The 139,878-nt window shown below is 33.4% G+C and overlaps 2 protein-coding genes across 8 annotated transcripts; both read left to right on the forward strand.

Annotated features, from left to right (window-relative positions):
- Positions 1–34,253: 34,253 nt before the first annotated feature.
- LOC143240375 (WD repeat-containing protein 44) lies at positions 34,254–90,230 on the forward strand. Its single transcript, XM_076482697.1, has 20 exons — positions 34,254–35,255; positions 37,623–37,653; positions 44,943–45,038; positions 51,841–52,302; positions 56,473–56,646; positions 57,445–57,654; positions 59,168–59,304; positions 59,658–59,765; positions 60,488–60,561; positions 73,663–73,820; positions 75,159–75,203; positions 75,895–75,988; positions 78,506–78,585; positions 79,173–79,280; positions 80,060–80,182; positions 82,653–82,844; positions 83,300–83,401; positions 85,656–85,771; positions 87,073–87,200; positions 89,128–90,230. The coding sequence occupies exons 1-20, from the start codon at positions 35,059–35,061 to the stop codon at positions 89,304–89,306; spliced, it is 2,814 nt and encodes a 937-aa protein (XP_076338812.1). The 5' UTR covers positions 34,254–35,058; the 3' UTR covers positions 89,307–90,230.
- A 14,990-nt stretch (positions 90,231–105,220) lies between these two features.
- Bet5 (blocked early in transport 5) lies at positions 105,221–132,428 on the forward strand. Of its 7 annotated transcripts, XM_076474982.1 has the most exons (6): positions 105,518–105,661; positions 110,173–110,271; positions 112,662–112,732; positions 114,771–114,909; positions 124,184–124,323; positions 132,030–132,428. In XM_076474982.1, the coding sequence occupies exons 1-5, from the start codon at positions 105,557–105,559 to the stop codon at positions 124,307–124,309; spliced, it is 540 nt and encodes a 179-aa protein (XP_076331097.1). In that variant the 5' UTR covers positions 105,518–105,556; the 3' UTR covers positions 124,310–124,323; positions 132,030–132,428. The 7 variants fall into 7 exon arrangements, with proteins under 7 accessions (XP_076331100.1, XP_076331102.1, XP_076331097.1 ...); XM_076474985.1 differs by lacking the exons at positions 105,518–105,661; positions 132,030–132,428 and adding an exon at positions 105,221–105,271 and having other exon boundaries at positions 124,184–125,994; XM_076474987.1 differs by lacking the exons at positions 105,518–105,661; positions 132,030–132,428 and adding an exon at positions 105,245–105,271 and having other exon boundaries at positions 110,206–110,271; positions 124,184–125,994.
- Positions 132,429–139,878: the final 7,450 nt, after the last annotated feature.

Here is a 139,878-nt window from a genome sequence, read left to right on the forward strand (position 1 = left end):
AAATACAAGCTTTTCGCTAGAAATGTCAAGCTTTTAAAAGCAAATTATCGGGTAAAAGCTTTGAGCAAATCATAATACAGCAAATTAAAAGCAAAAACACTCATCTGTTTCTCGATGTATTGAAGAGAAAACATGCAGTATTTCAATCACGCATTTCATTAAAATAAGCCTTATATCTGATGTCCGCAATAGATAATTTAGATTGTTCCATAAGTGGATTCAACCTAATTGAGAAAACAAAAAGCCTCAAAGAATGCCTATATCTTTTGCAAAGGGTTCTTGAAATATTAACCCAGCAGGTAAAACGAGTTACGTGATAAAAAGTTCTAAAAATATGGACAAATGACCATAAAATCCATAGGAATGAAGATGTTAAGATACCATACTTCAGTAAGGTGTTGTATGCCTTTTTTCAAGTTGCAATATATATAGAACAGATGTTAATAAGAGCTTCTCCAATAGATGTTTCAAATCTTATGAGGTGGTACATGGCGTTCTTTAACTATAAAAGCGCCTTTAAGCATTTAAAAGAAGGTTAATAATTGATTTAAGGAATCATATTAAGCATTATCCAACCTTCCTAACATCTTAGTAGTCAAGACAATATACTCTTAATCAAAATAACTTGTGTGATTCTTCATGGAATTTGCAAAAGCGAAGACAATACTTCCGGAATAGCCTCTCTTACCAGCAGTGATTTCAAAACACCAAAAGAGTTTGTTTGTTTTTGGAATTTCGCACAAAGCTACTCGAGAGCTATCTGTGCTAGCCGTCCCTAATTTAGCAGTGTAAGACTAGAGGGAAGGCAGCTAGTCATCACCACCCACCGCCAACTCTTGGGCTACTCTTTTACCAACGAATAGTGGGATTGACCGTCACATTATACGCACCCACGGCTGGGAGGGCGAGCATGTTTAGCGCGACGCGGGCGCGAACCCGCGACCCTCGGATTACGAGTCGCACGCCTTACGCGCTTGGCCATGCCAGGCCTCACCAAAAGAGAAAGTGAGGCATGAGAAAGAGATAGCGCAACAATTAATATAATGAACATGATTTGATTCTATGAATACATTACTAAGTTGGTGTGTTGCTGAATCTAATTATAAATCCGTATATGGGTTGTTATATTCCTCCTCGCAAGCGAATCAAAAGCTTATAGGAATACTTTTAGCCAATGAATTAATGGTCAAAATTCAAAAGAGGATTCTGAGGACCCACAATTTCTGGATAGACACTCACCAAGAATGTTAAGAACCCTTAACATATCATTCACTACTTGAGCATCAAAGTATAAGTTCAAAAGAGAATTAGATATAAACCTTACATTCAAATTTTATACTCGTACCGAATAATAGTAGGACTTGAAAGAATAGGTGATAAAAGTGAATTTGCTCCGTTTGTTATTTGGCATTGCTTAATGATTACATCGAACATGAGCTTTGGCATTCCAAAATGCAATGATGTTTTGATGAGTGAACTACCTAGGAAAAATACATTAAGCCGTATTCTGGGGTTCAACAGATGTTTAGCAAGCTATAATCCAAGATTGTCAAAGATAAAATTGGAAATGTATCAAGATTTTGTGATATATTAGTTAAAGCTGCATAGATAATGCAATAATAATTGACCAGGCAAAAACATTAACGGACTGCTGTTCAAAAATGGCAAAAATAAGTCCCAAAAAGTAATTAAGACAGGTCAATCAGCCTTATCCAGCTTCCAGTGTGGCATGTTAATTTAATGGCTTTGGTTCCTGAAACTCATCTTCAAAACAATAGGACAGTGATCACTACTGTGTGAGTTGCAAGCCATCAATCAAGAAGAAGGTGAAAAGGTGTCATTTTAGGCAGAGGTAATTGATATATAGGTAAATCACAATGAAAATTTGAATTAGCATGTTGAAATATTTCATAACACTGCAAATTAAAAAGGGAAGATGAGGAATTGAGAGAAGATATTCCAAGGTTTTACTCCTTTCATTCCTTTCAACATAATACTAAACTTGACTTTATACATTAAAGGTTTCAAAGATGGCAAACAAGACAACACCTAGTCTATTTGACTACCAAAAATGAATTACTAAAAGTGCCCTCTAATAGGTCTAACTTGTTTTATTATTTTCTCCTTCTATTCAACATGTATAGAGCTCACCAACTCCTACATTACATGAAGAAAAAAACCTACAATCCCTGTCCACATGCAAAAACTTAAAAAAATGGTGTCAAGACTGTGGAGTACTCATGTAGATATGGATCAGGTGTCTAATGTTATTGTGTCTTAGTAAATGATCAGGACTCTGAAGCTCATAAAGTCCTTATATGCGGTAACAAAATACGCAGATTACGATATATATACTCAAAACGATGGTGGATTTTGCAACTGAAAAACAAATATGCTTTATAATTGTGACTACTTTCTATACGTAGCATAGAATATGCTATTCAGCATTTCCTCATATTAAATTCTCTTTCATGTGGTTCCTGGCACGACCTCGTGGTTAGGGGACTCGAATCATTATCTGTAGATCACTAATTCGAATCTTATCACCGAATATGCTTGGTCTTACAGTCTTGGGACATTATAATGTAACGCTCCATCCTGTTATTCATTGGTATACGAGTATCCAGCTTAAAAGTCTGTGGTAGCTAATTTGACTAGCTGTCTTCCCTCTAGTCCTTCACTTCAAAACTGGGAACAGATAATGCAGATAGCCCTCGAGAAGTTTTGGTAGAAATTTAAAAAAGCAAAGAAATAAATATTTTAATTTCACTAAAGACGTATTTTGGGAAATTAGATAGAAAGCTTTTACAATTGACTCAAGTCATGGCTCTCTATTATAGTCACTGCTGTTGTGGTCCTTTCCACTGCAATGGGTACAAGTATAGATCCGTGAAAAGAAATTTTGAAACGTATAAATCACTAACAGTTGAAATGTCCAAGAATATTTGGAATGTACAACTACATAACATAATCAAAATATCTTGCTTTGATACTGGCGAAAAAAAGTGATAAATAAAAAGTAAAACTTACGAGTTAGACATTCTTATGGAAATAAGTTGTAATACCTCGATTCATCAGTTTGAACATAATTTCCTTCTCTGGGATACTGAACAGTTTGTACGCAGTAATAACTCCTATGGAGAAGTTTAAGGAGTTCTGAGAGTGATACCATTTGGAATTTCTCCAGAAGAGAAGAGAAACATCTTACCCAGATATTTACCAGACAGTGAGCGAATGGTTAAAAAAAACTACTGCAGGTTATTATTTATAGGAATATTTTGAAGGAGCAGATCTTTGGTTTCGGACAACTTCAAGACTACAGTTGAGAATTGAAAGTTACATTTTTTATGTATGTGAAACAAACTTTATTGCCTCCACCTATAATAAGCTTTTACAGGAGAATACCACAATGACATTATAGTTTTACTGACTCTATACACAAGTGCATAACATCAAACACAGAAGATGTACAATGAAAGTGCTCAGTTGACACGAGCCATTATTGACTAGATGAATGACCCCGGAAGGACCACCCAAGAATCATTCACTGGCGAAATATAAGTCTAAAACAGTGTATTATGATCTAGATTTCCCTAAACTGCCATGATCCATCCTTTCTTCTCATTTATGGTACTCCATGCACAGTACAGGTGTTTGTTTGGATCGCAGAAAAAGAGACTATACAAGCAGAGCCTCGCGTGAAGGCCCCCTCACCACCTCTGTGTCAATAGGAAAATGATACTAATACTAGAGCAAAAGAAGGCTGAGCAGTGCTACCACGGAAGCAGAATGAATTGCTATGATGATGCCACAGGAAGATAACAAGCTCTAATAGAGGCACTATAAAGAAAAACATTTAGTGATAATGGTAGAGGAAAGTGGGGTGAAAACTAAACTTTAAAATGCAATATTTCTAAATAAGATGGATGTCATGAAAAGGAAATAGTTTTGTAATAAATCTTGTTCTATTATAAATTTCATTCCCAATTCAAGCAAAGATTGAAATAAGACCTTTTGTATATATCTAAAATATATATTTCCTTTGGTAGAGGGCGTATTACCTAAAAAATTGGGTAAAACCAACTCCCAAAGATAAGGTAGAATGGCCTACAACTAACTCATAACAACAATAGTTTAGAACAGATACTGCACTTAAATGCTTGCGGCAAGTATCGTGAATGCCGTGCACCATGCGTAAGTTGTATATTATCTTGGACAATGGCAGAAAAGAACATAGATGTTAGTGTGAGACAATGGCATGTAATATACCCAAAGCCAATGGGAGAAATTTACGTTATTTGTGTGATATAAGACTAGCTGATCTTCAAATATCACTTTTTTTCGAGACGGAACCAAAGTTGTTTGGCAACTAACTTATTTAACTTCTATGGACAAAAAACACTTGTAGTATATATACATATATATATATACATTGATATAGAAACATTTAATTCCCTCTATATTTAAAGCTTTTTCTATTCTATTAGGTCCTGTTTTTATAATAGTTTATTAATAATATAAACAGTTCTTCTTGGTAACACCATTTTATCGCTCTCTAATGCATTGCAAAGAAATAAAAATATTTGGTGACAAAACAATAAAATCAGCATATATAGTATTTAATAGCATACGTTTAAGGCGTAGCTAAGATCACCTACTTATGTTTTTCTAAAGAACAATAGCTTTGAAATAAAAAGTGAAATCATAAGGTATTCGAGATTCAAACTGATTATATATACCACTTCAGGTTAAACTTCAAATAATTACGTATACGTGAATTATAATATTATCATGCCTATTTAAACACGATAATTGAAGCAATTGTGATAGTTCTAGTGCAAGAAAACTATTCACACCTTCTGACTTCATTTAATATTTCTGGTATTGTTTTGTCTGAAACAAGATGCATAAATTATAGGTTATTTTTGTTATTGTTCCACGCTCGGTGAACCGTAGCAAAAGTTTCGAGTATGACATCGCTACCTTATTAATACATGAGAAGTAAACACATGATCGCTTGGAAAATAAAGTAAATGATGTCCAAAGACAAGTAGAAAGGTATCCTAGAAAACTTGCCACTAGTATTCGGAATTTTTAATATGAACGACAAGTTATGTGCACGAGTGAAACGGCCAAAATTAGAATCTTCTGTAGTTAATAAACCATTTTCGGGGAGCACATAGACTGTGCTTAGTTTAAGAGTCAAATAACGTTATTGACTTCCAGTATTATAATATTCCCAGAACTGAAAGTGCTGATCGAAAATGCAGTGCAAGTTTTGGAGTTTTCATTATGACTGGAATTTTTGTTTCAAAGTTTTTGCGCAAAGTTACACAAAAGCTATCTCTATTTTTATCTGATAAGCTAGACCATAAAGCTGTCTCCTCATAGCCGTCTTCAATTTAAAATTGATACGCTATACCTTGCCGTAAACAAACTAAATATGTATTAATACACAGTTTTAAAAATCTTTTTAACTTATATTAAACTCCAGTAAACTATCACGAGAATATAGATTATTTATATAAACTTATAAAGTTTACATGTTTCTTTGAGAGGTTAATGTAGTACTTAAAATTGTGTATAAAATCGTACTTTAACAGTCTCAAAATTTTAGTATTAATTCCATTGGAGAATTTTTACATTAATCAAACATGTTATGCTTTCGCTATCAAACGAAATCTGTGTATCATACTTTGGTTAAGTTCACCAGCCAGTTTAAATATGTTTCCCATTGTTCAAAATCTTTAATAAATTATATTGTATGACACTTTTATGACGTTCCTCAGCGCTACGCTCAAGAGTAAAAAAAAAACTTGTATCAAGTAGATCGACAAGCCACTTTAACAGACATACCCTTTCCTGACTGATCTATTGATAGAGTAGATAGTTTGGAATCATCCTGACATGCATCTTTAATCGTATGTTTTGTTTTACAGTAGCCCATTGGCTCATAAATATGGACATAAAATGGTTCATGATTGGAAGAAAAATGTGGTGACAAATGCGAAGTTTAAGTCCTAAAGTTCTTCAGATCTGATAATGTCTCTATTACACTCCTAGAAACATATTTAGATAAGTTGAGTGCTGTAAATTGTTACAATAACATCTTGAAAAAAACCTTATTCATCAGTATTGAAATCCTCATGAGCTGTGAACGATCAGCAACAACGGTCAAGTATACCCCAGATGTTATTCACCCTTTCATGTGAATCAAACAATACCTTAATATCACAAAAATAATGCCTGTCATGGCCAGGTGGTTAAGGCGCTCAACTCGTAATCCGACGGGCGCGGATTCGAATCACCGTCACACCAAACATGCTCGCCCTTTCAGCCGTGAGAGCGTTATAATGGTACGGTCAATCCCACTATTCGTTGGTAAAAGAGTAGCCCAAGAATTGGCAGTGAGTGGGGATGACTAGCTGCCTTCCCTCTAGTCTTACACAGCTATATTAGGAACAGCTAGCGCAGACAGCCTTCGCGCAGCTTTGCGAGAAATTTAAAAAAACAAACAAACACAGAAACAGTCTCCACACCATCCACTCAACGTTTCGCACCATTGAATCATCCACTACATTCTGCAACGGTCACCCGACGTACGACACATCGTCTTTCTGTAAATGTAAGTTTCATTTTCAGCTGTAATTAATAAGTCTGCCAGCGTCTTCATTAACCTTTCGACCTGTTTACGTTCTCACACAAAGGACTTTGGTAACTCTAATAAGTATAAAACGGACACACAAAGAACTTGCGCATTACTTTCACAACCTTAATCTTCATTTAAATTTAGTGTAACATCAGTTTCCTAACTTAAACATTTGTTATTAATATACATTTAAGCTATTAATTTAGAAGAGTTCAAGGAGCTGTAGAAAATTAATTTGAAGTGAAGAAAGATATTGAACACAAAAAAATATACGCATTTAGAAAATATTTAAAGAATCATACATATAAGTGGACGTAAGGAAACAGATAAAATGCCAATGGATTTTAAGTGGTCTGTATTTCCCAAAATGAAAATGTGATACATACAATAAACTGACGAAATCCCAGGGGTTTATGCATTTATATGTAATTTATTGAAAATGTCACAGACATCTTTATGGAGATTAAAATAAATTAGAGACATGAAGTTTATGAGCATTTAAAGTGTTTAACTTTAAGGAATTGTTATACATTTTCAAAAAGACGTTGTTAAACCTATAAATGTGTATGTATATCCAAAAAAATGTTGCTAAACCTAAACATTTGTTAATAATAGAAAAAACAAACTGTTGTACAACCTAAAAATTTATTATTAGAAAAACAAAACCGTTGTCCAACCTATAATTGTGTTTGTAAGCAAAAAAAGACGTTGTTGAACCTATATATATATCCAAGAAATGTTGATAAGCCTAAAAGTGTGTATGTATTAAAAAATGAATGAAAATAATAGATAATTTGTAGAAAGGTATATGTTCATGGATGAATAAAAAGCAAAACTGAAAGATAACAAAACTATAAATATTTATACAGATGAAAATAATACGAGACGCAGAGAAAAAGTAGGTAAAACTTAAAAAAAACTGAAGTCATAGGTATATATTTATTTTAATTGTAAATAGTGACAGATAAAATAAGCTGCGTAGTTCTACATGTGTATGTCACGCCTCACTAAATTCAAATGACATTTTTTTTCTCTTACAGAGTTAAACACCGATTGTATTTTAAATATAATAATGCTATTCGCTATACGTATGCATCGCTGAGATTACTGCATGTGCACCTTCAACCAATTAAAGAAAGCTCCAAATAAAATAAGCACGCAAAGTCGTAACATCTATGTTTATTATTAAACATTAGTGACGACAGAATCTCCTACAGTTCATTAGTCTAAATCAAATCGGTTAACAATTCCAAACTGCACGACTTATAGGGCATTAACCTAATCACATTTTCTTTAATATTTGTTTCTTAGTTTCATCCTGTTATTGCTCCTATAGATTAACCGATTGGATGGATTATATAGATATAAAATCCATACTCCAGTTAATAAAGTTTTGTCTGTTTGTTGTTAAGCACAAAGATGCACAATGGGCTATCTGTAGTGTGCCCACCATAGGTATCGAAACCGTCTTTTAGAGTTGTAAGTCGCCGACTTACCACTAAGACACTTGGAGGAGAGGCACTTAGTAACAGACGACAAAACTGTGTTATACAGAACTCTAAAGTTACAAGACTGTATTATACAGAACTCTAATGTTACAAGACTGTGTTATATAGAACTCTAATGTTAGTTTTACTGATTAATTTTGGTTTTTTAGTTAGTTATTATATACCATTGAAGAACGATGGATAATTTTATTAGATATCTTCTTGATATACATATCTCAACTTTTTAAATAAATTTCAAAATGTAACTGCTAACCATATCTAATCAATAATACAAAATAAACTTAAGAGTACTAAAGTATTCGTTTGAAATATAAAAACCTTTTTATTTCCAAGAAAACGAATGTTTCTTTGTTGTTAAGAGCAGAGCTACATAATGAGTTATCTGTATTCTGCTTACCACGTATCGAAAGCCGGTTTTTAGTATAACAACTGTGTTTGCCTAAGAAAGTGATTCAAAATTTATATTTCAGTATAGCTGTTTCATGCACACACGATCAAAAACATTATTTTATTATTTTTGAAAAGTATTGGCAAAATTATTGTAACTAATTTTAACGCATTTTATTTTAAATATTATATTTAATAAATAATACATCTTTAACAACTCTATTTTAGCCTGATATTGAGGAATTTTCTCTGGAATCTTTACACATGTTTTTAACACCCTCCTTAGATCTCGTCATTTTTTTCCGTGTCACTATAGTGACGTAATTTGCCCTCATGTAGCGTGTGAAGAAAGCATTTCTTCCGGTCTACTGTTTCACATAATTATTAGCCTGCTGAGAATAGGAACTCGGAATGAAAACCAAAGTTTTAATTGGGGTTTATAGGTGTAACGTCTTTGTTAGGAACTGGAACTTTGTATTGTATTTTTCTGTTTATTTTAAATGCGTTTATGGATAAGAAATATAACTTAAAACCAGTATGTCTTTGAAATTAATCTGTGCGAAAAGATCCTGAATATTAATAACCGAGTTATGGTGTTGTATAAAAATTACGATATTTATTCTTCCTATAATGTTTAACTGTCTGAAACGAAACTCGTATCACATTCATATTTATTCTTGGCGTGGCCCAAATGTTAGCATACTCCGACTATGAATTCGAGACTTAGTGCTTCGTAAAAACAAAAATAAACATTCCTTCCAGGTTTTGGAGTTCTAGGTGCGCGATAAGAATGATGGTCTATCAAATCTCATAATTTGGTCAAATAAGAGCATATTAAGAGCTAGCAGCCTCTATTGTCGACTGACTGCCTTCACTGTATTAATTTAAAATTAAAAAGGTTGTGTAGTTTTGAACTAAATTCCTGAAAACAAAGTATTCCCGTCAAAATCAGAAATATTAAATTGGATTTTAAAAATAATTATTTTAATTACCATCAAAAGGTAGTTGTCAGAACAGGATACTTGTATAATAACACTAAACTGTATACATTAAGATATTGAAAACCATCAACAAATTGCTATGCCTCTAGTAATTTCCTAGGTAAATATTTTCATGAAAGACTCTCCTAATATTTTCAGTGACACATAATATTACTTTTTGAAATATTATTACAACAAACTTCTAGCAGTTACTTTGTTATACCCATGAGATATCTCAAACACTTTGTTTTACCCATGAGATATCTCAAACACTTTGTTTTACCCATGAGATATCTCAAACACTTCGTTATACCCATGAGATATCTCAAACACTTTGTTATACCTATGAGATATCTCAAACACTTTGTTATACCCATGAGATATCTCAAATACTTTGTTTTGTAAATCATTAGATTCTGACAAATTACTGAGTGTTTTTTATTTGGCAAAAGTATATAACTAAAGGAACGGCTGGCTGGTTGGTTTTGACAAAAGTGATATAGGACGTTTTCAATTTCAAAAATATTAATTCACATGACGTAAAAAGCATGTTATCAGTAAAAACCTGACTTTTTAAAATATTTTGATTCAACTCCCCTGTAATAAGTTCTTACAAAAAACTAGCTGTAGCTTTGATTATTAGCAATTTAAAATAGTTAGATATCTTATTCATTAAATAGATCGATCTTTAATAGCTCTAACTACACAAATATGTAATTCAAAGAGAATAAACATTTTGTGAAAGATACCGTAAAAATAAATCATACAAAAAACCTTTTTTACGCAATTACCAGTTATTATAAAAACAGCACCCCCCCCCAGTGGTACAGCGGTATGTCTGCGGACTTACAGCGCTAGAAACCGGGTTTTAATACCCGTGGTGGGCAAGAGCACCGATATCCCATTGTGTAGCTTTCATAACAAATAGTATAAAAATACTATATCATTACTTTATTGCTGAATGAAAGTGTTATTTAGTTGTACGACAGAACAATTCTTTTGTTTTCTATTTCGTATTACATTATTCACAATTACATTTTCACCAAATGGTTCAGTTAGTTCGTGCATAAGATATTATAAAACACTGATTTTGTCCGATTATCGGACACTTTGAAAAGACGTAATTGTAAAAATGTTCTGTTTCTTGTATCATGATATGCTTTGTAGCTAATCTTCGCACAACAAAAGTGAGTTTTACCTGCATGAGTGAAGAACGTGCCCTGAATAGCTCCTCCTAGTACACACATTAGACAGAATACAAACAACAGTTAATAGATCCAACAATCGTCTTTAGCTAGATTTCAACTTGTTTTTCAAGGGTATTACACTATAGATATATACACTTCCTGACTGAAATTGGTTGAAACATTGATTATGTTTCCCTCCCACTCGAAGATGTGATTCAGGATGTATTTAATGAATTTCTTCCAACCATAACGTTGCAAACCTGAAGCTCAATTACGCTATAAAGATCCATGTATATATCGGAGTGATGTGCTTATATCTCTAATCTCGGTATAAACACGTCGTTGTTTTACGTCAACCTTGTTTCGATGTGTCGTTAACAGAACGAGTGTTAAAATGGATAATAGTAAAAGTTGCTTTCAAGAACTTACGATAATGAGTTATTTTAAATATGCACATGCATTTAAAAACAAATATTACAATTTTAAATAAATAGTAGCGAAAATTAAAATTAAAATCTCTCTTGGTTAATACAAAATAATCTATTTCTTATTCAACGTAGAAGTTCTAGTGACAGGTGAAAACATAATCAGTACGTATAGTTTCAAATAAAGTTGGTGGTTTTAATAAAGTTTTTTTTAAAAAAAACTTACTTCCAAGTTCATTATGAAAATAGCTTTTTCTGATATAACTCCATAAAAGTGGTTTGGTTTGTTTATTTTGAATTTCGCGCAAAACTACACGAGGGCTATCTGCACTCTGCGCTAGTCGTCCCTAATTTTGCAGTATAAGAGTCGAGGGAAATCAACTAGTCATCACCACCCACCGCCAACTCTTGGGCTACTTTTTTATCAAAGAATAGTGGAATTGACCGTCACATTATCACGCTCTCAGGGCTGAAAGGGCGAGCAAGTTTGGAGTTATGGGAATTCAAACCCGAGACCCTCAGATTACGCGTTGAGTGCCTTAACAACCTGTCCATGTCAGGGTAAAAGTAGTGTGTATATGTGTGTTTTTCTTATAGCAAAGCCACATCGGACTATTTGCTAAGCCCTCCGAGGGGAATCGAGCCCCCTCATTTTAACGTTGTAAATCCGTAGACTTATCGCTGTACAAGCGGAGCTATAGAAGTGAATTTACAAATAAGTATTTTAAAATAGATTGAAAATACGTCTCTTAAATACGGTTTTCCATTGTTCAACATGATTTTGTGTACACGTTAAAGTGTTTTGTTTGTTTTTCTTTTGAAATTATATTACTGATAATATACACTGACTTTTCTTTATCGATGTTTCAAACATAATAAATGGTTTAGCATGCTTAAATTATCAACAATGCAAAATTTTAAATCTACTATTCTTCTATAAATCCATTGAAAAATCACAAGTTGTTACAAAAGTACTACTTACGGAGACTGACTACTTGGGAGGTTTAGAGTTTCGGTCACCATGCTTAGGACTTGTTACGAATATCATGACCTTACATCTCACACTTTCACTGATATTTTCTGAATTTGATATATAATGATTTCACTGATGCTGTCTAGATATTATATATACTGATTTCAGTTTTACTGTCTGGTTTACATGTGTTATGATGTCAACGGTGCTGCCCGGGTTTTATATGTCATTATTTCAGTGATACTGTGAGGATTACAATCACTATATCTGGGTTTTAATTATAATCATTTTAGTTATACTTTCTAGGTTTTATACACTGACTACAGTGACTGTGTGAACTTCGTATATCATGAATTGAGTAATGTGTTCTCCGGGTTGTATATTATTTCACTAATGGGTTCGCGCCCGCGTCGCGCCAAACATGCTCGCCCTCCCAGCCGTGGGGGCGTTATATGTGTGACGGTCAATCCCACTATTCGTTGGTAAAAGAGTAGCCCAAGAGTTGGCGGTGGGTGGTGATGATTAGCTGCCTTCCCTCTAGTCTTACACTGCTAAATTAGGGACGGCTAGCACAGATATCCCTCGAGTAGCTTTGTGCGAAATTCAAAAACAAACAAACAAATTTCACTAATATTCTTAAGGTTTTATATTCCATGATTTAACAACAACTTACAGATCTTTTTTATACGTCTTGATTAGCTATGTAACTCCAACATTAAATTTTCAGACACATTTGTCTTGAAATATTACCCTGATGTCCACTTCACTGTTTAATTGCTTTAAACAATAGTAAGTTTTAGTTAAACTAATAAAAAGAAATATTTTCAGCAGAACTATAAAAGTTTTAATCTATTTTTGTAATGTATATCGATATCTTTTGAGCGTGGAAAATTGACATTTTTAGCGTGCATTTTGACTAAACTAGTTTAAGATTGTCCAAATTTCTTCATAGAAATCTGTATGTTTCTACAGAATAGAAATATCAAACAGTTGTTGAACTGTATAGTAATTATAATTTAAAACTTTCCAAGATTTGTTTAGCAACGAGCAAAACGTGAAGTAATATTATTTCAGAAAACAAATTAAAAGAGAGTGTGATTAGTCTTGAAAGACAGTTTTCGAGCAACTAAATAAAAAGGGAATGTTGTTACCAAAAATGGAGTTGATAATTTACAAAGATGTACCTACATGGAAATCAAACAGACGAGAAGGAAGCACTAAAAGAGAAAAGAAAACTTGAAGAAAAATGAATCAAGTAAATAAGAAGATAACGTTTTTGGTAAGAAAAAAAGACTTCGAGAGACATTCGTGCTGCTACTAGATATCTGGTTGCGTACTAGAGCCTGAAAAACATATGTTCTATGAGTACAATACTCTTATATTCCTCTCTTTATTTCCAAATTCAATTAGTCATTTAATATCAACAATGCACTTTTTATTTGATTGATTGATTGCCTGTTTAGAATTAAGCACAAAGCTACAAAATGCTTTGTGAGTCCGCAGACATACCGCTATGCCACCAATGGGGCTTTTATTTAATATTCCAAATATCTTTCTTTTTCTTGTTTTTATGTCCATTAAACGGTTTAGAGATGAAAAAAAAGGTATTGCAGCACATCATATTCAATATCAAACCAAGTTCAAATCCTAAGCCTTCCCCTCCTCCAGTGGCTTAGCGGTAAGTATGAAGACTTATAATGTTAAAAAAAAATCCAGTTTTTGATACCCTTGGTTGGCACAGCACAGCTAATACATTGTATAGCTTTGTGCTTAACTTTTTTTCTTGAGCATACGTGTTAGTTATGTTGGTTTCGAGATAAAAAAGTAAGGAACAGTTAGGGTTAATTGGATAGGAGTTAAAATTATTTTTAGTTCTTAACATTATCGGCGGCATTTCCAAATGCCAAACCTACATTTCCATAGCTTGTGTTTGAAATTCATAACGTTTGCAATTTAGTGATAAAATATAATAACAACTCAATCGCAGATTTACCTAAACGTTCAATATTTTATATATTTATAGCAAAATCATTTACAAAGTTGATGACAAAAGAAATGCACTGTTCAGCTCATTTAACTTTAAAGCTATCTAGTACAATGTAACCTAAACCTCTTTGGACTTTTATACTCAGTACAATATTTTTAAATTTTTAAAATGTTATCATCTATATTCAGGCAGAATGTTTATGTCAAAATGTTAGTGATGGAATGACGTTTTCTAAGTATATATTTGAGAAATTCATATTTACATAAATTTCACAATCAAATATTCCTGTTTTCAATTTGATAATAATTTGTATGATTAGGTAAATTGTTTAGCTGTGGGCCAAGATTAGCCTCTTTAGTAACCATCATGTTCTTTTACCATCATGAAGCACGAAGTATGTGGATGATATTTTCACTATTCTCAGCAATAGATACACTAACAGCACGTTCAAGTTGAACACTAACGCGTTGTCAATTTCAGTTTATTATGATTTTAATTCATAATATTACCGGTGGTGAGTCTGTGGGTGGAGTGTTCGAATCCTGTCACCGAACGTGTTAACCCTTTCCACCGTGGGGGTTTGTTTGTTTTGAATTTCGCACAAAGCCACACGAGGGCTCTCTGTGCTAGCCGTCCCGAATATAGCAGTGTAAGACTAGAGAGAAGGCAGCTAGTCATCACCGCCCATCGCCAACTCTTGGGCTACTCTTTTACCAACGAATAGTGGGACTGAACGTCACGTTGTAACGCCCCTACGGCTGAAAGGGCGAGCATGTTTGACGCGACGGGGATGCGAACCCGCGACCCTCAGATTACGAGTCGTACGCTTTAACATGCTTGGCCATGCCGGGCCTCCACCGTAGGGGTATTATGATGAGACAGCAATCTCACGTTTTCGTTGGTAATAAGTAGTCCAAGAGTTGGTGATGGGTAGTTTCGACAAGCTGCATTTCCTCTAGTCTACTGCTATTAAAGTAGAGATAGTAGTACAAAGAGTCCTCGAGTAGGTTTGAGCGAAATTTAACAAAGAACAAAAAACATACTTCTTATATATGTTTTAGTTTCTTATGTTAAGAGGTAATATAAAGAAATAAATATTAATTTATCGTTGAGGTTTACTTGGTCACTGTCCTTTTTAATATAAACAGACGAGAAGGAAGCACTTAAAGAGAAATGAAAACTTGAAGAAAAATGAATCTAGTAAATAAGAAGATAACGTTTTTGGTAAGAGAAAAGACTTGAGAGACATACGTGCAAACAAGAAAAAGAGAAAAGAACAAGTTTATGAAAAAAAAGACAAAAAGAGGTACATTCGCAAAACAAAATCAGCATTTTGAAATACAAATGTCTTTAACTAATGTTTCTGGCGAAAACGTACTGAGTTAAAGAGCAAGCCTCCAGTAGTGCTGTTAGAGATCGACTTCTAGCTAAAGATAGAAGAGTAAATAGTATGAGGATATGTAGAGGAAAGATAAACTAAAAGATAGGACGTTCGTACTGACAGTCCAGATAGAACATACATAAAAACGTGCAATTAGGTAAGATACGTAAATATTTCATTCGTTCGCTTGCCAATAAAACGTTTTCTAGGAGTTATTCAAAGACTTCGAAATGGATCTTAGTAAAACAGGGTAACTCGTAAACAATGAGATTGTCTGAAACAGGTGTTGGGAAAACAAGTTTGTCCAGTTACATTGATCATCAGATGCATGTACATTTCGTCGTAGCTTTAAGAGATCTTACCCTTACAGTTTGTTTGTAATAACATAGAGGCTAATTGCGAATCTTAGGGTTATACGTTGATAGCTCACTGGGGAAACCACTACGCGTACAACACATTGAGTTTATGTAATATTGTTAAAATAAAGATAATGTGTAACTACTGCAAAGAAAACCAACTTTATCTATTTAACTTCTTAATTTATCAGATGACGCAGTTTCATATTTGTAAATCTATCACTTTCGTTTTAGTTTTTTAATGTTTACTATTCACTTTCATGTAAACTTTTTAAAAGATACCGTTGACTATATAACCAGATGTAAATTTTCATATGTATATATTGATATGGATTCATTGTGAGACTTAGCTTTCGCTCAAATCTTAGAATAGTTAAACAACTGATCAATAATACCTAAAATAATGGAATAATTAGGCTTAAGAAAGTGTGAAGTCAGAACAGGAGGGTCACTTACTCTGGTGCAATGTTATTTGAGTGAATTCGGAATAGCGGGAGATTAACGAAAGTATAACTAACACTGCTTAAAAGCAAGACCTGGACAAAATCTGCGAATGCGTAATCAGATATAAATAGTTTGAATTTCGCACAAAGCTACTCGAGGGCTATCTGCGCTAGCCGTCCATAATTTTGCAGTGTAAGACTCGAGGGAAATCAACTAGTCATCACCACCCACCGCCAACTCTTGGGCTACTCTTTTACCAACGAATAGTTGGATTGACCGTCACTTATAACACTCTCACCCTGAAAGGGCGAGCATGTTTGTTGTGACGGGGATTTGAACCCGCGACCCTCAGAGTACAAGTCGAGTGCCTTAGTCACCTGGCCATACCAGGCCATAAGATGTGAAAACAAAAAACCAAAACAAAATTTATAAAACAGTTTAAACATTGAAAACAAGTTTTACATTATTCTAGCGCACAAGTGACAGAAAAATTTATAATTAAATGACTTTAATTCGAATCCTTGACTTAACGTGACATTGGTTTACTCCAAATAAATATTGATAAAAGGTATTTTTCTATTAAAAACATCTACAACAAAAAATCAAGTTAAAGCATTACATGTACCCATTCTTTTTTAGTTAATTTTTATCGTTATTTATTCAAGGAGTATTGGGCAATAATGTACACTACATGGGAGTGACACACATACAGTGTAATGATAAAACCCTAACGGGAATTCATTTAATAATCATCGTGTCGCAGAGCAAGTGAGTCACGACAATCCACTATTACGCAACAACAACAACAACTAACAATCTTGTCAAAATGACGGATCTTATTGTGACTCGACCCGGATCCGTGAGCGAAGGTTAGAACCTCAGTTCTCTCTCTCTCGCCCCTCCTTTCTTCTGGTTTTTTTAAAGGTCACGTCACACTCGATGAAAGTCTAATAAACTTATCACAATTCAGTATCATGCTGTATTTCAGTTACCAATTTTAAATTATTTTTGTTTTGTTTACAACTTAGGGAGAAACAGAACGTTTTTCATGTTGTAACAAATTATTTTTAAACTCAACAGCCAATGATTAAAACATCAAATACTGGCATTTATCATCCGAAAAGAACTCAGAACTATAACAACGAATAACAGATATAAAATAAAATAAAATTTAATGAGCGATGATAAACTTAAAAAATTTTCAGTAAAGTTTGGCGTAATATACTACCCTATGCTTCTCCTTAGACCGATTTTGGATCAGAATAAATATGTAAACACTGACAGACGATCGGAACCTAGTGAATAGCTTTAGTGCAATGTGTATATATATTATTGTTATTATTATTACCATCATTTTTAAAAGCCAAAACAACACACATTAATTTTAAAAATTAAACAAAATACGTTGCATTTAAAAAAAAAAAAAGATCCGAGGGTACAAGCTACAATGTGAGATTATAAAATTCATCCTACGTTTTGGAGGAGACTGTGGAAGTTGAACCCACATTGCGGTGGGGATACACCGTCTATCAGTTTTAACCTCCAATTTACTAGTCTCGCATAAGAAATAGACACAATTAGATTAGAAATTAGAAGAGCGAGATGTGAATGCTCAAGCTCACAACGTCCCACATCTACATCACCCTTCACTGCCTGCAAACAGTTATGGGAAAGTGACTGCTCTGCCAAGTTAAAATAAGAATAAGAGAAAGATAAAAGAAAGAAGTAAGGTACTACCATTTGGGAGTAAGTAAGATGAAATTTACCTCTTGATGTTAGCATCAAGACCCTCAGAATACGAAGCGCACGCCTTAACGCGCTAGGCCATGCCAGGCCCTATATAAAATAATAGAGAAATTCATTACATACGTCTGCGAATTTAAACTTTGTAAAAGTTTTTGTATTTGTTTTGTTTTAATAGCGAATTTTCCATAATTCAGTTGTGCAGATTTTGAAAATAGTATTTTTGAGAATTTTTTTAGAAATTGAGAAGAAAAAAATCTCTTACTTAAATCAAATTATTATTTTTTTTACCACAATGAACGTTTTTTATAAATTTTTAAAAAGTACAAACAAACCGAAGAAAATGGAAGAACATAGATGTCAGACGAATATGCATCTTCATTTGTTCTGATGTGTTATTGTAAAACCTATGTTTTTAATCTCAAAGCTACGTCTTGTGGTCTTTCTTCTGCGTACTGCGTGTGGAGCTTCTCGTTTCAATGGCTAGAAACAATCAGCCATCATGTAGATATTCCACTTCCTTGATACATTATTTCCACATCCCTGATGTCTTGATGAAACACTTTCCCTTGTTCTTCGCTGATTTCTGCAAAAGAAATTTAATATTCACCCCAGTAAATGTGCTAAAATATATTTCACCTTAAAATCCATGAATCCGTGCTTGAGCTTTGAAAATACAGTTATGTTTCACTAAGATTAAAATTGTATCTAGTCTCTCTCTTTGCTTCAGACTCAATCAAGGCTAAGAGAAATCTGACTTTTCTCTGTAATATATTTCCTGGTGACCTCCAATTATTTTACGACTCCTATTCAAACAATCACGGGTAAACCACGTTTCCCAGTCAAATGACTAGTCATATAGTTTACCTTATGTCGTAAAGAAACTGTTTCATTTTAATACAAATAAATATATATATATACACTACTGGCCAAAATCTTAAGGCCAATGAACATAAAGAAAAAAATTGCATTTTGCATTGTTAGACTCAACCACTTATTTGAGTAGAGCTTCGAAAGATGAAAATAAGAAAAGGGGAAATAAAAAAAAAAACTATTTTAGCATTTAAAAGGGAAAATGTGAACAATATGAAATTAGCCTAAATACTAGCTGGTCAAAAGTTTACGACCATACCAAAAAGAAGTCCTAAACAGGGTAGGAAATGCCCAACAGGAGGACTCAGTAATGAGTTGCACGGACGTCATTGCGAATAACTGCAAACATTCGCTTTGGCATGGTCGATATAAGCGTTTGCAGAGGGCTGGTTGGAATATTATTCCAAGTGGTGAAGATAGCTTTACGAAGATCATGCACTGTTTGTAATTGACGTCCATTTCTATAGACTTCCCTTGCCATCCACCCTCGAACATTTTCAATGGGATTCAGTTCAGGCGAACACGCTGGATAGTCCAAAATAATCACGTTATTCACCATGAAAAAGTCCTTTGTCCTGCGGGCATTGTGGATTGCAGCGATGTCCCGCTGAAAGATCCAGTCATTTCCACACAAGCGAGGGCCTTCAGTCAATAAGGATGCTCTCTCCAACATGCCAATGTAGCCACCTGCTGTTTGACGCCCCTGTATAACCTGAAGCTCCATTGTTCCATGGAAGGAGAAAGCACCCCAGATCATGATGAAACCTCTTCCACTGTATCGTGGAGAAAATGTTTCCGGTGGGATATCGTTATCGTGCCAGTAACGTTGGAAGCCATCTGGACCATCCAGGTAAATTTTTTTCTCATCAGAGAACAAAACCTTCGTCCACTTTTCTACGTCTAATGTTTGGTGCTTCTCAGCAAAGTTTAATCGAGTTGTCTAGTGGTGTGGAAGTAAATGCCGTCTTATAATTCTTGAGTTGCATTCTGCGTCCGTATAGGCCTTAATCTGGTTCGACGATCGGCTGGTGCCTTGACGGACAACCCGTCGAATCCTTCTGCTCAACGCCGGCGAAATTTTCTTGGGCTGACTTGAAATTATCGTTCCGTATCCCTCAGGGTCTTTTAAGAAATTTGTAACAGCAGTTTTACTACGCCCAATCTCACCAGCGATGGCACGTTGAGAAAAACCTTGCTTTTGCAGCTCGACAGTTCTGCCACGTTTAAGCTCTGTCAGCTTTTTAGCCTTTGCCATGTTTTTACCCAATGTAACACAGGAGATGTCAGTGGGAGATGTTGACAACGCTAGTGCTTGAACACAAATGATTAAATTTCGTTACGTGTTTACCGATTAACGCTTCGTTTGAGTATGGTCTTAAAACTTTTGACCAGCTAGTATTTAGGCTAATTTAATAGTGTTCAAATTTTTCCTATTAAATGCTAAAAAAGCTTTTATTTTTATTTTCCCTTTTCTTATTTTCATCTTTCAAAGTTCTACTCAAATAAGTGGTTGAGTCTATCAACGCAAAATGCATATTTTTTCTTTATGCTCATTGGCCTTAAGATTTTGGCCAGCAGTGTATTAACAAATTTGGTCTTTCATGAACTTGATGTATTTTGTTTATCTTATTGCAGTATACATTTTTCTGGTTAATGGATAATGTAATAAAAAAAATAGAAATTAATTAATTTTAAAACAATGTATTGTACAATTTCAATACTTAACATTTTATTATTTATCTTCTTTCCTAGCCAGTGGTTATCACTGAATTATTATTGCCCTATATTTTATTTCAATAGTTCCTTTAAATTTCTTAGTGTAGCTATGGAGCACCTTTTCTGAGTAGTTTTGGCTCATATATTATTCCTTGTATTATAAAAATTATAATTTTCAACCTGAAAGATACCGTATGTGTACGTGAGCTATACGACTAATTTAAAGCCTCTCGAATGCAATATATAACTGTTTATAATTTTGAACTATTTACCAGAGGGAAGAGACCAATCCGCAACACCCGCTATCAAAAATACTTTGTCCATCACAAATCAAATAGTCCAGGATGGCTCTGAGATAACTCTAAGAGCTTATAACACTAAATTTCGGGTTTCGACACCCACGGCAAGAACAGTACAGATGTGTATGTGTGTTTTTTTTCTTATAGCAAAGCCACATCGGGCTATCTGCTGAGCCCATCGAGGGGAATCTAACGCCTGATTTTAGCGTTGTAAATCCGTAGACTTACCGCTGTACTAGCGAGTGGCTGACAGTTCAGATACCCCATTGTGTAGTTTGTGCAAAATTGCAACCAAACAGATGAACGAATCGAATAATCGTATTGACTGTAGATTGCTCGTAATTTTAAGTGTAGGTAGTGTTCAATGGCATTTCTTCTTAACACTACATGCCAACCACTAGACCACCCCCACAGACCCTTTCCACTAATGTTATCTGTCTGTATTTTGGACAAAACTAATATAGATGAATTTATTTTCAACTACTTAACTGAATGACTTTTCTGGTCTTAAAAATATACCAATGACAAAAATGCATTCAAACAAAATTTCTGATATCTAAAAAAGTTAACACACTACTAAACTAAGTCACTTTCAAACTATTGTAGTGGAACTTGTCGGAGTGATTCAAAGATTTTGATATTTCAATGCGCTTTATAGCAAGTATTTTCTAAAATCTTTTTTTTCCGATTTATGGAATAAAAGTTTATTCCATAAGTCGTAAAAAAAATCGAATCAAGTGTATGTTCAGTGCTCCCTATTTTATGTTAAACACTCGAAAAATGGCACCAGTATATTATATATAAACTATAAAATAAACTCTGGGTATTTTTAAGTGAGGTGTTAACTCAGATATATTCCATCACAATTGTCCCAAATATCGAGGGTTTAGTTTAGTTTGGTTAGAATTTCGTGCAAAGCTACACGAGAGCTATCTGCGATCACAGTCCCTAACTTAACAGTGAAAGACAGAGGGAAGCCAGTCTTCACCACCAACGCTTGGGCTACTCTTTTGCCAACGAATAGTGGGATTGATCGTCACATTATAACGCCAACACGCCTGAAAAGGTATGTGTGGTGGGACAGGGATTCGAACCCTCGATCCTCAGATTGCTATTTCAGCATCCTCAACACCTGACCGTGCCAGAATCATTCCATTTCGTTTAATCCAAATTAAGAGCATTAAAAAAATATAACTAAATGACACAAAAACACGTGATGTCCATGACCTTCGTGATGACGAAAAACCCACTTGAAGTAAAAATGTATTCTCAAGACGGCCAGTATGGTTATTTAAACTTTAATTAAAATGAAGTACAGAACACCTTTAAAGATAACCTAAGAAGGTCGAAACGTTTTTGTATACTTTGTTTTAATTAAAGTTTTAATACCCATACCAGCCGTCTTGAGAATACACATCACTTGTGTAGCTTTGTGTTTAACAACAAATAAAAATTATAATAATACTAATATTTGTTTCTATGTTTGTTTTGTTAATATGCACAAAGCTACAAAAGAGACTATATTCGTTCTGCCATCACGGGTATCAAAACCCGGTTTCTAGCAGTATAAGTCCGCAGACATAGCACTGTATCACTGAGAGGGGTGTAATACTAACTTACTTATTCTCCTGGTGTTAGAGTACCTCTAGAGACCTTTAGTTGAATTCTGAGAAACAATTTTTGAGGACAATTTCTCTCATGTAATTCGAGCATTGAACAGAAATTTGTCAATATCTCCAGAATACGAAACAACCTTTTATCAAACTGTTACAGATACATATTTCCATCATTCTAATGAAAGAAACAACGTAAAATATTTAATAAAAAAATAATAATATTTTAAATTTTAATTACTGTTTCGTTTTGTGACCATTTTCTTGCTGATTCTCTTTCGTACTGTGTGTGTGTATTTCGTATAGCAAAGCCACAAAGAGCTATCTGCTCAGCCCACCGAGGGAATCGAACCCCTGATTTTAGCGTTGTAAATCCGGAGACATACCGCTGTACTGGCGGGGGGCGTACTTCGTATTATACTTTTTGTTCTATCATAGTAGCTTCGAATTAAACTGGAATGGAATTGTAGTTTTGTATAGAAATGTGTCAAAATCCAAAGAACAATGAGTAACGTGTTGAACTAATTAGCACAATTGTCTTCAACCTGTAATTTATACAAAATAAAGATACAATTGACGTCCGTTCAACCAAATTTCGTCGATACAGTCACGCGTTTTTTAGTTTATCCATATCACTTACAACCTGTAAAGTATTTGATAGCGTTGAAGCGGTTAAACATACTCATGCATACGCAGCTCAAAACAATAATTAAATGTCCACTGTTTTTGACCTATAATAATATTAAAACCAAATGCTCATTAAAATTTTAATTTTTGGAGAACCATATACTTCACCTGTGTTTTGGTATTTCCAGAATAGAAGAGTCAGTATATTTTGTAAGTTTTAAACCTTTGTGTGTGTACTATTATTTGTAATAACCTTAAATATAAATTGTATTGTTGTTTCTATATCAAAAAATATTTGTGTTAAGAAAGAAAAATTTGTGTATCAATCTTGTTGGCAAATATCATAAATTTGATTCACACTGAAATCAATTAACTTCAAAGTTAAAATTAAAATTCCCAACTATTTGTAATCGTAGTACATAACGTACGTAACATAATAAATCGGAGATTCGTCCGAGATAAATTATAATACATAACAAAGTGAGCTTCATTTGTAACAACCATCTACTTTCTTCCAACCAGCCATTCTTCTATCCAGTTTTATGTAGCACCTTGTCGAGTGCTTTCTGAAAATCCAGATATACCAAGTCTATACCCTTACCTTCAACTTCATAAGAAGTAACCTTTTCAAAGAATCTCAAGAGATTCATAAGAAGAGATTTTCTCTCAGGTAAAATCATGATGACTCTCCAATTAAATTATAAACTTATTTTTTTTTAAATTACAGCTACCGTTTTATTTCTATTAGACATGTTTATTTATTTATTTGAACTAGGTAAACTTTTAACATTTTTTTCTGTGGATCGGAAAGTGAAACATATTCCAATGAACACCAAATTATTTAACAAAAGGTAAACGTATATCATTGTTATTTAAATTGTCACTTCATATGCAAAAAAGGGCGTAGTTTTTCATTCTGGAAATCTGGTAACTATATTTATGTTGCAAGTTGGCTAAACAAGTAACTAAACTAGTTATCTTTCTTTATCCCAAATACCAGGCTAGACACTCACTTTATTTTGTTACAAGTTTACCATCAAATTAAGCTTAAGCTAAGTGTATAATTAACAACTTATAATAAGTAAGGTTTAAAACTTAATTTATATAGGTTCTGTGAATTTATAGCTGGCTAACAAAACAATTTGCCATAAGTCATCAGTTCGTACAGTTACTGTCTGCTTGACTATCTTCATTTGAAATGATAGTGGAAAAGTGAAACTGTAAACTGAAGATGATCCATAAACTTACATCCTCATATTTTACAATTTTCATCATTAAATTAGTTAAGGAGATAAAATACTTTTGTTATCATTACGTGGAGTGAACTTTGTGTTCTTCTCTTCAGAAAGTAGCTCAAAGGAACTTGGTGGCCAGCAATAGAAACTGTTACACTAGCATACGGTATATTAAGGTTTTCTGTATATATGCTAGAGTTATTAGAGATAAGCTTCCTAAATAACTGGAAATTTGTTCAAAATGTCGATTATAAAGTGTCACTAAAACTTTTAGTTGGTTGAGTCGATATAAAGTAAAATGAAACTTGACAAAACTAGTGAGTAAAATGAATAATTTTTATGAATACAATAAATACATACACAATACGTGTACTTGTAGAGTTGTTAATTTAAATAGTTGTTCTAGGTGGCTTTCCTAGATTAATTTGGTCACCACCATGTTATAGACTACAGTGAGTAGTTGAAGAAGTTTCAGACCCACTAAATGCCAGGCTCATTAATTTTGAGGACATCTCGCACTTACCCAAAGTGACATGTGCTTCGCACGTGATTGGTCACTATTATTACAACACAGGTACAGTTGTAACCTTTAAATGTTACCTAACAACAACTGAAAGATCCTATTGTCGAACTTCCTGTGCAGTGTCGTATAAATTATGCAATGTTCTCCATTGGTAGTAATAAATAATATCTACTTTGAGAATAACAAAGGAACAAAAGTCACTTGAAACAAGATCAAGTTAACGGTTTTCTCGATCGCAACTTAGTTTGAAACCTGTGTATCTTCAAAACAAATAATAAATTCAGAGTAAATATTATATCACAAGTATTGTATTACGTATATCACAAGTATGACCCAAGATTAAACTAACCACGCCTACTAAAAATACTATAGTATTCTTAGTGTAATTGTAAACAACAGATCGGTTAGGGTACCTTTTGTAACCTTAAATACATATTTCTAGGAAGTAATATTTATATACTTAAAAAACAGGTACATGCTATCATCAGTTGGGTTTCATTTAGAGACTTCAATGTTAGTGGTTTCTTATAAACACTCATATCATCTATCTGTTATCTTATTGTTGCTTTTCTTTTCAAATGTGTCTATGGTTTGTTTAATATAAATAATGAAACAGACAAAGGTCTTAGAAAAGCACTTTGTCAAATTCTCACTGACAAATGTAAGTTTGTGGGACTATTTTAAATACTTTGTTTGTTTTTGAATTTCGTACTCGAGGGCGATCTGTGATAGCCGTCCCTAATTTAGCAGTGTAAGACCAGAGAGAAGGCAGCTAGTCATCACCACCCAGCGCCAACTCTTGGGCTACTCTTTTACAAACGAATAATGGGGATTGACTGTAACATTATAACGCCCCCACGGCTAAAAGGGCGAGCATGTTTGATGCGACGGGGATGCGAACCGCGACCCTCAGATTAGCAGTCGCACGCCTTAACACGCTTGGCCACGCCGGGCCTACCTAGAAGTATGAAAATAAACATATTATGGAATTGAAACTGAAAACCTGACTGAGTTGAAGAAAATACTGAACACAATATTAAACCATCTATAATAAGTAAAAGGAGATGAGGTAATAAAACTTCGGCCAGCACTTAAAGTTGACAAAAAATTATATTAAATTTTAATCTACTATGGAGCTTCTGTACATATTCTACACCAAGAGAGTATGAAATTACGTACACAAAATGAATGATATCCTGAGGTAGTGGTAATGAATGCTTCTTTGTTAGAAATTAAGCACAAAGCTACACAATGGGCTCTCTGTGCTCTGCCCATCAGAGGTATCGAAACTCGGTTTCTAGCGTTTTAAGTTCGCAGAGATACAACGCTGCAACTGAGGGGGGCGTAGTGGTAACATATGGATACTAATTTCATGATTAATTATGTAAAACAAATGTAAAGAAGTTCGCCATGTGACCTATACTTTCGTGGTTTGGCATGACAATTTTTAAAAAATCCTTAATACTTAAAGTTACGCTGACACAAGATATGTTAGATTAGAGATGTTGGAAACTCTGATACATCAGATATTTAGTTTTTTGAAGTTGTGACTTGACATCTTATCTGTGATTAATTCTTTGGGCACCGTCTAATATTGTTATTGTGAATAATCTGACAAATTATGTTGTTGTTGTTATTTCTGATTCTTTCTTTGTAATTCATTATTATTGCTATCATTTTGGGATAATGATATTAACACATTAATATTTCATATCTATTGATGTTAATGTTTGCACTTGGAGATTGAAATTTTTTACTTGCAAGGTTCCAGCCATCCACTCTATCCGTGTTTAATAAATCAGTTTTTCTCACTCCAGTAGCAACGTGGATAACTTGATATGTTACGAGCTGTGTGATCGTAACATGATATTAAAACTTCCTTCAGCGAACACCAAAAAATAAAAATATTACAAATGTATACTTAAAACAATAATGTCGTCTCTCAGAGAGCAGACGATAACACATAATTAGTTGTTTAAATTTTATGCATTTCTAAACTTGAACATGGACAAGATCTACCCTCGTCCAACATAACAGTGTGATTTAACCATCATTCTTATTGCGCACCACCAGCTCCAAAAGTGAGAACGTGATATTTTTTTGTGGTAGTAAGACGCAAATTATGGAATTCGAGACACAATTCACCTAACCACTAAGCCAGGGGTGTGCAACATTTTTCGTCGGTGGGCCATATAACCAACTTCATCAATCAAGCGGGGCCACTTAAAAAACAAGCTTATTCGTGTACATGCACAATAAATTAAAAAAAATTCTCAAAATGCAAGCAATAATATTTTATATTTTTGCATGAGTGATCATTTTAGTGCGACACTTGAAATTTAGAGTCCTTGCAGAGCTTGTCAATATCAGCTTTGACAGAAGTGGTTGCCACTCTTAACTGACTGGTCAAATGTTCATCAGTCAGCTGACTTCTACATTTGGTTTTGATGAGCTTCATTTTGGAGAAAAATTGCTCACAGCAGTAGGTGCTACCAAAAGGGAGGCAATTCTTTGTGCATGACGGGACAAATTGGGAAACTTTTCACGTACACAGAGTTTGTAAAGTCTAGCAAACTGTTTTCAGAGAATTTCCTTTTAGTGTCCATGTCAGCCTGCAGTTCAATGAGTTCCATTTGGCAATCATCAGGACTGTCTTCCACTGCCAAATCAAAAGGTTGAGCGAACAATTTCAATCTAATTTCAGTTTGTCTGAAATCTGGAAATCTGTTTGCAAACTCATCACGCAGTTTTTGTACACTGGTTCCATATTTGGTGCAATCCAGATTAGGAAATTCCAGTTTCCTGGTTGCAAGACATGTAAAATGGGTCAATATGGCTCTTCTCAACTGAACCTAGAAAAGTTCCAATTTCTTCTCAAAAGCACAAATATGCTCAAACAACTTATTCACAAGTTGACTTTTCCCTTGTAGTTTTAAGTTTAAATCAGACAGATGCTGTGTAATGTCTGTGAGGAATGCTAAGTCATTCAGCCAGTTCTCATTGCTCAAGAAGTCCACATTCTGACGTTTGCTCTCCATGAAGAACTTAATCTCCTCTCGCAGATTCCAGAATCTCTTCAAAGTAGCAGCTCTACTAAGCCAACGTACAGCAGAGAAGTACAAAACATCTGAATACTCACTGTCCAGCTCATCTAAAAAGTTTTAAATTGTCGATGATTTAATCCTCGTGTTCGAATATAATTTACGCATTGGACGACATTTTTCATGACTTCTGCAAAATCCAGAACTTTGGTGCACAAGCTCTCTTGGTGAATAATGCAATGGCTTACAACTACGTCTTGTGCTCCAATTGCAGTTAGAAATTTCTTGGTGAATCCATTTGTCCTACCTGTCATGGAAGGAGCACCATCTGTTGTAACACCACATAATTTATAAGGATTCAGTTCAAACTTTTCTACAACCTTAAGCACTTGTTCACAAATATCCTGTCCTGTGGTTGTGGAGGAAAGGCTTGCCATCTCTAAAACTCTTCGAAAACATCAAAGCCTGCAGTAACAGCTCTGATGAAAATGACAAGTTGGGATGTGTCATTGATATCAGTGCTTTCATCCAAAGCCAGACTGAAAGCTTCACACGAATTCAATCTCTCTTTCAAAGTTTCTTTGATGTCCTCTGAAAGATCTTTTGTCCTGCGTGAGACAGTAAAGCGGGAAAGGCTAGTTTGCTCCACCAAATATTTTTCTCTGGACATGCATATTCTGTGAATATTGTTAAACAATTTTAATAAATTCTCCATCACTGAAAGGCTTTCCCTTTTCTGCCATACATTCACAAAGCTTAAAACTCAGTTTTGTCACCAGTTCTGAATTTTTCTTGAAAGTGGTAAAAACACCTTGTTGCTTTTCAATGGATGTTTTTAAATGTTCAATTTTGTCCTTTCGTGCCTGACCAACAATTTCATCAAACTGGGAGGAGTGCTTAGTTGCGTAATGTCGCTTAATATTGTACTCTTTCATGACTGCAATTGTAGTTTGACAGACGAGGCAGACAACACCTTGATTATGTGGGACAACAAGATATTTTGTGCACCATTCACTGTTGAATAACCTTCCCTCATCATCAATTTTTCGTTTCTTAACTGCTGACATTTTACTAGCCCTGAAATCAAAACAAAAATTATTCTCACGAAAATAGCAAAGTAGAAAAAAACATAGAATTTATTTACACATGGAACCTCTTATGGACAGAAACACATGTTTCTAAATTGGCATCCCGATCATAGCCTTCCGGTACTTAAATTAATTGAGAATAGCAAAATACAGTGTGACCTCGCCTATTCGCGGTTCGCCATTCGCGGCCCCGCATATTCGCGGGTTATGCGCGAACTGCGTTTTGTAGGTCACAGAGACTGAAAGGGCTTTTCGAGGAGATTTCTGTTGTATTTACTCAATCAAGCCGTTTTATCAATTGTCGTCTTCACCAAACAAGATTGGACTGCTATTGGCTGACTGCCTCAGCTTCCCCAACAACGCAAACGGCAAAGCACAGCCCGGTAACGCACGGTACAATTTAGTGAAATACATAACAGTATGCAATATTGCTACATTATTACTGCATCAATGAGTATAAGTATCATTAGTGTTTGGGAAGCATTTCATATAGTATATAATCGCATACATATACGTTTTAAAACTGCATCCAATATTCGCGGTTTTCGCTATTCGGGTAATGAACGTAACCCCGCGAATAACGAGGTCACACTGTACATAGAATCAGATGCATCTGAAAGCAAAAATTTTAATAAATTCAGTAAAGTCACAACAATATGCCAAATAATAATCAATTTACCTTCAATCTCTTCTAGTAACTGTAAAAGGTAATAAAATTTTCACCAATAATGAATGACGGACAGCAGAGGTTAGGGAAAATTGTCGCCAGCGGGCGAAGGCGAGGTTCAGGACATGACGTTGAGTCGTAGACAATAGTGCTAGTGCACGTCACCTATTCATGCCCTAAGGAGGCCGACCAATCGAATTCGGCCTGCTCCTCTCTAGCAAAGATAATTTTAGAAGTTTGTCGAGTCGAAGCCTGGGAATCCCGTAGGATCGATGCTTTTAAAAATATTCCATTTGCGTTGGATTACAAATCAGGCCACATGGTTAGATTACAACAACTAGGGCCACACTAAATGGCTTGGCGGGCCGGGTTGTGGCCCGCGGGCCGCCTGTTGCACACCCCTGCACTAAGCTATGCTTATCCTATTTCCAAGAGAAATATCTGAAAATATCTACGTCGGGTACTTACTTTGGCTTTGTGTAATTAACATACGAAATCAAATCAGTAGTGCACAAGGCAGATTTTCAATATGTGGAAGTCTTCAAATGCTTTAAAACAGGATATACCCAAAAATTTTCCTAAACTAATATAGTGGAATTATTTTTAAGGAAATTTCTGACATTTCTTTCGGAAAGAATAAAGCTTTGCATTCACACTTAGTTCACGCTAAAGTAAACTCTAAGCTGACACCAGGTGGAAGTCAACCTTTCAATAGCAAGCGATGTCAAACCTGTAAGTTTATGCAGGGAACGGATAAATTTTCCGATAAAGACAACTAAAAGCAGTTTAAAATCACTAATTCCATAAACTGTTTTACGAAAAATGTTGGGCCTGGCATGGCCAAGCGCGTAAGGCGTGCGACTCGTAATCCGAGGGTCGCAGGTTCGCGCCCGCGTCGCGCGAAACATGCTCGCCCTCCCAACCGTGGGGGCGTATAATGTGACGGTCAATCCCACTATTCGTTGGTAAAAGAGTAGCCCAAGAGTTGGCGGTGGGTGGTGATGACTAGCTGCCTTTCCTCTAGTCTTACACTGCTAAATTAGGAACGGCTAGCACAGATAGCCCTCGAGTAGCTTTGTGCGAAATTCCAAAACAAACGAAAAATGTTATTTTTTTAATCTAATGTGAAAAATGCATTTTTAATGTGTAGGTCAAACCAAAACAACTATACGGGAACGTTTTAATAACCATAAATCAATAATAAAAACAAAGAACTTCCGGTCACTAAACATATTAATATGTCTGGAAACTCTCTTGAAGACATTAAACTTATGCGTATAGAAATAAATTTTACATTTAACAGAAACAGGGAAATTATTGGGTAGCACTGTTAAATACTGTAATACCAAATTGTTTCAATATCAGGGTTTTTGACCTTCGCAATTCTCTGAAAAGATTTCCAAAACTAAATTCATGATTAAACTTACTTTACATTATTAGTGCATTCTTCCTCATATATTTATTGGTTTGATTTCCTATATATTGAGCTACATTATTATTTTCTCTATTTCCCACCACCTTTTGTCATTATTTAATTTTAATTTTATTTCTATTGTTTATTTTGATTTTATCATTATATGAATTAGCTAACAATAATTATAACTATTACGAACTATACACAACCGCTTTGACACAAAACTAAACCTGACACAAACAATTCTAAGTTATGACTGGCTAATTCTCAAGGCCAACTCATATTGAGCATTCGGTTTATGTGACATCGACATCCGAGTTTACATATATTTGCTCATACTCATTAAACATAACTCTTTATTCTCTTCAAGAAGAATAGTTAACTGTTTAAAAGCGCTCGAGTTTTGGGTCTCGTTTTGAAAATATTATAACTTTTGTAGGTGATCCTGTGTGCTTACTACTTAACCAGAGTCCTTTGGGACAATTTATTCCCTGTTCTTTCAGTTGTAAAATTAAACAAATGCTTAACCGACTTACAGATAAAAGCTGAAAGGGACCTGCAAAACGAAAGTGAAATTTAATTTTAAAATTACAAGTGAAATTGAAGAGTTCTAGGCAAGCAAAAATGCATAAACCTGTTACTGGCAACTGAAAGTGCAAACTTTAAGAATTCTATGTATAAATAAAAGTCAAAGAAACAATGGGTAAAAAATTAGTGATAGTCTGCTAAATATCAGCTAAAATCGGTGTAAAATTTTATGAAAACTCTGCTCTTCAGCACTTTTAAATATGACAATAAATCCTCGAGCTCTTAACAAAAGAAACCAGTGATTGGTACATGATAGATCAGTTAGCCAACAGGTAGTAAAAATAACGGTCGAGTCCACCAGCAATTGTTGTCTTATTCGTCGACAAGAGTAGCTCGTCAAGCTGAATAAAAGACATTATTATTCTGGTAAAAGAATTAGATAAATGGCACTTAATCTTCGCATGATTCAATTAGTTCTTGGGGAAAGATAAAGTTAGAAACCTTCTCGAGAAATACTAATGTTTTACCTTGGTGAACATAAAAGAAATTTAGTAACTTATCTTTAAGAGTAAAGAGGTGAAAAACACGTGTTACAGTCTGAACTACACCATTAAAATGTCATTTCTTTTAAGAAGGGATATTTAACACCTGTTATACGAACCAGCCTAGTATCTTGATATGGATTTATAAAATGGGCTATTCTAGAGATGTTTGGATTGTTTTCATTAGACAAAAACAAGAAATTTGGCACTACTTTCGACGTCTAAGTCACTGAACAGACCCAAGATCATGGAAGCCAAAAAAAAAACAAGCTTGTAGATTTAAATCGGATGAATAAAGAACTTATTTGAATATATCCCAATCGATTTAACATATCAGCTGAATACTAGCAATAGTGTCATTATTTCGAAAGGGAAGATTGAAATCGTACGTAGAAAGCATTAGTTTCAATATTTTATGAAACTAACGCCCAGAGATACAATATTGAAGTTGAATCAGATGTATGATGTATTACAAAATGAATTCCCTAGCGATTCTCAAATTTAAAATATCATTTATACACTTGAGAGTGAATATAAGAAGGGTGGTAAAATACTCAATATGGTACCACCATGGTATAATCCATTTAGATTTTATTGATTTTTAGTTTGTTTGTTTTTCGTTTTAAAAGTTTTGCTGAGTTTCTTACATCGAGATCTATTGAAATAACCTTAAATTATCGTTGTTTTGGATCTACCCCCTGTTGACAATCCAGATTTAAAACTACAAGATGCTGGGCTAGTTAATATGGGAGTTTTAAAATAAAATAATATATTGGAATTTTAAGCCTAAACAAGGGCTAAACAGCCAAGTCAGAAACCCTATGGATTCAGTACAGTTTTCCACAATTTTGAACTACCGACTAAAGAAAAAGCAACCAGCTAGCAGCAGTCACTGCAAGAAACGTTCTGAGTAAAAAATGCCCATCATCAAAAGTGTGGAGAGTGCTCAGTTAAACTGTATGCAAAGTTAAGACCTTCAGTTTACATCTATGTGCACTTATCATTGGGCCACAACTTATCTCGTCTGTCTATTAACTAAATAGATTGATTACAAATATAATTTATTTTTATTCAGTCTAAGAAATTAATTAAACTATATTTAGTCATTCAAAATATTTGCTTCTGTGTCTGTTATGTGAGGCTAGTTGCGCGAAGATATTAATGCATCGGTTTATTTCATAGAGTAGATTATTTTTGGTTATTTAGTAAAAATAGTTCAGAATCAAGTCCAGATATTTGTGCGGGGTTATCTATATTTTCATACTCAGTATTCAGGTTCTACAGGATACATTGTTTGATAATGATAGGCCTAACTTTACAAATAATGTTTTAACAAAAATTCTGTAACTGATGGTATTTGTAATTCTCAAATACAATTACTAACGAACTTAATAATAATCACTTACTTGCAAAAAACTTGTCGTATGTACAACATAATTTAAAACTGACTGATTGGCATGCTCGTTAATCAATTGATAACATGGTAACAAATTCTCTAACTAATTAATTATCTAACTGGCTGCATTAACTTCCTCTCTTTCGCTTATTCACTTACGTATTGATTAGCTCTTTCTATAGTCTATATCAATGACTAAATCACTCGCTCTATTTTTATACAATATTTTTCTTATAATTCTTGAAGATTCAAGACATCTCTCGTAGTCTAAACTTTTATGAAATGTTTAGTAATAAAAAAAATATAAATTAAAATATTAAAATGATAGCATGTAAGTATTTTATGCTTAATAAATTTGACAAATTTAATTGCTGATGCATTGTTCCTAATCTCAGTTCCATGATCATGATTTTGGGTCCGATTACATTCCTCGTGCGCACAAATAAATATATTTTTTTATTTCATAAATTTGTGATTATATATAAAGAGAATTAAGATAATTCTATTATTTTTACTAGTATTCTTTTCTACAGAAAGATAGAAATTAAAATTAAATTCTTAATAAAAATGAAGTAATTATATACAAACTTCAGACATTATACAGCCAAACTAATTTATTGTATATTTCATAGTTAGTCAAATTGTTATTTTAATATATTGAAGTCGTCAATAGAGGGCCATGTCAACTTGGGTGTAGGCCTACGAATGTAAAGGAGTACGCTTGTACGCAGTATTGAAAGTTGAACTGCGGTTCACTTATTTTCGGTTTCGGTTAAAATGAGATTTCGTCAAGAAAATGGAGAAATAATAATAATACATCTGTTTAAAATGAACATCGTGCTGTTTTTGGATTAAGGTGGTAGAGATTACGTTACTTAGTCGTTAGGAGGGGAGTGTCGCTGTAACACTCATAGTGTCAGTGAAATTGTAAATAAGGTTAACGATTTCATATTATACTTTTAGTTTAGGGTTAAGAAAAAATTAAAATTAGCCCGTGTCGTGAATTGTGACACTTGTATGAAAGTATGACCAAGTGTCGCCCATTATCCAGTTTTGAGGTGTTGATCGTTCAATTTCAATTTGTTCAAAGCGCAAACGAAATAGACATTTAACATTTTAAATTATATAATTTATATGGCTGATGCATATGTTGCTAGTGTAGATGTTATACTACTTCGAAGACGATGTAAATTGTAATGTGCAAGCAAAGTTTTTTGTGTTTTCACTGCAATCATTAACCGTTATTTGATCGATTCAAATCAAATGGTTGATTCTTAGTCTTGTGATAAATCAGTAAATTTACCTGTAAAATGTTTCTTTAATTGAAACTCTGAAATCTAAATACAGGATAGAATTTTAAGTTAATGAAGACTGGAATGCATTGAACCTTGCTCTTAGTTAATACTTTAGGTTTTTATCCATCATAGTTGTAGTATATTTAATTTTTGGTGATATCTGGCATCCTTGGAGTTCCTTATGTCATCAGATAGTGATTCAGAAGAATTTTTTGATGCTGATGATGGCACCCCTTCTCGTAACCATGTTCAAACTAGACCTGTAGAGGGAAAGCTTGTAAATCGTCATTCATTTGAAACTGTGTCAAAGTTGACTGGTAGCAGTGGTATAGAAACAGGAAAACCATCAAAAAATGAGCATGAAGGTGTAGTTCAAAGGTATGTTTATATTCTAGTCTTTTTGCACTTTGCAGAACATAAAATTATCCTTCATTCTGAAAGAATTAGTATATTTATTATTTGCTTCATAAACTGGATTATAATGTATCATTTAACACTAAAAATTATGTAAAGAATGTTAGTAACGATGTATTTGTTTTGTAGTAGTTTTGAGGAATCAGGGAAATTAACTCAGCTGATTGTAATATTTAGTCGCAGGTTGTTTTCAGTGTGTGTGTGTTGGGAGATACTTTTGTAAATTATAAAGTAAATATTAATTTTCAATTGAACATAATTCCCACAACACTGACAGTCTGTTGAGTGTACAGTTGTTACAGTAAGCCATGTTAAGGTAATTTCTTTTAGTATGTCTGTGGATTATCAGCTGGGCCAGCAGAATACTTGATCATCCAATTAAGTTTCCAGCCATTTCCACTTTCTTACCAGTTTCTAGAAACTTGATAATGTTGAACCATATAAATGACTTGCTACCTTTCTCTTTTTTTATATATAGAATTAAAAGTGAACTATTTGCAGAAATAAGAAGCAAATATTTTTACTTACAAATACAGCATAAAAGTGTATGTCATTAACTTTGTATATCAGATAAAGTGCTAATTTCTATTAAGCTTACTTGATAGTTGCAGCACTCATAGCATAATGTTTTGAGACAACATAGGATGTATTAGTCCATCTTAGCTATCCCATCATCTAAACAAAACCTACTAATAAACAAGTTAAATAAATAAATTTTAAAGCCAGCTCTTTTCATTCATATATTTATCAAACAGTATATATTAAATATACTGCCTCTATGACATCGGAAAGCAACCCATTCCAAGCCAAACCACCCTGTTAGAAAAATAATCGTCTTAGCTGAAAATGACTCCTACCCTGCTACAATTTGTACTTGTGTCCCCTATTTCCACTATTCTCACTGTTGAGTTTGAAATAAGATGGTGCATCAACACTATGTTCCCTTTATAATGCTAAACACTTCTATCTGATCCCCTCTAACACATCATTTTTTAAGAGAAAACACTTTGAGAAAATTTAACCCTTCTTTCTCAGGCATCATTCTAGTAACACCAAACTGCTTGAATGGTTTCACAGACTTAAACTATTATGCCAAGATCTCTTCCTTTCCTAAAATTGTTGAGGTTATTCCCTTGCATATTATGCTTGTAATTCAAATTATGATAATCCACATGCATTATCTTATGTTTGTTATAATTAAAACCCATTTACCATTTCTTTACCTAACTCACTAAATTATCTAAATCCTATTGTAAATCAACAACATTCTCTTCACAGCTAGCAAAATCCCTAGACCTTAATGTCATCTGCAAGTGTAAGTACTTTTATTTATCTTTACTTCATCTACAAAAGATAGTAGACTGTGGCTTACATATCAAATTTTTTACATCCTTCAAAACCCTAGAAATATTATCTGGCTCAGGAGTTGTATTGTTCTTTATACTTAACCAATTTGTTTCTTAAGCCCAGAATTCATACAGCTATCTAGTTCAATTTTATTTCCATCTATCAACACAAATATGGAATACTGTTTATGTCTTTGTTAGTAGAAACAAAAGAAAACATTTAATAACCCAGCCATCTCATAATTATCAGATACAAGCCTTGTTTTATCATCCATCAAGGGTCCTATCCCATTCTAACATTTTGTTTATTCTTAATACACATATACATATAAAGAAATCCTTAATGTTAATTTTTACATTTTCAGGCATCCTTCATTCAAACATCTTTTTGATGTCCTAATTTCCTGTTTTACCACCTTTCTTGATCTATAATCTTCTAAATTTTTTCACAAACACCTGAGGTAGTCTTTTGTATACATTTCATCTCAAAAGATTAGAATATTTTCCAATTTTCTCAACCCAAACCAGTCGGTTTTACATATATTTTCCTTTACAAGTGGGTTTTCTCGTCATCACTGAAACTTGTATAACATTTAGTTTTTTTGGCTACAAGTATTGAAGAAAAAATTTTCATGTGATTGATTTGTGTGAATAATTTAAAGGTTAATCCTGTGTTTCAGTGAATTACATATATAAACAGAAGTTTTTTGTGAAAGTATCATTGTGTTTAAATCATATCAAAATTTCAATAAAATGTAATAACTCAGTTTTTCTTATCTGAGATTACAATGCTATAATAAAGACATAGGTAAGAATTTCTAGAAACTTTGAAGCATACACAAGTTCATGTTTTAATTTTTCTTAAGTTTGAAATTAATTATCTATTTCACTTAAAAGTATATTTAAGAACAAACTAAACAGAAGTATTAGTGGCAAATGCTGCTTAATTTTGAGAAATGAAAATATAAATATTTCCTATTTTCAGATTTTCCCTAAGAAAAACTGGTTCTGAACATGTGAGTATTTCCTTTTTATAGTTTTGAAAAATTGAATGAATATAGTGGCATGCAGCAAATGTGATCTACTGTCTTAAACTTTTACTGTGATACTGGGATAGAATTAAATTTACTGTTTTATATTTAGAAATGAGAAAGCTATCATTGATACAACTATTCTTAAGGAAACTAGATTGAGCTTATTGATTATGTTTGCTTTTTTTTAATTTCTAATCTGGAAGTGAAAAAAATAGTCTAGTACATGTAGAAATCAAACCTCCAGTTTATGAAACTGTGTAATAGTTTTGTTAAGCATGTTTATGGTTAGGAAGAGTCTTTCGACTATTATATAATAATAATAATATTTATTGTCGTAACATGTTCACTGCTGAGGACATGTGTTGCAAGTACACAAAATGAAAATATTTAAATTTGTTGTTATTGCTGTTAGTTAAATTGAAAATACAAATACATTGCAATATAACTCTTATCAGCACTTTCCAAAAATTGTGCCAAGCATTGCAAAGTTAGAGTTAATAGAGTGAATGGCCTTCCACCACTTTTTTTGTGTTTTGTTTAAATCATTTTTAAAAATTATTTTTATGTTAAATAGCCTGGTACCACATTTAACTTTATGTATTAAATATTTTTGTTTGATTCTACATGTGTATACTCAAGTTCTTTATATAACTGACCTAATAGAAATTTAGAATTACCATTCTTTGATCCATTTAGGGTGCTCATCTGACTGCTCCTCCCTTTCAGTAAACATGTTATTAAATTTTCAAATTGTGTTGAAGTAGTATTATTGGTTGCACACATGAAATCCTCAGTGTGTGATAAGTACTGTGTGTGATCTTTTGTGTTTGAATTATGCTCGTTTTTATTCATTATAATATGCAGATTGTTTTTTAAAAAAAACATCAAGCTTTGTGCATATATTTAATGAAAACCTATACCATATTGATATAATATTAAAATTACTTTTTTTTTTTATTGGGGCTGTAAATAATTTAAAGGGACCCTAAAATTTTGATTAGTAGGTATCCCCAAAACATTAATGGAAAAACCAAAGGAAGCGTTATTTGTGCATGCAGTTTGACCAGTTGAACCCCTGATATACAAGTAGTGATGTACTTAAGTCATAATTATTAAGCTTCATTGGTACAGTGGTCATAGATGATCAAAACAGCCTGTGGTCAAGGGGTTTAAGTTTAAATCTGTAAAAATAAAGTTAATATATTTGATCAACCTTGGTAATGTGAAACTTTACATAATATAAATCTGAATTTGTGTATCTTGATCAAATTTGGCAAGCTTTTAGTAAACATTACAGATCTCTTCTACATTAAAAAAAACATTTTTCATAAAGTAATTCTAGTGTAAGTTTGAGTGTAAATTTCTAAAAGTTTTATTAATCTGTTTATGTAAAAGGTGATTTTTATGCTAAGAATAAAAATACTTCTTTTCATCTTACACAAATGGAATATGAAACTGTACCTTTTAGAATCTATTAAATAAATATTTTTTTTTGTAAAACTATATTTTCTCTTATTTTCCCTCAACTAACATTAACTATAGCAAAGTAATCAATATGCAGTAAAATGAAAAATTTAAACATATGAAATATTAATACCATTCTTTCTCTATATTTTTAAAAAGTAAATTTTCAATTATATATTTTAATACTTTAAACTTTTAATTTTTTATTTTACATGTTGTCTTTTAATTTTGTTGCTGTGCTTTAGACTCTAAGAGTTATACTTGCATAAAAAAGCAATAACAAAGAATTAGCTATTTCATGTCGGGTCAGAGTTCAAAGGTGTTTGACTTGCATTCAAAATTTTATTGAACTACTATTTTATAAATTTATGTCGATAAATTTGGAATCAATTGTAGATTGTAATTCAAACTTTTATATATGAGTTAATTTCTTAATTTAAAAGTAAATCTTAAAAGAACACATTTAAATATAACTTTTAGTGAGTCATGTGGGATGTTCAATGCAGAGCTGTTTAAAATTGAATGTTTGTAATTTTAAAATGCTAAGTCTATAATTTTGTACAAATTAGGAACTCAGAGTACTAATATTAACAAGCTAAAACACAAAAAGAAGAACCTCATCTTTTTTATTTTGCTGAGATATGGCTTATGTACTGAATTAAACACAATGGCTCCATTCAGTTCTTTCTATTTTTTGAAGCGGCTCCTTTTATAATATTGCTAAAGTGTATGACTTGTGAATAACCAATCAACAGCTTAGAATATCCTCAGAGTGGTTTTCTCCACCACATAATCTTTGAAAAGGCTTCCACTTTCTTTTGATCCAAGTTTTCAAGGAGATAAGTTGTTTCTTTAGTCTGCTTGAAGTTTCATATTTTACAAAATTTCAAAAACCTTGGTTACTAAGGTTAATAAGTTATAGTGAAATTCTTTGGTATCATTGTAGTTATTTATGTATTTTTTTGGTTATTCAGTTATATAAGTATAAAATATAAAAAAAATGTACTTGATATTCTCCATGTGCAAAATGTAAAAGGGTTAGTAACCTATGTCCAGCAACAACTGAGGACAAAAGTTTTATAGTCTGCTTAAATTTTCATATTTTATAAACTTTCAAAAACCTCAGTTACTAAGGTTAATAAATTATAGTGAAAATCTGGGGTAAATTTATTCAACTCTGTGTGTATATATGTATAAAACATTAAAAAAAATTTGATATCTTTTACATGCAAAATTCAAAAGGCAACCTATGTCCAGCAATAACGGAGCATAAAGGTTATAGTGAAAAGAGATAGTTTGCTTCTTAGTTTATTGTTATATCTTTTAAGAAAAATAAGTTTTAATAATTTATTTCTAAATAACAATAATCTGTGTACATTATATATATATATATATAATGCAGAATTATTGAAATATGATTGTATATTACAAAATTCTAGTCCACTGAAACATAGCCAGAAGAGAGACGACTAAAGGTCAATTTTATATCATTGGATATCATAACCTGAGGGTACATATACCATATCAATGCAAGCTATGTAATGTTAAGTAGGCATGACTGGAAGGTTAATATAAAATATATATATATATGTTCATGTATAGCATTATGAGACTTAAACTACTTAAACTAAATAGTTGTATTTTCATTTTATAGCATGAAGTCATTTCAGCACAAAAAATGCATAATTTATATATTCCTAATTTTTTTTATGATCATTACAAAGTTGGTGAGGTGGTAGACCCCATGCTATTATATGTAGAAAATAACATCAAATATAAAGTTTTATTGAAAACAAATGTTTGAAATGTATTTAGGAAATTTTATAGATTATGCAAATAATACTAAAGAGTTTGGGGTGAACAGTTTTGTCAGTCATAACATGAAATCACTTTGCATTCAGTAATGAAACAGACACTATTTTCACAAACAAATTTTTTTCTAAACTCAATGCTATTGCAACTTGAATTGAAAATGTCACTCTGACTGCAACTTAAAATAGTTCTGACAATTCCAAAACTATCTGGCACAACAACAAATGGTCCTAAGCATGCAAGAAGCTAAGTATGCATTAAAGATAAAAAAGAAGGATATGCAACTCTCGCATCCTTCTTCACTACTAAGTCAAATAATACCACAATAAACTAATATCCTACTAGAGGGTGACTTATTATGGGCCACATACAAATGTAATGACAGTGTCAAAGTTGTAGTATTCGTGGTTGTGGAACCATGTCTTTCTGAACTGTTGTAAATATACGATTCAAAAATTAGCTTGAAGTCAGCAGGCAACTTTTCCTTTAATATTATTTACATATAGATATAAATTAGATAAATTAAACCTTGTGTAGATCCCTGATGCACATGCAAAAGTACTCTTCAGATCAATAACATTTTGACTGTGATTACTTTTAAATTTATCAAGTTTTTATTGAACATTAAAGTATTATAAACATGTATGTGGTACATGCTCATTTTATAAAATTTGTATTAGGTATACTTGAGGAGGTAAAGAATAATTAGTGATTTAACTTGATACAGATAATGTATCCCATTATATGTTTAATTGAATGGCTAAATGAGGCCATATTGTAAAATTGCAATTCTTGTTTTGACTTCAACTTTGTTTTAAACAGAGGGCAACTATTCTTCATATTTCAACTTAAACATGCTGATTGAATTAAATATGCTGAGGTTGTATAATGAAGGAATATAAAAGCTTAAAATTTAAGAACAGACTTGAAGTGCTTTGGTGTGTATGTTAACTTTTACACCTGGCTGGATCAAAGTGTGTATGTTGTGACTTTTTACTGAGTTAAACTCAAAATTTAACTATTTTATTACCAAAGTTATATCAACAGATTTTTTTTCCAAACATTATATACTGTCTCAGTTTAATTTTTACTATATCATTTGAAGCATTTGTACTCTGCTCCAATTTATTTTGTGTCTGCAGTAATATAACTTTCAATGTTGAATCAAGTAGTAACACAAATTATTCATAATTACAAAAATATAAAATTTGAACCTCCTACAATTTAAGTTTTTTGGGATATCAATAAATTTGTCAAGTCTGCCAGAGTTTTGTTCTGTTTTTCGTGATGAAACATTTGTATATATTACCTCTATATAACTTATGGGTATGTTTATAAACCAACAGAAAGAGCAGATTTTCCTCTGTATAAAGATTGTAACAGTTTGTGTGTGTGTGTGTTTTTTGTTGTGTTTTTTTTTGGCAGGAATACACAAATTGTTGGTTTTACATTATCTGCATGTGATAGTTGTTCAACTCTGTCCAGCTAAAGGATATTTTTTAAATCCATTTATAGCTTGCTTTTAAAGCTAAGTGAATTGTAGTAGCTTCAGAACATTTTATTTTAGGTAATTGGTACGCATTTGTGTATTAAAATGCATATTTGATAGCTGAATGAATTTTTTTTTTTTAACAGTAAATTGAATATGATCAACAGGGCTTACCAAAAATGTCTTTCTTCTTGTGGCCAAAAACAGTTTTAGTTTTGAGCAAGTACTAAACAAAGTTTGAGTATATATTTTTTATCTTTTATGTTGTTTTTTTAACAAAAAGTAACTAAATGTATAAACTTGCAACTTAAGTTAGGTCTCTTGGTGGGGAAAGCAAGTTCATTGAGCATCTGGTGTGATTAATTGCTCTTCATACACACCTGTGGGCCCAAAAGGACAGCAATAAAACCATAAAATTAATAGAAAGTACATGTAAAAATGTTAGAAGCTGAGACTGCTAGGGTAAATAATTGTAATTATCCATTACAGTCTAGTCATTTTAGAAAAATAATTATTATTCAGTTTAACTCGTATTTTTCAACTTTTTGTGTACAGTTGATTTTGCTACTCTTAGAATTAGGGTAGCAAAAAGTAAGAGAAGAAATATAAAGTTTTACCAAAAAACCTTGGTATTCATATGGTAGGTTTTAGATGTTATGCAAATGTAATGTAAAAACTGTAAGATGTGTTTTTAATATGAAAATCACCTTTACTTAGACTGACTCAGTAACAGCTTCTTAAATTCACAATGAAATCTTTAGGAAAAATATGTTATCATAAACTTTGAAATTTTGTGTACAACTGACTAGTAACATTTGTTAAAGGCTTGCCAAAGTTTGTAAAAATATGATTAATATACTCAGGGTTACATTATGTATAGTTTCATGGTTATAGGTGGTTACAGGGTCAGTTCAATTGGCCAAGCCCATATCCACAGAGTTTAGTAGAAAAATGAGGATCATATTGATTGTTTTAAGAAATTTTATAGGAATTTGGTAAGAAATAAAGAAATATCAATAATGTGTCAAACAATTTATTTTAGTGTTTTTATTTATAAAAACAGAAAAAGACAAAGTGTTTGAAAACCAGGGTTTTCAATGAATTATATAGTTGTAGAAGGGTGTGGATAACTTTTTAGAGAGAAAATCTAGTATTTTTTCCTGAAATGCTAAAGATGATATTAAGGTTTGTATTTACTTTCTCAAAAATATTCTTAAAAAGGTTCTTATAAGATTCATGTTTTTTTGTGAAAATCAAACAAGACTGCTTTCAAGAAACCTTAAGTCACTCAGATTTACCTAGATTCCAAATTTTGGAACTTATTATTAATAATGTGTTAGTATCATTTTGGAGGTTTTATTATTACAAGTCTTCCTTTGTTTCTGGGATTCACTCCTCTATAAAACAATTAGTTCCTTAAAGCCATTGCCATGAAGTTTTTGCATAACCACTAAATTCTGAAAGATCTCTGAGTCTTGCACATATATTTTATTCTATTCTATATTACAAGCAACATCAGAGTACACCTCTCCACTGGTATAATGGCAACACAATCTCCTTAATTAGTACTTTGCTTGAGCACTTACTGAAAACCAAAAGTTCATTGCTTTCCTTTGCACTGTACTATTTAGATATTTCTACTTGATCAGACAATCATTCTTTTGCACTGAGCCTATAGTTTAAATTGAAATATTTCACTTTTAGTTGCTTATACAGTTTATCTTAAATTAACCTAGTTCACTAAAATATGAAAAAAAATATATATATGCACAAAGATATTTGTTTTATTGTTCATGTTGACTACAAATTTTCATATCTGTTTCTCAAGCTTTTGAGGACCAAACAGGTGTCTCAGTTTTCTTTTTCAGTGAAGAATGGAGAAGTCTGATAGTGAGTTGTGTTACTACCATTTTACATTAGGTGGTTTACTCTATCCTGCATTATTAACAAGCCCAAAACCCATGATTGTTTGTTAAGCCTTATACTTTTATGGACAATTTTGACCAGCTGTTTCCACTGCTTTTGATTTTTTGTCCCAGAAGAGAATCAAGTGACTCTCAACTGCTCTCTTTGTGTTTTCTTTCTGAGGTGCTGCATCATGACTTTCTTGGGAAAGACCAGCCTCAGTTTCTTTCTTAGCAGTTGTTCAGTTAGCTTTATTTCTTTGTTTCTCTTACATACTTTGTTGGGATGCCATATTTTTTAGAATTTGACTCCCCAAGGCTTATTTCAGGGCTCTCAAAATAGTACTCTTCTTTTAAAACATGTTTGTCTAAAGTTCCTCCTATTTTAGAAACTAGAATTGAAGTAACTCTGATAGTCATCTCTACTTTATTAGTGTAAATATTCACATCACTATTCTCCAAGTAAATCAGTTTCAATGTTTGATCTTATGAAAATTAAGTAATATTAACATATCTTAATTTAATTTTAAAATATTTTTTGAATAAATTAATAAACAGGTTTTTATTATTTAACCATTTTTTGTTTTGTTTTTTAACTTTAGGGCTTGTCAAGTGAAGATTCATACTTACAACAAAGGGACAGGCTGGAAAGTAGCCATTCAGACTGTACACAGGGTTATTCTCTGGAAGAGCTCAGGGTTAGTTTTATATTTTACTTTCTTAACATGCATCTAGCCTTACCATGTGCTTTATCTATTTTATGTTATAAAGAATAAATAAATGTGTATTTTGTAACACATTTTGGAATGGTAAAAAAAATGGCTGAGAATAATATGAATTTATCTTCACAAATTGAATATTGGAATGAAAGCACCAATCATTTTTATCATTTGATTTCTGAAATCATAAAAACAAATTGGTTCATTATTATTATAATCAACTTTGCACTTGTGAGTTTATGTATCAAAATGTTTTCACATTTTTAAAAAATTTAAATGATCTCATTGGAAAAAAAACAACTCACTTTACTATTATTTTGATATTAGGGGTATTAGTTCCAAAATAAATGATTTCAGGGATCTGATTGAAATGAAAAATTGTAATGGTTTAATGAAAACTACTGTAACTTAACAAGATTTACAGAATATTTATTATTAGAATTTTTAAGAAAGGTGTGAACTTGCTTGTTACATGAGAGATACTGCAGTCTGTTAGTATTAAAAACACTAAGAGGAAGAAAAGTAGGTAAGAGGTTTAATCTCTCTGGTTACAAGATGGGTTTCAAGGATAAAATATTTTAAACTTGCAATAATTAGAATGCCAGCACTTTATAGGGATTCACAAATGGAATCAATGATCTGAATAGTAAAAGGTGGATTTAAATTTTTACTTTTCCTAAGAGTTGGTGTTTAAATGGTTCCTTGTTTTTTATAAGTTACATAATGTTTTGTTTATTTTATGACAGTGGACCAGCTAGCAGAATAGAAAACATTGCCTATAATAAATTTGAAAATCAAATTTGGAGAGAAGTCCATAACCTAATAATATAGTGTGGTCCTAATCTGGAAAAGATCATCTTTGAGAACTGTAGTTTTTTTATTTAATTGGACCTTCTGATATTAAAAATGTTGCATACTAAGCTCAACTTTGTATTGTGACCCATAAAATTCACAGAAAACAGAATGGTCACCAAACATAACTGAAGTCTCTGCTATTTCTATTATACTCAAAATAGAAAAATGATCTAAAGTTCTTTTCTGACATTTTGACCACCTAGGAATGTAAGACCAGACTATCTTATGCATGTGTAAATGTCAAAGCTGTTTTTTCGAAAACAGCTACCAAATAGAATTGCAAATGTTATAACCTCTGCTCCAATTATTAGAGTGCAAAATAGTTGTATGTAGTTGCTTACAGGAATCCAACAAAATAAAATGGAAGTATGTTTGATTTAGCAGTTCAGGTTATTTTGGAAGGGTCATAGCAATTTCTCATTATATATGCATGATGTATATTCTTTTAAAATTAATAATTTTATATTACATCCAATATGCATGGTAGAGTAGTGCAGCAATAAACCTGATACCCAAGTTGGGTAGTATACCCTGTGTAGTTACATTCAAGAATAGTTCAATCAAGACTCAGAGTATTCAGCCAAACTTAAATGAGAACCTTTTATTGATAAAACAGTAAAAGAAATGTCAAATAATTCTTCTACAATGTTTATGAGCTGTTGGTCCACATTAACTGGGGAAAGAGTCATTGTTTTCCAGAAAGCATTGTAACCTGAACTTAATCTCTCATCAAGTGATGCTCAGTAATATCATATCGATATAGTGAAGTGCAGTATCAGGCTTCCTTACCTTCATATGCACTCATTTGTTGTCTTTGGCTTTACGTATGTGGTTTCTTTGTTGTTAGGACCTTCTGAGTCATTATGCTATGTTATCTAGGACCCATTTATCTGCACCTTATCTCCAGAATTTATGTGAGGCTCCATTTTTATGGTGTTTTATCTCTGATACAATTCTGGAGTGTTTGGAATCTCAGGTAGCATCAGTTTAATAACATTCTACTTTTTCCAACCTCATAGCCTGTTTGTCTCAACAAGAGCTAAGAGTGACACCAATTCCAGTTTCCTGTCTTTTCAATCCTTTCTTTTCGAAGTGTCACAACTCATTATTTATCTCAATGACACACAATACATCACCAACAGTTCTGTTAACTACCCAGTGGAATCTCAACTTACAGTCTTTCTACATTAGTAGTGCTCTTTCATCAACAATGTTTGAGTTCTTCAGGTTTTGTTGGAAGGATTCAAGATCCTATTTCATTTGTTCTGTGTACCTGTTTCCTCCCTTCACCTCAGAACTCCATTCTTTGTCAGCACCTATCCTTGCTCAACAGGTTATCAAATCTGTTAATCACCATTTCCCTGGATATTAATGCTATCAGTCTGTTGTTCTCAAGAAAACTGGGGACTGGAGACCTTTCGTCGAGTTATCCCACTTTAATTACTTCATTCATCTATCCATTTCACCATGTAGTCCTATTTTACCCTTTGGTGGAAATTTTTTACACATTTATGGATGACCCATATTGACATTGCCAATGCTTACCTGCATGTTCTCTCTCAGCATGAGTTCATCCATATCTTCAATTTATTCATTTCAGGGTGATTTACCAGTTTTGTGCCTAACCTTTGGGCTCACTTCTGCACCTTTGTTTTCTGTAGGATGGTCAGAGCTTTGAGATTGCATTTGCATTATTACTTGGACAACTGGCTTCTTCTGGCTCCTTTAAAATGGAATCAGCAAGTCATACTTGTCTACTGCTTCTTATGGCTGCTCAGGTGGGTTGGTTGATCAAATCAGAGAAGTCTTACCCAATACCTTGTACGTTTGGATGTCTTTTTCAACACTTACCTCAGACATGGCCAACAAGCTCCTCTCCTGTCTGCTCCCTCACTTACTGCACTTTTGGAGGGATAGTCTTCCATGACACTCCTGGTTCCCCTAGGTTGTGCACACATGCATTCTCCACATTTGGACCCCACACAATCAGTTGAACCTTGCTCAAATCCCTTAGAATATCCAATTATACTTCCTCCTACCCTAGCAGACAATCTGATTTTGTGATTCGATGAGACTTGAATATCAGCAAAAGTCCTGTTTCCTCCTCCACATCTGGATTAACATTTGTTTATGGATTAATCCCTTCAGAGCTGTGGTGCATGCATCAGGAAGCTTCAGGTAGTTTATCTGTAGATATAAATTAATTGCATATTAACATCTTAGAGCTTCTAACCATTCACTGGGCTTTAGATTGCTTCCTCCCTCTAATCAGACGTAGTCTGGTGATGATTCACTCCAACAATTCTATGGTAGTGGCATATATCAATCACCAAAGTGGCACCTGATTGAGATCCATCTGTTTTCATACATTTGATGTCATCTATTATGCCTGTGTTCATCACCTTTTTTTAATTTCATGTCATGTCTTGAGTGCTCGCAGTCTGTCCCACCCCTATCAAGGTTTCTTTTCATTTTCTCATTTTTCTGGTGGCTTTGCAGTTGATGAGATTTTTCTCACATTAGTGTATTTACCACCACCCTGAATCACAAGTTACACCTCTTTGGGTCCTCTGATACATCATCCTGAGACTTTGGCTGTCAATGCCTTCAGCTCAGAGTTATCACAAATTCCTATATGCTAATACCACTTTCTGATTGTTTCATCAGATGGTTTTCCTAATCATTGCCACTCTGTGTTAGATCCTTCTGATAACTCCCTGTTGGCTGGTTTGACCATGGTTTTCTTGTTTTCACCAACTCCAATTATTCCCCCCCCCCTATACAACTTCCCTTATTCTCTGACCTCTTCCTTCAACACCAGTTACTGGTTCTGTATCCCACAGTTCACATCTTCTGGATTTTGTCTGGTCCATGGGTAGAAGATCTGGCTTCTCCCATTGTGTATCCTTCCATTTGACTCATTCCATTCTTCCTTCTTCTGTAGAAGTATATCAACAGAAGTGAAAAGCCTTTCACGCATGGTCTCATGCTCAGGGATATCCAGCTGCTTGACTTACTGTGGCTGATATCTTTGAGTTTCTCACTGTTTATGGTTTTTCTTTTCAACCAGTAGTCTTACGTTTCCATGATTTCAGGTTGTCAGGCAGCCTTTTTCCATTACCATTGAGTCTTTGCTTCATCCATCCTTACCATGTTACTCTGTTTATTATGGATTTATTTATCTACTCTTCCAGACTGGGTGTAGATGGTTTAATATCCTCCAATTTGTGATAATCAATACAACAGATTGAGATGTTAGAATGCAGTTCACTCCTTTAATTGGGAACCTTTGTCCTACCCTCTTGTGGATGTTGATTCCATTTGGGTAGGTTTTGGGGTTTAGAGTGAACCAATTGAGGAAATTGATAGCATGTGATAGACATCCTTTTGATACCAGATGTCAAGTTTATAAATTGATAGCTCAGAGTTCATCCTTGTGTCATACCCAGGAATAGAAGTGGTTCTCAATTTTGCAGTTTTTGGACTTAGTGAAGATGGTATGATCCTCATCTTATCTTTGTGCAGGTGTTGGTACCCCACTAGGAGATTTTGGATGTTGTTGACTTACCAAGTACAATCTGTTGCATCCTAGTCATTCTTCACCTAAGGAAAGATCCTCGTTTACCCACTTTTCTCATGGTTAGGGTCACTTTCCTACCATGTTCTCTCCCATTTCAAATGTGCTCCTCTCCTTTTCAACCTCAATATTTTATACATTCCACACAAGAATGAAGAGAATACCTGCCTAAGAAGTAGTGCTGTTCCCTTCTTCAGATCTTCCAATCTGACTCTTTCATCTACAGAGGTATCCTTTGGATTCTTTTAAGAGATATGTTTGTTCTTCTCTTGCACCAATCCTTTCTCCTAATCAATGGGATTCTAGCTCATCTTCTGAAAGAAGTACTGTATTGGAATTTATAATTATTCTATTCTGAAAATCTATTTCCAATAGGTACTTACATTTACCACTCTTCTTCCCCACACACTTTGGGCATTTCCATTTTCTGCCAAACTTCAAAGTGATAGTTTGTTAGAGGTGCATGGAGGATGTCATGTGCTTTTTGTGAGGGTACTGTTCTCCTACAGTTGGAGAAGTGATGCATGATGACTTACATGGGAGACATGTTGGAATAACTTAATTCCAAATGGGGGTAGAAGGTTTGTAGCATACTTAAATAAAAAGTTCATGTATAGGGAGCAGCAATTAAAGAGAATAGTTAATCTTGTGAATGGAGGAAAGCATCTATCGTAGATATATTTTCAGTATAGGAAAATTATAACATTTCTGCAACTCCATGTTATTTGGATACTTTTGTTTGTACTGTCCTCTTCTCATGTGTATAGAGATCATGTGGCTGTGTTCTCAGCTCCAATTTGTCAATGTATATTAGTGCCATTAAAGCTGAATCATCTGTTAGTATCTCAGTTGGGTTTTCTGAGCATGTATATTCTCAAATTGTGGGAAATTTGCTTTTATTTTTTTCACAGCTGTATACATAACCTTTTTTTGCCCATGTCATTCTTGGAGAACATGGGAATGTCTCGTGATTTCTCACATGGCGTGACACATACACCAACTGGTGTGAATTCTCATTGAAAGTATCAATTTTTGGTGTTCCATCAGGATTATTTGAGTGTTTGTGCTGTTTCACTCACATCCAATCACTCAAGGAGGTGGTTGTCTCAGAACAAGTAGTTTCTACCTTATGACTACATGCTCTCCTTAGATCTTGCTTCAACACCATTATTAAAAAAATGATATTGCATTTGATCTAGCTTGTTTATTCTTATGTATCCAATGTTTAAATTTTGGGTTTCACCTACTAGATTATAAAGCTGTCAGTGTCTTTGTTACCAGTTGCAGTACCCCTTGAAAGACATTCTGTAGGCCATTAGTTGGATTAATTTCAAATACCTTTCTGAGCTTTTACTTAAATTACATCACTATATCTTTAGTTTCATAATTCAAGTTGTTTTCCCTTATGATTCTTCAAGCCAAGGAGAATCCCTAACAGTAAGTTCACTTACACTCCTTGAAAACTGTTGCAGGGTCTTTCTTTTGTAACATGATGTTCAATGATTAAGTGGATTTGTCCAGTTGGAACTTTTATCTGTTGCCATTTATCTCTATGATTGTCCTAGATGCTATTTCATCATCTGTGCTGTTGTTCTGTTTGAAGATGATGTTTTCTGGAAGTGGACAGAGGATGCTATCAGGCAGCAAATGGTATCCGAGTATCTTTTCCTATCACTGCATATATGTGCTTGAATAACATTTTCAGAGACATCACAATCATTCTTCAATGGATACCCCATAGCTCCAACCAGAATGGAGAACACCATATACAGCATCATTTTGACCTTCTCTTATATTAAGAGAATATAACTGTATACTTATGTATACAGTGTTTCCATTGTACTTTCCTTGAATCATTAAGCCCATTCTCAGGACTATCTGGATTTTTGTATTCTGCCTTGATGCCTGCTAATTGAGGCATCACTTTTTAAAATCCAGAAGGTACTTGCCTAGACACAACCTAGTAAGATATGTTATAATAGCTGCAAATAAAAGATCTGGGTTGTGAAAAGAAGCAGGATTTAAGTAGTTTTCCTGATTTTTTTTCAGTGTGTTACATGAATTGAGATAGTGGATAATTTTGGTTAAAGTGACATGTTGAATAGTTCAGAGTCAGAGATGGTGATACATGAATCATAAAGATTGCCTGACCTGGTTCTTGAACAAATAAATGTATAAGATGCTATATATATGCAAAAACGGCTCCTTTTGGTTGAGAAAATATTTTATGTAGAAGAGCGAACAACGTTTCGACCTTCTTCAGTCATCGTCAGGTTCTCGACATCACTGTATAAGATGCTGTTCATTTTGAAAATTCTGATTCTTAAGTTCATATTTTCCATTTTATAGGAAGCTGAACAAAAGGCAAAAGAAATTGAGAAAAGGAAGAAGAGACTGGAAGAAATGAGGAGACGTATGTTAACAGATGATGATGATGTACTGGATTTTCCATCGTCGGAGCAAAGTAGCAAAGCTTCCTCAGTAGATGGAGTTTTTATAACAGTTGATAGCAAATCAAAAGAAAATGCTCAACAAAAGACTACAGATGGTCAGAGTTTGTTGAGTCTAGGTAATGCAGGTTTGATTCTGGGAGAAACTGACAGGACCAGTGTGAGTTCTAGGGAAAGTATCTACAGTAGGTCCACACAACAAAGCCTTCCAAGTACAAGTAGCTTTTTTGACAGAGCTCCTGAGCCTGATATAGTAGCTAGTACAAAGGGAGATCGAGGTGGAGAAGGAACAGTGGTGCCAAGAGCCCCGCCAAGAAGGAAACGAAAAATTAAACCACCTGCTAGTCTAGATACCCAGAAGGTAAATATTTAAGATATTCTTGAAGTTCTCTACAGAATTTTGTAAAATTGTTTGAAATATGAGTAAATCATAGCTTTACAACTTCAGTAATTATTTGCTTGAACATTTTACTGTTGTTTAGCATTCTGTCCTTATTTTTTCTTTATTAATTTTCAGTGGCTGTTTATTCTAAAAATTACATTACTAGGTATGAATATCATTCTTATTATCTTGTATCATTCATGAGGGTAGGTTTAAGCTTACCTATTTGTACCTTGCTCAATTAACACTCAAATAAGTGACTTCTTTATACACTATGCACTAATGATGAAGCTCACACACAATCATGATGAGTAATTTTATGTTATTGCCAGTTACAACATTGTAACAAACTGAATTGTAAAGAAGTACCATATTTTACAGCATATAACATACATTTTTTCTGCCTGAAAAAAGGCCTCTTAATAATCCTATTTCTAATATGTTAAGTTAAAGAAAAAAAAATTTTTCCTCAAACTAAATTCTACCTTGTCTTCCCCCAGAGAACTGTAAATTAAAATATAAAAATCAATATGTACAAAAATATGTGATTAGGCTTATGGATATATGCAAGATATATGAGTTGATTTAATTGATAAAAGTAGTAATTCAAGACAAATAGCATCAGTGCAACTAAGCAGTGTACTTGGTTCTTTAGTGCTAATCAATAAATGTTTATAAATTCTCAATGATTCTAATACTACTGCAGTTTCTATGTACAATGTACAACAGTTCTTATGTTTGTTGTTACTGAGAGTAAACATTAAATGCTTTAATACACTCAGATTTTTTTTTCCTAAATATTCTTTGCTAAAATATGGGTGGGTTTTATATTTTGTAAAGTATGGTAACCAAAAACATTAAGTGAAATTGCTCATTCAAATACATTGTAAACCCCAGCAGTAATTAGTAAGGTTCATTTCAATGTTGATACGAGTTTTTGTTTAACTTGTATGTTATGAGAAGCTCTGTAATCATGAAGCTCTAGATACACAAACAACTTCATTCCTAAAGAGTTTGAAAAATATATTGGAAAAAGCCAGTGAAATCCACATTGTCCTCACCTGTAATCATAGAGTTATATACAGAAGGTTGAGTACTTTGTTTTGAAACAATTTGAACATGAAGTTGTGATAAAATGAAATGTATCAGAAATACATTTTAACATAGTTTGGTGTTTAATGGGTAGTGACATGTCTGAAAATATTGACCAATTTTTCTGGGGAATGGTATGTTAACAACTCCTGTTGATGCAAAACATTTAAACACTGAAGTTATAGAAATGTGTTCACATCAGAGATTTATAACTTAAAAGATTGGAAAACAAAGGAATACTGATCAACTTGAGGCACCAGGATTTTCCAATTAAAGACTTAAAACAAATTGTACCCCATCCATTGTAATTAAAGTGTGTTGTAACTAATGAGATTTCCTGGGCATAAAGTTTAGTGGTAAAAGTTGTCAACATAACACAAGCAACAGCATGCAAATAATCAAGAAACATCTCTGTGTTGCAAACTTACAAAATGCACGTGTACAAAAGTTGCTTCCATAACATATCCATTCAACTTTTGCACACTTGAAATAGCTAGTGATTGAATCAGGTGTTAATGTTATTCTGTACCAATACTAACCAGTCAAGTTGCTGCATTCATAGCCTTTGGATTTTGTATTGTAGAACTGTTGAAATAAGAAGTTGAAAAACTTTCATCCTTCTCTTTTGTATGAACCATGGTAAGCATGCAGAGGGTAGTGGTTTGCTTTTAAAGTGAGAGCCTGGCAAAAGAACATTTTCCAATGAAGATCATGCTGCAGGACTATTGTCAAGACATGCAGCTATTAGATACAGCATAACCAGACATGGCAACATGAACTGTAATGCCATGGATAGGTTCTAAAGTCATTTTAATAGAACTTAATCAGTTCTCTATAGTTTATTTCAGTCTATAATAATTTAAATAGATTTAACTAATGTTCAGAATTGGTCTTAAAAGTTGTTTAATATAATGTTATCCATTAGAAATGTATGTGTGAGAAACAATCAGTTATACCACTTTCTGGCTTAAGAAAGCACTTGGTTATCATTTTCAAAAACAGATTTAACTGATGTTTAGAGTTGGTCTCAAAAATTGTTTATTATAATGCTATCCATTAGAAATGTATGTGTGTGAGAAATGATCAGTTATACCACTTTCTGGCTTAAGAAGGCACTTAGTTATCATTTTCATGATTGTTTTTGATGGCAAAACATAACATTTACAATCCATGATTGTTTCTGACTTCAAAAAAAGTAGTACAAGGTAAACTACACACTTGGGAAGCACCCCTCCAATGGAAGTTCCACTCTTCTTTCACATCCATCAATTGTCCATAATGTTCTATACATACCTGTCACCTTACACTTGCTTTTGCAATTGGTTAATGGTAGGACATGTCAACATGGAATCAAGGTTAGAGGAATGTAGGCTATACTATCATGGCAGTGATTTCTGAATCCCACAATGCAAGATTAAAGGTAATACTCCTTATTTAAAGACATTTTCAGTAATATTAAGGAAAATCTTTTCAATGAACAAATTTCCATCTCTGTCAGTGAGTATCACCTCTATCCAGTTAGTTTCTTTATTATGGTTATTATAAAAAATTGTGTAATTTAACTAATTTGTTTGTTCAATTAACCCTACATGCATGGATAAGATTCAAAGTGCAAATGCCACAACACTTTATAGGGTGCATTCAACATGTTATTTGATGTCAGAGTTATCAACTATTCATTTTACTTTACATTGCTGATCTAGCAACAGTTTGTCTAAGAGGAAATTACAGGTATAGCATCCAGGAATACTGAATAAACCATAAATATGGATTTTGAAGCTTCTAAGGGTTATGTAAATGCAAACTATACAATGAAAAAGTATGTTGATTCTTCATACGAACATCATGTTGCACATAAGTTCACTGACATATTTTATGTACATATAATTTTGTAACACATCAGGATTTTTTATGTATAGCAGACCACTACATTTTACCACAAGCTTGCCTCATTTCATATTGCTTTACATTACAAATTAGGAATTATAGTCAACGTTCCTTTTCTCAATATGGGTTGGTCCAAATTTATGTACAATCCACCAATGAATAAGCCTACATATTTATATCATGTTAGTTAAATTTATGTTTTTGTTGTCAAATATTAGTCTTGCAAAAAGAGCTTTATATTCCATTTGTGTCTTTAACTAGTTATATATTTAAATTCTTAGTCACTGTCAAGCATGTAAAAATATAAATATTTTAAAATAATTTTAAAAAACTGATGAATTATATTGTGTTTAGCATTTTTCTTTTTATCAACACAAAATAAGATAGTTTGAGGAATTGTTGAATATTCTTTATGTAAGTTCCCATGTTTATTTCATTTAGAAAAGTTTTCTGTAAACTGAAGAATACTTGCCATGAATTAATTTTTTATAATACTGTCTGTATCAAAGTTGTACTTAGTATACACATTGATTGTTTTCCTGTACAGATGTACTTGTGCTAATTTTGCATTATTAAAATACCATGAAGTGCAACATGGCATAAGGCCATTTTGCTCCAGAATCACTCATCCATTCACCAAAACATCAAAACCAAACTTCATGTACACCACGTATCGAAATAGCTTTCAGCAAAAACTTAAATTAACCACAAATTTTCAAACAAGTAATTTTACATGTTTCTTACTGTAATGTAGAAATAATGGGATTGGAAACTAATGCTAGAAAAACTAGCACATTACTTATTTGTGTTGCAATTTTGATTATAAAACACATCACTAGAAAATGTTGTTAATATACAGAAGTAATAATTACAGATTCTTACTGTCAAGTATCAATAAACCCATGATATATACAATTCAGTCATTTATATTGAAGGATTCTGAATAGAGAAGATTACTATAATTATGTTTAACAAGATTGTTTTTCTTTCTGATTTTCACAATCCCCTTTTGATTTGCATGTCCTGTTTCCACATTAGCTTTTGAAAATGGGGATGGTGAGAGCACAGCTTCATTAATTGGTTAATAAGATAAATTGGTCATGTTATACCTGGTGAAAAGTAATTTATTGTACAGGCATTCATTGACTTTAGTGTGTTCTCATGTTCTAGGCAAATACCAATATCCAGAATTTAGAAAGCAAACATGAACCACCCCATAGATGCTTAGAAACACAGCAAGGTTTGCCCAGCCCAACAACTACTGTGGAAAGCCTTGCTAGAGAGCTTGAAAATTCTTTAGACCTGAAGAGTGCTCTACGTGGAGAGTATATAGTCAAGCCACAGGTGTAGTTTACAAAGTCATTATGTTTGTTTCATATTCTGACTTGTTTGTGCATGATTGAAATTTAGACTTGGTTGTTGTTCATATAATTTGAGATCTTACAAACATATTCTTACACCACTGCATGTATCATTATATTTAAGTAATTAGAAAACAAGCAAGTACTGTGAGTTTTTTTAAGTTTTTATTTGATGTGATTATTTTAGTGAAACAGGTCTAAATGGTTAAATTTGGATTGTTTATAAAATACAGAAGCTAGAAGTGTAAAAGACTGAACTACAATTATGAGTCAAGTGGGATGGAATATATACACTTCTTCTGTAAGATATTAATTGCTATCTCAAGGATCTATTAAACTTTACTATGGATCCAAATCTTCTAACAAGAAAAGGTACAAAAATTCACACTGCTATTATAAAACTAGTACTATGTCCTGGCTTCTTAAATTCAGAGATGTTTTGCAACTTCCCTCCTGAAATATAATTTTAAGTTTATAAATGAAAAAATATAGTTTAAATTGCAATACTTTCAATACCTATTGTTAAATTAATTGTTATCACTTTCTTTGTGTTTTTCTCTCTTTTTTTCAGCATTCAATATTTTTTGTCTGCAACTACATGACACTATTAACGCTTCTTCATTTGCTTTAATCACTTACCCAAAATGATATTGCTGTTTATTAACAGTAATTTTAATTTTAGAAATAAAAAGTTAAATTGTTGCTGTGTTTTTACTCACACTTGAAAGAAATATTGGTGTTTGCTGGTAACTTCTTAATTTTGTTTTTATTTTTATTCTAGGATCATGAGCACACAAGGGCAGAATCATCAAATTATAGAAGCCCCTCTAATACTCTGATTGAATTACCTCTTTCCACTGGTGAAGATGGTAAAAGAAGCCCAATTAAAAACTCATTAGAACGAGTTGGAGGAACACCAGAGGGCAGCATGCAACAAATGAATATGATGATGAGGACAAGGTCTGACTCTGGAAGACCACTTACAGACCTAGTAAGAAATAGTATCAATATTAGATTTAATATGGCACTTTTCCTAATTGTTAAGAATATCTGACATAATAAGTTGACATTGATGACATGTTTACATTGTAATCAAATGTTTAAAAGATCTGGACTAGTTCTAGTGGTTATGTAAAAGTTATCAAATTTTAATATCAGACCCTTTCACAAATAGATGGATCTTTTACAGCTATGAAAATAACAAGTGCTGATGGCTGGCTAGAAGACAGAAAAAAATTTTATCTACTTTGGTTAAGTAAATAGTGATTATAGCAGAAGTTTGTGGTTCTTCAAAATACTATTTCCCATAGAGGTGTAAAAATAACTTGATACAAAATTATATTGAAGAATAAAATTACAGATCTCAAAATTTTTATAGTTTTGAAATTCCTCTCATTTCTAAAAATGCTTTCATGTTAACTTGTATCTCTTTGAAAGCTATAGGAATTATTTTTTACCACAAGACCCACAGGTAGGCTTAGTTTCATCTAGTAAGTGTAATAAAGGGCAGCAAACTACTTGAATGACTTGCATTCTTTTTTATTGAATATTCTTATTTTTTATTGACAATTTTTATCATTCATACAACACATAAATAAAATAACTTATTTATTGAAGACAAAATAATATTAACTAGATATGAATTTTTCTTTCAAGAGTATTGTTAGCAAAAATGAAAACCTACCCTGACACAAGTAATTTTGAAACCATTGTGAAATATTGTTCTAGGTCAACATTAACTTTTCTTTAAAACCTGAAAGTGTTGACTGCTTCAATTACCAAGCTAAAGTATCAAGATAATTATATTAAAGAATATCAAACTAGTTGAAACTAAACAGATATGTAAAATAGAATATTCTAATCTATAATAAAAGTAATTAAATATAAAGAGGAAAAGTAATTCTAATATTTTTCCTAGATAATGTCTTGCAAAAAAATTTTAAATAACACAACCCCAAAAAATGGAATAAGTACTAACTCAAATAATATGAATTTTTTTAAGCAAAAATTAGTTACTAAGTTTCATGCAGTTTGGATAAGTATTTCTTCTGTTTGAAGACAAATATAAGTGATACTTCCTACCATTCTAGAAAATGTAAGAGAACAGAATTTTGCTTTGAAAGTGTGTTCCTCACTTGGTACACTGCTTCTGAAGAAGAAATAAAAAAATGATTTACCAATATGATTGTTAATTTATCATAGAGAGTCAAAAGTAAAAGATAATTTGTTTGATTTATACAGTAATATTTTTAGTAATGTTTATCTCATTTGTACATAGTCTAAAATGTAATTCTTTATGTATATATGCATACTTTCAAGATTAACTGACACTAGAATAAAGTGACATTTTTGTTTTGGAATTTAACATAACAATCAGCAACTGAAACATTGTTTATTTTGACATTTTGAAACCACATTTGATGAAAAATTTGTATATTTGTTAGAGTAAAGATGAGATTTTGTTGCTTGAGAAAAAGGAATTGTAATTGCTTTTGTATTTATAGGAAATCCTTGAACAAATTACTGTCACTAATTTGGACACAGGAGAACGAGTACCCCTCAGTTTAGCAGAAGAGCGACTCCCTAAGTGTGTTAACCCACTTTCTCTTCATATAATGAGGCTAACATCACAATATGTTAGGTACGTTTGGGAGTTACCGTTGCAGCAATGTACACATAAAAATTACTTATCTACTGATACATTTATGAAGTGGTATCTGGTGCAGGTTTAGATCTCTTAAAATTGAGTTTTTGTTAATCAGCTTAGGTTTTAACTGTCATGAAAATTAGTTAATTGTACTTACATTTCTTGTATATCAGTAACTGATTTATAATTTTGTTGTTTCAAATTATTAGTTAAAAACAGTTGAAATCTATGATTCTGGTATGCAATAAATAATTTTGTTGTTTTAACAACAATTTGTTTGGTTGCTTAAAATGAAATATTATTTAGCAAGTTTATAGTGTAATGCATTATATGCATTGTTTTAACAGTAACTCTGAAATTGATAAAGGAAGAGACTCTGATGAGGACAGTGTTGACATCAAGAAAACTTCAACAGACAATGATCCTGTAGATTCACAAGGATTTCTAAAGAAAACGTAAATATAGAAATTTTAATTGTTTATGAATTTTAATGAATTGTTAATACTTTGTCTTTTAATAGGAACAGCATGTGAGAAACATTACCATATTGCTTATCTGTTGAGCATATCTGTAATTTTATGCAGCAATATACTTCTGTATATTTTGTTGTGTTAACACAACATTTTGGGTCCTTGTATGAATTAGTAGTTTTTAGTTCAGCTTATAATTATGATCTTTGAAGGATTTTATTGTAGGTTGTATTAAGACTATAGTCCCAGTTACAAACATTTTACTTTATTTTATTGTATTCTCACGTGAAAATGTTCTGATCAGAAACTAAAATTCAGAAAGTTTCATCAGCATTTTCAAGATTTGTTCAGCAATTTGCATAATGTTAATCATTATTTCCTATTCTTGAATGTGTGGCAATAGTTTTCATAATGAGAAAGGAAATAGTTATTTAATATTCACATGAAAAGGAATATGAACAGATTTTACTTCTGAGGAATCACATGATGAGATATTTTTATTGTCTTTAAAAATCCCTCCAATGATATCACCAATTTAACTATAGTAATAAATATTTTTCTATGAATAACAGTGCATAATTAGTTTTTTAGAATTGTTATCGTTCAGTTGGTGATTGTTAAAATTTTTGAAAAGTCAAGCATACTATGAGTAGATTGAAAATTAAATGCTTTCTTTAGTCTTTTAAGATATCCCTTATTCTAAACAGCACAAGGTTCAGAAAAATGCTTGGAAAGAAAGTAGAAAAGACTGTCCACAAATTGAAAACTGTAGCTGATGAGGGTGAGTCCATTGTTTTGTATATAACAATAACTTGTATAACAATTTATTTGTTATACAATACACTTTCAAACCTGGAAACAAAAAATACAATCTCGGAAAGTTGGATACCAAATGGATTTTTTTTAATATGGTAAACTACATCAAACTTTAGTCAATGTCCAATAAAATGATCCCATATTGTGAAAGTGGTTTAATTTCAGTTTATTTGTTCTGTATCTTACATTAACCATACTTCTTTTCATCTTTCTCAACTTTGTACATGAAGGTTACATAGATTTCATTTGTTGTAATATTATTATTCTCTCTGGTGCAAAGTTGAGTACATATACAGTTTGAAGAGTTGTTATCTTGCTGGAAATAAAAGAAAGTACCCTTATTTATATTACCAGTAGTCTTTCAACTGTGTACTGCATTACAGATTTCCCATCTTTTGCTTTTCCTAGCAACACCATTCGGTGCTCTGCCTCTCCCTTCTACCCATTATTTTCATTCCTTCTGAATGTGTGTGAACATTTTCAATGGTTGCTGCTTTTACCCTTACTAATGCAGAAGTGGTCAATATCCTAGAGTTGTGCTGAACTTCGTAAAGGAGCTTCTTATGCAAGTGTGTGAGGTTCCTCTTCACTTTACTGTTGCATAGATTGGCTCATATACCAAGATTTCGGTGTTACCATACATCTGCTTTACTTTTTCATCATTAGGGAACTAGTTTATTGTATTTCATGAAGTACTGTCTGTGAGTAAATCACATATACAATGACACTTGATATTTGTGGTTCATTGGTTACTTTATAGCTTCTAACCTTTCCTTTGTGCTGTGAAGGGACCTCCAAGGGAAGGTTCTGTTCTTTTATTCTTTTACTTTACCTCCTCTAGGATCTAAATATCTACCCACATGTTTGCTGTGCATGATGACCCGTGAAGGGGAGGAAAGGATCTTGGTGGTTGAGGGGTCCAACCCAGATACACCACTTTGGCCTTAAATTCCTGTAAATGGGTGGATTTGGGGTGCCCCCCTTGGGTCAATCAGCTGGTCCATTTTGGCTAGGGTCAACCAAGTACCAGTGTTGGATGTTCTCAACAGGTGTTGTGAACATTGTATCTAATGCTGGTGTTTGGGTACAGTGCTCACAAAACCCCAAGATGCAAAACAATCAATCATTCACATCCTCACTTCTTGGAATCCTCTTCCAACAGCAAAGACCTGCCCAATCGACCCAGAGAAGGATCCATGGAGGTCGATAGACCTCCTTCAAACAAAGAAGTGAAGAAAAAGATGTCATAAACAGAAGGATTTGCCTACACATAAATAAAAATGGCCCCCTTGATACAATAGAACTGTCAAGGTTTACATTCTAATCTGGATTATATCAAAACACTGATTGCTTCCTACTATCCTATATGTCTTTCCTTATAGGAAACATTTCTAAAACCTGCTGATACAATCACCTTTTGGCAGTTTTTTTGTACAGAAATGACAGGCTATGTGATGGAGAAGTGCATGGAGGAGTGGCACTGTTGGCTGATCAGCATGTACCCACCCTGTCTTTGCCACTCAACACACCCTCAGAGGCCATAGCCATCTGTGTTTCCATGGGTCATACTCACTGTTTGTTCTCTCTACCTTTTGCCTGGAGAGACATATGATTAATCAGACCTTGATGCACTCATTGAACAGTTGCAGTCTCCCTTTTTAATCCTGGGAATTTAATGGACATCATCCCCTCTGGGGAAGTGCTGATATTGATGGGGAGGGGTTGCTCAGTAGAGCATATGCTCTCTGATCACAATCATTCTCTTTTCAATAGTGTTTCTTCTACATATTTTCATGCACCTAGTCAGTCCTTTACTGCTATTGATATCTCAATTTGCTCCCCTTCACTATTCTCCCATTTTTCTTGGAGGGTTGACAATAATCCACAAGGCAGTGATCATTTTCCTATAATTTTGAGAAAGACTGGCCGTGGTCGATGCCACCCATCCCATGTGCCCTGTGGAAGCTGGATCAAGCAAACTGACTCTCTTTCACTGCTCTCGCAGAACTTGATCCTGCTATCATCTGTAAGACATCAATAGACTGTATGGCAGCAGTAAATGAGTGGATTATACAGGCAGCCTCTCAATACATTCCTAAAATATTGACATGTTTTCCATGATATTCTCTTCCATGGTTGAATCCTGTCTGCCACATGGCAAACACAGGCGTGGGATATTTTCATAGCTATCCAAGAGTCCACAACTAGCATATCTTCTACCAATAGTCCCAAAGTCATATGGGACAAGATTTGAAAGGTCATTGGGCAATACAGTTGTTTCCCCCTCTCGATCTTGCTCTTTCATGGCAAGGAAGTAGCTGATACTCAGAGCATTGCCAATATTCTGGGTAAAATATTATGCCGGGTATCTAGCACTTCTGATTTTTCCTCCACCTTCTTAGCCATCAAGACTCAGGCAGAGCAATTTGCTCTTTCCTTTTGAGCTGATTGTCTCTGTGACTATTATTGTCCCTTTGTACTGGTGGAACTCAAACTGGCCCTTTATTGCTCTGGCTGTATATCGGTCAGGCTTGATGATGTGTACTATGAAAAAGCTGCTCCATCTATCTCCTGCTCTTCTTGCTATTCTTCTGATTGTTTTTAACTAGATCTGTCAGAATAATATTTTTTCTGATGCCTGGCACCAGGCTATTGTCCAACCTTTCTCTCAGTTTGGGAAGGACCCTGCAATTCCCTCAAACTACCACTCAGCTGCTTTGACAAGCTGTCTCTGTAAGACCTTAGAGAGGATGGTTAATGCTCATCTTGTTTGATTCCTCAAATCAAACAACCTCCTCTTGCCCTCCCCGTGTGGATTCTGATGACACTGCTGCATCATGGACCACTTGATTAGACTTAAAGCATTCAGAGAAGCCTTTCTCAAAGTACAGCATTTTGTATCAATATTCTTTGACATTGAGAAGGCTTATGATACATCATGGAAGTATGGCATTTTGCGAGACCTCCATGTATATGGGTTACTTGACCATTTGCCCATTTTTATTAAAAATTGTTTTATGGACAGGCAATTCCAACTTTGTGTTGGTTCAACACTTTCCTATTCTTTTCTACAGGAACTTGGAGTCAGTCAGGGCTGTGTGCTGAGTGTCAGACTTTTCAGTATAAAAATTAATTCCATCACTGAACAACTCCCTCTTACTGTTGCAAACGAGCTCTATGTCAACGACTTTCACATCTCATGTCAGCTACAGGCTGCCTTCAGTCATTTACTGAAGTGAACCACAGCAAACAACTTTAACTTCTCTCTCTCTGAAACTGTTTGCATGCACTTTTGCTACCAATGGGGTAATTCTGTCCCTCTGTCGATCTTGCTCTCTGGTGGCCAGGAAGTAGCTGATACTGTTGGTGAAAGCTTTTGCCAGGTATCTAGCACTTCTGCTTTTTCTCCACCTTTTTAGCCATCAAGAGCAATCACCTCTTTCCTTTCGAGCTAATTTTCTCTGTGACCATAATCGTCTATTTACACTGGTGGAACTCAAACTGACCCTTCATCAGTATGACAGTACATTGATTGGACCTGATGATGTACACTATCAAATGCTGCGCCATCTATCTCCTGCTTTGCTTGCTATTCTTCTGATTGTTTTTAACAAGATCTGGCAGGAGAATGTTTTTCCTGATGCCTGGCACCAGGCTATTGTCCTACCTTTCTCTAAGCCTGGGAAGGATCCCAAGATCCCTTCAAACTACTGTCCAATTGCTTGAAGTTGTGCTGCCTGTGATCCCTGAGACAAAGTTCTTGGGGCTTATCTTTGACCATAAGCTGGCCTTTATACCACACATCAAGCAGCTACGGGTCAAATGTACAAAAGCATTGAACATCCTCCATGTCCTCTCTTCCACCATTTGGGGAGGGAATCGATGTTCTATGCTAAAGGATATATCGTACTCTTATTAAATCAAAACTAGACTATAGATCACTGGTTTATGGCTCTGCCATGACCTCATTTATCTTCAAAGGCTTTTAGCTCTGCACCAGAGCTTTCCACACTTTCCCAGTTCATAGCTTATACACAGTCTTATGAATCGTCTTTGCATCTCTGCTGTTTGCAATTGTCTTTACAATATATTTTGAAACTTCATTCCTTACCAGAGCATCCCACCTGAAGTTGTGTTTTCCTTCCTTGGTAGGCCATACTTTTCCAGAACAGATGATCTGCCATTGCTTCTTTTGGCCTTCATATCCAGACACATTTGGATGACCCCTCGGTGTGGATTCTTGTACATGGTGAGGGGGCCTCCCAGGGAAGGTTCTGTTCTGTTTGGTTATCTTCTCTGGGATCTAAACATCCACCCACGTGTTTTCCGTGTGTGGCGACCCGTGAAGGGGAGGAGAGGATCCTGGTGGTTGAGGGGTCCAACTCTAAAACACCATTTTGGCCTTGAATTCCTGTAGACGGGCGGCCTTTGGGTGGCCTCTCTTGGGTCAATCAACTGGTCCACTTGGGCGAGAGTCAACCAAGTACCAGTGTTGGAAGTTCTCAACAGGTGTTGTGGACATTGTGCCTGATGCTGGTGTTTGGGTATAGTGCTTACGAAACCCTGGCGTTGCTGCATTGTCTTTGCATGACTTTGTAGTGCATCTCCTCGTAGGGCTCCATGGTGGGTGGGGTCAGTGGGTACCGAAATTTTTCTTTTTACCTATGGATCCTCCTTCAAAAAATTTAAATAAAATAGTGAAAAAACAGTCAATAGGTAAGCGACCACATCTTGAAGACTCTGAACAGTAATCTTCAACATCTGTAACACATGTACCTCATTTTCTTATATTACATTCTCTTTCAGAAAAACCTTTAGGGCAATTGTCCCCCTTTTTTATTCAGAAGGGACTAGAGGGACTTGCTGGCTCTCCAAAGTCAGTAAAGAAGCTTTGATCAGGAAACATATTGGTTGAAACATCCACATCCCAACACAGTGAACTCCTCTTGAATTCAAAGGCAATCGGGGATATACCTAATGAGGTTACACCTCATGCTACTTTGAATTCATCATGAGGAGTTATTGTTGAGAGGGATTTGAAGAATGTCCCCGAGTCAGAGATTCTCGCTGGTCTTTCCACTCAAGTAGTTTCTGCAGTGAGGTGCATCTCCACTCGCAAAGATGGAGTTACACTGCCAACAAATACCCTCGTTTTGACATTTACTTCATCACATGCACCTGCCACCATCAAGGCAGGTTATCTCATTTGCAGGGTACGACCATACATTCCAAACCCTCTCCGATGTTTCCAATGTCAGAGATTCGGCCACTCAAAGACATCATGTCGTGGTTCCCTGATATGTGCTCATTGTGGGGGCAAGGACCACAATGCCTATGAATGTGACATGGACCCACATTGCATCAACTGCAATGGTTATCACCCCTCCTACTTTCGTTCTTGCCCAAAATGGTTGGAGGAAAAAGAGGTGCAACGTTTGAAAACGATACATAGTTATCCTGAGGCTCAGAAATTGCTGCCCACCACTACATCTCAGACATATGCTGCTGCACTTCATTCCACAACTACAGTGGGAGTGCAGACAGATCTCTCTGTGCCTCCATGAGAATCGTTTTCAAAACAAATGAAAAGCCTTTTGACCTCCATGGTTAAAAAAGGTTGATGAATCGACTTCCACACCCATCTCTGTTCCTCCCATACATTCCAACAAACCTCAAGATCCACATCCTTCAGTTTCAAATGCAGGCATTTCTTCTGATACATCATTTTCTCCCACCCCAAGAGGCAAAACAATCATTCGTTTGCGTCCTTAGTCACTGGAATCCCCTTCCAATAACAAAGACCTGCCCACTCGACCCAGGGCAGGATCCATAGAGGTTGATAGACCTCCTCCGACTAAGGACAGTAAGGAAAAAGACATGGTCGTAAACAGAAGGCTTCTCCAGCCACTTCATCTCCCCGTCATTAAAAATGGCCACCTTGATACAATGGAACTGTCGAGGTTTACGTTCTAATCTGGATGATATCAAAACACTGATTGCTTCCTACCATCCTGTTTGTCTTCCCTTACAAGAAACATTTCTCAAACCTGCTGATACAGTCACTGTCCGGCAGTTTTCTCTGTACAGAAATGACAAACTGTGTGATAGACGAGTACATGGAGGGGGTGGCACTATTGGTTGATCAGCATGTGCCCACCCTGTCTTTGTCACTCAACACACCCTTGGAGGCTGTAGCCATCCGTGTTTCCTTCGGTCATACCATCACTGTTTGTTCTCTCTACCTGTACCCTGGAGAGACATATGATCAATGAGACCTTGATTCTCTCATTGAACAGTTGCCATCTCCTTTTCTAATGCTGGGGGACTTTAATGGACATCATCCCCTCTGGAGAAGTGCTGTTATTGATGGGAGGGTTGCTCAGTAGAGCATATGCTCTCTGATCACAACCTTTCTCTTTTCAATACTGGTTCTTCCACTTATTTTCATGCACCTAGTCAGTTTTTTACCGCTATTGATCTCTCAGTTTGCTCCCCTTCATTATTCTTCCATTTTTCATGGAGGGTTGACAGTAATCCACTAGGCAGTGATCATTTTCCTATATTTTTAAGAGAGACTGGCCGTGGTCGATGCCACCCTACCTGCGTGCCCCGGTGGAAGCTGGATCAGGCAGACTGGTCCACTTTCACTGCTCTCTCAGAACTTGATCCTGCCATCGTAAATCAACCATCAATAAACAACTGTGTGGCAGCGGTAACTGGCTGTATTATACAAACAGCTGCTCAGTGTATTCCTAAAACCTCGACACGTTTTCCACGATATTCTCGTCCATGGTGGAATTCTGCTTGCCACTTGGAAAGGAAGGCTCAAAAATGGGCCTGGGATACTTTTCGTAGATATCCCACACTTTCAAACCGGGTTGCTTTCCAACGGGCCGATGCACATGCTAGGTGGGTAAGACGTCAAAGCCAGAAGGAATCTTGGATTAAGTTCACAACCAGCATATCTTCTACCACCAGTTCCAAGATCATATGGGACAGGATTCGAAAGGTTAATGGGCACTACAATTCTGTCCCCCTCTCGATCATACTCTCTGAGGGTCAGGAGGTGGCTGATGTCCGGAGCATTGCTGATACTCTAGGTGAAAACTTTTGCCGGGTATCTAGCACTTCTGCTTGTTCCTCCACTTTCTTGGCCATCAAGACTCGGGCAGAGCATTCACCTCTTTCCTTTCAAACTGACTGTTTCTTTGACTATAATTGTCCCTTTACACTGGTGGAACTGAAAATGGCCCTTCATCGGTCTGCCAGTACATCTGTTGGACCTGATGATGTTCATTATGACATGCTGCACCATCTATCTCCTGCTTTTCTTGATGTCCTTCTGATTCTCTTTAACCGGATCTGGCAGGAGAATGTTTTTCCTGATGCCTGGTGCCAGGCTATTATTTTACCTTTCTCTAAACCAGGGAAAGATCCCAAGATTCCTTCAAACTACCGTCCAATTGCTTTGACAAGCTGTCTCTGTAAGACCTTAGAAAGGATGGTTAATGTTCGTCTTGTTTGGTTCCTTGAATCAAACAACCTTCTCTCGCCCACCCAGTGTGGGTTCGACGACAGCACTCCACCACAGACCACCTAATTCATCTTGAAACATCAATCAGAGAAGCCTTTCTCAAATGCCAACATCTTGTATCAATATTGTGTGACATTGAGAAGGCTTATGACACAACATAGAGGTATGGCGTTTTGCGAGACCTCCATACATATGGGTTACGTGGCCATTTATCCATGTTTATTAAAAAATTTTTAATGGACAGGAGATTCCAAGTTCGTGAGAGTTCGACACTTTCCCGTTCTTTTGTACAGGAACTTGGAGTCCCTCAAAGCTGTGTTTTGAGTGTCACACTCTTCAGTATAAAGATAAATGCCATCACTGAACAACTCCCTCTCACTATTGCGAATGGGCTGTATGTCGACGACTTTCACATCTCATGTCAGTCCTCAAACATGAGATATATTGAGCGGCAACTACAAACTGCCCTCAATCGTGTACTGAAGTGGACTATGGGGAACGGCTTTAATTTCTTTCTCTCTAAAACCGTATGCATGCACTTTTGCCGCCCACGGGGTATTCATCCTAAACCTGAACTTCATATCAGTGAAGTTTTGCTGCCAGTGGTCCCTGAGACCAAGTTCTTGGGGCTTATCTTTGACTGTAAGCTGACCTTTATACCACACTTAAAGCAGCTTTGGGTCAAATGCACAAGAGCACTGAACATCCTCCTAGTCCTCTCTTCTACCAGTTGGGGAGCAGATCAATGTTCAATGTTACAAGTATATCATGCTCTTATTCGATCAAAACTCAACTGTGGGTCAATGGTCTATGGCTCTGTCAGACCCTCAGCCTTAAAGATGCTGGACCCCATTCATCATCAAGGACTTCGACTCTATACTGGGGCTTTTCGTACCTCTCCAGTTCAAAGCTTATACGTTGAATCTCATGAACCTTCTCTGCACCTTCGCCGTTTGCAACTATCTTTACAATATTCTTCGAAACTTCGTTCCTTACCAAAGCATCCCACCTGGGGATGTGTTTTTCTTCCTCGGTGGGCTGCACTTTTTCAGAACAGACGATCTGCCATTGCTCCATTTGGCCTTCGCATCCGGGCACAATTCGATGAATTGGGTCTGTCCTTGGATAACATTGCAGATTCCACAGGTCAGCCCATCCCACCATGGCTTATTACAGCCCCCAAATATGACCTTTCTTTAAGTCATCTGAAAAAGGCAAATACTCCCGATTGGAATTACTGTCTTTTATTTAATGAACATCTTTTGAACAATCATTCCATTCCAATTTATACGGATGGTTCCAAATCAGGTAATTCTGTGGGCTCTGCCATAGTTTGTTGCGGTTCGGTGGTTGCGCGCAGAATCCCCTCTACAGCTTCTGTGTTCACTGCTGAACTGTACGCTATATATCTTGCCCTGGATCATATTGAAGCTGAGCAGTTCTCCGACTGCACTATTTATACTGACTCCCTTAGTTCTCTTCTGGCCTTAGAATCACTTCATGTTGGCTCACACCCTGTTCTTACTGATATTCAAAACCGACTGGCCCATTTCTTATTAACATCTACTTCTATCCAGTTTTTCTGGATACCAGGCCACGTTGGTATTCGCGGGAATGCGCTTGCAGACACGGCAGCTAAATCTATCTGCTCTGGCACTATCACTACTGTGCCTATTCCGTACATGGACTTTGGTCTTGTATTCAAGGCTTGGCTCCGTGCCAGCTGGCAGTCCACTTGGAGTGAGCAACGCGACAACAAGCTTTTTCAAATAAAACCCTATATTGGGCTTTGACCATCTAGCTTCCGTAAAGTTTGGAAGGAGGAAGTTGTTCTAACTGGACTAAGCATTGGTCACAGTTTTTTAACTCATTGTTTTCTTTTATCTGGAACTGATGCACCAATGTGTAGTTTTTTTAACACTCAAATCACTATCAGCCACAATTTACTTTCTTGCCATCGTTACAATTCTCAACGACAGCAATATTTTAAACATGTTTTTTCCCAAGGTTTATCTGTAACATTGGACAGTGTTATTGGTGATGGTGGCATTGTTCACCTTGATAAAGTTTTTAGTTTTTTAATGGCCATTAATCTTTTTAATCTCATTTAAGTGTTGCATATTTATTCATTACACCTGTTTAATTGTGGTTCCTTTTTTACAGTTTCATTCTCAAAGTTCAATTTGATATTGGAAAATCTCCAGAACATTAAATAACTTGACACCAGGACTGGAAGGACCAACTTCAGGTGACTAACGCTGCTGTTTGAACTGTCCGTTTGAACTACTCATTAGTCGTCCTGGCAAGTTGTTATTACACTTTTGCTGCATGTGATTTAACACTTTTGCTACTTTACCTTTTAGTACTGGCCATAATGACACATAACCTGGAACCAGGACTGGAAAGGCCAACTTCAGGTGACTGATGGTGGTTCTTGAACTTACCTGTTAGTCTTCCTGGTGGGTTATGCTCATTACCATTTAGCTGGTGTAAGTACTTTACAACTTCCTTTACTCTGCTTTCTCTCTTAACATTGTAGACTAGGTGTCAATGTTGGTTTTATACTTTTTCTGTTTTGTTTTACCTTCATTTCCTTTTATGTATTTTACAACATTTACTTTATTTTTACCTTTTAACCGGACGCTTGGCGCAGGTAGCCTAGCTGCTTTGTGCCATAAAACACTAAATCAATCAATCAATCACATTTGGATGAATTGGGTCTGTCCTTGGTTAAATTGCTGTATCCACTGGTCAGCCCATCCCACCATGTGACCTGTCTTTAAGTCATCTGAAAAAAGCAAACACTCTCAATTGGAAATATTGTCTGTTATTTGCTGAACATCTTTTGAACCATCCTTCCATTTCTATTTATACAGATGGTTCAAAATCAGGTGACTGTGGGTTCTGCCATGGTTTGTTGCAGTTTGGTGGTTGTGTGCAGAATCCCCTCTGCAGCTTCTGTGTTCACAGCTGAATTGTACCCCATTTCTCTTGCCTTGGATCACATAGAAGCTAAACAGTACTCAAATTGCTCTATTTATACTGACTTGCTTAGCTCTCTACTGACCCTGGAATCACTTCACATTAGTTCACACCCTGTTCTTGCCAGTATTGAAAACCAACTGGCCTATTTCTCTTTGACATCTACTTCTATCCAATTTTTCTGGATATTGGGCCACATTGGTATTCACAGGAACGAGCTTGCCGACACTGCAGCTAAATATATCTGCTCTGGCACTGTCACTGATGTGCTTGTATTCAAAGCTCTGCTTTGTGCCAGTTGGCAGTCAACTTGAAGTGAGCAATGTGACAAATAAAACCCTGTCTTGGACTTTGGCCATCTTGCTTTCATAAGGATTGGGAAGAGGAAGTTGTTCTAACTAGACTATGCATTGGTCACAGTTTTTTAACTCATCATTTTCTTTTATCTGGGACTGATGCACCAATGTGTTGTCTGTGTAACACTCAGGTCACAGTAAACCACATTTTACTGTCTTGCCATCGTTGAGAGTCATAATGACGGCACCATTTTAAACATGTTCTGTCCCAAGATTTATTCATAATGTTAGGCAGTGTTATTGGTGATGGTGACACTGTCCACCTTAGAAATGTTTTTAATTTTTTAAAGACCATTAATCTTTTTAATGGTATTTAAGTTTTTTAATTTATACTTTAGACCTGTTTTAATGGGATTTCCCTTTTAAGAATCAAAGTCCATCTAGTTCAATTTGAAATTAGAAATGGCTATAATGTCAAATAACTCAACCAGGACTGGAAAGACCAACTTCAGGTTACTAATGCTGCTGTTTGAACTACCTGTTAGTCATCCTTGTGAGTTATAATTAAAATTTTGCTACAAGTCTTTTAAAACTTTTAATACTTTACTTTCTGAAAGTGGCCATAACATGTCAAATAGCTCGAAACCAGGACTAGAAAGGCCAACTTCAGCTGACTAACAGTGGTTTTTGAACTCATCTGTTTGTCTTCCTGGTGAGTTATGATAATTACAATTATGCTACAGAAAGTTCTTTACAACTTGTGTTACTATAGTTTTTATCTTACCACTTTTTTGTTTTACCATAATTTCCTTTTATGAATTTTAATAATTTTACTTTAATTTTAACTTTTTACCAGATGTTTGGAGCAGATCGATATGCTTTGCACCATAAAACACCAAACCAACCAACTAATCCTTTGTGCTGCTTGTAAGAAGCTTAAGTGCATACCAACCTCATGTAGATGCTATTGCTGGGTGGGACAGTTAATTCCCAACCAGCAGTTTCATTATTTATGGGGTATGAACAATATATAGCTGTCCACCATTGTCTTTAAGTGGGTTCTGACAGCCCTTTTCTTCATTTTGCCTAGTCTCTACATTTCTGTCTAAGCAAATTTCCGTAGATCGCAGTGGTTTTAGATGTTTATTCTATATGGGAAAAATTTTAGATCTAGTTGTGACAGATTATCTCAATGATGCCTGTGTTGATCCTTGAGGCAGTTAAGTGTCTATTAATCCATCTTACATATTTCACTGGTACATGTTCTGAGGATTTGTCAGCAAAATTGAGCAACCAGATTCTACTGTAGGAATTTTCTATATCTTAAAGATACTGTCAACGTGTTTGACCATCTTCAAAGCTTGAACATTTATATCTTGCAAAATCAGTAGCATTGATCTAGGTTTCTCCTTCACTGCAATATCCACCTAATTATTGTAGTATTAATGTTTCAAGCTGATAGAAAAGCCTTCTAGCTACAGCCTTTTTTTTTTTTTTTTAGAACTTCCCAATGATGTTTCATGGGATGATTTAGTGACTTATATTGAGAATGATCCTTAAGTTAAAAAATAGTATAATGTTAATGAGAGTAATATAGAGTGACCCAAAATTGTCTTTCCTATTTTAAAAATGAATAGCTAAATAACTAAACAAATATAAGCATACATTTTTCAACATTTTGTTACCCAATTCAAACAGATTTTATTAACATGTCAGTTGACTTGTATGAGTGCACCATTAATAACTCTCAGCACGTCTAACTGATATTAAGTTTCATTCCACCTTTGCTGCAATATGTCCACAGTTACAATGGTGATAGTATCCTTTATTCTAGCCTTTAGCTCCATGATGTTTGTTATAGGTAACCTCAACATACCTCCCCCTCAAAAAAAAGTCTAGCAGAGTGCTATATAGTCAGTGTGAAAGCTATGGAATTGGCCCACAACAACCCATTCATCACATTGAGCCTTTTCTTGTCCAATTGCCATTTTACAGAGCAACTACTCAGTGGAGTGAAAAAATATGAAAATAAAATGTTAAGTTGTACCACAAGAAGTTGAAAACTGCTTTAGTTGTATTTCTTTAGTTATTTAATTATTTTATTTTAAGATAAGATAGGTAATTCTAAATCACCCTGTATTAATGATGTTCTGTAATATATTTGATATTAAAGTTTATGAATACTCATCATTTGAAGACTTTTTATACCTTTGCATTATTAACTAAGCTATAATGATTTTCATTTTTCTTTTAGTGTATCATTTAAAACACAATGATGAATTAGATTCCAGTGAAGAAGATGTAGCCTCAGACCTTAGACATACCTTGAAAGTTAAAGCTGCCAGCAGCCATAAGGGACCTTATGAATTTGATGGCGTTCGACTAGTACAAGAAATTACTGGGGAACACACTGTAAGTGTTTTAGCCCTTTTTATTTTGATTGTAAGAAATAATATTTTATTTTCTTGTCACTATGTGGTATGATTGCATTATTATGGTTACAAAAGTAAAGAAATATTTCTTTAGTTTTTTTTGTTTGTTTGTTTTTTATTTCTATTAACACTTTCTGGCCTGGTCATCATTTCCTGTGCATGTCACAAGGATTTACAATTTAAATTGAAAATTTTATTAAACTACTTTGTTTATGAGAAACACATCAATGAGCATAGCTTAATTTTTTTTAACAGCTCTTGTTGCATAGTTAGAAGCCAGAAACAATTTTGAAAACTATGGAACGTTTTTTTTACATGTTACTATTCAGTACTCTTTAGTAAATTATTTAATTAAAAAAAATATTTCGTGCAGTAGTACCATTGGTATCAAAAAGTGAGATTAAGTTTCATTGACAGTCCACAGCAAAAAATGCCGAGGCAAGTACTTTATTCCTTGATTTTAATATAATGTAAAAATTAGGAACATTTTAGGTTGAATAAGGTTGGATTGGGTAAAATAAAGAATGATAATAATAATAATACACATTTTCATGAGTTACCCTTACTAACAGCTTGATAGGGTAATGTAAGCTATATATTTAACAAGTGATTTACAACTTGTGTGATAAGAATGCTAGTTGTTCAGAGAACTAAAAAGAATGAAACTTAAGTATAATTAGTACAAACAGATTTTAAAAACTATTAAAGATAAACAAATGTATTTTCACATCACAATTTGAAGTCATTCTAGAAAGAATAAAGTAATTTAGACTGTATGTGTGTGGTTATAAGGCAGGTAAAATTAACCAGCCTCGTATGGAGATAGGGTAGAGAAAGTAACAGATAAAATATAAAGTTTTACCAAAAAAATGTTTGAAATTTATTTCAGAGGTTTTAGAGATTAAAGAAATGAAATTTGTGCTGAAGAATAGTATTTTTACTCTTAACATAAAAATCACTTTGCACTTTGTGCAGTCAATACTTTAACTGTATGTGTTCATAGAGAAATTTTTAGTGAAAATACTGTTGTTTTTTTCAACAACCATCTTAATAATTACTGAAAAATTTCAAAATTTCATGAAGATACACAAAATGTATTTAAATTGTAGTATGGAAACTATAAGGTCAGTTTGGGGCCATGAACTCAGCTGAGTCAATAGAAAGTTGAAACTGGCTTCCATGTCAAATGTAAAAAACAAATGTATAGGTATATATATACATAATGGTGAAATTCTGATGTTTGTACAAACATAAAATTAGCAAGACTGTAGTGTCGTTATTGATTGTTTTATTTAGTAATTTGTATCCTCTGTGTTAGGGTGCTATTTGGACTATGAAGTTCTCATCTTGTGGAAGGCTTTTGGTGAGTAAAGCATATATTTGTCATAATAGTAGTTTTATGCTGTTTTTTATTAGTATGTATAAAGCTATGTAAGTGTGTAACAAATGTGTTTTGTTAGACAAACAACCAGTTTTGATGGTCATTGTAGTTAAGTATTCAAACTGGACTCTTTTTACATAACAGTTATAACTTTTATACATGGATATTATTTTTCTAAAGTATTTTGTAAAAATATCACAGTTTGTGGATGATTAAAAATTCTTATTCACAATGTATATACTTTAGGCTTGTTGTGAGTAAAAGATTGTACATTTAAACTAACCAAAAAAAAATTGAACTGTCTTACTCATCTTCAAAAACACTAACTTTGTTGTTAGGTTTATTTATATAGTTGCATTTTTGGATGAGTTTTTAGGAATAACCTAGAATAAATACATCTTAAATTGCACAAATATTAAATCATCTGCTTTAGTTCATTTCAGTCAAGGAAGTGTAGCTTCATTTGATATTCAGAAAAATGTTTATATTAGATATGTTTAATTTCATAGCACCATATTGTTATTCTAAATAATAAACAAGTAGATGCTTGAACTTATCAATTTACTAGAAGTATAATTGCTACATGCAAAAAAAAGTTTCTTACTTAAAACCTAATTGATTTTACCTTAGAAATATAAGAAACAGGTTAAAATAATAATTGTTTTATTGACAGGCCACAGCTGGTCAAGATCACATATTGCGAATCTGGGTGCTGCGAGATTCATATGCATATTTTGATGATATGAGGCAAAAGTATAATGCTGAAGGTACTTGTTAATTCATTTTTTGGTGTAGTCTTTATCAACTTCCTGTCTAGTAACAAGTATGCTGCTATTTTGCATTAATAAAAGTACCTAGGGTAGAAAAGTGAGTATCAATTTGTTATAAAATAGCAAATTATTATGAAAAATACAGTTGGTTTCTTAAACCACTTTCAAGTACTAATTGGAAATGATGAAGACATGCATTTACAGATCACAATGTCTGTCTGAATGAGTACTTTTGCTATAAGGAAGCACATTGTAATATTCAATGTGAATCAATAAGATTAGTAATTATAAAAAACTTTCATTTATGACTGGAAAAGCTTAGATGTATCTGCTAATATAGTAATTCATTTAAAGGAGTTAAAAAGTTTTACTAAACTGGGTATTTATTTTCCTTAGCTATTTTAGTACTTTATAGATACGTAAGTTGTATATTACTGTTGCATATTGCAAAAAAAATTCAACTTGCATCTTCACATTGGCATAATCTTAGCAATAAAATAGTAGCTAAAATGATCTTCAGAGCAGTTATAAAAACAGCAGTTGATATACATTCTTGATAAATATCATGTTTAACTGTACTTTCTTCTGTATAAGTCATGTTTTGAAAAACAGTGCTGTTTAGGTGACAAGATCCTAGATTAACTCACGATGGGTCACACATCAAAGGCCATTTCATTGCATTTATTGACTTGACCTTGCGTACAAAAATTTTATTGAACTACTATTTTATGAATTTATGTTAGTAAGTTTTGAATCAAACTGTAGATTATAATTCAGGTTTTATTATTATGGATAAGTTAATTTCTTAATTTAAAAGTAAATATTAAAAGAACCTGCCTAAATATTAATTTTTCTGAGTCACGGGGTATGTTGAATGCAGCCATAATTCCAATTAGCTATTTAAGATGTCAAAATAATGAATCTATAGTTTAATACAAATTAGTAACTCAAATTATCACTTTTGACAAGCTAGAATATAAAATAATAACTTCATATCTTTTTATTTTGCTAAGATATGTTTTACGTGCTGAATCAAACACAGTTCACCTCATTCCATTTTTAGAAGTGGTCTTTTAGAATGACCTACTTCAATACGTGACATGAATAACAAATTGATAGCTTAAAATGTCCTCTTAGTGGTTTTCTCAGCCATCTTAACCTGTTAGTAGGCTTTCTCATTTTTTTTGATTTAATATTTCAAAGAGGTAGGATTGTGTCAGTAGTCTGGGGTTGTTGTTTTTTTCTTTTTTTTTTATCTAAATACAGCTTAGTTACTAAACTTTATAAATTATAATGGAATTCTATGATTTCTTGTGTATTCCACTGTATATATGTTGTGTGTGTGTGTGTGTGTGTGTGTGTGTGTGTGTGTGTATAACCTGAAAAAAATTTCACATCTTCCACATGTGAAATTTTAAAAGTTTTAGTATCTATGTCAAGCAGCAACCAAGTTAAAAGGTCATACTAGAAGATATAATTATTTGCTGCACTTCTTTATTTACTGTTCTATATTTTAAGAAAAATAAGTTTAATAACTTATTTCTAAATAGTAGTAAACTGTATACATATATAATGTTTAATTATTGAAATGTGTCATTATATTACAAAATATTACTAGTTCACTAAAACACAGCTAAAAGAAGGTCACTTTCTAAAGATCATAGGTCAGTTTTATATTATTGGAGACAGTGATATGAGTGCATGTGTGCTGTGTCAATGCAGGTTATGTAATGTTATTCAGGTACAACTGAAAGGTCAGTATAATGAAAGTAATAACTATATAATGTTATGAAACTTAAGCTATTTAGATTAAGCATTTGTATTTTCATCTTACAACCTGTAGTCATTGAAGAAGGAAAAAAAATCATAATTTATATTTATTTCCTAGTTTCTTATGGTGATTATGAGATTGGTAAAATTGACAGACCCCACATAAATAGGGTAGAGAAAATAATAGACATGATATAAGGTCTTACTGAAAATAAATGTTTGAAATGTATTTAGGAGGTTTTAGATGTTACATAAATAATATTTTAGGTTTTGGGGTTGAAAAATAGTTTTTTTTCAATCATAACATGAAAATAATTTCCCACTTAGACTAGTAATAAAACAGACTTAGTATTTTCACAAACAAATCTTTACTAAAATTACTTCATAAAAATGGATTTTTTTTGTGTACAAAACACTGGCAATCTTTACTAAAAGTGTACCAAATTTTGTAAAGATACACACACTGCAACAAAAGTTATAGTATAAATACTTAACGTGTGTAATGTTTATATAAATTTGTGTAAATTATAATAAGCCCATCATGAAAGGTTTAAGTGTATTGTCAATTTTTATAGTTACTTGAATTTAATAGCTAGAGAGTGAACCTCTTGTTAAAGTTTCATTATTTTTGTTTAATTATTTATTCAATAAAATTAGAATACAAATATGACCAACACATTTTAGAACATTTTGTCTGATGCATTTGTGCTTTTGCTTTAATATATTTAAAATGGTAAATTTCAGCACGAGTATCCCCAGCCCCATCTCAAGAAAGTTTAACATCCCAATTGTCAGGAGAAGAAGCAAGCAGAACTGTGACAGCAGTAAGTCACTTATGTGTGTTTTCTGAAATTTATTTCAAAAACCATTATTCTGGTATAGTAATATGATTATATTAACTAGTTGCAGTTGTGGTGGAAACTTGTATTTTTATGGTCAGCTGTTTCTCATATTTATGTTAGACATATCAATAAATTATGATAATTTCAGTGTCTTTTCTTAAAAGTGAAAAGAGAAAAATCTTGTAAATAAAATAAAGTGTAATATTTCTTAGATAATAATAATTTAAAATCCTGTACCTTAATCTATATTCTTAAAGACAGCTGGTGTGGATATTAAAACTTTTGTTAAAATAAAGAACAATGTTTTGACCTTCTTAAGTCATCTTCAGGTTAACAAAAAAGCAATAGCTTGATAATCTGTTCATATAAAAATAAACTTTCTCTGTTTTACTTAAATGCAGACAGTTGTTATTAGAAATAAAATAACCTGTTTTCACAATTAACATGGGAAATGCAATTACAAAAGAAAGTTGTACATATCATCTAAGGAGCAATATGTTTCTTTTAGAAATTACTAACATTTTGTACTAAGTACAAATTTGGTTTATCAAAGTCTATAAATATTTCAGGTTGGAGAAGAAACTGTAGAGTCTACAGTTGATGGGCCTTTTATGTCAAAACCATTCTGTACTTATGAGGGTCATACAGCTGATTTGTTGGATGTATCATGGTCTAAAGTGAGTAAAATTTTTGTATGTTTGAGTGAATTCTGAATATAATTGTAGTAAATTAATTTGTGTGTGTGTGTAAAAATATAGTACCAAAATCACAGCACTTCAATACAAGTGGTTTGGGTACATCATATATCAGATTTAATCTTGATCTATTTGCCTCACTTGGTGCAGGAAAACAAAATATGAGTGCTCAAACTCACAATATCTCACATCAGTAGTATCTTTCATTTTCTACTGCTGCTAGTTCTGGGAAGAGTTAAGTTAAACTCTTCAGCTCCAGAGGGCTTTTAGCCCCCAAAATTCTGGCAATTAATGAATCATTCTTGTCAAGACTCAAAAATAATACTAATATAATAAACAATAAAGCATTCCCAGTCAAATATGTTAATAGTATTATTAACATGCAGATATATGTATGTATTTAAAGTATTTTTGTAGCACTAAAACTTATTTGTGGAAGTTGTAAGGAATTCTGTTTAAACTATGCCATAATTCCTTTAACAGTGTCATATTTATCATAATAATAAACTTCACAAATTTCAATTGTTTCATTGAGTTTAAACTTTCATATGCACACCATTCAAGGACATACTGTTATGAGGCTTCTTTATTCTCAGTATTTGTAAAATGGTTTATAAGCAATAGACAAGTGTACAAATCTTAATATAAATTTAGAGTTGCAAAATTTTATAAATAGATTAAGATAAATCATTGTTGATTTAGGTAATCTCATATTTCAGCCAAAACTCAGAGGTAAGTTTTATTAACTTTTTTTTTTTCAGAACTACTTTATCCTGTCCTCATCTATGGACAAGACCGTGAGATTGTGGCACATTTCTCGAAGGGAATGTTTATGTTGCTTTCAACACATTGACTTTGTAACAGCAATAGCCTTTCATCCTAGAGTATGTGTGATCTGTTTCTTTATTACTCATGTAACTTTAATTTTAAGAATTGCGAGACTTTTGTTGTATAATGTCGTATGGAGAATGTTTAACCCTCTCATTATGACGTCTTTTTCTGTGATGACAAAAGATTTCAGTGGAGTTTATTTAACATGTAATTAAACTACTTTCTTGTCATGGTATATGAATGAATTTGGTATGAAAATGTAGTTTATAAAAAAAAAATTTATGTATATAGGTTTTAAGTTATTAATTTTATTTAACTATGTTTTAAAACAATCCTAAATTTCCTTTAGTGTGAGAATTGACATTCTCTTTTCAAGCATCCCCTCTTCTATAATTTATTTACCAACCATTCATTGTAGAGTAACTTCAGATTGTAACATGAAACTGTTCATTTACCTTAAGTCACTTTGAACTTGTAACAGTATGCATTTATTTAAACATAAAATTTATTGTTTTATTACTCTGTGATTGCCCTTTGAATAACAAACTACTACTGTTCACACCATTATAAGTTGTAAATCACTTGAGGAATATGGAGCTCACAATATACAATTGAATTACATTACCCTTGAGCTACTTAGAGTTTGAGCTGCTCTCACGAGTTCCTCATGAAATATGTTTATTTATATTTTATTTTTTAAATTATTTTACTTAACCTAACCTTAACTGATGTAAAGACATTCTTAATTTTATGTCTCAGTCACTTTTATAATAGTGAATAAAGAATAAACTTGAAAAACAAGAAATAAATACTAACCTGGGTCTTTTGGTCAACTATTGATGACTCTTAACCCTCCTTTATTTATGGTAAGGCATTAAATATATTTTATTTAATTAAATAATGCATAGAATAATAACACAAAAGGAAACGGATAATTCCCCCTAACTGTCAAAATACTTTTTGCTTTTTAAATGTGTAACAAGAACTGTTATAAGCTCATCCAAGCTAATCATTATCTTTCCCATAGGAACAAAACTGGTACTAACAGAAATTGACAATTTTCCATTCAGAAAACAATGAAATATAATATGTCAATTGATAATTGTAAACCTTGGCTTTTTATTGGTTATACATAATATAGAATTAAATATAAGAGAGAACTATTAAAAAATGCTGAAAGAGAGGATGAAACAGATGGGTCTGATTTTCTATTTGACGACTTCATAACCAAATAAAATTGATGGCCATAAAAATTAACTTGTCTGAGCAATAAATATTTTATAGTGAACAATTTTCTTTAAATTTTGTACGTTTTTAAGGGATGATAACTAGGATAGAGGAGAGGGATACTTAGGGAAAATAAGTGACATTTCTCACGAGAGAAAATTCACGATTTTTTTAAAAATATTTCCTTACACAGTTAAGAACTTAAAACTTATTTAATATTAAAATATGGATTATTAGCTATGGTTTTATGCCATACTAACTTGTATAATATAAACAAAAAGTAGTTTCATTAAATTTTGAAAATAACTCACTAAAAGACCATGACATATATACAGTTGGACTCACCCATCACGAAAGGTCATTGACAGTTGAATGTATAAAGAAAAAAAAAACTGGTAAATACTTTCTCTTGTTTTTCATATGTATTCTTTATTTATTATTATAAAACTAATGAAATTGTAAGCTGGAAACGTTTTAGGTTAGGTAAGGTAAAACCTTACATTTTCCACAAGGTACACTTGCAGATAATCTATGCATTTGCCCAAGTTTTACTACTTATATAGCATGGATATTAGTTAAATGTGATTCAAAGTGCAATAAAATAAAACAAATATAAATCAGTATATATTGTTATGAATTTAAAGTTGTTAAGGAAAAATGTAGTTTCATGTTACAGTTTGAAGTCTTTCTAGAAAGAAAAAAGGGGTAATTTAGATGGAGTTTTTTTTCTGTAGTTATAAGGTCAGTCAAGTTCATCAACCTTGTATAGAGATTAGGTAGAGAAAGTAACATAAAATATAAAGTTTTACAGAAAAATGTTTGGATGTATATAGAAAGTTTTAGTGATAATGCAAAGGAAATTTCAGATTAACATAAAAGTTACTTTTCACATAGAACGTTCAAAACAAATGCTCATTATTTCGATGTAAAAAAACTTTTAATTTATTAAAAAGCATTCCACTTAAATAAATTATTTTTTACAAATGTAAACATAGTGTTAACCAAAAGAAAGCCAGATTTTGTGAAAAGATATATACTATGTTGAAAGAATTTGACAATATGAGGGACTAAGTTCTATATTCTTTACTTTTATGGTAAATTAATTTTTCATTATATAATGTCCAATCAGTTTGACACTAATAAATGCCAATAATTATTTAGGCATGTAACTTTAGTATGTGATATCTGCTTTATTATTATAGTAACTTACTGACTTTTGACAAAATTCAAATATGATTTTTAGTCATTTAAAATTATTTGTGGCTCTTGTATAGTGATGATAAAAGTTCTATCTAGGATGACAGGTATTTTCTGAGTGGCTCATTAGATGGAAAACTTCGTTTGTGGAACATTCCTGATAAGAAAGTTGCTTTGTGGAATGAAGTGGATGGAAATACAAAACTCATCACAGCTGCCAGTTTCTGCCAAAATGGAAAGTTTGCTGTTGTTGGTTCATATGATGGTCGTTGTATCTTTTATAACACTGAGGTTAGCTCAATACTGACTACAAACTTTGTGTCTGATTTTATTCTTTAATCTATTTTGTTAAGTTTGGTAATTGGCAAATTGTTATAAATTCTCTAATTGTAAAAGTTTTCATGAAAAATGCTTTATGCCTGAAAAAGTTCTATAGGATTAAATATTAGTGGGCTTATATAATGACTAAATTCATAATAAATATACCAGTACGTTTTTTGGATAAATCATATTTTATAAAGCAAATTTATACTATACACTAAAAATATAAACCTTAGTTTCTGAGTTGGTGGTTGGTAGAGTTGAATAATAAAGTAACTTTGCTAAGATAGTGAAGATTACACATGAAATTGTTTTAACTCTATATCATGTCATATAATAACTCATAACTTGTTTCTTACAGGCTTGTGTACTGACTACTATGTTTTTTAAATTTTAGAAATATTGAGAATAAATTATGTTTTCAGCAACTGAAATACTACACCCAGATTAACGTTAGATCTACTCGGGGAAAGAATGCTCAGGGACGGAAGATCAGTGGAATTGAGTCCATGCCTGGAGAAGATAAGGTGGTTGCTTTAATAAATTTAGAAATCACCACTGAATGTTTTTGAGGTAGATATATTCCAATAAAATAAAATAACTGTGTTTAAACTATTCCAGCTTGATATCACATGTTTTTATGAGTCCAGAAAACATCATAGTTTTTAAAATACTCTAATATTTTTTCTCAAATCACTTACAAATTAAAAAAAATAACTGAAATGTTTAGATTTAGAATTTTGTTTTAGTGTACACATCCTAATAATAAATAAATACTCCCCAAGTATGCAAGTCTGTCTCTGTCATGTCGTATGCAAATAACCTCAAAGTATAAATACAGGTATAGCTTATTGAAGACCACAGTATATAGAAACACTCCTGCGTTATACAAAAGGCTGTAAGAATTAATTGCATATTTGTGCAGTGTCGTGGTTTGACTGATAGGAGAGCTGTCAAAATTGATGAAAAATTATAATTATCATGCAACTTGCAGTACCGTTGATCATGGTAAACATGTTATAAATAACAGTTTTGTGAAAATCTGAAAAGTGAAGAATACTTCACATCAAACTACTACTGTTGCAAAACAGGAGCAGTTGTACCCCAGTGGTATAACCCATAATAGAAGAGTACTTAGACAAAACCCACTCGTCACTCGGGTAACATTATACATTAACTACAGTTGGTGTTATAGGTGATGATTATCCAACCCACCTGCATTTTGGGACAATAGTTTTTACTAAAAGTTCAAATATGCACACCTCTTGTAGAGTAAACACTCATAGGTTTGGCAGTTATCATTTCAGGAACTTTCATTGAACTTTTTCCAGACTACAGAAAGATGGTATTTCTGGTACAGTACAGGTTGTCATTTAGGTAGATTGAATGATCACAGTTTGTGATCTGCACAGGGTTACACTGCTGCTCAGTATTTTACAATTCTACAGTAAAACCTTCTATTTATATACACCACTAACCAGCAATACCAGATAAAGTGTACTTTTGCATATTCAGCTCAAGTTGAAAGATAAAGCTTAAAGAATAGGGCATTAGTACCTTATGCTAGCCAGGCCAGGGAGAAGAAATATTTAAACATATTGTGTGCACAGAACAAACTTGTCAATATATGAAACAAAATTGTTAAACTATGGTCTTTGTAAATGTTTGCTTATTTCCATCTCAGTTACTTGAAAACAGTGAATTGTTTAATTAGTAGTGTCAAAAACTGAAATTCAACTAATTCCTTTTTTTTATTTTAGTATTCCAAGCTTCTAAATTTAACAAACTCGTTGATGTTGTCTGAAAGCTCAGATTATTTTCCTTCTCACCATCTTCCTTGCATGAACTATGACTTTTTGATTATTCCGTTTCCATTTTATAAAAACTTCAGCAGGTATTTTGTAGAATCTCACTTCAGATTTTTGCCCACAGTGTAACTTAGAGATCAGTTGATGTACTTTTGAAATACCTGTACATAATTTCTAAAAGGAGAGCTTGGTAACATTTATCAGTAAGGTTCTGGTGTGATTAAATCATCTAAATATTACTTTTAATGGCATATAATGCAAAACTTATTTCAACAAAACACTACTGTGTGATGTTATGAGGTCATTAGCTGTATCTCTTTCTAATACACTTGTAACATCTGGCTTTATGTAATGGTTTTTATTTCAATATAAATTTGTAAGTTTACCAAACAAATCCAGTTTAGGCTCAGAAATGTTTAGTGGTGATCATGATGTGTGTTTAAAGTTTTATTTATACAAATACTAAAGTGACTAATATAATGCAACAGGGCTGAAAAGGGTTAAATGAAGGTATGGTTTTTGAAATATTTAAAACAGTGCATAATTCTTTTAAACATTGGAACTGGCCCTTCATTTAAAATTAACATAAGCATATGACTTCAAGTGAAATGTAGATATCAAGTATGGTAAAACATTCTAGAAAGTAAAATAATAACAATAAAAAAGAGATGGACTACAATAAGGAACTGTGCAGTTTAGTGACCATTTTTAATATATATATATATATATATATATATATATATATATATATATATATACACCTGTTATTTCTTGCACAGTTTATATTAATAACAGAAGTTTTCTGTATACTTAGGTATTTATCAGTATTTTGGTATATTAAAATAACTAGGTTTGAAGTAAATATTTTGCTTTTGTATTGCTTCAGTACAAATTAATGACAATGTTTTGATGCTAAATTTATTTTAATTTTGTTATGGTTTACTTTTTTCTTTCTGACACTTACAATCTATAGATACTTGTCACCTCAAATGACTCTCGAATCAGACTGTATGATCTAAGAGATTTGTCACTCACCTGTAAATACAAAGGTTATACCAACATAAGTAGTCAGATTAGAGCAAGTTTCAGGTAAGATTAAGTTGCAGTTTTATGTTACCTTAATTTCTAGGCTTTTCAGTATTAAAATCCCTGTATGGAGCTCAACCAGAGGAATGCATACTGACATACAAAATGTTTTTTACTTGTTTCTTTAACTACATGCTTATTTGATTTCATTTTTAACACTGAAAGAGTTTGTGTAATAGTTTTTAACTGCTTATGGTTCATTTTTTAACTTAGCAAGACAATATTAAAAATATTTTGTGTTTCACTTGACACTTTTGTAAGTGTTGGAATTTATTGTGTTGTTGGTAGGCTGACAATTAATTATTTATAATAACAATAATAAGTTACTTAATATGCATGCTCCCTGTGGCCTGGCATGTCCAAGTGATTAGGGCACTGAACTCGTAATCCTCAGATTACGAATCCAAATCCCTGTCACACCAAACACGCTCACCCTTTTGGCCATTAGGACATTATAATGTGATGCTCAATTCCACTTTGTTAGTGAAAGAGTAGCCAAAGAGTCTTATACTGCTAAATTAGGGACAGCAAGTGCAGATAGCCCTCACATAGCTTTGTGCAAAATTAAAAGAAAAAAAAAACAACATATGCTCCCCATTAGCACAATGATATGTGTGTGGACTTACAGTGCTAGAGAAACTGGGTTTCAAAGCCCTTGGTAAGCAGAGCACAAGATAACCCATTGTACAGGTCTGTGCTTCACTTAAAACAAACAGATTGGATAAATATGTAGATGAAATAATTTAGCTGTCAATATAAGCATTGTACTTTTTTATCATTTATATTTAAAATTATTAAAAACTGAAAATAGTTTATTAATTTCTTCATATTTACTGACTAACTTGTACCTCCTACTTTGTTTATGTTTTCTTTACATTATTCTGGATGACTGGACATTTCTTTCAGACATATTAGCCCAGCATTATTTTTTCCAGATATTTGGTATAAATTTGTTCATGCTTTTAAAAAATGAAATAACTGTAATATTTATAAGCTAATGTCTTGTTTACTAAATTGTTCTCAACATGGATATTACCAATTCAATCTACTTGTCAAAAAAAAGTTAAATTATATAAACATATATATAGATTTACATAGACTGGTATTGTGTGAAGCACAGGTGATGAAATACTCTAGAAATGGATTGTTTGAATACATATGTATAAAACAATAAATAAGCCAGACTGAACACTGAAAACAAGAAAATCCTTGTTCTAATTTTGCATATCTTATGAACTGCAACTGTTGAAGATTTGAAGCACAATCATTATTAACAGCTCAATTAAGTGCTGCTTATTTTTTAGTCATGATGGAAAATATGTCATCAGTGGATCTGAAAATCAGTTTATTTACATTTGGAAAACCAGCCATGACTTTTCCAAATTTTCCTCTGCCCGTAGAGATCGCAACATTTACTGGGAAGGAATCAAAGGTTGGATTTAGTTGTAGCAAATTACCTAACATTTGTTTTACATGTTTTTAAAAGAATCTTGCTAAGTATATGACAATTTTGTACTAATGGCAGATCTCAAGCTTTGTAGAGTGCTGAAAATTTAGTGTTATTGCCAGTTCCTTTTGATTAACTGTTTAAGCCTTTTAGAAATATTATATGTAGATACATTTTTAGCATAGTGACCATAGAAATGCAAACATCTGTCAACTCTCTTCCAATAAGTAGGTGAAATAAGTTTAAGTTCTTAATTTTACAAGAAAATATTTTAAATAGTTCTCAATTTTGTTTGGTATGAAAATTGTGAAATTTGTACTCTAGGTCTTTCCTAATTTGTATCACCCCTCTCTGAAGTAGGGAATATAGTGTAAATTGCTCATTATAATATAGATATTACTAAAGCAAAGTCTAATTTTTATTGCCTTCAGTCTTATTTATGGAGCCATCTAGAAAATAAATATTGTGTGCTACACCCACCTGTTACATTCTCTTTCATACATTGCCAATAATTCTCTCTGGTATTATATACTGTATCATTTATAACCAATGCAAAGGCAAAGTTTGATCTATCAAATGACATACAATGCTATGTTATTTTAGTTACAAAGTATCGTCAATTTCATCTTCAGTGTCAAAGTTTATCTGATCGGGTTCAGATTGAGGAGATTAGATAATTATTTTAAGTCACTCTTATCTTAGTCAAAAAACAATTTAAATCAAAATAGTTATAGGACATTGGTTGATTTGTGTGTGTTGTTATTCTGTTTCCTTAGAGGTATTATTTAAATAAAGGTGTAGTGTTCCAGTATCATCATAATAAAAAGAAGTAGGCTTAAATTTCACTGGCAACCAACAGTAAAATAATAAAATTAAACATAAGGACTATATTTCTTTTTTTTCAGGTATATTTTTCATTTATTGTTATAAAGGTAGCTAAAAGGTAAAAATTAGAAACTTGTTAGGTTAAATTAGGTACAATAATGAAAAAATAGTAATAATACCAATTCTTCACCAGACGTGCTCATAAGTAGTTTCATGCATTACATTGTTCAGTTTGTTAAGGTAGTCTACTTGTTTGTCAAGTGACTTACAACTTGTGTGGTAGAATTATTAGTTTGGTATGATTCAAAATACAATAAGACAATAGAATTAAGTATAAATTTATATAGACTGTTATGAGATTTAAGCTTTTTAGGATAAATAATTGTAGTTTTCTGTTACAACATGTAACCATTCTAAAAAGAAAGAAAAGGGATAAGTTTGATTTATTTCATATTTTATATGAAAGTTACAAGTCTGTACACAGTTAGGGTAGAGAAAACTAAAAATATAAATTTCTACTGAAAAACTTAATATTTGTTTAGGAGGTTTTAGGGGTTATGCAAATGAAATTTGAAAATTTTCACATCAAGAAAAGTATTTTTAATCTTAACATTAAAATCGCTTTGCACTCAGAGTAGTTGATGCTCAGGCTCCTTATATTGTGGACAAATGTTTATTAAAAACACTAAATTTTAAAAACCTGTTTTGGGTTGTTTTTTTGTATAAAAAACTTGTAATGGTTACTGAAAGCTTTCTAAAGTTTATGAAAATGAACAAAACATATTAAAGGTTATAGTATGGAAACTATAATGGTTACAAGTTTAGTCACATTGACTTACTTTCTGTGGAAAGAGTTAAGCAAGACCCAACAAAGGAAGTCTTTTCTGTCTTAACCTTTTAAACTCGTGACACACTATTTCATTTATACAAAGCAGTACTTTATTATTACTTATGAGTATCATTATTTGTTTATTTTCCATGCATTGTAGCCCAAGAAAATAATCTAAAAATTTGTTCTAGATTGGCTTGTTTTACAAAGGTTAATTTGGATATTTGATATTAATTAAGATATGTTCATTCTTTTTAGCTCACAGTGCAGTTGTGACGACAGCAGTATTTGCTCCTAGCCCTAACTTAGTGATGAGACAACTTGATAAAACAGAATCTACACAACATGTGGGATATGTATTTGTGAGTGCAGACTTTAATGGTGATATCAAGATCTTTTTCAATAAGCCCAAGCCCAAAGGAAGCACAAATGTGTAATCATATAAAGAAAATTTGTTACCTGTAGCCTAATTGCTAGTTGATATGAACGTAGCTAGACTACAGTTAGAAACCCGTAGATGGTTGTGATAAGACTAGCCACATACATATGGATAGGCTTAGGTTCTCTTACCTAAAATTAAACTAACCATTCATTCAGCAGAGACTTTACATCTGGAAATTAGGATGCTGTCTTGGTCTAATTTCTAGTTACATACAGTTCTGTTGGATAAATATTAACTTTTTACTTTGACCTAGCTAGCAACAGTTAGTTGGTACTTTGGTTTAAACTACCAGCAATTAAACTGGCTTTAGTCCAACTTTAGATATAAACTTGAGTATGATTTACGTGCAGAAATATATAGAAGAATTTAGATGCAACTATTTTGAGTTAATTATCTAATATTAATTTGACTGCCTTATATCTTCAGGCAGTTGAACTTAGACAATCATTTAGTTGCACCTTTTGCACAGTGCTTTGGTTTTAGCTAGCTTACAGTGATATAGCTAGAGATGCTTTACAATTGTTTAGTTTAATTACAGTCTTTAAATGTTAGCAGGAAATATTTTATCTGGGAAACTCGAAGACCAATGATGATCTATCAAAACCATTAAAAGATTATCCCATAATGTTTCTGAGGTAAGCATAATTGAAATAGAAGTGTGGAAAATGCAAAAATTGAACACTTCTAACAAACTTGATTTGAAATCCATGTGAATATTTGTAGCAATAGAATTTGATGTGACTAACATTATTCTCACCCTGTCAGTGGACCCATAACTGTAACTTGTTTTATGAACTTTAGTTTTTATCTTTTGAGTTATATAATTAAGGTAAATGAAGTGTAATATTGTTGCTTCATATCAGGAATTTTGAATATTTTTTTCTTAATCAAATGTAATAAAGTTGTTTCAATAATGATACCTTTTTGTGAGTTAATTATTTGAAAGATTTTTATACACTTTGTTTCTTCAAAATTAGTATGCTTACAAGCAGGTGTCAGGTATTGTGATTTTATGTCACTGATAAAATGTCTGTTAATTTCTCACCATGAACAAATTTGTATAAATGCTGAATGCGACATAAAAGACCACAGTACTTGAAAATATCTTGTACATTTTTTTTATAATTTGTAAATTATACAATACATTTTGTGTAGCTATGTTCATTTAGCAGATATTTTTTTTTGCTTTAGTTTGTAAAATTATGATAACTTGGAACATTCCATTGAATTATAAAATGAATGTAACATTCTACATTATCTTCACACATGATCATTTTCCTGCTCTCTTCCTATAAAATATTTTTCAAAGTAATGTTAGAAGGTACCAGTTGACATCAGTATTTTATTATGTAAGTAATATCAAAATAATACTATGTATAGAAAGTTGCATATAATAGAAAAACAAAAGCAGAGGACGTGTGTTGGCATTAGTCCCTCATGTTTGCTGAGAAAACCACTTGGCTGTAGCAATCAGAAATTCATAAATAATGGTATTTCTTTCTCTTATTTCCCCAGTCAGTTTTCATGACATTGCAGAAGAAAAACATTCCAAAGATGATTCATTTTTACATCAATGACCTTAAAATTTTTAACCAAAGAAATATATACATTAAAGTTGAGTGACGTAAGCACTTTAAAAATAGACAACACAGAAGAGATAGACGAGAGACAAGTGAAATAATTTGTGTGATTCAACAGCATTTTAATATTTATGTGATTATTGCATGAAGAACCTAAGAACTTGTTTATGTTGTCCATAGACCATTTTAAAGTGCTTACTGTCATTACAGTTTATCCTTAAACTGGTAGTCATCCTCCTATATCTTTATTCCAATCCTGTACTTTAATTAAAAAAGAAAACTTGGCAGATCTTTGTTATGATACCAAAATTAACCAGTTGATAAGCCAATTCAAGACATATAAGTGGAATGTTTATTTGAAGGAGGCCACTCAGAATTGATTATTGTGTTTTGTTGTAAATTGAAGATTGGATTAAATGCTTCCCACAACATTTTGAACCATAAAAAAACGAAGACTGTCTACAAGGTGACATGACACTAAAATCAAGGGAATTATTTTCTTGCAAAAATTTATAATTACAAATTAATAAGTTACTAAATCCAGTCTGTAAGATATATATGATGGGGTGGTTGCCAAACAAATATTTTCAGTACTCTCATTCTTTTTAAATTTTGAATACAGATTTAAAGTTCTTGACCACTAGCATGACTGAATGTGCATTAGTTTCCAGACTGAAGGAGTAAAGCCCATATCTCTATTCAAAATCTCACACAAAACATGGGATTGGCTATCTTACAGAATACAAGATTTGGTTTCTCAGCTCTATAAAGCCCTTCAATGTGGATTCCTGTACCTGGTGAAAGGATTTCCCAGGGAAGGTTCTGTTCTATCAGTTTACCTCCTCTGGCATCTAAACATCCACCTAAAGTCAACCAAGTACCAGTGTTGGATGTTGTCAACAGGCATTGTAGACACTGTATCTGATGCTGGTGTTTGGGTACAGTGCTCACAAAACCCTGGCATCATTACAGTGTCCTTGTTTGGCAATGTAGTGTGTCCCCTCATAAGGTCCCATGGCAGATGGGCACTAAAGTATTCTTTTTATTATGGATCCTCCAAATAAAAACTTAAAATAGTAAAAAAGGGTCCATAAGTAAACGGACACATCTTGAAGATTCTGAGCAGCAATCTTCAACATCTCTAACACCTGTACCTCATTTTCTTATAATACATTCTCTTTCAGACAAACCTTTAGAGCAGATGCCTTCCTTTTTCATTCAGAAGGGACTTGCTGGCTCTCCAAAGTCAGTAATGAAGCTATACTCTGGTGACATACTGGTGGAAACATCCACATCTCAACACAGTGATCTCCTCTTGCATTCAAATGTGATTAGGGACATACCTATTGAGATTACACCTCATGCTACTTTGAACTCATCAAGAGGAGTTATTGTTGAGAGGAATTTGAATAACATCCCTGAGTCAGAGATTATTGCTGGTTTCTCCATCCAAGGAATTTCTGCAGTGAGATGTATTCCCACTTGCAAAGATGGAATTGTGATGCCAACAAACGTCCTCATTCTGACTTTTACATCACCACATCCACACCTGCCGCCATCAAGGCAGGTTATCTTAATTGTAAGGTATGACCATACATTTCACACCTCAGATATCTTCAGTCTCAGCAGTTCGGTCACTCAAATATGTCATGGTTCCTTGACGTATGCTCGTTGCAGTGGCAAAAACCACATTGCGTCAATTGCAATGGCTCTCACCTGTTCTACTTTCATTCTTACCCTAATTGGTTGGAAGAAAAAGAGGTACAGTGTTTGAAAATGATTCATAACCTTACTTATTCTGAGGCTCTAAAGTTGCTGTCCACCACTTCATGTCGGACGTATGCAGCTGCACTTTGTTCCACTACTACATTGGGAATGCAAATGGATCTCTCTGTGCATCCAAAAGAATCATTCTTAAACTAAATGAAAAGTCTTTTGACCTCCATTGTTAAAAAAGTTGATGAATCAACGTCAACACCCATCTATGTCCCTTACCATGTTACAAGATCTGGCAGGAGAATGTTTTTTATGATGCCTGGCATCAGGCTATTGTCCTACCATTCTCTAAGCCTGGGCCACGGGCCACGTTGCTATTCGCGGGAACGAGCTTGCCGACAACGCAGCTAAATCTATCTACTCTGGCACTATCACTGCTGTGCCTGTATTTAAAGCTCGGCTTCATGCCAATTGGCAGTCAACTTGGAGTGAGCAATGTGACAACAAGCTTATCCAAATAAAACCTTCTATTGGGCTTTCGCCGTCTTGCTTCCATAAGGATTGGGAAGAGGATGTTGTTCTAACTAGATTATCCATTGGTGGCAGTTCTTTTTAATTTATCGTCGTCTTTTATCTGGGACTGATGCACCAATGTGTTGTCTGTGTAACACTGAAGTCACAATAAGCCACATTTTACTGTCTTGTCATCGTTATGATTCTTAACGACGGCATCATTTTAAACATGTTCTGTCCCAAGGTTTATCCATAACATTAGACAGTGTTATTGGTGATGGTGACACTGTTTACCTTAGAAATGTCTTTAGTTTTTTAAAGACCATTAATCTTTTTAATGCTATTTTTAAGTTTTATACATTTGACTTTTTTTAATGTGTTTCCCTTTTAAGAATCAAAGTCCGTTTAGTTCGAATTGAAATTAGAAACTGGCCGTAACGTCAAATAACTGGAAACCAGGACTGGAAAGACCAATTTCAGGTGACTAATGCTGCTGTTTGTACTACCTGTTAGTCATCCTTGTGAGTTATAATTAAAAGTTTGCTACATGTCTTTTAAAACTTTTAATACTTTACTTTCTCAAAGTGGCCATAACATGTCAAATAATTCGAAACCAGGACTAGAAAGGTTAACTTCCAGTGACTAACAGTGTTTTTTTAACTCACCTGTTAGTCTTCTTGGCGATTTATGATAATAACAGTTATGCTACAGAAAGTCCTTTACAACTTGCATTAGTGTAGTTCTTCTCTTGACGTTGTAGACTAGATGTAAAAATTGTTTTTAATTCAAATATTAAACTTTGTTTCGGTTTACCTTAATTTCTTTTTAGGAATTTTAATTATTTCACTTTAATTTTACCTTTTTACCGGATGTTTGGCGTTGATAGCCTAGTTGCTTTGTGTCATAAAGCACCAAACCAACCAACCAGCTGTATAAAGCCATTTTAAAGTGGCTAATTATGGTATCTCCTGAATGTGAATACTTTTGCTATTTTTGTGCATGAGGAACACAGTTTGGCTAAATTCTTAAGTTCCATAATTTCATGACCAAACACTGGTGAAAGATGAGTTCCTTTGACAATAAAATATGTTTTTTGAGGTTAAATATGTCAAACCCTTTACCTCAGTAATTTTTGGGGGTTTCTAATTTAAAAAGCAGAAACCATAGATCTCTCTGCAACCCTTTGCAAAATGTATAAAGATCATATCCCTTCTTTTTCATGTTGTATTCAACAAGAAAAGCTTGGAGCTCTACAGATTACTGAAAGTTAATGATACATGTGGTGTGCACTAATAAAATTAATGCATTTTGTTTCGAGAACATAAATATAACTTATATTTGTTGTAGTTACATCCAGACGCAGTTTTAGATATTCTAATCTTGAGAAAGTTTTCAGAAAAAATATTCTTGTGCAATACAGAATTAGAAGAAACCTTGTGTTGGTCTCAGTAATCTTTGGGACATTGGCTCTTTCTAACCAGAAGCTTGAATATTGCATTTCTTACAATGATTCTTAAGAAAGAAATTTAAATACCTCATTCTGACAGGTAGTTCAGGACCATATTAGAAAACCTTACATCGATGTACACCAAGTGATATTGTGTACATAAAAACGTTAAACGTTAGCCACAGAACTTTAAAAAATATACACTACAATTTAATACATAACATCGTTCTAATCATTTGTAGATCCTTGTGATAATAAATTATAAATACAATTAAAATGTTAAACCATAATCGGGAAGATAATATTCTCGGAATTCACACAATCAAAGACAAAATTAATTGATGCACTTAATAAAGTGTCAGATTAAGTCCACTTTTAAAAGAAATTTCACAGCAGTATTGTATTAAAGTTACTTGTCAACTAAGTGATTTATTTTGCACATAAACCTTACCTTATAAGTACCAATACAGTACTTATTGGTAATAAGTAGAACTGTGTTACAGTGACTGAATTTCTGAATAATAATTAGGAGAGCAGACCATAATTTTATTACTTTCTATCAAAAACTCTTGATCACCTTACACTTTACCGTTACATTTAACAGTCAGTTTTGTCTAAGTTCACAAAACATGAGAAAGAATATGCTTCATGGTTTGAATGACTTGCTTGACTAAACCACTGGAATACAGATGATACGGTAAATTGCAAGTTTTTACTACATCCGGAACTTTGTACTGTTCTACTTAATGTCCATACTTTTAATTATGCTCAAGAATAACATATTGCCTTAGCAATGATGTTTCTAACTGAAACTTCTTGAACATGAGGTTCAATAATGGTATATAACACCAACACTTACCCTTTTTGCCAAAAGAATGCTGCTGGCTAATCATAATACCTCACACACTGAGTATGATGGCTTCTTTGCCACTTAGAAGCAAAGTCAGGTTGATGAATGTTATCTACCTACCACATCTCGTTTTAAGAAACTTCTTAGATCTTCAAGAATAATGAATTTCAGTATGTAGCTTGCTATACAGACTACTACGAAAGATTTCAGCATAACCACAGTCAATTATCCCTTCTTATTGGCTTTCCACAATAATTTTAAAGTTGATTCATCTGAGGAAGAGTGAATAATTTTGAGTTCTGGATCGCCCAGGCCACGATTCAGTCCTCTTGGTGGAAAGTGGTGAATCTCTAATATGCTTCTCAACGTGCTGGATATCACTTAGCATTCAATAGAGAACTTTGAGTCATTCAGAGACCCTTTAATTTAACCGTTGGATATCTTTGAATCTCCTCCTATTCTCTGTAGTTGAGTCATTTCTTGATTAGTATCTCATTAGAAGCACGAGAGAAACAATATGAATTAAATGTGTAAATAAACTATTTCTAGAGTGGTTAATTTCTGGTTACAGCAACACTTTTTGTCTCGATCAGTGGCGTATTTAGAAATGGGCTAGAGGGGCTTAGCCCCAGGGCCTATAGTCTTAATGGGGGTCCATTGATAATTTTATTCTATATAAAATTACGTGAAATTGCGGGTGCGCTATACTTAATAGCCTCTGTTTCCACACAACCTTAAATCCGCTTCTCTTCTCGATATTTGTAAATTAACAAAAAAGTCACTTAAACATGTAAAGTAGAAATATTCTATTGTTGTATTGCGTTAAAAGGGGATAATTCGTATTGATTACCGAAAAGGAATAAACAAAGACAATACTTTACAGCAGATATTAGTGATTTTCAATATCAAAACGAATCGATTTGAAATTTACAGCTGAATATGTAATAAACATTTTCATTCTGTCACATCACGCATACGCCAAACAACTTATTTCCTGTCTTTTTCGTTCTGTAGGTCATCGGGTAACAAAAAAGTTACTTTTCTTTTACAATAAATATTAATTTTATTTAAGTTAAAGAGATTTGAACCATTACAATTTAAAATATTTCTCTGTTTATTCATGGTATCTTAAAAAACTATATACCTAATGTAAATGATTCTCAGCTAGACAGTTTGAGTAAGCGGGATTTTTGCAAATTTTAATCTTACAAGATCAAAAATTATTTAATCAGTTATCAAGTTTTTTAGTAAATAGTTTTTAACATATATACATTTATTGTTTCGTAAACGCTTCATTTATCCTATAAATCGATACGATTATCTATCTATCTCTCTCGGTGTTTGGGTATATATATTTGTATACCCAGGAGGGTCAGGTACACTAGACCTCTTCCTCCTTCCATTAGTTTGTTGAAGTGACCTGATTAATATATTTCGAGTAAATACTGAATGGCTGGAATAATATCATAACTTTAGTCTGGTTCTTTTCAGGGCAATGTCCATTTATATTGTTCTTTCATTTTTTTTAATAAGTCTAGAACATAGGTGGCCTGTTTTATTTTAACTCTATTTTATTATTACTACTATTATTATTATTTTAAATGATTTTATCTTAATGATCTGATGTACAAATTTAACGGGGAGAGGTGTTTAGGTCTCTTTTCATCAAATATGCAATATCTGTCTAGTTCGCATTACAACTCATTTTTTCGCCAATTTTTATCAAAATATTTTACTGTACTCTGTAGAAGTCTATCTGGTATTGTTTGTGTGTTTGAGTAACTATGCATGAACTTTGATGAAGTGGTTTTAGGTACTCTGTATGCTGATGTAATTAGTGTATTCTGTAATGTTTGGAGTTTGGTTTGTATTTGTTTTTCACTTACATTGATCCATGCAGGAGCTGCATAGTCTATTACAGGTCTAATGTATGTCTTGTATATTTTAATGATGTTTCTGGTGTTGTTCCGTAGTTTTTACCAGTTAGACTCCGAGCATAGTTTATTATTCGCCAAATTTTAGTTTTCATGTTATTTTCATGTTTTATCCATGTAAGTCTCGAATCACATGTTAATCCTAAAAAATTTGCAGATGTAGCAGTTTGGAGAAGCTTTCCGTTCATGTAGATCTGGGGTTGAACTTTTTGGTGTTTCGATGATTTTGAAAATATTACTAATTGCGTCTTCGCTGTATTTATTTTAATTCTATATTTTTCGCAATATTCACATAATCTATTTAGTTGTTGTTGTAAGTTAGTGGCTGCTATTTCTGGTGTAGGGGCACTTTTCCAAATTGCTACATCATCAGCGAATTGTGACGCATATCCATAGTTTGGGTCTTTGAGTGGCATATTATTTACATACATGATGAAGAGAATAGGACTAACCACACCTCCTTGAGGGACGCCAGCTTCTGGAGTGAAGAACTCCGAGAAAATTCCCTCTACGTTTATTCTACATTTTCTGTTTTCCAAAAAGTTAGATAACCAGCGAATAATTTCACGCGGTAGTCCCATTTCATACATACGGAACCGAAGACCATTGTGCTATACAGTGTCGAATGCTTTCTCGCTATCGAGGAAGCAGGCGACAATGCATTTTTTTATTAAAGCTGTTTATTATTGTTTCAGTTAATTTAATTAACTGATCTGTTGTTTGTCTATATTTTCTAAATCCGTTTTGTTCTTCTGGTAATTTTGAATTAATCTCCAAAAATGTGGAGAGTATATTGCTTATTATTCTTTCAAGAATTTTGCCTACACAGCTGGTCAGGCTGATCGGTCAATAACTGTTTGGTTTATTGGCTAGTTTTCCTTCTTTGTGAAACATTAAAATACTGGCTTGCTTCCAAGAAACTGGGATGTATCCAGAGTATAGAGATAAATTAAATATGGCTAATAGGTGGTAAAATAAGTTTGGAGTGCCTTTTTTGAGAAGAATTGTTTGTATTCCATCATTTCCTGATGCTCTGATTTTGAATTTTTGATTGCTTGTTCAAGTTCATTTAGTTTGATTTTTTTGGTGAGTAGTTGGGTATTGTAGTCACATGTATTATTAGTGTTGCTGTTTATAATATTGACTGGAAAGTGTGGTTTATATAATTCTATGTTATTTGTTGCGTGGTTGTTTATTTTATTGTGGTAATAGTTGTTCATGTCCGTGTCATTATGTGTTTTGTAATTGATGTTTGAAGGCTTCTGCTTTTTCTTTGTTGGTTTGTGCTAAGGTGTTGTTATATTCAGTGTTGGGTATTTTCTTGTCGCGGGTTCGTTTGTGAATCTTTTTAAGTGTAGCCATAACTTACTATGGTCGGTTTGTTCGTTTAGTTGGGAGTAGAAGTTGTCCCATTTTTCTTGTTTTAGCTGTTTAATTTCTGCTCTAATTTTATTTCTAATGTTGTTAATTTGTGTTTTTATTACTTGTTCTCTTGTTGCCATGAATAGTCTTCTTAATTGTCTTCGTTGTTTTATCATTGTTAACAGTTGTTTGGTTGGGTTTCCATGCATTGTTTATGGTTATATATTGTTGTTTTGGTACCGTGTCCGTAGCTGCTTTTAAAAGGTGCCTGGCATGGCCAAGTGCGTAAATAGAACAGCACAAGTAAAAGTCAATAAAACTATATCCAAATCATTTAATATAACGGCAGGAGTGCCCCAAGGATCAGTCCTCTCTCCACTTCTATACATAATTTTCGTCAGTGACATACCTTTTCCAAATCTAACATATACACACAATTCACAATACGCAGACGACATCGCAATCTGGAGCACCTCCAGAAACCCAGTAATGGCCATGTCTCGCGTACAAGAATCACTAAACAACATCTCAACATGGAGCAACAAGTGGAGAGTCGTGTTAAATCCAACAAAAACACAAGCAATCACCTTCTATAGAAAACTAAAGAAGCAAAGAAAAAATCTAAAAAAAATAAAACTATCACTTGGAAACACAACCATTAACATGAGCAAAAACATCACATTTCTTGGCGTCACTTTCGACACAAAACTAACATGGAAAAAACATATAAACAATATACACTCATCAATCAGAAAAAGGATTTCATATCTAAAGACTATAACTGATAAACAATCGAAATGCGCACCGAACACCATTATACAAATATACAAGGCTTACATCCGTCCACTAATAGAGTACGGATGTCAAGTAACATACAATATGTCAAACAACACACTCCAGAAAATCCAAGTGCAATAAAACAGAATATTAAAATCTGCATTCAGCCTACCATCATTTACGCCAACAAATTATCTACACCAAATTAGCAATTTACCAACTATAAGAGATAGAATAACAGAACTTTCTCTCAAATATTATCTAAAAGCAGAAAATAGAAACAAACTAACAGCATCACTACACAAATTATCAAGTGCACCAACAAAATACATATCACCTTACAACATATTTCAAGAATCACAATCCACTCAACAAAGAATCTAAATAAATAAAATCCATGTCATTAACATGAATTCCTTTTTTTCAGATACAGGGCACACGACAGGCAAAACTTTCGGCGCCTGTCCTGTGAAAGTGGGTTTTCTCGGGGCATTCCCGTTTCCCCCCACATCAAAATCTTTAGGCATTGGATTTCTAGATCCCAGCCCAGGCAACTCTTTTGCCAGACCCTGAATCGTGCCGTTTGATTTGATCTGGATTTGAATTATATTCATGTTCACATCTGCTCAACTTTTTCCTTTCGGGACAGGTCCCGGCCTTTCTTTCCGCTGCTGCCTTTGCCTCCACCCAAGACAACATTTAGAGAGACATCCTCCAAAAAGTCAAGAATAATAACAATAATTAATTTATTATAAAAAAAAAAACACCACTTAATCTTAATAACAATCCACGAAAGGGGACGAAGAGGAACCACAACGTTCCTGAACACCCCGGTTGGGGAGAGAACTCTTCTGATTTCTCTCTCTCTAAACTAAACCCCTGCCACGTTAGTTTAGTTAGTTTAAGTGCGTAAGGCGTGTGACTCATAATCCGAGGGTCGCGGGTTCGCGCCCGCGTCGCGCTAAACATGCTCGCCCTCCCAGTCGTGGGGGCGTATAATGTTTTGGTCAATCCCACTATTAGTTGGTAAAAGAGTAGCCCAAGAGTTGGCGGTGGGTGGTGATGACTAGCTGCCTTCCCTCTAGTTTTACACTACTAAATTAGGGACGGCTAGCACAGATAGCCCTCGAGTAGCTCTGTGCGAAATTCCAAACAGACTTTTAAAAGGCACTCCATGATTATTTGACTGTAAGAATCAATTTCTGATTCGTTGTTCGCCGTATGTTTAATTTTGTCTGATAGTATGTTGTCTAATGCTTTTTGAAATTCTTGCCAATTTGCTTTTTTGTAATCAAATTTGTCTTGCCTACTGATTTTATCTTTATGGGGGGTGAGATCGAAAACACACCATATTGGGAGATGGTCGCTGTCAACATCTTTTCCCACATTAAAATTTTTTAGCTTTTGCCTAATATTAAAAGAGGTGAGACAGATGTCTAGGATATCATTTGAATTTGATGCATAGGTGGTATTGGTCGGTATGTTATCATTACTAAGGGATATGCTATTATTATCTATGAATTGTAATAGGTGTCTGCCACTGGAGTTTGTGGATTTACATCCAAAGTTCTTATGTTTGGAATTCAGATCACCTATTACTATTGTATTTTGGTTGTGGGAAAAGATGTTGTAGATGAGATTTATGTCTATACACTTTGTTGGAGAACAGTATAATCCTGCTATTGTTATTATCGAGTGGTTTTCTAAGAGGATATCAACCACTATATTTTCATTGCTGCTGTTCATTTGGATTTCAGTAACTGAAAGGTGGTTTTTATATAGTAACATAATTCCTCTGTTGTTGTTTTGATTATTTCTTTTGTCTTTTCTTATTGACGTATAGTTACATATTTTGAATCTATTCTTAGGATAAATTAGTGTTTCACTTATGATAAGAACATCAGGGTTAATATCTGTTATTAAGTCTTCGATTTCATGTTTCTTGGAAGCAAGTGCACCTTGGATGTTGATGCTTAGAACTGTGAATTTTAAGGTTTTAGCATGTATCCTGTGATTGTTGTGATTAGTTGCGGTATGTGTGGTTTTATGTGTTTTTTAGCTATGTTTATAAAAAGGTCGATGCTATTTTCGATTGGTTCGGTTTTGTAAATTCTGTAATGAGCTCTGTAAGAATGTTTTTAATTAAGTTTACTATTAGACTTGTTTCATCGTTTGTGTTTTCTTTTACTGTAAGATTGTTGTTTTCTTGGTTGTTTGTTGTATCTGTTATTTTGTTAGGTTCTTGTAAAGTGGTTACTGTTTTCGTTGAATTTTGTTGTTCTTTTGTTAGTGCTTTTGATTGTGTAATGTTTTCTTTCAACTTTTGTGCATATGTAATTGGTCCTGTAGTTGTGCATGTTTGGTGTGTTATCTTGTGTTGGTTTTATTGTTTTTATTACATAGATGCGTTGTATAATCTGTTTATATTTGTCACATCCTTTATAATTTGCTGTATGTGTTTCTCCACAATTACAGCATTTAGGTGTAGCTTGTTCTTTTTTACAAGCCGATATATGGCGTTCACCGCCACATCCGCAACACTTCGGTGTTGCTATACATGCCGCCGAAACGTGTCCATATCTTTGGCAATTAAAACACTGTGTAATTACTACTGCTGGTGTTTTTAGTTGTTCCACTTGGAATTTTTGGTACCACAAAATGATACCATTGTTTATCAGTTCCAAGATATTGTAATGTTGTTCCATGTCTACTCTTACTAAATTTGTTGCTTTATTTGTGACCTTGGATATAATTCTTTCCATTTTGGTGTAAGGTATGCTTAGATTGTTTAATCCTTGCTCAATATCCTGTTTGGTTATTGAGTGGTGCACCCCACGGATTACTATTGCCTTTAGTTTAGTTCCTGGTAAGTGTATATTTATGTTCCCAGGTGTGAAGGCGTCCTTGGGCCATTCTTTAAGTAGTTTATTTAGGTCAGTAGCTCCTTGACCTCGGACAAGGACACCGCCCTTTGGTGAACGCTTAACATTGGCTATTTCAACACCTGGTTTGCATCTGCTTATTTCCGCATTTGTATTTTGCATTTCATTTTGTAATGAATTTCTTCTTTTTCTTTTCGACGTTACCAGAGTAAAATCTTGGTTTTCATTAGTTTGTTCATCGCTTTGTTGTAGATTTTTTTCTTGATTGGTTTTAGTGTTATCAACATCCAAGGCTTTGTTTAAGCTAGTATCATCATTGGAATTATTTTTAATGGAGGAAGGAACTGTCTCTACCTCAGTATGAGAAGTTTTTTCTCCTTCATCTTCGTTTTCCGAATTTTCGCTTAAGTTACGTAATTTAACTATTTTTCTTTTTGTTTTTCTCTTTTTTCAGAATTACTTTCTATATCAAATTCAAGAGATGTTAGTTTAGCTTTTGCTACATTTCACAGTGCCAATAACGGGGAGTTTTTTCTAAGTTAGAAATTAATTCTAGTTTTTGGCCACCAAACGAACTAGACTTACCTTGTTTATTTTTCTGGCCACTAGTTGTAGATGATCCTTCTTTTTCGGGAGTCGTTGTATTTTCAGCTGCATTGGTCGGCATCGCTTTTTATTTGGCGACCCGCACTTTCTACGGGCTAGTTCTATCTCTCTTTTTCCTTCAACTGGTACTGTATATTATAATATAAGTAACTGTTTTTGTCTAAATGGGTAGAGTAATTTATCTTTGCTCAGATAAATGAAGATGGTTCTCGCAGGAAAATGGTTATAAGTTTTCCTATACTATGCCTATATACTCAAGAGCTTGCAAAAACACGTCTATCTGTTAGTTCACTCTCGGCCCACCAGTAGCACAGTGGTATGTCTGCGAACTTACACACTGAAAACCGGGTTTCGATACCCGTGGTGGGCAGACCACAGATAGTCTATTGTGCAGCTTTGTGCTTAATTCAAAATAAACAAACAAATTCACTCTCGCCGATAGGACTATATTGCAATACGTAACACGACTTAAAAGTTGAGGAATTTACTTGCTTATCAGCATCACCTTGTTTTTCTTTGTTTTTAAATGTATGAAAAATGTTGATTAACGATATTTAATAATAGTCAACAGATACCAAATCGAAGTTGATATTGATGTGTGGAAATGAAATGACAGGAAGATGGAAACTTAGTTGGACTAATTAGCCTTATATGTGAATGACTGTTATAATGAGAGAGGGGGAGAAAAGAAAAAAAGAGGGATAAGTCTTCTGTTTATTGTGTTATTAAATTGTCAGTGGGAGGAAACGAGAAAGGGTTTTCAACTGAAAAGTGAAAACAGCTAAAATGGAATAGGAAAATTGCTATTTTCAATTTTCAAAATACATGAAATACTTCCAATATTTATGTATAAAAGTTTTTTATTGTTATTGTGTTTTTCTTTTATCCATTTTACAAATCTAATAACCCATGTACACTGTTGAAAAAAACTTTGTATGAAATTGTACAGTGACAACTATATAGCCCTACACTGAACATAAAATTATTGGTAAAAAACATTGTCTTTAGTTGTTTTTTAATGAGGTATTATATAGCGATTATAGCAATCTTGTTAGACTAAACAGCAAAAATGGTGAAAATAAACATAAATTTATTGTAGCGTTTAGTTCATTATTTGTTACTTTGTGAGTGGGAAATATGACTCATTCTATTAAACCATAGCCTTATTTCTCCTTAATAACTGATCCTAGCAATATTCGAAAAGCAGGGATCTTTGAGGTAAATTATTTCTTTTTAAGTCCGACCTGAGGAGACGGAAGAATATTTTGGTAGAGAAAAAGTACAATTAAACAAGTGGTAGTCCCCTTTTATAAAAGGTAGAGATAGAAAGTTTAGTCAAGAGGAAATATAGCAATATCCACTGTTACATTTTGATGCAATATATGCGAAGAGAGATATGCTATGAATTAATACTGTTGCCTAAATTATAGCAAACAACAATAAAGCCAAATAAAATATAATTCGCCGACAAAGAATTAACATTTAACCTGAAATATTTTTCTCTTAGGTAGTGCTATAATCAGTTTAGTAGAAAGAACTAAAGATGGTTGCAAAAATATAGCAGAATAAATAACATTTCTTATACACAACCAAATAAAATCCATTTAAAGCTATAACATTTTGTTTCTCATTTTTACCATCTTCATAGTCTCGTCGCAACAACTCACCACTATTGGTCTTTACCTTGATTTGTTTGTTCTCCATCTGCCGAGAAGTATATTCTTCTGGTATATGTTTTCTTATAGTAAAGCCATATCGGGCTATCTGCTGAGTCCAACGAGAGGAATCGAACCTCTAATTTTATCGTTGTACATTTGTATACTTACTGCTGTAATTTTTGTGGTAAGGCTTTGTGGAAATAAAATGAAAAACGAAAAACATAGCCATATAGTTATAGTCTGTATATGCGAAAAATGAAGTAGTGGCATTTACAGTAGTAATAAAAATAGCCAAACTAGTTACTTTCAAAGTTCTGAAGCTTGATGAAACTTAGAACTCCATGTAATACCATTATAGTCTGAGGCAGGCAGAACATGGATAGCCTATTATCTAGTTTTCGCTCGACAACAAAACAATGTCTGAACCTTTAGGTACATAGTGTACATTGATTGTTTTGTTTTTAATTTTGCGCAAAGCTACTCGATGGGTATCTGCGCAGCCGTCTCTAATTTAGCAGTGTAAGACTAGAGGGAAGGCAGCTAGCATCACCACCCACCGCCAACTCTTGGGCTACTCTTTTACCAATGAATAGTTGGATTGATCATCACGTTATAATGTCCCCATGGCCAGAATGGTGAGTATGTTTGATATGACAGAGATTCGAACCCGCATCTCTCAGATTACGAGTCGAGTGCCTTAACCACCATGCTACATTGGTGTGCTGAACTATATAGTTTTATGATATTTATTACTTGAAATTAAGTACTTGATAAACCAAAATAAAATATTTTACTTTCCTACACTGCGGTGCAAAGACTGACTTATAAGTCTTTTAATTTTTTTAATTTCCTATTTACGTTTATGCTGTTGAAATTACATCAAATATCATAAAATTATTTGTTGTTTAACACTGTCATCAATGTGCACCGTAAGAAGGCGTGCTATTTCACTTGTAACCAGAGGAGAAGGTTATAGGCATAAATCTGTAAATAATAAAGTGAAAGCAACGACTTCGAATTTTGAGGTAAGTGAATATCGAAAAAAGAAAAGAAAAATTATTTTTAGATTATTTGTACTTGTGAGGGATCTGCATTTTACACTATCATTTTATTTAGGTTAGGAGAGCAGTAACTCTTACTTAAGTATAAGTCAGTGGAGTTGATAAAATCGCAAGGCTTTATTTGATTTACTTTTTTATACTTAAATCTACAGATACGTAAATTTCACTGGCTTGTTTTAATGTTGCACCAGAAGTTTTAAATGTTATTTTCCAGGCCTGATTCCTATCAATTTATTGATTGAAGATATCACTTAGAATAAATAGTTTCAGAATTATTTTGTATCAATCATGTATCATTAAAATTGTTGATGATGCCGTCAGATAACCTAGATTACTATATATGGCGTTTTTATTAATGGATAAAAACCTTATAACAGAAGCACTTTCGAAAGGTGCACCTTTCTTCAGAGGAAAATTCTATCAAGACTTCTTGAACCCACGTGTTTTTCTAACATGGTGATGTTTGTACTGTATGTTCACTTATACAGGATGTTTGGAAAGTCACTGTGCACTTATATATTTATTAATAGACATGATTCAATATAGAATACAGGAGGTAAATATGAATGACAATTATAAACAATGTTGAAAGTGACCCCCATTGGCATCAATACAGGCCTGGATCCTACTTATTTTGTTTCTGAACACCACTATCAGTTGCTGAAATTGGCTGAATAAAATATGATTACAAAACTGCACTGTGACTTTCCGAACACTCTGTATAATATTGTTTACTATGAGCAGTATGAGGACTGCATCTGTGAGAGGTCTCTCAACAGTATTTTATTTGGTCCAATACAGCTTTTATATTGACCTCAATTTTTATAATCTGGATAAAATGAACAGTTCTGAATTACAATCATACATTGTACAGACCTTAATTTTGTTATGGTCTGAAACACAAACATTGTTTTCTTTTTGATGTGTTTTATCTCCCTTTTCCTTGGTGCAAGTTTTGGATATTTCATGTGGTTTTAGGTTATTAGAAGTAGAAGCACTGCCTCCTATTGAAAAAGAGGATAGGCACCCCCCCAACACATTTTCAGCGTCTATAATATCTATAATACAGGATGGCCCGTAAGTCCCTACCCATCCATATGTTATTATGTTTTATTCAATTATGTATGTATTATAAATTTGTTTCTTTTTTTTTCAGAGAAATATGGCTGATGTAAGCCCATTTACACTTGTAGAGCATATTGTGCATAATATTATGCAGCAAGAATGACGGACAGCACACAGATACACTGGATACATAAGATATATGGATGGGTAGGGACTTACGGGCCACCCGGTAGTTTATAGAATCATGAATGTATGTTATGAGAGTGTACATGCACATGGCAATTGTCTATATAGGGAAATTCAAATAACTATGAAACCTTCTCTTACGTAGTCAAATACAAACAATACAAGGCTGTTTTGGAATGTTGTACATTAGTAGTTATAAATATATGAACTATATATTAACCAAATATCATTAAACCTAAACTAAAGTAATAAAATCTAGTCTATCATAACCTAAGCTAAAATATTACCTAGATGGTGTAGAAAATAAATGTAAAAATGTATATGTGTTTCACAGTTCTTTGCATTGTAAGGCAAGGGCCTTACTTATGTAAATTTTCACACATTTAAGCTGCTCAAAATAAATTATTTTTATCAAATCATGAAAAAAATAGATTTGCCTCATTATAAATATTAAAACTTCTGGTTGTCTATTAACCCTTTTGAAATGAGTCAGGATTCAAACGCCATGTCATCACGCTTGTTGACTTGCATTCAAAAGTGTTTTGGAACGGTCTGTTATATACTCTTACTTTAGTATATGACATGCAAATAACCAGTTAACAGCTCAGATTGTCTCCAGAGTGGTTTTCTTTCCATTTTCATGTTTGAAAAAGCTTCTACATTTTTTCAATCCAAGTTTTGGAGGAGGTAGGTTTTATCTTTATTCTGATCAAAGTTTCTTAGTTCATAAAATCTATTTAAAAAATTATAGTGGAATTCTGCAGTATCACTGTAGTTATTTATGATATTTTGGATATTCAACTATATATATATATATATAAAAAAAAAAAAGATATTGTTTGATATCGTCCACATGTGAAATTTTAAAAGCCTTAGTAACCTACGTCCAGCAACAGCCAAGTACAAAGGTTATAGTGGGATGAGATAATTGTTTGCTTTACTTCTAGGTATATTGTTTTATTTTAATAAAAACAGTTTAATAATTTATGTCTAAACAGTAATAATCTCTATACATATTTATAATGTATAATAATTGAAATGTGACTGTATATGACAAAATATTAGTGGGTCATTCCATGTCAAATCATCCAGATTTTAGAAAATTTTTCAGTGTCTGATTTACCTTTGTATTTATTATATTATGAATCTTAAGCTCAGCCATATCTGCGTAACTGTAATGCATACACAATATATTTGCATTGCCATGTAATCTAACTAGTTATGCCAATAAACTTGTTCAGAAATGAATTAATTCTTTCTTTTTCTTACAACTTCATTATTTAACATTGTTAAAGGCTGGTTAGAATATTTCAGTGAGATTCATAACATTCTGACAGGTGTTTTTCAAAATTGTATGGATATATTTGCACACAGTAACACACCTGAACTGAATTTTTTAAAAATAAAAAATGTATGGTCAGAGGATACTTTAAAAAATTATAACTCAAAAAGTAGGTTGAACACCATCTTGATTTTTTTTTGTAGATCATATTCAGAGATGTTAAAATATATGGTAAAAATCTGAAAAGGCTGAATAACTGGTGACATGGTCAAACTGTGGCCTGAAGTAGGGCTATTTTTAGCTAATCATAAAAAGATGCATGCAGCTAAATTTTTGTACAGGAGATTTAACAGACTTAATTACAACAATTGCTGATTTATCAACTGATATGTCATAGGAAATTTGAAAAAAATATTCAGCTTTGTATCATATTCAATCTTAGAGCTATGGCTTATTAAGCAAACCAATGTTTTTTACGATTTTGGGTTTTCAGGTGAAATATAGCCTCACTATGAAAACCCTAAGAGATAAACTTGGTTTGGGACCATTTTTTGAATTCTGTGGGATTAATTCAGTCAGTGTAGCAAATTTCAGCCTTTTACTACCATTACTCTTGCAGCTTTAAGTAGCCAAAGTTGCCCGAAAATGAATTTGTCAAAAATAAAAATATAATTAAATTTTACAGGGCTGTAAATTAGAAACTATTAGAGATATTGATCTACTCTTTGGCAGTTTTTCATTATATGGGTAGATGAGCACATGTGAATTTTTACAAGGCATTCTGAGGGGGTCACCTGCAGCTCCCTGGATGATTTGACATGGAATGACCCTAGTCCACTAATACAGTCATGACAGGTAAGACTAAAGATCAGTTTTATATTACTGGATATGTGACCTTAGTGCACATGCACCTTTCCAGTGCAAGCTCTGTTGTCTTAGGTTTGCATAATTGAAAGGTCAGTATAATAGAAAATAATAAATATATATTTGTTCACATATAGCATTATGAGACTTAAGCTACCTAAACTAAACATTTATGTTTTCATGTTATAATATGTAGTCATACTAGAACAAAAGAAGCTTAATTTATAGTTATTTCCAAATTTTTTATGATGGTTATGAGGTTGGTTAAGTAACAGACAAAATGTAAAGTTTTACTGAAAACAAACATTTTAAATGTATTTAAGAAGTTTTAGAGATTATGAAAACAATATCTGAGATTTTGGGGGTGAAGAATAGTTATTTAATCATAACATGAAATCACTTTGCACTCAGACTGGTAATGAAACAAACTCAATTTTTTCACAAAAAATCTTTAATAAAAATATTTCATTAAAAATCCCATTTTTTGTATACAGAATTCTTGTAATCTGTACAATCTTTACTGATAGTCTACCAAATGTTGTGAAGATATACATGCTGTGTCAAAAGTCAAAGTGCAAACTTAACATTTGCAAATGTGTAGATAAACTTGTGTATATTATACCATCCCATTGCTAAAGGGTTAATTGTTTTGAGCAATATATTTTATAAGGTTTTTGTGGCCAACCAAATATTTAATTTCAGTTTCTTATCTATTAAATTTTTGTGCTAAAAGCTACAATCATTGTTTAACACTTCTTAGCACTAAAATTATGGTTTTATTTTCTATGAGCTTTGTATATGTAATATACTGAATAATTTGATCTTAAAATTATTATAATTCCTAACTTCACATACATATTACAAGGGGAGGTTGTTTCTTATTTCTTCATTTCTATAACTCTTACCTTCAACTTTATCCTGTGATAACTATCACATTTGTTTATATAAGAACAAAATAATGAAACAGAAATGTGCATGTTTGAATAACAGAAACATATGCATATATGTATATATATATATATATGAAGATAAAACAATGTACATTGTTTTGTAATTAGTTTTTGGCCATTTCTTGCAGAATATGATCTACAATTTATACATTTTTGATCAGAATGGAACCTGTTTGTATTACCATGAGTGGAATAGGAAAAGGAGCTCAGGAATGTCTAATGAGGAGGTGATATCTCTTTCTGTCTAAAATATTTATCTAAAGGAATATCACGAATAACTTTATAGTAGTATTGTTATAAATCAAGTACATAATGTGGAAAGAAACTGCTGTTTAAACACATTATAGCATTGAAAGTATCTTAATGTAACTAGTGAATAAATGCTTTAGTTTATGCTATAATCTCATATAATATTGAATGAAAATTATGAAAATATTTTGATATACAAGGACTTAGATGTTAAATAAATTAAGATATGAAAATGTAAAGAAATAACAATAAATGTGAATCTCACTACCTATGCATCATAATTATACAATGATATAAAAGATGTTTTGTTGGACATCTTAGATTATCATTACTTTTCTTTTGTTGTATAACATATTTAGCATTGTCATACATAAACCAGTAGTAATAGTTCACAGTAAAATGTGATTGTGGTGTTTTGGGGACTGTCTGAATGTTGTATAAATGATATAAAACATTTGCTTCTTTATCCAGGTAATTTATGGTTCTTTATCAATAACTATATTCTCTCTTGTCTACAAACAGCCACTGAACGATCCACCCTAGATCCACTAAACACTCCTTGTCATAAATCTCCTCCAACATACTCTATTCATCTTATTCAGTTCACAGACCATACCTCTGTATACCACACATCCAGTACATTTACAAACCCATTTTCTGTCACTGCTTCTCCTGGAACAAGATGCACCCATTCTTCTAAATGTTGCACTTGTGTAGAAGTTACAGCTTCCACTCCTGTTTCTGGAAACTTTTTTCTAAGCTCTAAACCTTATACAGAACATAAGAATCCTGTCCCTTCACAAATTTTGATAATATTGTAGGTCACATTTCTACTCTTACAAATGGTACCTAAATCCCTTAATTTCAATCCACCAGTTACCATAGGAGCCATTGAAAAACTGTTTTCTTTGCAATGGAAAACAAAAATCCTTCATTCCACCTTCATCAGTTTCATCTGTTGGTCTGTAAGAAATTACTACTGAGAGCTTTGATGTTTTCACCAGTTACTCTCATTTTCATTTCTTCTTGTTTGGACAATTGGGCATTATCTCCCTCATTCTTCTCCTTTACGCTGCTGTTTCCATTGTCTTTTCTTGTCATGGAATCGTTTTATTTTTTCAGTCTTCTCACATGTTGAGTTTATCATCTCACCCAGTTTATTTATTCCTCCATGGGAGAGTATGTCTATCAACTTTATCATCCAATTTTCTATAATATTCATCATCTCATGGCCTCTTTTGCCTTTCATAATTGGTACCCCTGTAGCACAGTGGAATGTATATGGACTTACAATGCTAGAAACCAAATAGCCTATCATGTAGCTTTGTGTTTAACTTCAAACAAACAAAAACTACAGTTGATGTTCCCTTGATATTGTAGGCAGGAATATGGATGACTCCTGATGCATTTGTGTCCCATAACTTGGATGTGGTTTTCCACCAAATGATGCCATACTTGGTTACTCCTTGTGGGTGACATTCTCCATTGGTTTTTCCCTTTCTGATGCTGTATTTTCATAAAGCAGCTTCTATTTGTAATTTCCTTATATGCACTTATTTTTCCACAGCCTTCTCAATGTAGGATTTCAGCTTTTTGTTTTGTAGAATAGTAGGTAAACATTTCTGAGGATAGCATTTTCCTTACCTGAAAATATATTTCAGATCGTTATTCATGTCTGCATAACCTCCCACCCTTCCTTCCTCCTTCTGGTGTATTTACATTAATCTTGTCAAAATGAGCCATTGTTCAAATGCTAGTTTTTATGAGTATTAATGTACAGCAGAAAGCTGATGATGACTAGATCTGTCTGGTGTGTAGGGGTGGGAACTTCATTCAAGGCTTGCAATGTGCAAAATTCTAATGACAATGGCATGAAGACAGCTGTTTGTTGTGCAGAAAGGTTAATAACTATGTGAAATAATTTTTCAAGTGAGGAAAATATTCACTTTTGACTGAAAGAATAACCATTATGCTTACTATGTTTATTATGTATTAAGGCGTAACACTATTTATGTGAAAGTAAATAGATCATCATTTTAGGTCCTTTAGAATGTTAATGAACAAAATTGAATAAAGTAAATGAAATTTTAATAATACTAGTTTGGTATAGTATTCATAATTTGTGAAGAAATGTAAGGAACGAGAAAAGGTGTTGCTCTCACATTGGGTTTTGTATTTTCAATAATAGTAATATTTCAAATAAACTATCATCTTGCTTTTATTGTAAACATACAGTAGCTGCAGTATAAAACACCATTAGCAGTGTTAAACTGGAATAAGATCTGCACAAAATAATCCTATTTAGAGCAGTTTAAAAATACCACAGAAATCCAGTTTTTTAATCATGTAACTTGTACTATGATTACAGGAGACCAAGTTAATGTATGGTATGATCTTCTCCATCAAGTCCTTTGTATCAAAGATCTCACCCACTGACTGGTAAGTTTAAATTTTTTTCTGAATTGAACCTTTTGTATTTTCAAATTATTATACTATAGATTTAAAACAAAAAGTTTATCTGTTAACCAGTAAAATATAGTAGTTTTACAAATAGAGTTGGATATTTGATTGGTGAAAAAGTATTGACAGATTAAATTTATCAAATAGTAGTTGATAATTTCTATTTTCAAGTAAAAGAAATCAATAAATATTAAAAAAAATTATTTGATTTTTCTTTATTTGTTTTAAACATCTTAAAGTTAAATGTATTTTAGTCTTTTAACATTTTAACTATTTGAAGCTGTAATGTGTTCTATATTCAGTTATGTTTTTTTAAAGATTTATACACTTTTATTAAATATCCCATATGGTACATTATCTCCACTCACCTAAATAGGTATTCTTCTTTGTTACTGCTCTCCATATGCAAAAGTATTTTTCTCATTTCAAAAACCATTACAATCAGCTAATTCAAATGTCTCACCTTATCATGCAACAACTCTCCATGAATAAGAGTGTGACACACTCTCTTGACACATGTGACTCCCTCTATTTAATTCTATCAAACTACCGCTTCTTGTTTGATTGTACTGATGTTGTCATATTTAGTTTGTGCTCTCTTGAAATGATTTTTGTTTACTATTTATTATACAGCAGTGACATTTGTAACTTGAGTTATTTTGAAACAGAATTATTTCATATTTCTTTCTGCCAGCACAGTCGTGTTGGGTTATTCATTTTGAATTATGAATTTTAAGTTATCTCTTTAGAGGTTATATTTTATATCAGCACATTTATATGAGTTGCAAGTGATCATACTTCTTGGGGAGAATTAGTAGTTTACTTCATTGGGTGACTGACTTTCCAGTGAGCTTACCTTCATCAGGACACAACTTGTTTGGAGTCCGTCATATTAAATGCAGCCTACTAACTTTGGGAAGATAAGACATTGTACTGCTTTGGTTTTTGAATACTTTTATTATTAATATTATTATCTGTAGTTATTTGGGTTCCATGACATAATTTTCTTAAGATTGGTCAATACTCATAGTTAAGTTAATTTCTGTTAACTCTATCCACTCTATCTATTGCCTAGTTTTTCAGCTTTATATTACCCTGTTGACTCTCCTAAAGGTAATGTTTACTTTTCATTTTCTTCCATAGTATTTCAGTTATTTCTTCTCTCCATGTTGAAGCATCTGGCATCTTCATGCATTCTCAAGACAGCTGAAATAAAGTACAGAACAATGTTTTATCCTTTTTAAATCATCTTCAGGTTAACAAAGTGACATCCAGTTGAAACTCTCTCTGTTTACCTTAAGATGACCTTACTTGTTTGGAGTAAAAGTTCTATGCAATTTCAATTCAATGATGCTACTTGCATCCTTGCAGTGCACTTTTTTAACATAAATGCTACATCAAACATATATGTATTAGTATACCTATTTATGAATTTTAGTTATAATGTAGTAGTTTATTGTAGGTTCGGATTTTTTGTGTCTTTGTTGGTCTCCATCTCTACTAGGACAAATCAGAAAGTTAAAGCCAGAACTGTAGTTACATCTACAGTAAAGAGTAACTCATAATTCATTGTTGAAAGATGTCTTTCTGAAACACAGAGAACATGAATCAATTTTTGCACAGAGAAAATTGAATATATTTTACTTAATTTCTGTGTAATAAATTATAGCAGTTTTTATATGTGTCAGTCACTTTATTACAGTTTTTATTCTGCATTTTTGAGGTCTAGTGTTTTAAATGTTTACTATTCCTAAGACATAAAAAGATAATTTGAAATTAGTAAAGCAAATTAGTATGAAAAAGGTATTAACAATTTATAATTTGTGTATTGTTAAGAATGAATTACTGAGCATTTTGTTATGATTAAAATATATTAATCAGTAAAAAGCATTTCACTATTATGGATTAGCTTTGTACCCTAAACATGAAATAAAGTATGAATTTAATATTTTTAAAAATTTAGTTATGCTGTTTTCATATTTCAAAACAAGTTATGTTTTGCTTCTTTTTTTCATAGTAAAGATGGATTCACGAACTTTAAGACAAACAAATATAAGCTTAACTTTTATGAGACACCATCAGGACTGAAGTTTATTATGAACACTGATGTGGGTGCAACTGATGTACGAGCACTTCTTCATGAAATCTACAGACAGGTAAAGAGCTTATTACGTGTATTGTTATAAAAAATGAAATATATTGTTTGATAAACACATACACAGTTGGTTATTGAATTCTTATTTTATAGCATGTTGTCTATATGTATTTGCGTATATATTTTTTAGGTTTTCATAATTAAATTTCATATAAGAATTAGTCTTCCTAGGACATTCATTGTACAAATTAGTTTAGTATTTGCTTGCTGTCATATTGAATGGCAAGCAAATTTTGATGCCATGCTGATTGACATATAAATAAGCACAGATTATCAATATTATATAACATAAAGTTATTGTTATATTTTGGAGCTATTATTTTATGTTGCCCATGTCACAATGTCATAAAGGTTAGATAAACTGAATCTCTTTATGTAGAACTTTTGTTTCTTTCCTGAAGGTCTTTGAAATTAAAATAACAGAAAAGACTGGTTACCTCACAGAAAGTTGCAAACCTTTAAAATTTATTTTTGAAAAATTCTGCGTAAAAGATTTTTTTATGATTACTATCAACACAATGTATTGTGTCCTAATATTTAAAAAAAACACTATAGCTTACAAGTAAAAGACAGTCTATTTCATTACCAGTTTTTTATTATTTTCAGTGATAGTTTATTTTATTAGCAGCAATTTTGGATTAAAATTGTTGTTTTTAAACATGAAATTTAATATTTATGATGTCAGAAAAATGTAGGTTCAAGAAGTCTTGATATATAATTTATCATTTTGTATTACATACAACATTTACATATTCTTCATAATAGATGCTCATAGGCAGGGGCATAGATCCTGGGGGAGATGGAGGGTATACACCCCCCTTCATTTTAGGTGGGGGGTATGGTGCATACAATCATCCCCCCCTACAGTTTGGTCTGTTGAATTGTTTTATTGCATCACAGGTCTACAAATTGTGTGTTTGTTCTTGTGATTCTCATGTTCTTACCAATCGAATTACATAATTAGGCCTAGATGTAGGCTTTTTCAGTTCCCGAAATGTACATCGGGTGTAAAAAATATACGCCCATGCTCATAGGTAACTGATTTAGTTGAGATGATCACACAGCTCTACTAAAGAATGACCAAACATTAAACAAGTTGTAAGTTTTTAATTTTCTTGTCACTGTAAAAAGTGAAAGGAAATTACAATATTCAGCAGAAATTCATTTGAAGTTAAAGGTTAATGTAAGTACAATAATGGAAATTAGTACAAAATGTAGTGGAAGGCTGGTAGAGTGGTTATTTGGGGTTCAACTTTGACACCAATTACAAATGAATTTATTTCAATTCAGGTTAAAGAGTTACAAGTGAAGTACACAATTTGCAAACTCAAAGAAATTTACAGCTAGAATAAAGAACTGACTCAGAAATGCAGGCTGTAAATTATGCTTTAAAACAAAATATTCAAATACTAACCAACCTTCATTTAAAGTGTCAATATTATGTGGGAATAGTTCTACATTATGAACATTAAATTCTTCATTCTGAGCAAGCAGCTGTTCATTAATTAAATCTTCAACAATACTCATAAAATCTACTGCTAAAATGAACGAATTGTCAATTAAACTGTTGCCTAACATACATACAGATATAGTTTAACATATGCAGTTTGTTTAATGCTTCTTCTGAAACATCTCTCAGCAAACCTATTCTTACACAGAATGTACAAAATATCTAAGTTCTCTTTCAACATAAACTTTTTATTCTTACACATAATATATCATTTCCTTATTATAGTGTGGTATAGAAGTTTATTCTTACAGAGAGTTTGTAAAGCAGATATTTGTGTCGTATTCTACAACACAGCTATGGTCAGAACTTAGGGTTTCATTGTTGTAGAACTAACTTCCAAGCCAAAAATGCAATGTTTTATACCCATTTATATATATTTTTATGACTCTTCAATTAACACCATACACATAGCCTACAAGTAGGTTTTATGCTGTACTGGCTTAATTCTTCTAAATCATTTAAACATCATTTGTTACACAAATATCTTTATGTGTACCTACCCATCCAGTTACTTCATTGGGTGATGTCTCTCTTTCTTTCCACTTCTTGTTGTGTCCTTCCGATTGATTCTTTATTAACCAGCTTAGCCTTGGTTTCAGTGGTTACAGTAATTGCTCCTGTCCCTCTTCTACTTTCTTGCTAACTTCATCAAACTCGGTCACATGTCCTTCATCTCACCCTTCACGTCCTTCTTTTTGTTTTACACATTGAGTCACTTTTGTTTTAGATGGTTTTATCTATCCATCTTCCAGTGGAAGGTTTTCTGTAGTTGGTTTACAACTAGGGGGTTTCTCACTGACTACCTACTATGGCTCTCATGGTAGTATATCTCACCTGGTTTTTTTACTTGGTCATAAACAGAAGGGTTCTCTACCCAATTTGCCTATGCTTAAATAAAAATGGCCACCTTGATACAATGGAACTGTCAAGGTTTATGTTCTAATCTGGAAAACATCAAAACTCTGATTGCTTCCTACCATCCTGTATGTCTTTCCTTACAGGAAACATTTCTGAAACCTGCCAATACAGTCACCTTTTGGTAGTTTTCTTTGAACAGAAATAATAGGTTGTATGTGATGGACAAGTGCATGGAAGGGTAGCACTGTTAGCCAATCAGCATGTGCCCTATCCTTCTTTGCCTGTTTCCTTGGGTTGTACCATCACTGTTTGTTCTCTTTACTTGTTGCCTGGAGAGACCTATGATCAATCAGACCTTGATGCTGTCATTGAACAGTTGCCGTCCCCCTTTTTAATCCTGGGGGACTTTAATGGACATCATCCTCTCTGGGGAAGAGATGATATTGGTAGGAGGGGTCACAATCTTTCTCTTTTTCAATACTGGTTCTTTTACTTACTTTCATGCACCTAGTCAGTCCTTTACTGCTATTGATCACTCAATTTACCCCCCTTCACTATTTTCCCATTTTTCATGGAGGGTTGGCAATAACCCATGAGGCAGTGATCATTTTCCAGTAATGTTGAGAGAGACTGGCTGTGGTTGATGCTACCTGACACGTGTGCCCCGGTGGAAGCTGGCTTAAGCAAACTGGCTCTCTTTCACTGCTCTTGCAGAACTTAATCCTGCCATTGTCTGTAAGCCATCAACAGACAACTGTGTGGCGGTAGTAACTGCCTGTATTATAAAAGCAGCTGCTCAATGTATTCCTAAAACTTTGACACGTTTTTCCATGATATCCTTATCTGTGGTGGAATCCTGCCTGCCACATGGCACGGAAATCTCAAAAATGGGCCTGGAATACATTTCGTAGGTATCCCACACTCTCGTACTGCATCGCTTTCAGCAGGCATATGCACATGCTCAGTGGGTAAGACGTCAAAGCCAGAAGGACTCTTGAATTAAGTTCACAACCAGCATATCATCTACCACCAGTTCCAAAGTCATTTGGGACAAGTTTCGAAAAGTCAGTGGGCAATATAATTCTGTTCTTCTCTCGATCTTGCTCTCTAATGGCCAAGAAGTAACTGATATCCTTAGCATCACCAATACTCGAAGTGAAAGGTTTTGCCAGGTATCTAGTGCTTCTTCCTCCACCTTCTTAGCCATTAAGAATCAGGCAGATCAACCACCTCTTCCCTTTTAAGGTGTTTGTCTCTATGACTGTAATCTTCCCTTTACACTGGTGGAAATCAAACTGGCCCTTTGCCAGTCCGGTAATACATTTCTTGTACCTGATGATGTACACTGTGAAATGCTGCACCATCTATCTCCTGCTTCTCTTGCTATTTTTCTGATTGTTTTTGACCAGATGTGGCAGGAGAATGTTTTTCCTGATGCCTGGCACCAGGTTATTTTCCTACCTTTCTTTAAGCTTGGGAAGGATTCCAGGATTCCTTCAAACTACCGTTCAGTTGCTTTGATGAGCTGTCTCTGTAAAACCTTAGAGAGGATGGTTGATGCTCATCTTGTTTAGTTCCTCAAATCAAATAACCTCCTCTCTCCCACCCAGTGTAGGCTCCAATGACCACCTGATTCAACTTGAAACGTCAATCAGAGAAACATTTCTCTAACGACATCTTGTATCAATGTTCTTTGACATTGAGAAGGCTTATGATACAACATGGTGGTATGGCATTTTGCAAAACCTCCATATATATGGGTTACATGGCCATTTGCCCATTATTATTAAAAAATTTTAATGGACAGGATATTCCAAGTTTGTGTGGGTTTGTCACTTTCCCGTTCTTTTCAACAGGAATTTGGAGTCCCTCAGGGTTATGTTCTGAGTGTTACACTTTTCAATATAAAGATTAATGCATTCATTGAACAACTCCCTCTCACTGTTGCAAACGGGCTCTATGTCGACGACTTTCACATCTCGTGTCAGTCATTGAGCAACAGCTACAGACTGTCCTCATTCATTTACTAAAGTGAACCACAGCAAATAGCTTTAACTTCTCTCTCTCTAAAACTGTTTGCATATACACTTTTGCTACCAATGGGGTATTAACTCTGATCCCAAACCCTATATTGTTGAAGTTGTGCTGCCTGTGGTCCCTGAGACAAAGTTCTTTGGGCTTATCTTTGACCATAAGCTGACCTTTATACCACACATCATGCAACTGTGGGTCAAATGTACATGAGCACTGAACATCCTCCATGCCCTCTTTTCCATCACTTGAGGAGGGGATCGATGTTCTATGCAAAAGATATATCATGTTCTTATTTGATTGAAACTCAACTATGGATCACTGGTCTATGGCTGTGCCAGGGCCTTGGCCTTAAAAATACTGCACCCTGTTCATCATCAAGGACTTCAGCTCTGCACTGGGGCTTTCCTCATTTCCCCAGTTCAGAGCTTACACATAGTCTCATGAACCTTCTTTGCACATCCACTATTTGCAACTATCTTCACTGTATGCTTTGAATCTTTGTTACTTACCAGAGCATCTCACCTGGGGTTGTGGTTTGCTTCCTTAGTGAGCCATTCTTATTCATAACAGATGATCTGCTATAGCTCATTTTGGCCTTGTTATCCATGTGCAGTTAGATGAATTAGTTTCTGTCCTTGGATAACATTGCTGTATCCACTGGTTAGCCCATCCAACCATTACTTATTATAGTCCCCAAATGTGATCTATCTTTAAGTCATGTGAGACACTTCTGATTGGAAATAGTGTCTGTTGTTTGCTGAACATCTTTCGAACCATCCTTCCATTCCTATTTATACAGATGGTTCAAAATCAGATGACTGTGTGGGCTCTGCTATGGTTTGTTGCGGTTCGGTGGTTGCACGCAGAATCCCTTTTACAGCATCTGTGTTCACTGCTAAACTGTATACCATTTTTCTCGCCCTGGATCACATAGAAGCTAAGCAGTACTCAAACTGCACTATTTATACTGACTCACTTAGTTCTATACTGGACCTGGAATCACTTCATGTTAGTTCACACCCTGTTCTTGCTGATATTCAAAACAGACTGGCCCATTTCTCTTTAACGTCTACTTCTATCCAGTTTCTATAAGGATCAGAAAGAGGAGGTTGTTCTTACTAGACTATGCATTGGTCACAGTTTTTTAACTCATCATTTTCTTTTATCTGGGACTGATGCACCAGTGTGTTGTCTGTGTAACACTCAGGTCACAGTAAGCCACATTATACTGTCTTGTTGTCATTATGACTCTGAACAATGGCACTGTTTTAAACATATCCTGTCCCAAGGTTTATCAATAATGTTAGACAGTGTTATCGATGATTGTGACACTGTTCACCTTAGAAATGTTTTTGTAGTTTTTTAAAGGGCATTAATCTTTTTAATTCTATTTAAGTTTTTAATTTATAAATTATACCTTTTTTAATGTAATTCCTTTTCAAGAATCAAAGTCTGTCTAGTTCGATTTGAAATTAAAAACTGGCCATAACATCAAATAACTCGAAACCAGGACTGGAATGGCCAATTTCAGATGACTAATGATGGTTTTTGAACTACCTGTTAGTCATCCTGGCAAGTTTGAGAGTAGATGACATGACATCCTCCTCTTTGTGACGACCAGTGACAATGGAGTGAGATGTTAAAATGCAGTTCTTCTTAGATTGGGAGCCCTTGTTTTATCATCACATGGATGTCAGTTCTTCATGGGTGGGTTTTGAATTTAGAATGAATTAATTAGCATAAGTTCTCACACAAATTTCGGGATCTATCTTCCTTCCTCAATTTCCTCCATCTGTGTTGTGGGTCATGGGATTTTTCTGTTTCTGTCATTGACTATCTCTTCTTACAGGATGTTATTTGGATGGTCCAAGCTCATTTCTTGGATGAGGAGTTGACTGCATGAGACGGACATCCTTTTAATACCAGATGTCAAATTCCCAGATAAATAGCTCAGAACTAATCCTAGTGTCATACCCCCAATTTGAGTGGATCTCAATCTCCCAGTTCTTGGGTTTGAGGTAAAGATTTTATGATCCTTATCCTACATTTGCATTGGTGAAGGATATATTTAGCTCAGGGGTAGTATGGTTCCATGTTTATGATCTTTAGATCTGATTGTTTTATTTTTAGGGGTATCCTTTGGATGATATTGGGGTGCACTTTTGGTGTTTCCTCACACTTATCTCTCATCCTTATCAATGGGATTCTAGCTGATCTTGTATTGAAAGTTATAATTTTTCTATACTGAAAATATATTTGTGATAGGTACTTACTGCCTCTCACTCTCCCACTGTTCCTCACCACATTCCTCTGGTGCTGACATCTCTCAAATTTCAAAGTAATATTTCAGTAAAGGAGTGTGGAGGGAGTCACGTACAACAAATGAGCATGTCATATTCTTATTTGTAAGGAGATGATGCATGATGATTTGCATGAAAGACATGTTGGAATCTTGTGTAAGAGAATGTAAGAAATACATTTTAAGTGTAGAAAAATTAAAATTTTTAAATTTACATGGTTGTAAATGGGAATGTGGTGTATGAATTTATAATCTTATGCAAGACAGTAATAGGAGAAAGAGTGCTAAATTTAAAAAGAAACGAAAATAGAAGTTTTTTTTAATGTTTGATTTTACTCTAGTTGTTTATTATCAGGCTGTATAGTTTTCTGAAGTAGGTACAATCTAATTAGGAAAGTTATAAATAACAAGTTAGTTCTAGTATATGTGTTAATTAATTGTGAAAGAATTAATTGTATGAACAGTTGTACTTTAACTATAAACATTTCTGATGCACAAAGTATCACTGTTAAGCTAAAAGCAGTTAAAAGAAAAAAGTAACCCAAATAGTACTGTTGTCTATTCAGTACTCCGTAATACATAAAATATGTAGATAGTTGTATATGTAAATTACCTTATACCTCTTTTTTTTTTTTGTTAATCATAAGTTTTATTTATTACTGAATAATCTGAAGTTTCTATATAGTTTCAAATTAGTGTGAAAACTGAGTATTATATTTTACTAAATACTTTGTAGTTCCCATAGTCTTAGCTTACTATAACAACTGAGTGTTATCTATTGGTCTCTTTGATATTTTAATGTATTTACTAATTACTTTGTAGGTCCCTGTTAACATGTAATTACTAATTATTTTGTAATTTTCTGTAGGCATTTAATTAGTATTTGCCACATGATACTTTGCTTGGGTTTCATTGTGGATGTACTAGGTTCTAGAACTGAGCAGCATTGTGGCATTTTATTCCAGTAATAAACCAGTTGATACATGATTACTATGTTTATTTTCTGGTTTTTCATCTTTCTTAATGACAGTAATGTCAACAATCTTCCAAAATTTGGGATACTAACCAGTATATAAAGTTATTGTAAAAAGTGATATTTAATAAACTAGTAAAAGTGAAGTGAAATGTTTAATGACTTAATCACAATTATAAATAACAGTGTAGCTCAATCTGTCATTCACTTCACACTTTTCATAGAGTTATACCAGTTTGAGGAATTGTACATTTCATCAGTAACCCTGTACAAAGACAAACAAAAAGAACAAAAGCATCTTAAACAACTTATCTACTCAATAATTTAGAAAAATAAATTGGTAGCATTGATGCTACACATTTTTCAAAACCTGTATAAATGTGTGTTCACTGTGGTAAGAAAAATATATCAAAGACAGAATACATATTTATTCAAATTAGTAGCTTGCCAAGGAGCATTTTATGTATGGGAAGTTATGTCACATTAGAAAGTATCGGTTGTGCTGATAGCGTCTGTGCAAAAAATTAAAATAAACATCAGTGCTATCTACCATATGACTGTCAACTAAATTTCTCAAAGTAATTCGCAAAACAAGAGTGGATGGGTATTATGGAAAAAGGGCTTTAATTAGGAGACATAGCTGCAAGTTATACACAGTTCATGGTATTAGCTGAAATATTTTGTAGTAAACAATTAGGATAGTAGTTTACATGTTTTTCATTGTTGCTTTAAATTTTAAGAAATATGAATAATTTTTTAATGAAATGCTTCAGAAAACTTGTGTAAAGATTCTTGGTACTGATAACAAAATTGTAGTCTAGTTGATGAGTAAAAAACCATTACCAGTTCATGAACATCAGTAGTGTTTCTTAAACATGAAAGTAACATAACTTTTGGAACTCATCAAACTTGGTACTGTGGAATAATCAATTTCACAGTAAGAAGATGAATCAGTTATTCATCATATCTCATTGAGTTATAAGTAACTTCTCAGTTTGCCAAAAATAACAGTATCAAAGAAACTGAAACACCAAAACTCTTAACATCTAGTTTAGTACTTTGTTCTAAGTGTTTGTTCTAACAAACATTAGTATTATATATATATATAAATCATCTCTGGTGGTAGACAGTTTAATTATTTATAAAACTGAGCATAAATTGCCTGTTCATAATGTAATTACCATGACTGGCTTTTGATAGTTCCACTATTTTGTTTTTTTTATCAGCACCAGTTGCTGTATAATCCTTTGATTTTTGATTATTGATCAGTGTGTAACTATTTTTTCTGGTAAGTGTTTTAAGATTCTATAAATCATTCTTGTTGTAAAATTGAGGGTACACTTATAATCTCTTTCTTTTATATTTTATTGTTTTGTACAGTAGTTACTTTAAACTATAATTTTTTACTAATTACTGATTTATAAAAATCATTTGTAATACTTACTAAGTCTAGTAGTTCTTGTTAGCTTACTTAATACTCTGAAAGCTCATAAGTGATGCATGTATATTTTATACATGTGGGAACATTTTATATGTGTAATAAGTAGTAATTGTATACGATACTAGTCAGTAGACTATGAAAGTGTATTACCTATCTTCAGGTATATGTGGAATATGTTGTGAAGAATCCAGAGGTTGTACTAGGACACTCAATCAGTAGTGAACTTTTCAAGAAGAAACTAGATGAATTTGTGCAGAGTTCTAGCATCTACAGCAAAGTTTTCTGAAAGAAATCATTAAAGTAAAATGTTTTTAGTTGAGCTGATTTGTTAATTATGTGTGTCTTTATTATTGTATGCTGAAGAGACAATGTACAAATTAGTTTGATAAATTGCTCAGACATTTCCTCTTCACAAATAAACTTCTGTGAATTGATCACAAAGCAAGAATATTCATAGGGGAAGTATAGATCAAGGGGTTTGGATCATAATACCAGGGAGTCAGTTGCATGGTCAAAAGTAAGTGTGGGTAGATACAATTTCCCTGTTTTGTTTTTAACTCTTAGTGTCTACTGCCCTGGACTTTAACCACCAAAGAGGTTAGTGTACTACTTTTTTTTTAACAGTATATTACAAAAGGACTAGAAATACTGAAGACCAAGATTCTGCAGCTTTATTTCATTCAGTCGACAGAATTTTATTTGCTCATTTGCATTTAATTTTTTATCATTAGCTAAAACTAGAAGAGAGGGCCTGTGGTTACTGAAATCTGTTTACTACCATACATAGTATATATTCATTTTTTAAGTTACACTGATAAAACAGTCTATCATTTAAGAAATAGTATGCCTATAAATTACTTTTTTAAAGACATTCTTTTACAATATTGGTTGTTCATTAGAATGTATAAAGTATGGTGTTTAGTAATTGACCCTGATTTGTGATTTCACCTTCTTGTGGTAAATGTAGTTATATTTTGGGTTTTTGTTTGTAGGGTCTTTTGAAGACCAAAAACTAAACATCATTCATTTTTTCTTTAAGTTGAAACAAATAATATATATTGGATTTATGATACCTAAGTGATTACTATCAGGTAAAGAATGTGAAGCTGTGGATTTGAACTGATACAGTGTTTTTAACTACTGCGTATATGTTTAAGATAAATGGTGGTTATTTTACATTCATTGCATTGTTTAAGTGACCAAAACCACTGCTTAGATGCTTATTGTTAAATTAAATGTCTACAAATAGAACATGTAAACAGATTTTAAATCATTTCCAGTTTTAAAGATATCCAGCTATATCTCAGCTGGATATTTTTCCTTTTATTGTTCAACACTGTCTTATCAGAGTTTAAGGCACATCAGATTACATTATTAACATGATTTTGATGAACAGCAACTACATTTATTACCAATTCTAAATCCAAAACAGTAAAAATATACTAAATGTATCAATAAAGAATTAAAAAAAAAATCAGGGCCTGAACCTCAGGAATAATCTGTTGGATAATGATCATAATACATCTACAAGTGTTAAGTTATTTGTACCCTCAAGAAATCTTTTCGTGTTACTCCTTAAAAAAAAAGAGGTATGAAGCCTTTATTGCATTCACATATGACACACAATTACAATTCAACTTTTTCATATAGTAATTATTTGCAAAAACAACAGCTGTGTTACTTCAATGCAACAGAGCAAAATACACATACTGAATGATTTTCATCTCTGCTTTGAAATATGTGTAATGAAGTTAGAAAGTTTATTTAAAAGAATATTTATACCTTAATGTATAAGTACTATTAAATTACATTCAATTTTTGAGTTATTGAACCTTTTATAAGTAATTATAGATGCTACACTAATAACATGTTTTTATTGTTATATATGTGTATATATATATATATATATTTATATCTTTACAAATGCCTGTTATTAAGCATCTATGGTAATAAACAATATTTAAATATCTATTTAAATCTAAGGGGCATTACCTCTTTTCTCACCCACAACTATCTTAACTTTCATTTGCTCTCTAGGAATTGGTAAACTTTTCAAAAGTGCACCAGTCTTTTATAACCCTCTATGTTTTGTATCATTGCAGTAACATATGCTGATCATGTGACCATTTTCCACCAATCCCATTGTGCCCGTGATACTAGTGCAGGTATCTATAGTAAGTTTTTCAATGTATATATCTCACTCCACAAAGATATACCCATGCTCAATTAGTTTATATGAGCTTGTGTGTATGGATCTAATCTCCACACTTGATAATTTACATGATTCACGTCTTCCCTGCTAATTATTGTGTAAGTTTGAATTTTATACTTTTTTACTATCTAGGTTACTTTATTTTAAACTGGTATTTAGAATTTGTTTCTTGCATTCATTTTGTTTAATATTTTACATTTTTTCTTTGTGAAGGTTATTTAGTTGTAACCTCCTTCTTTATGTATCTTTACTATTATTAACATTTAATTGGGGATAAGTTTTAAGACGACCTTTGTTTTTATTAACTTGATGCCTTTTTATTCTCATGTTCTCTAGGGTAAGTTTTTTTCATGTCCTATATCATATAGTTTCTTTGAGTCAACTTATACATTCTGTATTTAAGGGTAATTTATCTTATCAGTACCTTTAGTGGTTTTGTACTTTAGGAGTAACTTATTATTTTATGCTTTAGGTCGATTTTCTTAGATTTGCAGGATTGTTACTTTTAATCCCTTTATAGCCTACACATTTCTTCATTTTTTGTTAGTTTCTTGGTTCTGTGTACTTTCTTCAGTTTCTTTATTTGTCTTTTTGACAACACTTAATGACACTTTCATTCTTTTTTATGGGTTCTTTATGAGGGTTTCTGATTTCCACTTTTGCTTCCTCTCTACTCACTTCCCAGATCTCTTCAAGATTGTGCCTGGTCCTGTCATCTTACTCAATCTATTTGTGACCTACTTCACAACAGGGCTATCAAATGTATAGAGCCCACTCAACCAGGAGTATACTACTGTCCTTCTTTATCTCCCTCAACATGGAAGTTTAAAGTCCCTTTCTTGATCAGTTCTAGATCAAACCTGCAATTGCCTCACTTTACCATGGAGTCCTGCCTCTCACTTTGGTGGATTTTTATGCCCCCAATGTCATGTTCTTTTCTATGGTTCCTCTCGGTGAGTTTTGTATTTCAGTTCTAGGTGCTAACAAACTTTCTTCAGCTTTGTATGTGTTTTTGTTGTGGTATACTTTCATGTGTCATCTTTACTTGTTGGGTCTTCAGACTCACATTTCATAAATGCAGGCTTTTGCTCTCCTCTTATTGTGCCTGATCAGTCACTCTCACCCACTTCCTTCTTTAAAAAGCTTCTCAGATGAGTGTTTTTGTCTGGTTGTAGAAGTTCTTTACTATCCTCTCACAGTATTTTAGCCTTTGGGGGTTTTATTCACTTCCTTTTTTTCAGTCAAGTCTACCCTTCTCCACTTTGGTTCCAGGATATAAAGTGGACAGTTAGGTTTGCCATTTTTCTTCTCCCTATGTTCATCAAGTTCTCTCTTTTGGGATGTGGTCTTCCTTAAAAGTATTCATTTCATCAGGTCATAAACACATGCATTCCTTTCAGTGGATACTTCTTGACAAGGAAACTACCCTCACAATTCCATGGACCATCCCAATTTTCTCAATTTCCCTGAGTTTTTGGGTCAGTGATCAGTCAAGGAGGCTACTCTCCATATCCACATCCTGGTATCTTGGCAGTTCAATAGGCTCTGTATCCCATCCTCCCTTTCCTGTAGGGGAATGGTATTAGTTCTTTATGAGATGCCACTGTTATCAGCTTTATCACCTAGAAAGGGGGAACCATGTACTGATCTTTGTATAATCAGGCTCTAGATTTTGTATACTGGGCCAATGACTTTTATGGTAAGTCATGTTTCTAGAGTTCTGATTCTTTTAGCTGATCTTGTATCACATCCCCACCAGGTTCTTCACAAAGTGATTTCTTCATCCACATAGTTTTCTGTGGGTGTGTTCTCAACAAAGAACACTGCATATTTGTATGTGTTTCTCAGTAACTGATCTTCAGTTTCTCTCCCTTCAACTCTGGAGATAGATGCTTTCAGTAAAGATAGGAGGGGTCTTCACCTATATGTGTACCCTCTGAGTTGAGTAATCTTTTGGATCTTTCTTTATCCACACTAAACCTTGTTATGCTGTACTAGTTCTTCTGTATTGGCCACTTATATATGGTTTCCTCTTCTCTGGTCCTTATTGGAGTAGCACACCTGATCTTTTCCTCTGTCTTGTCTGCTCCTCAGTCATCCCCAATCTGATACTTTTTGATCCAGATGTCTCCACACTCTTTTCAGAGTGGCCTTTGCCTGGTCACATGCCTCATCTCAGGGTCTTGCCCCTATATGTCTATCCTGTGTTCTAACTCCTCCTCTTCTTGGTCTTTTCTTGTGTTCTGTTAGTTGCTCTGAATTGGCCAGATCCAACATAGTTCCCTCTGCTCTGGCTCTTCATAGAGTAAGATATCCTGCCCTCTTCTTTATCCACCATGATCTGTAAAATTTCAGCCCAACATCACCATATTCTATCTTTCTGTATGTTTTTTGTCCAGTCATGTACCTCAGCTCAGGGACTCATTCTTCATGTTGAATTTTTCATTATATACATCTTTTGCTCTCCCTCTTTACTTTGTCATTGTACAAGAAGCATAAGTCTTGCTTTAGACTTTATCCCAGGACTTCCATTTCTCCTGTACTTCTGTTTCTTAGTTGATTTCTTTATAGAGCTTCACTGTCAAATTCCCTTTCTTTATTTTTCTTCTAGAAAGTTTCTCTTCCCTCGTTGTTCCATTTTTATTTGTTTTCCATCTGGCCCATCCAATACACTTCCTTTGTACTGTCAGATCATGATTTTCATATTATTCTTACCATCCTGTCCAGTTCTTCCTTTGAACCTGTTACAATTTGTTCCTTGTGAAATATTTCTCTTATAATCTTCATTCTTGCCCTCCTAGAATGCAGTCTTTGCTGTTCCAATCTTTTGTACATTATTTACCATTTCTCATAAATTTTTTTAAAATTCAGATCTGACATTCTTTCCCTGGACTTTTTGCCTTTTCTCCCCTCCTTTTTCCCACGTGTATTCTCTTTATTTTTCTGGATCATCTCCCTTGTCCAGTTCATTTCCTGTCCTGTTATTTAGCTTATACTGTCTCTTTTCATTGTTCTCTTTCCTGTCTCATTCCATGGCATTCCTGTTTTCCCTGATCTTGCTTATCTTACACTCGTAGGTTGGGTTCATCAACTTCTACATCCAAAGTATTTGGATGTGTCCCTGACCAGCTGCCAACTACATATTGCTTCTCTCATGTAATTGGTGATATAACTCTGGCCTTAGATGCTCTGTTCCTCTGTCAGTTGAAGGGGGTCATTCAGGCTAGTATATGGACAACTTCCTACACTTTAGTCGCTCTTTCTCCACACATCACTGTGTCTTCTTCTTGCAGGTATTAACTTCCACCTGTGGCTATTCTACACACATCTGTTCACTTGTGGCTGGAGTAAGTTGCCATATTGTTATTTGTTTCTCTTTTACCATTGCTTATAGATAATATTTCAGAATTGTACCTGGTTGTGGGTGTTTCCTGGTCATGAGATGTGCTGAAGTTTATATCTTATCACTATATCTGGATACCTTTCCAATATTCACTGCAGAGATGGGGTATTTCTGTAAGACCACCAGATAGTTTTTCAGTGGTGTATCCATATCTGTATATTATACCACATTTTTATTATCAGTATCTATCTATGAGTGTGTGTGTCTTTATATATATATATAGATAGATACATACATGTCACAACTCATATTTCATGAGTAAAGCAAATAAATCATCATTATGCTGCATATTATACACACAATATGGTATGAAATATTTTACGTAAGGCACTTGAACTGAATGTTTTCTGTACACATGGATTGCACTTGACATAATCCATTGTATACGAAGGGGCTTCCCTCAGATGCAGATATTTGTGCCTGAGTGGACCTCCCTTGGCTATCTTTATATCAGTCTAAGGTGTTTCCCCTGGATGTTTTGCCTGGGTGAACCAAACTTGTTGATTTTACAAACTTAAGCAATGTGCTTCCATGTTGTTTTTGTCCTTAGACCATACTTGGCAGAATACATCACATCCCCGGGCACTTCCCCTATATGTTTTCTGCTTGGGTGGACTGTACTTGGCTTATTTTCATATATAGCACTATAGTCCTAGCCACATATTCTATAAGCTTCTGCCTTTTGTATCTTAACTTCTCTAGTAGGTGAAGAGCATACATACCTGTTCCAGAAGTAATGCTATATACCACAGGTGTGCCTTGTATTTATCTGTGGCACACCTGCTTTTTTTTTTTTTTTCTCATAGAGGTCACTTAATTATTTATACAGGCTTGTGCAGTGACTGGCCCCTCCATCATTCCAGTGTGAGATTCTAATTATTGGGGAGCAGAAGCACCATTTCTAACACTGTAAATGCATTTCTAGGTACTTTCACCAACTTCCCACCCTTCATCCCTACTGATTTGCTGATGTTTTTTGGTTTGTATATGCCAGTTCTTGAAAGTAAGAATTGTGCCACAAAGGTAGGCGGAGCTACCTGTCCTAGAATAGAGGGTGCAATAGGATTAGTAGAGGATGGTCACATCTTGTTGCTTTGATAATGTAGTAAATATAGAGATAAAAATGACTGGTGTTCCTTTAAAAAGTTTAGCTATGAGTGAGAGTAGGTAAGAATCTATTGGAAATACATTTTCAGTGTTAGAAAATGTAACTCCTAAATTCAGTGCATTTTGATAATGTTTGATTGGAATAGGAAACTAATCACTTCTGCAAATCCTTAAAGGTTTTTAGCACTAAACAAATTTAAAATTTGAAATAAATAATATGCAGTTTTAAATTTTTTTTAATTAAAACTCGTAATGAACAGAAGTGCAACACAATAAAGGATTACATTTTTTTTTGCTATGAATTTTCATTTTGAATGAAACAGGATTTTACATAAAGGTGTATAACATGTGGAGTTGCAATGTGTATAAGATATAATACTTCTTGGCCTTTAATTTTAAGAAATACTTTTTTCAGCATAGAAACTGCTACTAAGACCTTGTCAAAAGATTTTTTATCATAATTATGTAAAATCAGAATACCAAAAGAAATACAAGAGTTGCAGAGAGTAAAAATATAATAATATAAATTGTATCTAAAATTTATGTGAAGTGCAGGTATCAACATAGACCATTAATTAAATTAAAGGTCAAGGTAACAATCTTGTAAACCACAAATATACATAAAGCTTATTTAAACAGTATAGTGGAAAAAGCCTGCTCAAACTTTGCATACACGGATTCACAGTTCATGACCTATTGGTGCAGAAATGCACTTCACATAAATTCCAGTATTCAGTCAGATAAGAGTAAGCTAAGAACTGACAATGGATGTTGTTGCCTTCCTTGTAGTCTATAAGTTCAAAATTAGGGTGATGCAAATAATTCTTTGGATAACTTTGTGCAAAGGGTTTGAAACTGATATGATTAAAATGGATCATATATTGAATGAAACTGAAAGATGTATGACACGAAGGGCTAGTTAACTAGACATAGATGGTTAAATTTTTTCATTGAACTAATGAAAATTATTGATAGTTATAATTGAGAGAGAATAGTCAGAGTTAGTATTTATCTTTCTCCAAATAAGAGTTTGTACCACTTCCAGATAAAATGGTAAGTATTCTTTGAAGCTCAGCCAGTGATTGACAGTCTTATGTGAACTTTGGTGGGTTATTAGACAGATAATCTAATTATTTTATACTTAATTAAGGATTAAAATATTTAGATAGGCATATAAACTGGAATATCTCAGTATGAAAATCATTCCACACACAGTATCAGAATAGTTACTGTTATAGAGATCATTGAGCAACTCATTGAAGAATCTGACTTTTATGGTTCAAGGTTACTGGATCAGATATTGGAAGGAAGACTGTTAACATCAAAAGAAAATTGAACATCAAATGAGACAAAGTATGAGGCTGTTTTAGAAGTTGAAAATGATCACAAGTGTATGGCTTAATTGCTAAACAATCTTTTTTTTCCTCACAATGCTTTATTTACATGGATCAGAAATGGTAAGAAAAGTGTAAAGGCCAGCATGAGTGGTACAGTTTAATATTTAACTGTTGGAACTTGATGTTAACAGCAACTAGCTTTTAGGAGCTGTGAAGACTGTATATACTATATCATACATAATGATTAATGATAAAATGGAGTTTATGTAGATATATCTATATGTAAGTTTAAATTCATTGAATTGGAGTAAAATAAATCTGAAGATGACCTAGGAAGGTCAAACGTTCTCTCCTTGTCAATGACAGTGTTAATATCCATAACAGCCATTCTGAGATACAAATCTGACTACATTTATATTTATGAAAGCTAAGTAGCATGATCATTCAAATATGAGCATATAAATACTGTAGTTTGGAAAAAGGCATATGTTTCATATAGTCAGATCACTAACAAATGCATCTGTTTTGCATCAAGTCTATGCTGAATAATTTTTCCTTCCTACCTTACAATTTATGCATGTTATTTGAGGCAGACCACTCAAACATGTTTTTCATTGGTTCAGATGGAAACTAAAAGAGAAAATGTCATCCTTTGTGGTATTTTCAGATGAACTGGAAATAGTTTTGAGCTGTATTGGGTACGTCTACCCAACAAAAAAAAATATTGAATACTGAAACAGTGCTGAACTTGGACTGGCTGACTTTTAAGCTAAGGAAGGGCCAAACTGTAAAACACAATGAAAACAATCTTTATCAACCACTTATAGCAAAAACAGAGTTTGTGTACTCAAGAACAATGGACAGTTCACTTAACTTTCTCTTACTGATCACTTTATGAAAGCCAGGCAAAGATCAGAATCAGACTAACTAAATTAAAGTTTTCTACCTTCAAAGAAACCTCGCATTTATCTGTATCCATATGAATTACCTTGTAACTGGCAATTCTCATTCCATGCAGATGAAGCTGTAACATCTAGATATTATCTGAACAATTATTTAAAGACATAGCTGTTGACTTCCTAAAATAGGATTTCTGTGAGCAGTGTTCCTTTGAGAAGTAACAGTTATTACCAACTTTGAAAAATAACAGAGGAATAGATAACTTGAAATAAGAACAAGTTAGTGATTTTCTTTATCATATGTTATTCTAAATTCTGCATATATCTAGAAATAAACTCAGAATAAATGCTAATAACACAAAAAGAAAGAAACCCAGGGGTGAACTTCTGCTAGTAATAAGTACTGCAACTTGTTTTTTAAGGCAGTACTGGTATCAAAATTTATTTGTGCTGCTTTATCATTTTTTATGCTTACATGTAGATTTTATTTTTTTGAAAAACTGGTCTCTTCACCCATGAGTACCTTTCCTTCTTTTTTTGAGTTTTTCCCTTGAAGCAACCTATAGCCCATTCTTATATCATAGTTCTTGTCTTCCTTACTTGATGCTTGTCCCAGCTGATGATTAATTCTGACTTAAAAACCAATCAATTTTAAACTTGCACCAGTCAAAAATTGCATTTATCCATTCTGGTTTCCAAGTGCAAATCTCATGTCACAAGCCATGAAAAATGAAATAGAAAAATACCCTTTTAAAAATAATAAACTTGAAATAGTTATACTTAAATTCTTTATCACCAGAAATAAAATAGAAGAAAACCTTTGAGTTTAAAGTGGATTAGCATATAAACAGATCACAATGAAAGAAAGCCCTTTGAACTATAATATATATCAATATACATTCAAATAATAGTCAAAACTCAATTACTATATATGGAAACGTTTCAACAACAATAAAAAAAAGCAAATAGTCTAGTGATACTATCTTATAATTCTTACTACCCTGCTAGATTAGTTAGATGACTTTTCATGAAAGACGTATTGCCTTGTAGAAAATCATTAGTAGCTCAGAAAGTAAGAGTTGTAAAGCTTTCTTGACTGTGTATTTGAACACCTTAATCAAACTCTTAATCCACTAGACATTATATCTGTTAGCACCAAACATCCTAACTGTGACTTTAGTCACACATAATTGTAAAGATAACCCTTTGAACAATGATAAATATGAAAGGCAAAATTTGAAGAAACCATAATACATAATTTAAAAATGAAACCTTTTAACATAAAATATTTAAGAATGAAGCAAGTACATACACACACATACATGTATACAACATATTCTTCAACAAAATTCAGTAATTACATTGTTTAATAATTTCACAATAGTGAGACCCTTGTAAGAAACATTCAATGAAACAAACCTTCAAGAAAAACACAATACGTAATGTTACTTGTCTTTATGTACATGCGAGTACAACTTCATAAATAATGTTATAGTTATAATGCAGAACTAAATTCACATAACACGAAACAAACCCTCTAAAAAATTACAAAGGTAGACCATTGTTTTTTTGTTGTTTTATTTCTTTTTAATGGGGTAAACCCTTTTTACATGAACATAACCCACCATATCTTCTAATCAAAGTGTAATGAAGTTATTGACTTCTTGGTTAAAAAGGCTTTGGACTCTGTCCATCAGATAAACATTTCTTAGCAGTGGTGCTTGAACATAAGCATTTGTTGAAAGGTTAACTACTCCATGATATTAGTTGATGGGCTAGAAAGCAGTTCCACCCTTGGTTGATGCTGGATGATCTCTTGAGCCTTCTTCATTGGCAAGTCAATACTTACACTTGCTGCAGTTCCAAGTTTTATGATCAAGATCCCCCCTGTGTGAAACTGACAATTGACTGCTGCTAAATTGGATGCCATCCTCTCCCTCATGGTGAATGGCTTTGATGTTCCAACAGCATTCATTTTATTTTTACCTCATTATTATCTGGCTATCCTTTGATCTAAACTTCACAAAGGTATTTTGTTTTGCTCAGGGATGTAATTATCCTACATGAGGCTAGTGCATATCATGCGATGTCTGTCTAATCATTGAACATCCTTTAACAAGACATTCCTTGTGCTCAGATGATGACTACTCAGTGTAATTTCAGGGGATGAGATGGTTGTTAGTTGAGGCATAGATATCTCCATTACCCTATTTGGCAAGGACTGGGCTGCAGTAGCATTGACTTCCATCACACAGTGCAGTCCTTTATCTTGTGAGACACTAAATATTAAGTGTGCCCTCCAACAAAACATCTTCATCTGTGGCTTTTGCTGGGTTGAAAGTCTGATCAATCTTAAACTTCCTCAAATTTATGGAAGTGTCTTTGACAAAACAAAATGATTCTCTTGTAGTTGGATTCAGTTTTTTGCAAGACGTTAGAACTTTGACAACAGTTTGAAAATACTTCTGGCTAATTTTAAGAACAAGATAGCTACATTGGTTAAGAACTTGACTTTAAATTGCAAAAACACAAGCTGAAAATGTTAGGTCGGTAAAATCTTATTGGCCAAAAGGTTAGTCAGGTGTGTAGGTTTAAGGAGCCCATAATCTACTGGTGACAAGAATTACTCATTAATAAAAACTACCAGAGTGATCCTTGATACATGTTGATCAATCAACTCTTCTGTGGTGTTTGCAAGTATGTGCTTATGCAAAAAATACCCTGTGGTGCTTGTGAATGGCTTAACTCATGAACCACTAAATTTGCTTAATCAATACACAACTTTTAAAAAAAGGCACAGATTTCACTGTTACTCTCATAGTTCAGTGATTATTCACTTTTGCCAAATATTTCAATGTCAAATTCAAGTATTTTCTCTCACGTATTTTAATGTAAATAATATGTACACTGTAATTTTCAACAAAATCATTATAAGTCATTGATTATAGTTGTGTTGATATTCTGAAGCCTTAACATGTGGATGAAATTCTTTATTTCCCTTTCCAAGTATCTTAATGATTGGGTTCTTATTGCAATTGAGTCAGTTGTATCAAACAATATTCATGGATGACTTTGATGTTCTTACAAGTGTGTGGAATCACACGTATTTATTAAGACCTGTATATAACTATATTGATTTCAATTACTTTTCGCCACATACAATAGAAGATAGCCTCTACCTTCCTGCTGTTATTCAAAAATTTGACGTTATTCTTAGAAGCTACAATTGATAGGTTAGTTGAGTTAGGTACTGCCAAACTTAAACGTTTTTCTTTATATTTTCTTCACAAAACAAATAATGAGAGACCAAGCGTAGCTGAATTAAAGCTTTTCAACTAAAATTCTCGAAGGCTGAGATAAATTATTCATGCTGTAACTATAGTATATATTAACATACATTCAAATAATAGACAAAACGCAGTTACTATATATGGAAACGTTTTTGCAGCCTCAACAATAATAAAAAAAGCAAATAGTCTAGTGATACTATCTTATAATTCTTACTACCCTGCTAGATTAGTTAGATGAGTTTTCATGAAACAGACGTATTGTTTTGTAGAAAATCATTAGTAGTTCGGAAAGTAAGAGCTACAAAGCTTTCTTGACTGTGTATTTGAACACCTAACGACCATTTTCAGTTGTGCAAACTCTTAATCCATTAAACATTATATCTGTTGGCATCAGACATCCTAACTGTGTTGTAAAATGTAATACAAACATTTTGCTACACGTTACTACCTGGTAGTAAATAGTATACTTCCTGTGAGTCGTTAGATGCTCGAATTAATGACTATTTTAATCGAGTAGCAACAATACGGTATAACGCATAAGCAGTGTTTCACATTACTGCTCAGGAATTCAGAAAATATAGCTTTCGATACTTTTCAGTCAGCAATATTTTAACTACTAGACCACCCTAGCTATTGAACCAGGTTCAATCCCAACCATTTGATTAGGAGTTCGATATCAGCAGTTCCGTGGACCAAACTGAGCATCGCGTCTGGATCTGTCATTTCTTCATCTTACTCGTAATGAATAACCAAGTACGTTTCCTTAGTTATTAACTCCTCATGGACAAGGTGGAATAAGGTAGACTTTTTATCGTTATCTGACTTGAATACCTCGTCATTTGTCTTTTTTAATCAAGCCAGTTAACAAAAAACTCACTGATATCATACGAGCTTTGGTTGGTTGGGTGACGTTTATTGGCGCAAAGCATCCAGGCTGTCTGCGCCAAACAATCGGTAAAAACTTAAAAATAAAATTAAAATGTGTAAAAAGGAATCATTAAAATAAAACAATTTTTGAATTAAAAACTTAGAATTAAAAAAAGCCAATGGCCCTTAAAAATTTAAAAATACAACTGAGGTGGGCAGTGTCACCATCGCCTATGACACTGTCAAACGACAGGGGTATGAGGATACAATGTGTGATATTGTGATTTGAGTGTCACACAGACCACACATTGGTACATCAGTCCCACATAAGAGAAAACGATGAGTTAAAAACTGTGACCAAAGACTGGAGTTTTGAAGTATACAGTGAATACAGTTGCAAATTTCAGGTGTAGAAGAGATTCATGAGACTCGGTGTACAAACTTTGGAGAGAAAAAATGAGGAAAACTACATGCAGAGCTGGAACCCTAGATGGTGAATGGAGCTCAACATTTTCAAGGCCTAGGTCCTGGCAGAGCCATAGACCAGAAATCCATAGTCCAGTTTTGATCAAATAAGGCTTCAATAGATCTTTATCATAGAACATCGAGCTGCTCCCCAAGAGGTGGAAGAGAAGATATGGAGGATGTTCAGTCCTCTTGTACTCTTGATGTGTAGAATTAAAGTCAGCTAACAGTCAAATATAAACCCCAAGAACTTAGCCTCAGGGACCACAGGAATCACAACTTCTAGACAGAGCTCGGGATTGAGGTGAATACCACACTGGTAGCAAAAGCGTTTGCAAACGGTTTGAGAGAGAGAAAAGATAAAGCTGTTTGTTGTGGTCCACTTCAGTAGACGATTGAGGGCAATCTGTAGTTGTTGCTCAATAAACTTCATACTCGATGCTGACATGAGATGTTATACAGTGATAATATTAATATTTATAATAAAAATGTGACACTTAATACACAGCACTGATGGAATCCAAGTTCCTGTAGGAAAGAACGGGAAAATGCCAAACCCATATTAACTTGGAATTGCTGGTCCATTAAACATTTTTTTATAAAATGGGCAAATGACCATGCAACCCATACGAGTGGAGGTTTCGTAAAATACCATACCTCAATGTAGTGTAATAAGCTTTCTCAAGGTAAAAAATACAGCAACAAGATGTCGCTTGAAAAAGACTTCCTGGATGGATTTTCAAGTCAAATCAGGTCGTCCACGGTGGAGTGTTGTCATCAAAATCCACACTGGGTGGGTGAGAGGAGGTTGTCGAGAAACCAAACAAGACGAGCATTAATCATCTTCTCTAAGATCTTACAGAGACAGCTCATAAAAGCAATTGGAAGGTAGTTTAAAGGAAGATATTTACATCAAAATGTCTCATGAGCGCAGCTTCCTTACTGACTAGGGGGAGCCAACAAATCCCTCTAATCACTTTTTAATGAAAAAGGGAGACATCAGCCCTAAGGAGTTATCAGACAATAAATGCAGAATGAGAAATTGAGGTGTTGAGTCCGACTGTGATGATGGCTGTGCGACGGAGTCGCCCATGCGTGGTTGTTTTCCGATAATATGTTTCTCTATTTTTTCATTTTTATTTATTTTCATGGATGGGGTATCCATAATAAAGACAATACATTTCAGTACCCACTGTTCCCACCCACCATGGAGTTTTACGAGGGGATGCATTGCAATGCCCAACAATGACATTGCAGCCAATGCTAGGGTTTTATAAGCACTATACCCAAACACCAGCATCAGACACAATGTTTACAACACCTGTTGAGATCGTCCAACACTGGTACTTAGCTGACTGTAACTCAAGTGGACCAGCAAAATAATTCTGGGAGCCACTCCAAATCCGCCTGTCTACAAGAATTTAAGACAAAAGTGGTGTGTTAGAGTTGGACCACTCAATCACCAGGATCCTCTTCTCCCCTTCATGGGTCGCCACACACGGCATACACATGGGTGGATGTTGAGATCTCAGAGGAGGTAAACTGAAAGTACAGAGCCTTCTCTGTTCCCTCACCACATACAGTAATTCACCTCGAGGGGTATGTTATATGATCAGTTAATCGAGAAATAAAACAGTCTTTGTGCACCCTTTGAATGCTGTATGTCTATATGTAATTTATTGATCTCTTGTAAAACGAAGTGATCAAGAACCAGAAGTAGAAATAGTCGTGTCAGCTGAAAATGAAATCACTAATATATCTCACTTCAACCCTAAAACAAAAATGCGAGAGTACTTTTCTGGGTCTTCAAAATAAGTGAGTGTGAATCTAGGATCGAGATTCAGCTTTGAAACTCCACAGAACCACAATTCCAACGTTTAACTTGGTATGACTGGAGTTAAATCTGATTACTGAAGCTAAGGCAGTATTTTAAGGTTCAATGTATGGAATGCATTGTATGATTATAGCTATGAATAATTAACAGTAAGTGGTGATCCTTACTTTCCAAGCTATGCAGTAATGTTTACCTTACAATGTATACACTATATTGTGTTATTACCAAAAAATTAAGGTACGTGTAGCTATTAGATAAATTACCTGTTACATCAATAGTTTCCATAACTGAAGATGACAGCTAGGAGTTAAAATTTTCGGTTGAAAGGGTATTGCAACTCTAACATAGCTTAGGATAGTAGGTGACAATAGATGGTATGCTTAGTGCACCAAAATTTTATAAAGATTAACATTATAGCTACTTTTGCGAAAATCACTCATT

The sequence above is a fragment of the Tachypleus tridentatus genome, chromosome 13, assembly GCF_004210375.1.
Source record: "Tachypleus tridentatus isolate NWPU-2018 chromosome 13, ASM421037v1, whole genome shotgun sequence".
In the NCBI taxonomy this organism is placed as follows: Eukaryota; Metazoa; Arthropoda; class Merostomata; order Xiphosura; family Limulidae; genus Tachypleus; species Tachypleus tridentatus.

What these genes read in the sequence shown, in the direction of transcription:
- LOC143240375 (XM_076482697.1), top strand. Translation starts at nt 35,059, where the DNA reads ATGTCATCAGATAGTGATTCAGAAGAATTTTTTGATGCTGATGATGGC. An exon ending in CAAGCAGAACTGTGACAGCA is followed by an intron (nt 78,586 to 79,172) that starts GTAAGTCACTTA and finishes TAAATATTTCAG; the next exon opens with GTTGGAGAAGAAACTGTAGA. An exon ending in CAATAGCCTTTCATCCTAGA is followed by an intron (nt 80,183 to 82,652) that starts GTATGTGTGATC and finishes AGTTCTATCTAG; the next exon opens with GATGACAGGTATTTTCTGAG.
- Bet5 (XM_076474982.1), top strand. Translation starts at nt 105,557, where the DNA reads ATGTGCACCGTAAGAAGGCGTGCTATTTCACTTGTAACCAGAGGAGAA. An exon ending in CAGGAATGTCTAATGAGGAG is followed by an intron (nt 110,272 to 112,661) that starts GTGATATCTCTT and finishes CTATGATTACAG; the next exon opens with GAGACCAAGTTAATGTATGG. An exon ending in TTCATGAAATCTACAGACAG is followed by an intron (nt 114,910 to 124,183) that starts GTAAAGAGCTTA and finishes ACCTATCTTCAG; the next exon opens with GTATATGTGGAATATGTTGT.